General features: G+C 39.0%; 4 protein-coding genes across 4 annotated transcripts; 3 read left to right on the plus strand and 1 right to left on the minus strand.

The window, feature by feature from the left end:
* Nucleotides 1-1,810: 1,810 nt before the first annotated feature.
* Nucleotides 1,811-90,026, minus strand: LOC139733106 (protein furry homolog-like). The gene is made up of 58 exons (XM_071643949.1): nucleotides 89,385-90,026; nucleotides 75,067-75,284; nucleotides 71,816-71,869; nucleotides 66,515-66,645; nucleotides 65,146-65,176; nucleotides 63,416-63,546; nucleotides 62,732-62,894; nucleotides 61,426-61,608; nucleotides 60,898-61,098; nucleotides 59,912-60,205; nucleotides 59,024-59,328; nucleotides 58,448-58,588; nucleotides 56,656-56,848; nucleotides 55,757-55,924; nucleotides 54,897-54,986; nucleotides 53,789-54,063; nucleotides 52,925-53,089; nucleotides 52,032-52,211; nucleotides 51,511-51,568; nucleotides 50,000-50,091; nucleotides 49,390-49,556; nucleotides 46,818-46,978; nucleotides 46,094-46,204; nucleotides 45,230-45,384; nucleotides 44,029-44,261; nucleotides 43,104-43,375; nucleotides 42,467-42,604; nucleotides 41,639-42,009; nucleotides 40,988-41,155; nucleotides 40,380-40,562; nucleotides 39,764-39,864; nucleotides 39,070-39,255; nucleotides 38,090-38,327; nucleotides 37,348-37,558; nucleotides 36,728-36,826; nucleotides 36,045-36,300; nucleotides 35,246-35,478; nucleotides 34,698-34,808; nucleotides 33,855-34,052; nucleotides 33,294-33,461; nucleotides 32,704-32,844; nucleotides 31,874-32,047; nucleotides 29,377-29,403; nucleotides 25,757-25,822; nucleotides 21,101-21,121; nucleotides 18,808-19,113; nucleotides 17,820-17,999; nucleotides 16,831-16,941; nucleotides 16,232-16,368; nucleotides 15,485-15,756; nucleotides 14,977-15,140; nucleotides 14,196-14,246; nucleotides 13,157-13,183; nucleotides 10,365-10,385; nucleotides 6,038-6,148; nucleotides 5,369-5,568; nucleotides 3,473-3,570; nucleotides 1,811-3,057 (listed from the first exon to the last, which is right to left on the minus strand). Exons 1-58 carry the CDS (start codon nucleotides 89,413-89,415, stop codon nucleotides 1,811-1,813), a joined length of 10,218 nt encoding a protein of 3,405 aa, XP_071500050.1. The 5' UTR covers nucleotides 89,416-90,026.
* Nucleotides 90,027-101,846: 11,820 nt separating this feature from the next.
* LOC139733038 (lengsin-like) lies at nucleotides 101,847-109,164 on the plus strand. Its single transcript, XM_071643881.1, has 2 exons — nucleotides 101,847-101,911; nucleotides 107,443-109,164. The coding sequence occupies exon 2, from the start codon at nucleotides 107,458-107,460 to the stop codon at nucleotides 108,793-108,795; it is 1,338 nt and encodes a 445-aa protein (XP_071499982.1). The 5' UTR covers nucleotides 101,847-101,911; nucleotides 107,443-107,457; the 3' UTR covers nucleotides 108,796-109,164.
* Nucleotides 109,165-117,059: 7,895 nt separating this feature from the next.
* On the plus strand, nucleotides 117,060-125,088 carry LOC139733107 (uncharacterized). The gene is made up of 3 exons (XM_071643950.1): nucleotides 117,060-118,733; nucleotides 119,724-121,439; nucleotides 122,296-125,088. The coding sequence occupies exons 1-3, from the start codon at nucleotides 117,292-117,294 to the stop codon at nucleotides 122,690-122,692; spliced, it is 3,555 nt and encodes a 1,184-aa protein (XP_071500051.1). The 5' UTR covers nucleotides 117,060-117,291; the 3' UTR covers nucleotides 122,693-125,088.
* A 3,727-nt stretch (nucleotides 125,089-128,815) lies between these two features.
* On the plus strand, nucleotides 128,816-137,645 carry LOC139733108 (ubiquitin carboxyl-terminal hydrolase isozyme L3-like). The gene is made up of 7 exons (XM_071643951.1): nucleotides 128,816-128,870; nucleotides 130,138-130,149; nucleotides 131,497-131,625; nucleotides 132,795-132,951; nucleotides 133,563-133,690; nucleotides 134,236-134,367; nucleotides 136,566-137,645. The coding sequence occupies exons 1-7, from the start codon at nucleotides 128,820-128,822 to the stop codon at nucleotides 136,650-136,652; spliced, it is 696 nt and encodes a 231-aa protein (XP_071500052.1). The 5' UTR covers nucleotides 128,816-128,819; the 3' UTR covers nucleotides 136,653-137,645.
* Nucleotides 137,646-144,179: the final 6,534 nt, after the last annotated feature.

Genomic DNA, 144,179 nt, shown 5'->3' on the forward strand with positions numbered 1-144,179 from the left:
TGTCCATATAGATCGCCAAACTTAGGATCTCTTCTTACTGTAATGAACAGGTCAATATGTGCATTGAGTAGGCATGATATTGCAAATAACAACGGAACATGAAGAGTAGCTCTGACACAGGCAAACTAGCATACACAGAACATGTCATAAATACTGTACAAAAGCCATAATGTTGCCAGCCACTTACAATAAAAGATCATATTCAAAGACAAAAAAAAAAAAAAAAAAAAAAATCACAGTGAAATTACAGGAGAAAGAGATACTGTAGAAGTGAATAATTTTAATAATCTTACGCTCTTGGCTGGGTACGATGACATTCACATGTTTTTAATTCTGTGGCATCAGGACGTTAATTAGCGGAACATATGGGATGCAAAAATATTCACATGCTTTTATCTTCGTGCTAGCTTCTGGTTGTGCTAAATGCGCACAAATTTCAACACCATGAAAATTTCCAGTTTTACAGTAGCGAGCGTTGAATGAACAAGTGTCTTTGCCGTCGCATGCAATCTCTGACAGAGAGGTGCGATAATATGCATTCACTGTATCATAAATACAACAAACTATGTACAGGTCCCATGGCAACTCAAAAAGAACTGCTTACACCTAAAAGTAAAACGACCAACCTCGTCCTGCTATACCATTTTTTGACGTCAAGTAAAAAGTCTAAAGCCAGAGTGTTCCAAGCTTCATGAGACAAAAACAGAGTTTGAAGCAGAACTCAAATAACCAGGCTCCAGAATGTTACAAAACCTATAAACAGTACATGATCTTGGACATTTCAAACAAATTGAGAATTCTGGTGATGTGCATCATGTGTTGGCATTCATTGCAAAAAATAGACACACATAACAAAAAGCATATTTCTAATGACGTTCTTAAAAATGGCATTATCTAAACAATCATTTGGATTATTTTCCAATCAACTGCTGACCGCTACTATTAAAACTGAAGAAAGTCTCCAAATTTCATTAAATTGGACACTGATGTGAACATTTCTAACAATTATGCTACCTGAACATTATGCAAGTCTGTCAAAAGTACACAATACCAATAACTCTCTGAAAAGGGTGCAGCACAGTTTGGGAATCATTACCAATGAAATAGTCCTGCTCTTGGGTACAAAGTTCTTTGACACAAAGTGAGCTCACTTCATAGTCACATGCCATCTATCATGGTGCTTAGTATTCTATACAAAGACAAAATGCAATACTGAGCATCATTACCTCTATAACAGGCATATATATTATTTGTCTATTTATTTGCACTCTGTCAGTATTTTGGAAATGGTCACAGTAACAAGCAGACATTCAAAAGACATTCAGCCCAAATCATCTAAGTACATTCAAAGCCTAATCTACACTCATGAAAACTGTCTGTCTTTTACAAATCTGGAAATCTTATTACACATGAACAACTTGCACTGCTTAGAAGAAAGAAAATTGAAGGAGCATACAGCTACATGTTTCAGAAAGAATCAAAGAGTATCATACTTTTCTTCACTCAAGTTAAACAGACTCTGTCCTTGTTACACACAATGAAATGCACCCTTCTCATCACCAGACAAAATTTTAAAGGAATTAACATGTCAATCACGATATAAGGTTATTGACTGAGTTGAATATTGTCTTTGAAAATCAGTGTCTTGCACAAAAACTTCAAATAACATAGTGCTTCACGAAAACAGAACTTCTCACTCCCACGGATATCTGGAGGGTAGCTGATAGTTTCAAGTTTCAAGGATGAATTGTCTCCGGATGGAAAGAACGCTACATTCTTCTCACTTAAAGCCTGAATATTGCTCTCATTGTCACAGATCAGTACAAATGGATTCACCCGAGGGTGGCCTAGAGTTTGGGTCTCTCAGCCAGATGTCATCCTCGCTACCAGATGCTATCTTTTCACCCTCCAGGCTGCCATCACCACACGGGATTTCCTTGCTGCTTCTCTGGTTCTCGCTGCTAACGTCCATCGTGAAATCCTTGGTGCTTTCCTCGGCAGGCGTTACCTGGATGTCGATGGAGGCCCCGTCACCGAACGAGTCACTCTTGTCTGCACGCTGCGAGTCGGGAGTCTCAGCCATGACTCCACTGTCCATGTCCGAGAGGGGGGTAAGGATGTCCCCTTTGGGAAGGGGAGATGGGCTAGGGAGGTCCACGGATGAGCCTTCATCCCCTTGCTCATTGAGTCGCAGAGGTAGAACCTCCATCGAGGACTTGCCATAAGTCTGCTCTTCTATCTCCTCAATGGCCTCGATGAGGGCCGACAGGTCTGGCTCAGCATCCTCCTCCTCCTCCTCCGCCGTCTCCTTCATCTCAGTGGTATCACCCTCTTCTACCACCTCATCCACTTTGTCCTTGTTGGTCCCCTCATCACTCACAGCTTCATTCAATTTGGCGTCCCTGCCATCATCGTTCGATGGACTGTCGTTTAGGGTCACTTCCCTCCCCTCATCAGACTTTCCCTGCTCGCTGATGTCTGACGGTGTGACATGCACCAGCTTTGCCACACGAGGCTCGCTCTCTCCTCCCCCACTGACATTATCATCATTGGTTACTATGACGACTATCGGTTCCACTTTCTCCACGCTTTGTGTCTGCTCCTCAGTGCCTTTTACCTTATCCTCATTATCCGCCTTCTTCTCCTCACTCGTAACATTTGAGTCCGGAACGATCTCTGCGCTAGCTCGCTTCTTTTCCTCCATCGATTTTCTATTCTCCTTAAGTTTCTTCTCATCTGTCGAGCCACTATTTTTGCGGGCCACGACGTCCCCACCCCCTTCCTTCGATGTCCGGTCTCCTTCACTCTTCCAGCTCTTCCTCCCGTCTGCCTTTCCTCTCCTGTTACCTTTCTTCCTCATCTTCACCTTCTCCTCGCCCCTTCCTGTACCACTCCCCTCTCCTTCCGCCTTCTCCATCTCGCTCTTCTCCTCTACCTCCTCCTTGGTCCCCATCACCTCGATGACCTTGATGGATTTCTTCAGCTGGGCGTTGATCCCCATCAGGCGATGGCAGGCATTTTGGAGGTCTTGACCTGACCTTGATATCACGAGGACTCCTGCATGGTTGAGACAGCCACAAAGGAGGAAAAGTAAGTTACAGAATTGACATAATCAATGAGGAAACTCTTGATGGGATTATATAATCCTCATGTGCTCCAAAAATGCAATTTTATTTCTGTCGCATTTGGAACTCTGTCACTTGTGGATTAAAAATGAACATTTTTAATGATGCTTGAACGTACTTGAAAGCTTTCAAGTCATAATGGCTATAATATTATCAGCTCTTTGGCCAATCTATGCCTGGATCGATGCTACAGTTTATTCTCTAATTCCAGAACGTTTTACCACCTCCGAGGAGTCGGCTCAGACTCTCTGATTTGATGGACCTGTGTCTGAACAGTACAACAACGTGGTGTTAAGGTATGACTGGACACAAGCCGAGAACAAGAAAAGGAGACGAGCCGCTCTTACCACTCCTGCCATCGGCGAGATGCTTGCAGAGAAGAGCCAACAAGACGTCCTGGTCATCCTCCTCGCTGGACCCAAACAGCTCCCCTGACCACATGGACCTGGCAGCAATAACAGGAAAACTTTCACAATACGGCCATGATCTGGCAAAACTACATATCTCATTTGAAGCGATTTCGAGATATTCATGTTTACCGTTTAAACGCCTGCCGTTTCACATAGCGTGATTTACATAACCTGAAATTGTGTTCTATAACAAAAAGGAAACTTTTATGTTTTATCTAACTCAAAATACATGCTCACTGCCACATATTTAGAGAAATTTTAGAGCTTTTTACAAGATACATAGTTCTGCCTCAACACAATAATCCCATAGATTGTGTACAAATACGACACATGCGTACGGATCGGAACTTGAGATACGTAGTTCTGCCAGCCGCTCAAGCTGCCTCAATGAAGGAGAACGATCAGGCAAAACTACGTAACTATAGCAGTTACGAGCTATGTCAAGTTACGTAGTTCTGCCAGCTCAATGACATCATTTTTACCCCAAAACCTTGATATTTGAGAATTTTATTTTAACCCTAACTACGCCGGCAATGTATCGCTATCGCGAAAAGCTATCGCCACGACGTTTCACGACTTTTTTCTTTCGAGTCTCCCGCATCTTTTGACACCAAATTTGCGATGCCCAGGCGCGTGGTTCCGAAGTTGCGCATAAATATGTACGTGCATGTCAGACTAAAAGTTGCTCAAAAACGTGAATTCGTGTGCAATTCCAATGCAAACTGTGCTTACAGGCAAATTTCATAAAAGCATGATTATTTTGGGGTTTTATTGATTAAAATCAATTAATAACATATTTTCTTGTTCAGAACAATGTCGTGGACAAATTTCATTGAAAAAACAATGGAAAACACAAAGTCGAAAAAACAAAGAAATACATAAGAAATTAAAAAACAATAAAATACTTTAAAAATTTTTTTCTGATGGCACAGTTTTTTTTCTCTTACATTTGCTAAGGACACTAAAAAGAATACTTATACAAAAATGTGCATGTTTTGAGCTTTATTTAGTGATTTGTACCAAATTGTCTGAGTTCATGCATTGTTATGCATAAATTAGCATAAATTAGCATAAATGATAATTTTTTGAAAAATTAAGTTCATGGTACTTTAGATTACGTCATAGGCAATGTGTGGGCCTAGTTAGGGTTAAAAATCACAAAGAGTTATGATATCATATTTTAACATAAGCATGATGTTATGGAAAAACTCAATAAGCCAAAAAAACAAAAAATGTCAAAAAATCGAGATACGTAGTTCTGCCAAATCACGGCCATATATTGGCGAGCACAGGGATGGCTATATCACATGCGAGAATCCTACTTAAACTTGTGAGGAATGGAAGATTGGAGATTGATCCCGGTTCTTACTCATAAAATTTAACAACTACATGTATGATAGAATTCAGGGGCCACAGAATTTTTTTTAGGGTGGAGGGCTGTAAGGGGAGGAGCAGCTTTTTGTGATTTAAAAAAAAAACAAAAATGAGTAAGAAATGGGGGGACCCCCAGATTCCGAGCTCCCTGGAATTTACTGTCTGTGGAATGACTGTATGTAAAATTTCTAGAAGGAGCAAAAAAGATTTTGGTAGGGAAAAGTATGAAACACAACCAGAGAGTTGGAGAATGAAAGGTAAAATTAAGAAATATAGGGGCGCATAGAGATAGAGAGACATACATGTATCGAAAGAAAGATGACACATTGCAAGCAATGTAAGGATGAGATATCTAGAATGATACATGATTGTGAGGCAGATATGAAACAGATTTTGAGACAAGTGAATCAGGAAGGCCACTCTGGGAATCTACATGGATGGTATGCTCCAGAAACCCACCTGTAGACATGTAGGAGGCGGAGGGCCAGGCGGATGTCCCGATGCCCCATGTGCGTCGTCAGGGTAACGATGGCTGCTTCGGGCGTGGTGTTCCCCGTATCCACCTCGGGGGAAAGAGCCACCTGACCACTCTCCAGTTCTTGGGCTGCCTGAGACAGCTCTTCCTTGGCTAAACACACCGTGGACGAGAAGTCCTGGACCTAAATAAGAATGTCAAGTAGGACTAAGCATCAGTATCTTTTGAAAGGCCTACCTTTGACAGGACCACTAAATTCATCAATGGATAAATCTTTCACTACATTGACAAATCTGAACCCAAAGTATATACAGAAATGATATTTTGAGATATTACAGTTTCAAGCAACCCAGCTAAAAAAGAAAGAAAAAAGAAATAAAAATATCAACAACAACAAAAATCATACATTATAAAACACTCTGGGAAGTTGCAAGCATCAACCCATACTTAACTTTAATGTTCCTTAAATCCATTACAACTCCCCTGCTGAATACCTTAGTACAGTATTGCATACTTTTGTTTTAGACAACGATGGACTGCAGCCAGTGTACAGTAAGTGTATGTTAGCCCTTCAGAATGGAAGGATAATTACAATCAGAATAAAATGTGTAATGTTCAGTGGACTAGTCTTTCATGCAGACACTGATACTCACATGTGGTGAATGCTTGGCAGACTCCAGGGAATGGATCAGCTTGCAGTAGCTATCAAACAGCATCCTCAGCTGACAGTAGAGGTTGTAGAGCTGGCGGCATAGTTCAATTTGCTACTCAGCAGAAAGAGACAAAACAAACCCCACAAAGATACATTTGATTACAAAACACACATTTTGAGACCCATCCAATATAGCAATGACCCTGTATAGCATCAATATTTCCTACAAATGATAGATGGTAAAACCTCATATTAAATCTAACTTTGACCTTAAACATGCTGACACTCTAAACCATTAGAGTCTACTTTAGTGAGACTACAGTATTAGTCAAAAAGTTTTAAAAGAGGTAAGTCAGTTATCATTCTCTATACCCAATTTCCCCCAGTCTGGTTTCAGACCACTTCTCGTCAGACCTTACTCTGTACAATTTGCTGAAAATTATGCTGCTCCATAGCCATCACAATGCCAATAATCCAAGAGATTGTTAAGACTTTCTGGCATGGCCATGTAGAACTTATAAAAGATGTGCTGGATTTTAGTATCTTACTAAGCTTCTTGACTCAAAATATGCCCAGATTGCAGCAAGTGTAGCAAAACAATGATTTGGTGAATATACAAGAAAAGTTCACCTTATTTTAACCTCTAGATGGTGCCAGAGTACATGAACTTTGAAGGTTTACAAACATCATATACAAGACTATTTTTGTTTTTTGCTATGAAAAAAATTGTGTACACAGTAGACAAAATCTTACTACATTTCCAAAGGACAAGGATAAAAAATTGTACTTGGCTTTCTGGGTGAAAGGACTTAAATCTTACATTTAGTCACAGCATTTTATGCACTGTTTCCAAATACGGTATGTCAATGTTACCAATACTCTCCAATAATGCATGACTAGAATTAGTATCAGAAACAACCTTCAGTTAGACAGACCTAACTCTACAAATACAGGTGGGAAAAAATATCACGTAGAGATGCTGCTCATTGTTGTAATACACCCATCTCCTTGGAAAAATTACTCGGGTTCAGTCTCGCCTATTTACCAATCAGGTCCAAGAAATTCATATTTCTGTGGTTTTGTGCTGAATTTTTGTATTATAATTCTTCGTATTAGTATTTCATAGGGTGGAATACAAAATATTTGTCAATCAGTTGCAATGAAAGCATCTCGACGGAAGAATTTCATGAAGTTGAATACAAAATATTATTTCATATGTGCTCTACTTTGGTCATTTTATGCTGGCTATTTATGTTGCAGAATGATTAAATTCTTTAAATTGTTCAATTCATAACCGGTTCTTAAGATTGGCAAATGTATAGTATTCAAGATAAAATCTAATGTTTCTGTCTCCAAATTGGCAACTGTAATTTTCCTGATTTTGAGCACATGTCCACATCTTAACAAGCACCAAATAGTTTTTCTCTGATGGAGGGTAGGAGACAGAGTTCAGAGTTGCCAATTTAATGCATACAAAGATGATGGTAAAATGTCAATTAGCAAATGAATCTTCCAATGAAAGGTAACATGGTAAGTTGCACTCAGTTATATAATGTAACTATCAATCTCCAATATAACACAGCAATAAACTGAGTCAACGATGAAACAAAAACATCCACACTCCAGTCAGCACGCTGACACGAGCACCGGCATTATCGTCATGTTATGTAATGACATGATGCAAATTCCCGCAAAATGCCGTGTAACAATTCAACATCAAAAGAGTAACTGGCCATGCTGTTCTTCAAGTCATGGTTGTCAGAATAACAACAGGGCAAATGTCCACTCCATCCAACCCTTTTCCCATCTTCTCCCCTCCCCCCCCCCCAAAAAAAGTGCAAAATACCCGAAAGAAAAAACAAACCTACCACACACAAGAGAGTAATTTCGTCAACAGTCAGAGAGCATGATTATGAATTGTTAAGTAGGAACAAATGTCAGTCAAATATCTAAGATGATGACAATGATGCCTTTGAATTTTCAGGGGGGGGGGGGGGGGTGAGCACATAGCAAAGAGCAAGAAAATGATTTAGCTAATGTGAAAGACAGCATATTTACTTCTAAAATGACTCTTGTTTTGACAAAAGCTATTTCCAAAACTTGTGTATTGTAAAGCAATCTTAATTTTCTTCCCCTTAACTTTTATGTTCATATTGCTGTATATCAAAATATATTAGATTGATCGGCCGTAAGCATATCGAAAATAAATGTAAACACAATGTATTCCATCTCGTAACAGTTACAGGATGCATGTCAGTGCCACTGAATAAAAGCAAAAGAGAGAAAAGGTTGACTGAACATGAAAGGGACAATTTTACAAAAACTGAATAACGCATATACACTGCGCTTTCGCACATTACAAGCACCAACAAGCACTGTATGATATCTTTATATGCATTGACATAAAAAAATCCTTTTGCTGGGACTGCTTTAATGTATTCTGGGTTCATTGCTGAAGCACAACATTTCCAGCACAGGACAGAAACGACACATGAGCACACAAAACTGAGAGGGACAAGACACAATGGATAAAACATGGACAAGAGGAACATACTGCATATAACTATTTGTAGCTATGTTTGAGTCCCTGGAAACTAAATTGAAACCGTGTCTGGGGATGATGAGTAAAATGGCATAAGGGCTCGTTTCACAAAGGGGTTTGCAGTCATTGAAGCTAGGATATGCAGTCACCACGGCAATGGCTCAAGCTCTAACAGCTGATTGGTTATCATGCAGCTGTTGTCATAGTAACTACAGACAGTACCTAGTAATTTGTAACTGTTGTAAAAATTCTTTATGAAACAGGCTGCTTGTCTGGGTGTATCACTGTAGTAGGATGACCAATAAATTGACAGCAAGAATAGAAATACGGGGCAGTCAGACTGGGTAAATAGGATTGATTGCTCTACAGTTCCATTGTTGGTAGGTAATACATAAAGTTGAACTGTATATTATGACACATATCGAACTAAAGAGCATTATTTGCAGCAAGGGGAGAAATATATGATTTACTCTATCTATCCGCGCTATTATACTATCTGCTGCTGCACATGGAGTGTTACAATACTTGTTTGTAAGCCCTTGGCTGTAGATTCGCTCCATTTGTTCCCCTTCTCACAGACATACATCTATTACGTACAAACTACAGAGACAGACTACACAGCACAAGCCTTCAATGTTGTCCACAAATTTTGGGCAAGAAGAAGTAGAGTGAGCAGAACAAGAAATCAAAGAAAAATGAGGAGAAAAAGAAAAGAAAAGTTGAAGAAAAACAAGAGAAAACTAAGGAAAAAGAAGAGAAGAGGAAAGGGTAGAGAAGAAAAAGAGGACAAAGTAGAAAAAAAAGGAAAATCAATCCAAAATGATCAGAGTATAAGAGTAAAATTACAACAGACTGAGCAAGAAAAGGAGGGAAGAGAGAAATGGAGGATAAAATCATTTAAAGAATTGACAGATCATAAAAGAAATAATTACAGTATTTGAACAGAGACAAACTGGTAATGGTTAAAACAAAAATGAGAAAGGACAGATACAATTACGTAACGACACAAATTATGGTAAGACAGGAAAGCATGAAAACAGAAAGATAAGAATAATATCAAGAAAAGCAACAGCCTCTTGGCGGAATTCAGGTAAAGCATACATGGCAGAACAAGCCCATCCTACATCTATCATTACTATCTTTATAGATTCCTCTACGTGTAAACATGCTTTTTGAAAGACATCTCAAAACTTTCATTAAGTAATACTACCACTCTTTGGCTAGAGATATATGGAACAATGATTTGTACAATATCACTACTATACAAAGACCTACAACTTTACTTGACAGTATATTTCACTCTCTCTCTCTCTCTCTCTCTCTCTCTCTCTCAATCTATCTATCTCTTTAAGAGAGCATGACTGTACATACGCAAAGCATGATCAACTACCTTTGAAAGCAGCTGAGTATATTTGTGAGAAAAAAAACCAACACACAGATAGCATCATTTACAAAAAGTGCAGAGGAACAGAAATTTTGGCATCGTAGCACAGTCAGGTATGAAGAACTGCAAAAAAAAAAAAAGATGAAATCATGCAATTAAAAAAGAAAAATAAGAAAGAAAAGAAAATGACATGTCAGCACTATATTTGTAAATCAGAGATGAAATAAAGACTGGCATTCACTAACAGAAAGATACGAGGCAACAATGATATTTGAATTGCCATACAGGCAAAGCACAAGCTGTTATGCATAGGTTATAATGCTTTCTATTTTTTTTTTTTTTTTTTTGGGTGTGTTCTTTTTCTGCTGGCCAGCTAGCTAAGACACACGCTTGCGTACTTACTTGGTTAATGTGTACCCGCTCCTGTACCTCGGGAGTGTCGGGGGGACGTGAGTGGAAGGTTAGTAAAGCATTTATGTTAGTCATTTTAAGCACATTTTTCTAGCATCTGACCTCTGCTTCACACTAGCATCAACAGCTTTGGCCTCTCTCCTTCTCAATATACCTCAAGTTCTTAACATATTGGCGAACATAATGCTGGAGTCCTGCATTGGGCTAGTCCTATCAAAAATTTACATCTAAAATCCACCTGTTCATACCTCTCTCTACCCGTTTCCATGTTTTTCTTGTTTTTTCCCCCTCTCCGAGGGTTTCCCTCCCGCCAGTCCAAACATTTTCAGTGACGCCTACCTACATTTCACAAACACCTCACTGATACACCTTACGTCAAATATCAGACCACAGGACATCTAGTAATGCAAACTAAAGAATTTTCGAGCATTTCCCATCTACAGTTCACTTCATTCAGCTTTGGGCAACTCTTTTCTCACCCCATAATGAAGGAACATAATTTCTTTTCATGCAAATGTGATAATCTTCTCATCCTGAATCTCTAGCTCTTTCTCACATTCTCTCTCTCTCTCTGTCACTCTCCACAATGAGGTCAACTCGGTATAAAAGAGTTACCCTCAAAATCAAATGGAAAACTCATACCCCCTGTTACTTTCATCCAATCAGGATGCAGCACCAAGGATTGCAATAGATTTCTACATACATACACAATAATATAGACATTACTTTGTGCATCACAGGATTTCGATTGCGTCTTGTTTGCAGAGAAGCCCAATGCTCCTACAGTATCACTGTGAATTGTATTAACCCCAGACAAAGGGAGGGGGGGCGCACCAGTGCGCCCCTTCCTGGATTTACCACTGGGAATAAAAAGGTACTGTATACGCCAAATATTTTGAGAGATTTTTATTTTCATGAATATCGCAAGTCAGCTGCTATTCGCGAAATCAAAAACACGCGAAAACATTGACTCTGATGCCGATATGAATGTGACATACGCATATACATTTCTCCACAATCGCGAATTTAACCACTCGCGAAATTGTCGGGAAGTCCCGATTCGCGAAAATTTGGACTCGCAAAATATATGGCATATACAGTAGTTGGTAAAGGACCTAGACAGTAGGAAACATTGGTATGTTGACACCAACTACAAATAAGATGTTAAAAAGTACTCATTGAGAAATTCTTAGCCAAAAAAGTTCAGATGGAAGCATCCAGACGAGAAGAACTGGCTAAATTTTATCTTCAATGAATGATCGCAAATTTTCTTATGTTTCTGATTCTGTGCCCAAGCAATATATGATAAAATCATTTTAAAAAAAAAAGAAGAAACTGCTGTCAACTGCATAGCATCCACACAGCTTTGAGTATGTGGGACTTATGCAATTACTTTTTGGACACAACAAATGTCATACTGATTATTATTTGTAACTGGGAAATGACATTTCTAACCAAAGTTCTGTGATCTTTGACCTTGAGGAGTTTTGCCCAATGTCTAATCAGCCCATCTTCGCCGCATGTAGCATGTCTTCGCCAGGTATGAAGAAAACCAAAGGAGTATTTATCCTTCATCTTTTTTCTTTTTTTTTTAACAAACATTTCCTTCAAGTCCCTGCCTCTGATACATCTAGGCCATTGCATTCTTGCACTTTCCAAAGAAACAAAGGAAATTCGTAATTTCAAAGTTCAAGAAAACTAATATCTGCTTTTTAGTTATCAACCCCACTCTTAGTGGATCATGACAGCAGTCTGAGAAGTCAACAGAACACAATGTTGGACTCTTGACTGCCACTCTCATGAGTGAGAACTTTCCTCTCTTACAATGTAGGTCCAATTATCTATCAATCATCTTCTGATTTCAGCGGAAAAAAAAAGGTTCTTTAAAGTGAAATATTCTATAGAGCATTTCTCTTTCAGTTAAAATAATGCATACTGTAACTCTCGCAAAGTCAGGCAAGGACAACATGTTAAACCCAAAAGTGTGTTGAGAAAACTGTTTGATTTTACTGCTTGTTCACACAGCGTGTACCTAAATTCTTTAACTAGTACATCTACGGTATGGCACAAACCCAATTTTTCCTGGGTCTTGCTACTTGATCTACTCTTCTTGCTGCTCAAAGATATTTTCTGCTGTAAGAAAACAAGATTGTCTCAGCTACATGACAGAAAATTATTCACAGCATTGTCATACATGGATCATAGAGCAAGTTCTCCACATTTATTAGCACAAGGGTGTTTTCAATTTCAAACCTCCTACAAACTCATTCTCATGATTGACAATCATTGTGCTGAAACTCATACAAAGCTACTTAAATAACGATTGTCTCATCATTTTCAAACAGTGCTCAGTGAAGGGTCATGTCCACCTATGTGCACTTATTGCAAGAAAAAAGAAAAGATACACCATGATCATTACCATCACCACCACTTCCAACACATTCAAATTTGAACTGAACATTTACATTGAGATACTAACAGAAAAGGTTCCTTTTGACCTTAAAATGGTTCAAAGTCTCCGACAGAAACCAAAGAGAAGAAAAGTGCTATCTGGCTTTTAATCTAGCCCTACAAACTTTCAGCTTCCATATGAGAGAAGCCAGGAGCGATGAATTCAAAGGTAATTCAACACCAGTAGGAAACCAATAAAGAGCGAGATATTATCTGGCAAAAGTGCTGAGACAAAGAAGTGAGTAGAAGGCCAAACACGGAGAAAGAAAGAAGAGAAGAAGCAAAAAGGAGGCAAAGAAAGATGAATGGAATAGCCATTTATTCAGTCTTACCTGTTCCTCCCCTGTAGGTGTGTTATCCTGCATGGAGAGGGAAGAGTTAATGGAAGAAGGGCTTAAATTGGCACTTTATGGCAGAAAGATGTTGGACGGCCATTCGTGGCAATTATAAAATCGTTGATACACACTGCATGACACATCGTAGCACTATTAAAAAACTGTTATTCTTTCATCTGATCTTCACACTACCTTTTGCATAGATAGCATGATGTGAATCCTAAATGGTGCATACACTAGAACGCTTGCTTTGTCTGTGAAATATGAAGTAGATATAGACAAATTTGGTAGGAGATACAATGAAATAGGATTCATTGGACATTTATGTCTTACAAGTGAGTTTGAGAACAGCATGAGGCAAACAAGTTTGGTGAAAGTTGAAGGTTTTGGTTTTCTTCTGTCAGATGTGGGACGGCTGCAGGAAAGAAAATATTTGGTACGCTCAAGACACAAATATTAAAATCTCAAAATAAAAATCAGTCTGCTTCTTGTCCGTTGATAAAAGAGTGGAAAACAGAATTAACCTTCTCATCTTCTGTCACTCCCCTTCTTAGTTTCTCAAAGACAATCATAACATAATCGAAAAATATGAATACTTAAATTGTTGTTTTGATGTACTTTTAAATCCATATTTCTGTAATGATGTGCAGTATATTGTATATTTTTATTTATCTGAGGGATTGTAATGGAATCAACTGTTTCTTTTATTCATTTCAAGGTATAACTGCCAAAACTTAGTTGTTACAGCTGTGTTACGTGTATTTAACTTTTGAATCTAAGCTCGTTTTATGTGTTTAGTATCGTTCTGTATGTATTGTTGCGTATACATGATATTTGTTTTTACTCAAGATGTAGGTATTTTTCGCTTTTTACCATTATTTATGTATGTATGTGGACCGCTATGGAAACCAGCTCTGCTGATCAGGGTGTTCCACCCCATGAAGTGGCAATAAATTCAAATCAAATCAAAGTCCAAATTCACAATGCATCAATAAAAGTTTTTTAAAAAGAGTCGAAACAAAGTATTGGCACTTACATGGGCTGCTAGAGTTTGCCTTTTCAGTGATGCCTTGATGGAATCCAGGCACTGTTATAAAATAATCATATCATGAATGCAATCAGAATTTGTTAAAAGCAGTGACATTTATGCACAAACAACAGTAGCCACACCAGAGAAGCAATCATGAATGCAGAGAGCTTTCTTACGGTAAATACGAAGAAATTTACTTGGAGTAAAGGCATCTTTATTTTTTAAAGTAAATGCTGCTTTCAATATAAAGAAAAGGAATAACATGATCCCAGTGACTTCCAGTGACATACACAGACACAGAAAGAAGTGCAGTCCGACCTGTTATCCAGCAATCACTTTACTTGATCTCTCTACTATCCCGATATGTACTGCCACACAATATGTCCTTGCATTTTCAGTGTGAAACATTACTAGATGTACAATGTACCAATACTATTGCAAATAAAAAGAAATGGAAAAGTCCGGAACCATAAATGCCAATCACTGTGATAAAATGTATATTTATAGCAAGTGAAATACTGTTGATGGGAGGAACAAAGGTCTAACAAAAGGTGAATTTCCCCTAACATTTCATTTCCTGTCCACATTATCTGGATTACAAATATGCAAATGCATTGTAAATCATCTTATAAGGGATAAGTAAATCAAGAATTTCTTACGTACTACACCAACACAACTAATTGCTTAAAAGTGTCGTGCTTATCCAGCCATATCACTCATTCGGATGGGTGCTGGTCCCCAACACGGCCGGATAAGTAAGGTTGGACTGTAATGGATTTTTGGTTACCTCCACTGTGAGATCCCGTTTGGAGATGTAGGTGTCGTAGTGCACGTTGAGCTCCAACACACAGTATCTGTGACTGTCCAGCAGTCGGCACTGAATCAGGGTCTCCGTGTCCACGTAGACAAACGGACACACGGCGTGGGTACTCAGGACCTCCAGGGTATTCAGTGAGGTGGGAGTTAAGGTCTGAATACGAGACTAGCAGATGGTTTCCACAATTCTTCAAAGAGTGAATGTTACCGACAGTATTTTTCTGAAATGAACACGATGCAACGAAAACTGCAATGACAATTTAACGGGTACAGAGAATGTCAGAAGAAGGGAAAACAGGAATGGGGGATAGGACAGTTAATGGGCAGATGCGAGACAATTCTCACAGCATTGTTGTTTATTCTATACAGCATGATGTAATTTACGCAGTACTATTAAAGGATTGATTCTAGTGTGATTACTGCTTTCTCATATTAGTAACTAGCACTTTTATCTTTACGCTGTTGTCTGACAAGGATATGGAATTGCAGGGCGATGCTCCGCATGCGGTCGCCAAGGTAATTGCACGCCTCCCGTGTGAGGTTGCAGAAGCGCTGCTGCATGACCTTGTAGAACTGGGTAAAGATGTGGAAGGTGTTGACCGCAGAGCGCCCACTATTGTCCACCATGACGGCGTCCACGTGGGTCTGCCACGCCTCCTCCACCTCGTCCACAGGAATGTAGATGAAGGAGGAGTTGGCGGCTGGAGCGTTGGACATCGGCGACGAGAGGCTGTCCAGTTCACTCTCCCCACTGCAGGGATGGATGGATGGGTAGATAGATGGATGGATAAATAATGGATGGATGGATGATGAATAGATGGATTGACAGAGGAATATTGGTCAAATGATTTATAGTCATACATCTAATCATAGTTCTGATAAGTTTATGTCACCAAATAATACTAGCCAAAGTCAAAGGGATTGAGGCCCTACTGATGGAAGAGCACATGGTTTGTCTGAGACATCCACCATTCATATGGGAGGACTGAAGCTCATTGATATAAGGCATGTTTATCTGTTTGGGCTGCACTTCATTCCTTGCTCTTCAGCTCTGGAAGTTATAACACATTTCAACAATCATGGTGATTTGAGCCTACATGTATACCTCATCTCATATTTGTTTATAGGAAAATATTCAACACCATAAATAACCCCCCGACAAGGCACTATAACAAGGCAGGCAATGAATGAGCCAATGGTTTCGTCAGGACCACTGAGGCAGGCACCTGGAGATAGATCCGGAGGGGGTGCGTCTGATGAGGCCGCTCCCTGCTGATTGCATGGAGTACTCTCGCTGCATACCGGAATAGATCCTGCTCTTCTCCAGGCTCAGGGTGTTGTCGTCCGCTCCAGATATACTATTCTGTGTAGCAAAAGAGTCAAGAGTAGGAAAGATGCTGAGCTACATTACTCACACTGTGGTATGGATATCAAAAAACTTCGCATCTATCCATTCTGATTGACTTCTTCACGGAAAATATGATAACTGGTAAAAGAAATAAAAACAGAGAGCATATGCAATAATCACACAAAGCATGATGGACTACTTAAATCCTATGCTTGATGGAAGTGTTTTATTCTGAAACCGTTTCTCTTTCCAACGTTTCTGATCATAGATCTTTACATCTTTACAGGACACCTGCTGACCAAGGTGTGACAATGTTGTGTAGAGAACTGCTGCAGATAGTTAACGGTACATGAACTTCTACAGATCTCTAGCCCTTAGGGTACAACAGACATCAAGCTCCAACATTCTTGGCTTTGCAGTAGGTAGCCCCTCCCAACATCAATCACCACCACCACCATTCTCTGATTGCATCTTTACCTCATCTTCGGAGGAATACTTGGATTCCTCGTGGTCTGGCAGCACAACGCTGTTGGAGTCGATGTCTTCCAGGGAGTGTCGACTGTCGTACCAGTTGAATCCTTTGCCATCCTGCATAGAAATCAATCACACAACACAATCAGATATCGCAAGACTTTATGATGGATACTTAATCATGCACAAATACAGGCAATCTTTTACACCAATCTTTTTTCTTTCTTAGTGCCCTTAATCAAACTACTAGCTTTGCTTGAAGAATTCATATTCAGCTTAAAAGTTAGCAGAACATGGCACCTCCATAGCTTAGATCTCATCTACATTAGTTTGTTCAAGTTTTGCAAGTTCACTAACAAAATTCACATGGAGATTACACACTGTTTTAATATTACATGCCATTAGTTTGGAGTGTACCCACCACGCAACAATTGAGAAATATGGTGAATGCTAAATAGTGGCTTGATCATTACCAGGGAAAAGGCAATTTGTAGGCTTTTCAGGTGAAGATGGAAGACGGATGGAAATCAATAGCCAGAAGAATCTCAATAAATTGTTCTCAAAGAATAATTTCTCATCTAAGACTTGATTCTCTCCACTCCTCTACTTTGATCTGATCTGTTTGTCCTTCCTCTACTCTGCAATTATCATGTGGTCCTCGCACTTGTACACATAATGGTGATAGGGTTTTCCTTATCATAGCTCCATTCTTTGGAACAAACTCCCCTTTTGCATTCAGAGCACTCAAAGTGCAGACAAATTTATATCAATGCTCAAAAGTTACTTATTCAATCAATCATAGCATTTTCTCTTTTTTGCTATACATATCACAATGTTCATCACTATATTCTGTATCTTGATTCAACTTTTCTGTTTTGTATTAATGTGCTCAGAAACACCTATAGTAACCTCTACGCAAATATCACTGATTATTATCATTGTGCCTTTTTTGTTCTGACAGTCCACTCAAAGTAGGAAACTGATTCCAACCGTACCTCTCTGTCCACGTCCTCTCCCTCCAGGAAGTCGAATTCCTTGAGGGTGGGGATGTCGCCGCTCTCCTCCGCCTTACTCCCATCAGGGTTCATCGAGTCCACCAGGGAGGTGGACTCACTGGATGAGCATACGCTGTTCTGACGTTCGTTGGCGATGTCACTGGTGGAGCTAAAGATGACCTGTAGGCGTTGTCAAAATTGAGAAATTGTTGGTTGCATCAACGGACGTGTGTACACAGGAACCATATTGTCTCTATCAAAACAGGGTTGCAAAATATCTGCAGATGATAATTAAAACATAAAAATCATAGTACTACTAAATCTTCCACAGTCAGCTTTATCCCGGATGCTTGAAATTAAAGAGGGATTTCCGGACCAGTTGAAGAGAAGTTGAATTTTCTGAGCCCAACAATAAGATCTTTATCAAAACTGGATGAAAATTGAGGAAGTTGTGAAGTTTCACTAATTTTCAATAAACAGTTCTTGAACAGTCAATATGTATGTCCAAATGGGAACTTGATGATGTCATCTTCTCCAACTTGCCATACAGTTTGTACATAAAATTGGCATTTAGAGTTTTTCATTCAAATGCAATTATGCCCCAGTCTCAAACCCTAACACATCTGAATGATCATTAGTTAGAAGTTATTCAACCTGGAATAACACTGTGCTTTATACTTTTAGAGCAGAAGAGTTGAATTCTGGTCAGTTTCGTTTCACGTGATCGATGGAAAATTGTGACGTGATGACAACATCTGCTAACCAATTTACTTATTCATATCAACTGTTCAGAAACTGTTTTGCAAATGAGCAAATGTTGAAATTTTATAACTTCCTTACTTTCAATCCAACTTAAACCAAATTTTCAATGTTGTGCTCATCATATCTTACTCTTTCTTTTCAGACTAACTTTAACTGGTCCAGAATTCCCCTATAAATGTGCAAGCAAAGAGAAGCGGAAAGAGAGTGAGGTTGGGATGACACTCACTGAGGGACTCCGGGGAAGCCCAATGTTCTGGCCCAGCCCCTTCAGCACCGACACCATCCTCTCGCGGGTGCGGCGCTGCGACTGCTGGGGCTTCCGCCAGGCCGACGGTACGATGTTCTGCTTGGCCGCGTTGACGGTCGCAGAGGAGGTGGAGAGAATGCTGCCGCCGGGGCCCAGCTGCGAGATGTCCGTGGGTTCCGTGCTCATGCTACTGTCATCGCTGCTCAGAGTACTCGCCGCCGATTCATCACTGAACGAGGTAGTGATGGTGTTCATCGACGGATACTTGCGTCGTATGATTGGTGTCTGAGGGTTTCAAAGGAAGGGTTGAAACTGACATTCATTACACTATTCAAGATACAGAAGAGTGATACTAATAATATCCTAATACCTCAAATTATACAGTGTCTTTGAAAATACAATATTTTTGTTATTCTAAACTATTGCAGAGCATATGTCTTTATAATGCATGCTGGTGTTTTTTTTGTAGAGGCAGCTTTTGGTAGTGTCAACTTTTTGCATTCCTACTCTTCAAAACATATATTTCTTTATTTCCTTCAGATACTATTGCTACTTCATTCACAGTTCATTTGAAATGTAATGTCAATGTAGTCAGAGCTTTTCACAAACACTCCAAAAACCACTGCAGCATATGAGAAACATTAATTCAAATTTAAATACTAATGCTAGTTGGCCAGAAAGTTACTGTATTGTATTAACTCTATTTTTCCACATTATGAAAAATGAAAAAAAAAAGCACTGGCATTTAGAAAGAGCAAATACTGCAGTTAATGATAATCATTTTTAAAATGCTAAAACTTTGCTTTTGCATTGTAAAGCAATATGTACACCTGAGTACTTGTATTCCAAATTCTTTCAGCTCTGAAAACATTCAATTTCCTATTGTCTAGAAACAATCAAGTTGAGGAAGACTGTAGTTGAAAAGATGATCTACCAATAATTGTAGCGATATAGAGTAAAAACAAGGAAATATCCACCACCAAGCTTTGAGAAGAAAGTCACAGTCAGTGAAATGGAATCAAACTGTGCTAACTATCGGTGCAAGCTACAGTGGTGTACTGGAGACAACGTCTCCTCTACAATGTTAGACACTGCAATGCAATTTTTGAGAAAAAAGCAACAAACGATGGTTAAAGGTAGAAAACGCCACACTTTGCTTTCAAAATTAAGCACACACAAACACACAATGAAATAACCTCCAAAAACACAGCAACACTGTGTATGAGTACAAATGTGACAGAACACAGCAAACATTGGGGTTAGGAAGCTTTGAGAGGCTCAACAGAGTAGGTTATATGATGGTATTTTCATATTCCTGTAAATAGTTGACCAGGAGCAATGTGAAAGAAGGTAATCGGCAAGGACACTCTGCTTACTTACAACAATCGTACACTATTCTACAGTCACCTCTATGAGGTACATTTCTTGATGATGCAAGGAGCTATTTTTTTTCTACTTTTGAGTGTTAGCATTTGAATTTACGGTTATATCTTTTGACACTCTGTGAAGGAACAATTGTCGCACTAGTGTGTTGTTGATTTGCACTGCTTTTTTGAACAACATAAAGTTGGTACATGGCGCAACAGTAATCAGGAAAGACACAATATGTTATATTGCCATCACAATAAATTAGCATTTTCTTAAGAAAAAACATCCATTAGAACCAATTTCCGCAACAAGAAACAGACATCGTAAGACAATTTTCTTTTAAAAAAAAAGCATAACAAATATGAGCCTCACAACATATTGCCTTAAAAAAAAAATGAACATCAAGTGTAAATTCAACAATGAATGATAAAACAAATTAAACATTTCTATGATTTTTCCCCTTCAAACCAGGGCATAAAGACGATTATTTTGCATGTTAGTATGAACTCGCAAAAGATTGTTTGACATACATTTTTTTACACAGGAAGAAATGGCACATGCGTAATGTTGTCACGCTAAACAGAATATTTCTGCTACTGGAGAAAATTTACGCTACATGTCTCAATACACTACAGCCTGTGAACACAAAGACACAGGTTTTAGATTTCTTCATAACAAAAAAATCAAAAAAAAGAAGAAAGTCATGACAAAACTACATGGCAATTTTTTGGCCTTCTATGGCAGAAGTCTGGATACAAAAGAGCACAACAAGTGAAGAATTCAGCAGCATGCTACATGTACAATTGTATAAGTTTCCAAGAAGAAAGAAGAATAAATAACAAGGGTAAAAGGGGGGTCGAAGAACTTTGAATTGATGTTTTCTGAAAGAATGTGTGTCAGTCACCTTATCCTTGGCTGATCGTGTCTGCAAAACAATGTGAGAACATCAACACAAAAAAAAAGATACAAAACAAATGAACATCAGATAGAACAACTCAAGAACACGGGCACCTTCACTACAAAGTACCACATGTCATATTATCATGTCACTGTTAGATTAACCAAGTATACAAAACCACGAGACAGTACAGCACTCTGGGAAGGGTTTAGACCACTTACAAAGGGATTACACATTTAGCAATATCTGGTATTAGTAACAGACAACCTAGACTGTGTTAATTCACAACAATCCACTTTCACTGTTCAGTGATTATATACATATATATATATATACCCATTTTCAAACCTGTAAAGTGAAAACTGACTAGAGGAAAGAGAGGTTCTTCATAGAACACATTCTTTTCTTTTCTCTACAAATATCATCCCTAAAACATGATGGATCAGAATTCCAGTGGATGTTGAATTCAGAGTTATCTGTTGACACTTCTTGTATTACTGCACAGAATTTACCTAAACATAAATTCTCAAACAAAACATCATCCTTACCATGACCATGACCATCTACACAATTTGTCCTACTTTATGCATTACATTCTGCAAACTGATCTATGTCAACATTTTGCAGGTAAAATATCAATCCTTAAAACTTCCTTTGTCTGTGCTTTACAAAACATATAATGAAGATCTTGTCCCTGTAAGTAGAAAATAATTTTTTTTTCCGTCCCTGAGAAAAATGTGGAGCAAATGACATGTGTGTATCTGGAATTTAGTCAGATGCATTAGGCCAGTTACCAGGCTCACACGACAAATGATGCTACTATACAAAAAATGAATAGCAGTAACTACAATAAACATTACAGCATACCAGGCAGGAAACATACATATCACAGAGAGCTGAAGGATTAAAGCAGTCAAAGCCTAATCCTAATCCTAATTCCATCAAATCATGCATACAAACATGACAATAGGAGAAAGGGACTAGACAACATGCAGGAAAGCAGGAAAGCTCAAATTGTGTTATGATGCATTTTTATACTATACAAATGAAACCTATTCTCTTTCATGTAACAGGTACAAGATGTATAATTTGGGCTAATTAAATCTAAAGTAGTTAAATTAAATCTAAAGTAGTTGATAAAATAAAGTTAATTAAAATTTGGGCTAATTAAAGCATGGAAATACAACAAAACAAATATGCTTTCTAGAATTATATCCATAAAATAGGATCACAAAGCATCTTGTGAATGATTAATTTGAACTGGCCTGCAGTACTAGTACTATGCTGTGGTGTCTTTTGCCCCTCCCATCTCCCACCCCCTCTCTTTCTTCATGCGTTCTAGCCTCAAGAAAAGTGAGAATTTTTGTGTACACTTGAGAAATGATATTTATATGATATCCACCTTGTAATGAGTAATTGGGTAGTAAGTGGATTGTCTTCAAATACCAACTCTCAGAAATATTTCAGATTTTGTTTGCACTCCCTTGCAACATCATTGCAATGTTAATAAAGGTTAAAATGAAGTTTGAAATTTGTTGGAAATGTATTGACCTAAATTCATCACATCATATTCTATTAAGTGACATAGATACTCAGGTATGTAAAAAGCAGAAAAGAAGCAAATCTTGCGATTTTCTCCTCTTCTCCTGTTGCTACATCTAACCAAAGCAATTCATGAAATGATGCAGTTTTGTCAGAACCAACGGACGTATAGATCCACAAGAAAGACTTCAGAAATCAGATGGCTAGATGTTGGCAGTTTAAGAAGAGATGCATACAAGCCTTGTCTGAAGACTACATCACTAATGAAGAAAGGGATGGCCATCATGCACTGTCTCCTAGCAACCAATCCCTAATCATCCAATCATCATACACTAGCTACTGTAGCAGCAGATGCAAGAGTGTTACATGTTCTTCTCTTTGGAAAAAAAGAAAAAGAAACGAAGCTTACATTAGACTAGGAAACAGTCTCTATATATCTGATTGTATGCAAAGAAACGTGAGTGAACAATGACTCCTCTTATCAAATCTTAAAGTATTGTGTTACACCAAGGAGATATCACACAAATATATATGTTTGTTGTATATGAAGATAGGAATTTGATATCTAAAAAACATATAGCTGTTTTTTAAGATGTAATTATATAAACCTTCCACGGAACATCATTATGGGGATGTTCTATAATTCATTTGCAAACTAAAAAAAAAAATGTTATCATTTAGCTCTGTGAAATCAAGACAGAGAAAAGTGGTTAAGTACTCTTCACAAATATATATAAATGTACATACGATCACAGCAAGTGACAGTTGTAATACACTTTTGAATGGATAGTAGAAATATAGTAAATGAAGGAATGAAATTGAAGTCCACATTTGTGTATGTCACATGGAAGCAATGCATACATTCATGTGTAGGAATTATTGCAGTTATACAGACGAGATAGTTTATGAGAGTAAATGTACTTTCAAGATTTGACCTTTACCATATGAAAGCATATCACCCTATCCCATCAAAAGGACAAGACATAATGATAACATTTTGATTTGCAAAGCCAAACTTAGTTTTCCTATTGCGAGGCTTGCTCTCCACGTTTCATGACTTGTGATTAATTATTTGACCCCCTGCTTTGAAGGAATATAATCCATTTAGCTCAGAGACAGTTTTGATGTTGAACACAAGCACAGAAATGACAGCAATAGCACAGTGAAGATTGGAATGGAAAAATGAAAGTATTTTGAAGAGTGCCATCATGATCCTCGGTGACTCCCCGAGCATGGCGTCCTGACGATACAATGTATTTTAGAGAGGTTGTCTTAATCATGTAACACTGACATCGATGCTCATTACAACTATGAATTTCTTGTGAGATTTCTCCTTTGCTTTGCATCTTTTAAATTTACATATTTTCTTTATAGAAACAATTCTCTCTGTTAGTCCACAAATGTTCTGATGCAGGAAGCCTAAAGACACTGCTTCTCTTTGCCAGGTGAATGTGTCACATGACTGCGACAAGCAATTGAAAGACAAAGTTGGGGCATAGCCTGTCAAGTGACTTCACGTCACTCTGTCACAGTCCGGGTGTTACTGTCACTCAGATGGTCACAAATTTTCTACCATTTTCCATTTCAGACTCATACTTTCTTTGATTTTTTTTTCTTTGTCTTCCCACAGAATTTCCTTCAAAAGGTAATTTCTGACAACTAGGAATATGGATTGCACTATTTCTGGCTAAAAATTAGCCAAGTACATTGATATGGATGGAATACAAAATAAGCAAGAAAGGGGGAGAGCAGTAGTAGTTTGTATGCCCACCATGCCAACCTCCATTTTCTTTTCTTTTCTTTTCTTTTCTTTTTTTTTTTTTTTTACTGGTTTGCTTCTTCTTCTTCTTTTTATTTTTTGTAATACCTTATCCATCATTTGTGGCTTTCACTGCATTGGAAGAAAAAAAAATCACCATTTGGTAAAAGGACTGCTTCTATGAAATACCTCATGTTAAAATGAACTCTATCAGCCTTTTGGTCTCTCGATCAGAATGTTTTTATATGATATCCTTGAGAAAAGAAGGCTTTAGCTTGCTGTCACCATGGCAACATGAGTTGAGGCTAGGCATTATACCTCTGTATCATGAGTATTATGAAGTGTAATGCATTGTTAAAAAATACTCATTAATTTTCCTCTGCCCCCCTAAGGATTATGTTTTCCCAACACCTCAACATTTAAAGAAAATGGAATAAAGCAGAAAAGCAGCAGATATTCTAGTCACATTTATCATTGAACTTTACATCTACAGCAAAGAAAAGCATGGCACAAAATGTGTATGATAAGATAATCCAAGCATTTACTCAGATAAGATGCAGAAAGAATTAACTGAGAGACACAGGAACATAATTACTGCCCTTCTGTTGCAAAGTTGACAATATGTGAATTCCATTATTAAAATTAGATGCGCTTCAGATCTCCCACAATAACCAGCTACATGCCTTGCACATTCAGTGAAGATTTTCTTGTTTTCACACTTCTGTTTATTTGAAAATGCAAATGGCAGATCTTCAGTATTTCTTGAAGGTGGGCAATATGTACTTAGATGAATTCTCTGTAATATGAGCTCAAATAAGCAGCCTCCCCCACAGAACACCAGTTTTTAACAGTCAAACTTCAAAGCTGATCCACTTATGTGACACTATATGTACAGCAAAACATTTAGTTATTCCATATTGTTTTCCATTACTTTCCAAATGAATGTTCAATAAGAAACATTAGGTTGTTGTTCGGTATAAGAAGAGTAATAACTTTCATGAGACTATGAAACTCATTTAAAGATTTAATTTTCAAATACTCCTATCACTGAAGATAAATGCTATGCAGATAAAGTGTATGAGTGCAAAGACGAGTCATTTCAAAATTTCTTAAGATATATATGTAAAACAGCAAAAGACTTCTCCCGCATGTAACACCTGCTACCAGACGTGAAATGCAGTGCGAATGTAAAATTGATGATGTTGAACTACACAGCAAAGAATGTGCGAGACGGCACGGCAGACTATTTATTCACAACGTGGCGGTGCACGCCTGATATGAGGTGGCTACAATGAGACTAAAAATAGATCTGGGGGAGGGGGAATCCCCAATTTATGAAAATGATAAGTGAGATAAGATACCAATATGGCAGAGGATGAGTGCTCCTTTTTCAGCATTGCACCAAGGAGGTGGGTTTCAGGCAAACTCTAAGGCATGCAAAACAAATCAAATCAAATCAAATCACAGAGTGTTAATCTCCTACTAGTATAATGGCATCATTGATATCATTAACATTAATCCTGTCTGGGCTGAAAGGGGTATGGGATGAAGAAAACAATTCTTTTCATACGATATCCATACAGCATGGCTCGACACTAACTTTTTTGTTTGGTGGCCCGAGAGAAAAATTTGGTGTCCCGAAAAAAAAACAACAATAAAAAACATTAAAAGTCCTGATTTTTTTTAATGAGTCAAATATTTAAGTTTTATGATAGTAAGAATTAGAAGTTGGACATATCTACTCATAAATTAAACTTCAACAAACTTGCAACACTCACTCTCAGGCACTCATTCAGTCCTTTTCATCCATCCTTTAAACAAATTTAACTGCTAATTTCCGGCGCAAAAAGTTACGAATTTATTGACATACTTTTCAAAAGATTGTGGTGGCCCGAGGCGGGCCACCAAATTTGCCCTTTTTTGAAATTTGGTGGCCCGACTTTCATTTTTGGTGGCCCCGGGCCACCGTTAGTGTCGAGCCCTGCATACAGCAATTTCTTCCTACAAAACATGAACATTTTCATTTCAATTGTTTTGTTCAATGCAAATCCACTGAAGCCATCTTTTTTATGTATCATGCTGACGATTCGCAAAATTATGCTAAAGGACCAATGTTATGGATCACATGCCTACTTCTTCAAATTTTACAAAAATCCAGTGTAAATTGAACTTTCAAGTTCATAATAATTCATTCAAAACATACTAGCACATATACACAATTCTATACAAGATATCAAAGTGTAGTTATACATCCTACAATTACCACAGATTACAATGAAATGTGTGATACAAATATACATATGATATATGTTTGTGTGTGTATAACATATAAGTGCAGACTTTAGTAGTACAACATGTTATGAATGTGTCAAAATTATGAGAGCAGTGACTGTGTAATGACTACACACCCGAACTGATCATATGTTATACCTCGACAACAAACACATCGATTGCACTGATATACATCTCTGTGGTAGAGTCAAACACAAGCTTGGCTCAAATACAACATTTCTTTCTTTTTTTAAACGAACATTGATGAGGGCAGTTTACAAAAGATTATAGGTAAGGCTCTCTCGTTAGGATCTATTTTAGGACACAAATGGAGCGCAGTTAAAATGCAGGCAGAGCAATTTCAGAGAAGTTTGGCAAATTTTTCAGTTTTTTGAAGGGACTGACAGGGAACATTTTGTTTGGGATATTATTTGCATGTGACTATGATATAAATGGAAACTGATTCTTAAATAGAATTCATCATAAGGAAAAGTCTTAATCTAAAACTTAGATGATGAACAGTCATTAACTTATAGAAAAAAAACTGGGGTCATTACATGCCAAGCGCTGCATGACTTTTGTGTTAGTTTGTGCGTAAAGAGTTGCGTTTTCAATCTTTCCTCTTTAGTAATTTAAAAAGGACCTGACCAAGGCCTGGAATAACTGAGGCAAAGTGAGATATTACATTTTCTGGTAATGTCTAGAATATACATTTCACATTATCCTTTATCATTTGGTAAATTTACATTTTGGTGATGAAAAATTCATGCTCATGCCTAAATTCAAATCTTTTTATACCAAAAAAAGAAAAGTGCCTCAAATACGTGATTTTGTTTCTTCCTTGAGCCACTGATGGATGTAATTTTACTAATTTTCATGAAATTGATTAAAACAGCAGATTCTCTCTTTTTTTTGTCTGTTTTATTTATTAATTGTTGTTAGCAGTTTTTATCAAGATCAAAATATAATCATCATCATAAAGCCATCCTCATTTTGTTACTAGTCACAATAGGTATGTAAAATTTAAAGTGAGATAATGATCACATTGTTTATAGCTTTGTTTACAGCTTTTACGTATAACATCATATATTTTGATCACATTTTATGGGTAAAATTGAGACATAAGAATTACTGTATACGCCAAATATTTTGTGAGGATTTTTTTTTTTTGCGAATTTTGCAAATCAGGTACTATTCACAAATACAAAAACAAGCAAAAATATCAACTCTCATCCCGACATGAATGCGACGAGCATGCATACATTTCTCCATTCAGTACTGTACTCCACAATTCCAAATTTAACCACTCGCAAAACTGTCGAGACGTCCTAATTCGCAAAAAATTTGACTCGCTAAATATATGGCGTATACAGCATCCTGGACAACTGTGTCAATGTTAACTCATGCGACACAACAAAACATCAGACGTTCATATTAACATCACTTGTTTACGTCACACAGACAAAGTCATAGCATCAATCTTGCTCATATCTTACCACTATACAAACAATGACATGAGAGAACATGTAGGAAGAGGGAAACCAGGAAAGGGGACTGCTCAAGAAGACTACCACTGGGGTTACAGAAATGGGAACTGGACAGAGGCACAAGATCACATTCACGAACATACAAAGTGACAAAAGCAAAGAGACAGTAACTGTTGGAATACATAGCCTGCTGACTCAGACCCTAATCTATGCACTTGGTCCTGACAGGTGTAAATCTATTTTACTGACTTCACTACTGCTATGGTAACACTCTACCTTGGTGCTGGGTATGAGTTTGAATATAGCAATTGCGATGATCTTCTTGTAACATGATTAAAATCTGTAAATGTTTGATCATCTGGATCATGTGCACAGGTTGTATCACATCCCTCCACAAACTCTTAGGCCCGAATTCACGAAGGTGGTACAAATGAAACCATGGTTTAAACCATGGACAAAAAACCATGGAGCGCCAAGTGTCGCATGGAATGTTTCGCTACGAAATCAGTCATTTCGTCGATGAAATGATTATTTTGAAACGAAATTACAACATTTTGTAACTAAATGAACATTTCGTCCACGACATGATAACGACATGATAATTTCGTTAACGAAACGGTCATTTTGTCGATGAAATGACCAATTTCGTAACGAAATATTCCGTGCGACACTTGGTGCTCCATGGTTTTTGTCCATGGTTTAAACCATGGTTTCATTTGTACCACCTTCATGAATTCGGGCCTTAGTGGTAGTCTATCTGACAGGGAAACATTGAGCTAACACCCTTTCTGCATTGGCGATATTTTCAGTTCATGTTTTATACTATCATTCCAGAAAGTGTTGATAACATAATTGACAAACAGATGAACATCCTCATGTACATTAAACCTCGCATAAACGCACACACACCAATACACCTGGACCTGATATACCTTGATTTTTAAGTTGTTGTTCGATTACCCATTATGCACTCTTGTATTTTCACTCATCTACACTGTAAAGCAATTGTACTACTGTGCTGATGTGTCCACTTGTGATCTCTTCTTCAAACACCAACAAAATATTTGTATGTATGCTGGTATATGTACAAGTGCAAAGGCTAGGGTCTGTGAGATAAGACTACTAGTGAAACATGAATGCGCAGGAATGAGACTACAGGGAAACAGAGTAGTTGATTTTTGGTATGGGTGAGAAATACAGTAAGAACAACCATAGAAACTCACACTGGAGGTGTGTTCTGGATCAACCACCTGTTGTGAACAAACAGATTATCTCATGAATAGTCATGACTGCCTCATTACACATGCACAGAAAGTGGTTAGTAGGGAGGTCGGCTCATCAACCACTCATCACCGTGCATTTACAACAAAGTTTCTCTTCACAAAAATTACATGAAGTCAGGAAAAATGGTAAATAGCTGATCTTCATTACAGCATCAGATGTGTTTTCATTTTGTTTTCCTTTTTTTTTTTTGGTGTGTTTTTTTTTTTCTACTGTGGGATGGGGATAGTATGTTCAAATTTTAAGCACTAGCACTTTCGACCTGTAGGTAATAGCGAATTGGCTCCCACTTATATCAATAATGCAAATGAACTTCACTGGTTCTTTAATGACAACACTAGGGAAACATTAAAAACAGAAAGAATTGTCACAGAAAAAATTAACAGAACAATATCCATCTTGATAATTTGACATCGGAGACAAAAGATGCATACAAACGTGAAATTAGCACAAAACCTACAAACACACAAACAAGAGACCCTACCATTACTGTGTAGTTAACACTGAGCGTATAAACAAACATATAAATTGCATCATCGCTGGTCTGAAATATCTCATAATTGAGGGGAGCTAGTGAGCATCGCTCCCGATTTCTCTGAAAGAAAAAAAAGGAGTTTCATAAATAACCTTTCACTGTCACCACTGATCAGAAATATACTATATGTGACCGTGCACCTCAAAACAAACATAAAGTCGCACAAACTGATTTTGCGCGAGGACTGAAAATAAGTGAAATGGGTCAACTTACCCGAACTTGACTTTTTCATATTTTCTGAAAGAGCGGGTCTTCTTTAACATTATGCTAAAATTTGGTATCATAAAACGGGCAGGAAAGTGTGTTTTTGTAGCAGTTTATCTCGAACATTTTTGGTAGAATAGTGTGATTAGGTGTGTCTTTAGAATCCCTTTTTCATTTCTGAAAAACCTTGTCCTCACTCTTCACTTTCAACTCTAATAACTTTTAAAAGGATAGTGCTACTGCTTTGAAAGTTGGCATTAATTATGGACAGAATGTGTTAATGAGGCATGCTTAATTTCAGTTTAATTTGATAATCCCTTCATTGTTGTTACTTTGGTGGTTTACTTCCTGTTTTTTGTCCCATTCATCGCACAGCCAGCACGGTTTGGCAAAGATTAAGCGCTTGAATAGACACTGTACTTCAGAGCCTCTTTTCTCAGTTCACATTTTTCCTGAGTTTGTGCTTTCTTTCCAATATTTAGATAGGTTAGGAGAGTCCATTTGATTCGAGTTATACATCATTTTAAAGCTTAAAGTCTGTTCTTTCAGAATATGGTCTTAACTAAAAATTCATGTCTGGCGACTTTTTGTTTGTTTTGAGGTGCAGGGTCACATATGAACAGTCCAAGATATTTCCACGAAACGATATGACAGTGAGAGATAGTGTTGTCATCCCTTTGTATGGCATTTGGGCATCTTTTATACGTTTAGATACTTTCTAGCATGATCAATAAACCAAAAAAGAAAGTTGATGACAAGTAAAGGCAGCTATCAATGTTTTCCAATGTCTTTTTTAAAATTTCTTTTGTTTGCTTGCTTGTCTCTTTGGGGTTTGTTTGTTGGTGTGTTTATTTTTTTCGGGGGGGGGGGGGGAATTTAATGTCACCACTGTGGTGGTGGGTGATTAGTCATTGCTACATGGGAATATATTGCATGGCACAACTCTCAACATTTCTCCTGGTGCTCACTCGTTCCAATGCTATGGTACATGTATATCCATAGTATGGATATATCAGATTACAACTTCATCTCGAATAATCTTTATGTGTTTGTTGGTACTGACAATTTTAAAGCTGAAAAGTTGCGAGAATTCTGCCTAGATATGCAAAATGCAAACATGGGATGAACAGGTACGCACAATGATGGATATAGACAGTCCTGTTATATAATGCAAGGAACATGCATGATTTTAAAGAAAACTGTAGGATATCAGAATTTACACCTCTCAAGTGGATGTAAAGACAGTACAGGAATTTAAACTTCTATTCAAAGTTGGGTGTTACCCACATGATCAATCTACCTGTTGAAGCAACAACCAGGGCAGTACTGCATTCATAGGTGAAGACTTTGCTACATAACATTAAATCTGGCGCAAATCATTTTTAGATATCATACATTCAGTCAAAAAAGTCCATCTTGCTCACCAATACTTGAAGCTATATGCTAAATCATATTTGTAAAATTGTTCCAAGTAAATTGTGGAGCGAAAGGGGAAATGAAAAGATGATGACCTCAATGCATGTCCGAAAGTCACTAATTACTGTCCATACTTTTCTACGTTCTTAGATTGCAGAGCTCTCTTTACTTTACTGTCATCTCTGCTCTCATTCATGAACTTGAGTACTTTAGGACACAGAAGGAATCTTTGGAAAAAATTTTCTATTGAGCAAAAAAAAAAGAGAGACTTGTATGACACCTACCCTGGAAAGGTCAAAGGTGAACTCCATGGTGCGACCGGGCAGCTCCTTGCGCTGGTCCAGGGCGAGGGAGACGACCCTGTTGTGACGGTCATCGTGGGTCGGAGGCTTGACCAGCGAGGAGGACTTGGAGACGGCTACCTTGAGGATGTTGAGCGAGTCTTGCCAGTGGATACCCTGTGAGGAAGGAGAGGAGGAGGAGGAGGAGGATGAGGAGGACGACGACCAATTGGATCAAATAAGGAATCAAACATCACAAGGTGCAACAGGTGTTATCTCATCTTGCCTTTATTAGTCAAAACACAATAACATTGATTGGGAGATAGCTGATTAATTAACCCGTTGAGGACAAGTCCCAAGTATACTCGGGCAGGTGTCTATGGGAAATGCGTGTTGTAGCAAAATCAGTCCGTCCTCAGTGGGTTAACTCATACACACTCCTCAAATTGACAACTTATGATGACATACACACTGCTGATTTTTTTATTTAATGACTAAATAAACTTTGCACCAACACAGACTGAAAGTGTTTGAACAATCACTGCATAGCTTCTTGTTGATGGTAAAATCTTGACAATGAGGTACTGTCTCTGGTGAAAGGCAAACTTACTTAATTCCATCAAAATTCCAATTTATTCCATCTTTCTACATTGCTGTGTATCTCTTAAAATGGACAATAGTAACTGCCATGCCACTGCACACAGAAACAATTGAATGTCAAAGTGGCTCTTTTGATACTGAATGTTGCCTACAGAACTACACAGGCACAGATAGCTGTCACATTCACATTTTGTAGATGGCTCCTCTTTCCTTCAGGTTTCCAGTGGTCTTACCTGGACATACTTGGCGATCACTCGCAGCAGGTTGTCGTTAACTTGCTGCATGGGTGCAGCCATCAGGTCGATGTTGTGGATGAGGTGGTAGACTATCTGGAGCACCGGAGACTGGTTGTTGATTGGACCTTTCTCTAACACCTGTGTCAATGGTTCAAACACAAGAGTCAGATGATACACAGCAAACAACCTAGAACTGGTCTAATTCTAATGCTAACAAGTCCCATATGTGAACATATAATCATATTTGTAAAGAAATATGATAAGAACTGAAAATCACTGATTCCAAATGATATGTTTATTAATATTGTTACATAATATTGTCACGATCCCCCTTCACACCCCCCCCCCAAAAAAAAAACATCAATACTCATCAAGGAGAGCAGTTACCAAAATCAACTGTGCTTTCCACTACCTCCTTCACCATGTCATCCTGCAAGTGTTCTATATATAACTGCTAAGATGCTGCATATGCTATCTATCTACTACATAAAAACCTCCTCCTCCTGATATATCACCATAGTAATCATCATCTTCAGAATGGCTGCCATCCTCCTATTCCTCCAGTGAAATACTGCCCAATCTCTCACCTCAATCAAGAATGTCATCATGGGAATGCTGAAGTGGGAGTAGGCGGAGTGCAGGTACTTGCAGACCACACCCGCCCAGGCCTTGCCGTCCCGGTTGTAGGTGCGCTCCCGGTACATCATCAGAACGGTGGAGAGGGGGGCCATCTTGGTGCAGCGCTCCTGACAGACCTACAAATCAGCACAAAACAGACAAAAGACAAACACCCAGATCAGAATCATCCTTTACTCTCCTTGGCTGGAGAAACTTTCAGCTAATGTATTCATCCTCTGGGAATGTTTGACAATGCAACAGCATGTAAACAACTGATTTTTAATACCTTACATGTGTCCCCTCTTACGATTTCACTAAATTGCAATGGTTTTGTCATTATATGCAAACTTGCACATCACAACACACAAATATCATAAAACCATCTTCACTATTGGGAGGATGTAATGATCAGCATACAGCTGGCAAGCAAGTAGGTCCACTTACTACAAACCTCATTTCATACTGGGGGGGGCAAAGGGTGGAAATGAACAAAGAGGTAAACTGGATGAGATGGACTAAAAAAAACTTACCCTGCTGATATTGGTGGCGATATCGCCAGCAAACTTGTCAGGCTGTCCAAACTTCTGGATGAGGTATGGCAGGAGGGCCACAACGTTGAGGGGGAAGCCTGCTGCCTGGGTGGGGTCGACTACCTTCAGGTGGATGTTGAGGGTCAGCTTAGACACCAGGTGAAGGGTCAGGTCATAGGTCACTGATGAGGTGAAACCCTGTGAAGGTAAATTTCACAGCCAAAATAGTTAAAACAGAGGTTAGGCAGTCAGTAAAATTTCATACAATGCAACTGATCGATCTACTAACAAGATGTATTCATCCTTTTGTCAACAGGTACACAAAGTACTTTAACCCGTTGAAGACTAGTCCCGAGTATACTTGGGCAAGTGTCTATGGGAAATGCGTATTGTAGCAAAATCAAACCGTCCTCAACAAGTTCAGGTCTGGAAATGATCTACTTCACGGGGACATTACATACTTGAGTGTATGTATTTGATTAAAGGCCATTTAAACGTGAAATAATGAAGTTCCAGTTCAAAACTACTAGTGGGTCATTGCTGATGAGGGTAAACAGGTTATGTTACATAACCAGAGTCATATTGTGTAAATTGTGACTGACTGTCACTGATCATTAAATCTGTTCATGAGTGACTCAGCTGACGGCAAAATAACGATGATCTGTGGTGCCTTTAAGGTATCAGCAGTCTGCTTAAAAAAACTTACAGGCACCAGTTAAGAATGAGGGGATAAAAAAGGAATTGATAATTCTGATAGTAAGTTTCTAGCTGGTACAGTGGAAATGAGAAGATTAAGGTACGGAAATGAAATTGTGATGGTGAGTGTAATTATGTTACATTCACCTTGAGAATAAGAGCCTGTAGGCCTGGGTAGCCCTCCCATCGTAGCTGGCTCAAGACATGTTCCAGACGTACTCTAACCTCTCCTCTCTCCAGGGGCAAGACTTTCAACAGCTGATTGTAAGAATGAACACAGAATACACGTACAGAGCTCAATTCTACAGTCATCCACACATCAGACAATGGAAGCAAGCCTATAGAGCTCTAATGAAGATTTAACGGGATAAGTGACTGTACATTGCAAACATTCAGGAATCTAATCTGAAAAGAAAAAGATTGCTTGAGTTTAAATGACAGCCATAAGAATTAATTTATGCTTGATTCTTTTAGGCCACATTAAGTTATCACAAATCTTGTATTTAGATAAGGAATAAAAAACATTCCAAGAGTACTTGTGGGAGAAAATTCTAACACAATTCCAATGCATTAAAAAAAAAAAAAAAAGAACAAGTACTTTGTATTATCAAATCTGAATGTTTCCTCATTTGACAAATCCATACTGGTAACGTAAAAAATTCCTTACATGGGAAAGAATTTGTCAGTTAACAAACCTTGTCAAGAGCCTTGAGCGCCATAAGGAACTCATACTCATAGTCTGATTCTAGCAGGGAGACAAAGATCCAGAAGATCTGGGACAGCATGCTCAGCCGCTCTTCAAAGAAGTTCTCTCCGAGGTGCTTGAGGGAGGAGGAGCTCCGTGCCCGGCCACCGTGGAAACGAGGCTTGTCCAGCTCACTAGTGGTGGAGCTTCGACTCCTGTGCTCACCGACGTAAACTCGCATATCTGATTTTTTTCAGTAAAAGTATAAATAATGTATTAGTATCATTTGATGAAGGTAAAAGGTATCATCAATAGCTGTCTTTCGCACGAAAGACAAATCATAAATGGTGATAAATGATAGTGCAAATAGAAGAAATTGATTCAGCCTTCAACAAACCTCTCTGGCTCACCAGCCTAAAGTCTAAATGACTTTGTACAAAGGCATGTTACTCATGGGACTGAAAAGGTTAAAGTGAACCTGACAATTTGACAACTCCATAAACAAGGATAACAAACTTGTCTAGTCACTTGCACAAAAATGCCCTTTCCAAAGAGCACTTGTCAGATCAAAGGGAAGCTCAAGGGGGGAATGGCTTTGAAGAGTGTATATCCTGGTGCTGTTATTAAGAATAACCACACTCATTTGTTGAGCAACAGTGCCAGAGATGAATCTTTCACAACAGTGCAACAAACTGATAATGCATATCATTTAAGAATATGAAGGGACATTGTAAGTTTTCCATGGAGCTAGTGCAGCTATAATCTTGTATCAGTGATATTTGAGAAGGTGAATGGAGCTTGTGTCTAACCAGAAGAGCCATTGCTGGGACCAGACGAAGAGGTGGGAACTTCCACAATCTTGGTCCTCATTGACGTCGGTCCAGGCAGGCCGTCATAGGCCGACCCAGGTGGTCCTATGTTGAAGAGGTTGCTGGTGCTCTTGCGGAACTCGGCCTTGCGCGAGGACCCAGACTTGGACCTCTCCCTTATGTCAGGGAAGACCAGGTCCTGGGCTAGAACGTCGATGGCATTATCCAGGGTGAGGAGAATTTCAGTGGCATAGCCCTAACAACAAGATAATGAAAGACATAAAAGAACGGTAATTCATCATTGGCAACAGGTGAACTGAATTCCTACAGCATCTTGGTACAAGTCCTTTACCCAAAGGAAATAGAAAAGTGCCAATAGAATTAATAATGAATAAGATGCTCAAGTACATTCATGCAAGCTTTTGCTGAGCTCCTATTATGATTAATCCTTCATGTTACATACAATCTTTCCAAACATCAATGAAAAACACACACACACACACAAATCAGGAGTATATGCAACCATATTTATCTATTGCTCTTCTTTTCATGATGCCGTAATCACTCATTTTCACCCTTTCATGTCATTACTACCTTCAAAGACCATCACACACTTTCTAAGTCATACCAGCATACCAATAGCACTACAGCTGGTGAACGAAAAGAAAAGCCCATTGGTGTACCTGAGCATCATCCCCTTGGTCTGCCACGGTCTCCACCAGCCTAGTCAGGATGTTTGATAGCATCCGTGAGTTCAGAGCTGGATTGAGGGCCCGGAACATCTACAGCAGGGAAAATAAATCAAAGAGACTTAGCTATTTGATACCATAAGCACCGAGATATCAGAAATGTTACAGTACCGTCACTCAGTAAATAACAACATCAAAGTTGAACCATGGTACTACTCACACAAACGGTTAATAACATAGGGCCTTCAACACAATAAAGGATGACAACAAGTAAACATTAAAATGACACTTTTGAATAGAGGTACACTGTAAACATCATACAAGTATTCTTTACAAGGTTTACACACATACATACACAATTCATCATCAATTGCTTCATAATCATCATGCTTTCATTTTACACCTTGGCGGCTCCTTGAATCATGACAAAGACAATGCACAGAGGGAGAAGCCCTATCTACAAGGGAAGAAGTACAGGACTGACAATATTTAAATTGTAGTTCCAAAACTGTTTCTGCAGAGTCTTGGACACAGTCTGTTCTACAGCAAGATTCAGCGCACTGTAGCTCCTGGGTGACCATGAGTAAAATGGCATAGAATGGGATGCGACGTACCTGGAAGGACCTGCCAGCGTAGTGCCTGGAGGAGCATGAGAGGGCGAGATGGAGGGCGACCTGGGCCCACCGCTGCTCCAGGTGTGAGCTCCTCATACTGCCGTGGAAGATCTTCACCACATTCCTTAGGAAGATCTCCAGCTGCTCCGCGCTCTTGATGCTGGTACCTCGGGGTGTGATCTCCTCGCAGGACCATAGGGGGCGGCATTTCCTGTGTAGATAATGGAAAGAAAAGATGCAATTGTCGATATTTCTCCTTTATACATTGCACAAGAGATGATTGAGAGTTACATACATCACAAATAGGAAATGAGTAACTATATAGGTGACCACACCTGTAACAAAAAAAAAAACAACAAAAACTTGTGAATGCATTGACAATTGTGAAGGGACAATGGTAAGTTATGCTGGATCACAAATAAAATTACATCTCAAGTCTATTGGTGTCATCAAAAGCAGACTAGGCTTATTGCTTATTGCCTCGTGGATGGAGATAGCCACTAAAAACATCTGGATATGTATGAAATATCACATCTGTGTCTGAACAGAGTCAAAGACATGCAGGTGCTCATAATTTCTGGAGCCTTGCACTTAAAAAAAAAAAAAAGGAGGGATCAGTAAGTGCTAAGTACTAGACTTCCAAGCACTTCACTATATCTCTTACTGTAAAAGTAAGCACAAAAAGTCTGTCAAAACCAGGAATGAAGGAAATCCCAACCCTTCCAATCAAGAGATTGCCAACCTTGTGACCAGGAACTCGACAAGAGCTTTGGCAGCCTCCTCAGTGGTTCTTAAGTGATCAACACTGATGTGTGCCACAGCGGTCATTCCAAACGGGATGACCGTGGACGTAGAGCTCATGCTGGACCCCGAGACGGTCGACGCCCCACTGATGGTGGTGGTGCTACCCATCAGTGCTGTGCCGTCCGAGTCGTATGACATGGTGTCCGCTGGGTGACCATTGGTGTTGCCCACTGCACCTGAGTAAGACGGGATATCACAATCAGTAGATCAATTAGAACATTACCACTTTGCCTTCCATATTACAAATGAAACTTTCTCATTGAAATCTTTGGCATCCAAGAGTATGAACACTGATCATGGTATACAACTTAGCTTTAATACCAAAAGAGAATATTTTATGTAGATATCTTGTCTTTGACCTCCACTACTAAAGAAGGATGTTTGGTACACTCATTTCAGTTTTCTTACATGTACAGTACAGGAGGAAAAGAATGCCCTCCCAGGACCTATGAATATCTTATCTCATTTTATTGATGCTCACAATAAAATGAGGTGATATATATAAGTAACTCTAAAATCAAAACCTTCAGGCATAGGGACAGAATATTATGTTTAGCAGATACTTCAAGCATCTTTTATTTTGAAGCATTTAGGCAGTTACATTAACAATTGATGTGCTGTTTGAGAAAGTCACTTGCTGGAGAGGTTTCTTCCCTATTTGGCACAGAAATCCACATCTTAATCGTAAATGATCAAGGGTTCAAGTTGTCCAATCATGTCAACAGTAGAACAAAGAGCCCTTTAAGGGAGATGGCTTTCATGTCACACCTGGGTCAATTCGTGTCAGTTTGATTTGATTACGTTACATTGCAGTGCATCATGGCCAAGTTTTATGGGAAAATGTTACATGCAAATGAAATAGCAAACTTTTGGCTGAGTGCACGGGCACATAACAAGTCATGGCCACTTCCTAGTTACCTGTGAAGTTGTATTCCTTGGTGACGGCACGCTGGTCTAGTAGTCCATGGAGGTCGCTGATGACGTGGTGAGACAGCAGAGTGTTGGCCACACTGACAAAGTCGTTGTGAGGAGACAGTACCACCAGGAGGTTGAGCAGCAGGCGTTTGCAGTGCTCATGGACCAGGGGCCAGGAGTGGTCCAGGCCTAGTAACCAGTCATAGAAGTTGAGAGACTATCAGACTGAGTGACCAGATAACATGGCCAGAGAGGTCACAGAGGTAAGGAAGGACTTGGATAGTGATTATAGACCTGTATGGCTCAGTCTATTCTTTGGACTCACTGCTCATAGTCACCATCATTTTCTTGTCAATACCATCACAATAACTCTCATAACTATGGCAATAAACATCATATTTGTCAATGTAATGATTTGTCAAAATCATCCTCGGCAGCACCACAGGAGGCTCCAAACTAAACGCCATTGACTGTCCTATTCCAGTGTAACAGTCCTCTGGAAGATCACTGCCTACACTGAAGAGGCTGCCCTAGGTGAGACCATAATGATATCCTGTTTTTATACATAACAATAAAAAATGATTCCTTTGTCCCCCCCCCCCCCCACACACACACACATATATGGCAAAAAGGGGATTCCCCAACTCAGAGGGGAATCACCTAATTATTAGGGAATTCCCCTCAGACTCAGACTCACCAAGGAAGAGTACATGCAGGATGTGAGGTAGGTGAACCTGCCAATCAACATCCACCTTCTCCAGTACCAGGTCAGTCAGCAGCACAGTTGCTACATTGCACCTGTGAGGAGGGAGAGGCAAGGGATAACGTTCAGATACCAACAATCGACCAGCACACCCACTGCATCAAAACCAGTCAAATAAGTGATCCATAGGACTACACTAAAAGATTTAAAATATCATTTACACCTGACTTGCCTGAACTACACACTCAGTAATCACTACCTCAATCATTCATTCAAGATGTTTATTTAAAGACAACCAACTCATAAAGGAACATCTTAAATGCAATATCTATTTAACCTGTTAAAGACTAGTCCCGAGTATACTCGGGCAGGTGTCTATGAGAAATGTGTGTTGTAGAAAAATCAGCTCTTCCTCAATGGTTTTACAGACTCACAGCATCTGCAACATTTGTACAAAGTAATCTGTCATGTCTATATGTACATAGCCCTCATATTGCAGGAAGAAAACAACAGCAGTTCCACCTCAGAGGTTGAACCCTTGAATGCGCACGACAACTATCAAGCAATCTTACAGCTGACAAAATGAAGGAACAAGTTTCAGACAGCGTACTTGTGAATCACTCCCTGGGGAGGCGTCTCATTTTCATCGATGTAATCACTGAGGGGGGCATAGTAGCAGTCCTCAGAGAGTGGGAGGGGCAGGACCAGTCCGTTCTGGGTCTGCTGCCTCCAGATGGTGAACAGGTTCTCCTTGGCCACACCCTCATGCCCCTTCTCATCAATACTGGTGAACCTGGGAGAAAGAAGAACAAGATTATCATATCATCAATTCCATCATTCCTGCATTTCACTAGAAGCACAAAGTTCGTATTCTTACTAATTACTTATGACACACCATGCTATCAAACATTTTGAATGAATAATTGGTGTCTACAATTTAATCAATAATAATCTGATTAAACTACATCCAATTCAATTAAACATAGGTTAATTAATTGAACAAAAATTATCAGTCTTAAGTGGCAAACACACACACACACACACACACACAAAAGGAAATAAAATGACTATGGCCCATCTGCCAGCAGGGGCAATGATATACATTGTATCTATTCACAATGAATAGAAAAATATGTTGTCATCATAGCAGACATGCAATTCATTTTTGTTTTTTCTTGCCACTAGTAGGAGGGTTAAATCACTTTCTCTCTCTCTCACCTAACGGTGTCATCCTCCTCGGGAATGGCAGGCTTGAAACGGATGCGGTCCATGCCGGAGGACAGACCGGCTGACTCACTGCTTGGGGTGGATGTACTGCTGGTCAGGGTGGATAGACTCCCACTGCTCTGATGGAGGGACGAGGAGCCCTCACTAGACCGGATGATGCTGCTTGGGCAAAGGGGACGAGCATTGCACAACATTAATGTCATCACCACTTTCAATGTCATGCACGATCCCTCAATGCACAACTTTCTCAAATGTGGTACAAAGTGTTGCTACACAAATATATGATCTTGATCATTCAACTGGAAGTGAATCATCATCTGGCTTCCAATATTGGCATTTGAAAGCAGCTGTCTCGGTCACACTGACAAAGGAGAACTTGCTTCATAAATAAAGTCTCACTACTTTTTCTCTTTTCAGAACAAACGGTCAGAGTAATGCAAGCAACATCACAGACAAAATATCGTGGCAATTTTTTTTTTTTTTTTTTTAGGTACGTACACGATGCCATGCTTGGTAAAATTGGTAAGAATTGGATGGTTTTCTCAAATCTACAGTTTGGTTCTCTATTTATATAGTTCCGTGAATGAGGTGAAAAATCTTTGGAGGAAAAAATAAAACCATTTACTAAGTATGTGACCTTACCTGTCTCTATCCTTGCCACTCCCACTGTCTGGAGGAGGAGGGGTCTTGCTTCCAGCTGTCACCTGGGTGGCCCTGTCCAACGTGGTGGTGGTGGTGGAGGTGGTCGACGACGCCTTGCCTCGCTCCGATCCACGCTCGCTGGCCAGCCGTGCCTCCTCCTCCTTGTCCATCTTCTCGATGAGGGAGGCGGCGCTGGAGGACTCGGGCCCCATGGCGCCAAACTTGGGCTGGCTGAAGAGCTGGAAGAAAGGCGGCTCCTCGATGCGCTCCATGTTGGTCTGAACGATGTCAACCGACAGCATCTCTCGCATCAACTCATCCATGAGTCTCTGAGGTTTGGCTCTGGCAATGTACACCAGCACTCGCTTTAGCTGTATTTTATAAAAATTAGATGTCACATGTTACATTGTGTGCATAACAAATTCGTAAGGATGAAGAGGGCTCCAGAATCATCACCTCTATTAGTTACTTTCAACCTTTCCTGAACACAAACATTTTTGTTTCATTTTCACCTACGAACAGAACTACAATTATGAATGCACTTCAACACAGAGCTTGACATTCATTCATACACACACAACAATTACAGTATGTCTAATTCGTTATAACAGGGATTGAAGCACTTGAAGGAAAACAGTTTTCCTGGCATCTGACAAGCCGATTTGCAATTCTAGTATATTTCCAAGTCCTCAAGATTGTACTGCATCTGCACTTCAGATGATTATCAAAGTTTTGCAAAGTTGGCTTAAAATCAAAGCAAAATAAAGGGTATTAACTGTCCTTTTCACATAAACCAAAATATGTGATCTCCTGTTTGACATGTCTCACCGATGGCAAGAGGTCAGGGTTGGTCATCACTCCGGTCAGACCAAGGAGAAAGTTGAGAATGACCGAGAGGTTGCTTGGCCAACAGGCACAGAGTCCTGCCCATAGCTGCTCCAGGCCGTCTGAGTGCTCATCTCCATACTGGACGGCAGAAGCAGAAAATGACGAGCATAAAAATGATATGAACAGCAAGAACTTCCTGGTGTTGAACAAAGGCAGTGATGTTTTCTTGCATTGGGTTAATGGCAAGCCATAATCCACCTGTCCAAACCTGGAAACCTGCTTCCATTTCTTGAAACACAAGGTACAATTTATGGATTATCTGAACTTGTGATTGATTATATATTTGTTCCTCTTGTCTTTTGTAAATGTATATTCCACGTTATATTCTCATGAATGCTTGCAAATTGTAAAGCATTTAGAAACATTCTTGTAAATAGGTGCTATACAAATTTTTCATATTTTAATTATCATTATTTATTCTTAGATAGTTTAGTTATCTTCCTCTGGCAATAGAAAGTCTCTCACGGCAAGATGCAAAGATGAATGCCACAGTGGCAGAAGCCAGGGACTCCTAATATATTCAGACCCGACAGTCTCCTCATTATCCCCAAATATTGCATGCATCACTCCTACTCACCTCAGCTGTTATGAAGAGGAGGTTGTTGAGGACTACGATGGTGGCCTGCTGGCTCCCCCATCCTGGTCGCCGGGTGGGGCAGCCACACTCTTGCTCGTCCATCATCATCATCTCAGCGACCTCCTTCTCCTTGGCACTGGAGGTCCCGCCCCCCACCATGCCATCCTTGACCGCAGAGTCGATGAGCTCAATGTTGTAGAGCCAGGGCAGCAGACACTCGAGCATCACATTGCGCAGCACCAGAGGTGCAGTCTCGAATCGCTCAGTAATCTCTGAAATGTGACACAAAAGAAGGTCAGGAAAGTTTAGTGTTAACACCAGAAGAAATTCTGTGTCAGAAAGGATGGCAACATTTCTATTTGAAAAGGTGGAGGCAATGGGCCGAATATCCTCATAGCCTCACTTGCACATCTGGGGGGTGTTTCATCAACGTTTGTCAGCGCTGACAACTTGAATCACCATAGTAACAGTCAGTGACCAGAGCATCTCAGCCAATCAAAACCAAGGATTTTGCTGAAATTGTCAGCGCTGACAGTTGATGAAACACCCCCCAGGAGAATATTAGCAATGTCAAGTTTAATTTTTTGGGCAGAGCAAATCCAACATTGCTTTATAGTTTCCACTTAATATGCTCTAAGATCGGTACCCAGGAGTTAGCAATACAGTGCTCAAGATGTCATCTGCTTCGCTATAAAGGTTCAATCTTACCACTAATTTCCATAGTTCATTTGTTCTTCAATGACTCCACTGTTCCAGACAACTATAGTGGATGAATGATGCATGGACAATTGTGAATGCATTATTTCACAGAATGACTTACTGTAACTCAGCATCAATAAAGCTGCAAACAACCTAAAAGTTTGAACATGAAATGAGAATGTGCATGTCCCAAGCTCTGTCATGTCAGTTTCCCGAATGCACCAACCTGAGAAGACAGCCATGGTGAGCTCAGGGTGCAGACTGGCCAGTTCCCGGGACAGCATGACGTGGGACTTGCCGTAGGTGGCCCGCAGTAGGTTGCTAGGGCCTCCGGCCCCGAAGAAGCGCTTGTCCATGACCTGGAGGAGCTGGTAGGCCAGGGTGCGGATGCTGGAGCAAGGATCAGCCGTCTTTATCAGCACCACGATCAGAATCAGGATCATTTCACATGGATACTCACTGTAGAAGAGCAGGTTGATTTGATTTGATATGATATGATTTTATTTCTACATTTGTTCATACAAGCACAGACTTTTTTCATACATAATGAAAAAAGGAATGTTACGAAGTATGATCTTACGACATCAGGAATTGATTTTAAAGGCATAGAATTTCATAATCTTGGGAGAGATAAAGTGGGGGTTGGTATAATTACAATTGACAGAAAAAAGACACACGAGACCTTAACGTAAGCTATGGCTTGATCTTGATGGGAGGCATAATGGAGGAAATTGTGTTACAGCCAACAGTTGCTTTCTAACAAGGAGTAATATTACAACTCATACAACATGAACTTCCCCATGGTTGACTTACACAGCCAAAAACAAACAAATAAACAAACAAACAAACCAAGGACTGATACAAATGTTGTTATGACCATTCATCATCATCATTCAAGGCAGGCATTACCAACTGCAACAGACTGTCAGTGTCATCATCATCATTATCTTCATTATTATCATCATCCTAATTATCATCAACACTGTCACCAGCACCATTCCTCAACATGACCATTGCTGTCATAATCAATGCTTCCATTATCATCATAATCATTGTCTTAGACGTCACTGTCACTGAAGTTCTTTTCTGAAAGATGCCCCCCCCCCCACTTTTTGCTGCAATTTTGTCCTGTCTTATCTAATGTCCATTATTCAATTCAATCCTTACAGCCATGTAAATTATTTTCCTGTGACTCAGAAAATTGTCTACCCATGCAACAACATAACAATTTTTTTTTGTGTGTGTGATCTATGTATCATTATTTTTATCTTTCTCCTCCTCCTCCTCCTCCTCCTCCTCCTCCTCCTCCTCCTCATCCTCATCATCATCATCTCAACCGTAATTCCTCCATGGAGTATGATCATACAGAAGAAACTGCACATACAAAAACAAAAAAATACTCATCAAATTCTGTCACAAAGTCTGACCTTGCATTGAGGACTGTAGCCATGGCTTGGAAGTAGCCCGAAGCCACCTGTTTGGAACCGGTGTAGCATCGGTGGATGTACCACATCAGCACCATCGGGAGGTCCGGATTGTTCTCCAGCAGGAGTACTGCAGTCTCCTTCCCCAGTTTGCAGACCTTCATAGAGAACAGAACGAGAAGAGTCCCAATTCATTTCAGAACAGTTTGTGCCGTTTATCACATAGCAGGGGGTCTTGCCCCAGATGGTAACTACTGTAAAAGTGGAAACTTTTTGTGGTGTTGAAATTTTCGCCTATTTCGTGCAAACAGAAACTAGTGCGAAAATAAAAGCACACACAAATTTTTGCTTCGCATATGTTCCAGTACTTGACGTCTTGATTCCGCGGAATTCAAAACAAGCAAAACTCTTCTTACCTGGCAGAGCGCAATAAATTAGTCGCGTGAAATATCCACTTTTACAGTAGTTGGATGTCACAGTAATCCCATTGACCTTCTAAACTTTTGAACAGGTGTCGCTTCACATCTGAACACAGGTTTGCAAATTAGGTAGCAAACATTTCTGTCCCATCTTCAACCAGCATCAAATTGCTCTTTGAGGCAGAAAATATGATATACTTGTGGCCTTTTATTACCCCTAATCAATCTGCACTTGCAACATCGTGTTACAAAGTTTTAAGTAACTGATGCAAATTCAGCACGCTATCCAGTGAGCTGGCTTGTGGCACGAAGAGTTATAATTTAACTTTCACAAGTTCACACAATTTATACACACCTCACACATGGCTAGTGATAATAGTAATAGTCCTCCATGTGTAAAAAAGATTTATTGTTTATATTGTTCATATGACCATTTGATATGACTCACTCTTTCGTCGCTGCAGTTGAGTAGGTTATCAATCCATGTGTAGAGATAGCCTTCTGAAGCCAGAGCGTTAGTATCGAATATGTCTCCACAAACCAGGAGAGCGGCCATTGCCTGAAAAATATCAAGTGCAAAATTAACATAACATGAAGAAGCATGATGTGATGATGACGATGGTGATGGTGATGATGGTGGTGGTGGTGATGGTGGTGGTGGGTGATGGTGGTGGTGGGTGATGGTGATGGTGATGGTGATGGTGATGGTGATGGTGATGGTGATGGTGATGGTGATGGTGATGGTGATGGTGATGGTGATGGTGATGGTGATGGTGATGGTGATGGTGGCGATGGCGATGGCGATGGTGATGGGATGGTGATGATGATGACAAACAACACAAAAAAAAAAATGAAATGACATACTTGTGGCCTGCAACTTACTTCAATTTATTGAAAGCACAGAATGAATCAAGAATCACGTGCATAGGATTACTATCTCTATTTTGAATCACATATGGCTCACAGCAAGTTTAATTCCAGTCACAAATCATACAAACCAATGCATAAATCACTTTTGTTTTTTTTTCTTGTCTTCAAATAAAAGATGATTTTTGTTTATTCTTTCTCTCAAGTAAAACTGGTATAATATCCACTTCACATTGATTACTGTGGTATCTAAGTGAAAGCAGAGTTAATCTTCTTTGAGAGATTATCATTCAGTACACCCTCACCTGCAATGCCTCAATTTCCAGATCGGAGAAGTTCTCATCTTGGTAAGAAGGAGTGCGGTCTACACCACCATACGCCACACCCAGCTTGCGACACCACGCCCCACAGAGGAAGAAGACGCTGTATCGCACGTCTCGTGGGAGGAGACTCGCTCGATGTTCAGCTGAGGAAAAGCAAATTAAAGCGCACAGGGTATACAAATTAATTTATGGCAAATTCCTCACAGAAAATTCCTCATAGCAAATGTACTGTTATTTTTTTCTAGAAAAAGACACTCTTCCAGGCATCCTTACATATAACATGTGATCCTGCCCATTGCTGTAGTATCATAACACATTATGCAATTTCAGTAAGTTTTGCTTTAATAGAAAGGACGCTAATGCTATCAGCATCATATTTACCATTATCATGATTATCATCATTATGACTGCAATCACCTTCAACAGCACAAATAAGTTTCATAGTGACTATGGTCATCAGTCAGTCCGCAGCGTGTGCGATAATGAGGCACGAACGACAATTTTATTCAGAATCACGTTTACGCAGTTTGTGCCCTTGAGACTGACGAGATTTCGCGATACTTTGCGAGAGTTTTTGCAGAGGTCGCAACAACAGCTTTCATAGCTTTCGCAGTGCATTGTTTTACCCAGGATGGTTAGGTATGTTATAGAGCTGATTATGCTCATTAATTTGATACCTAATTTCCCTATTTTTTATGTCAATATAGTAGTCAATTTTAGCATCAAAGTAAACGATTATTTTGCCAATGTTCAAGAAGCTTTTAGATCATAGTTTGATGTTTTGCTAGTTCCTGACTGGTATTGAAAATAGATCTCCGTAATTTCTTCGATTTCACAATCGTGAAACTTGAGCGAGTATGATCAATTAAAAAACGAAGAGGGGCACCATTTTTAAGGTTGTGAATTTTCCTGTTGAAAACAAGGCAAATTATGTTTTCTTACTGGAAGTGGGGTAGTGAATGAACACGCGTGGAATGTGTTGTTGATACCCAGACGATGGTCGTGGACAATGGCCAGGATTGGAATGTTTCATGAGGAATTCCACTATCGCAGCTAGTCTTTGTTCATTCTGAAATGTGTTGTGTGCAAGCACATGGAAACATGTGCTTACTTCTTTCATGTGGATGCATTTCACCCTGTGTCAAGAATTCAGACTAGCAGTGCTCGGGGCAATCCACATGAATAATTGATTAAGGGCATTCATGTGCCTGGCAGCAGAGCTCGGGACAGGTGGCAGCCAGGTCCATTGTTCAGGGTCATTGTAAGTGCACACTCACATACACATCATTGGTTCCTGTGTAAAGTTCAAGTTTTGTACAGAGAGTGAAAATTCGATCACAATCTGGAACCTAACATTTAAAACTCACAGCATTGAGTCAGCAGCCAATGGATACTACGCAATGCGACACGCCGCGTCTTGCGACAGATTTCGACCAATCACAGACCCGGAATTCCGGTGCGAATGCGAGGATAATCTTTTTAAACTCGACGCTAGACATGTCTCTGAATTTTGCTAGTTCCTGACCCGTATTGAAATGAAGATGGGAAAACGTGCCCTTATTGTGATACTATATACCTTAGCGGACATAGTCTTCACCATATTTTAGAGGGGCATGAAAGATTTCAGGTTAATTTTTTGGCGTCAAACGTGAAGGAATATTTTTGAATACAATACCGAACTTCGAGAGGGATTTTGATATTCTTTATTCTTCTTTTCCGTTTATTTTGATCATGAGCATATTTGCTTATGTTTTCTCTTTCAGTCGATACCAACAGTGTCGAAAACTGACGAGAAATACTCGTTCTACACGGATTTGTTCATGACCATGTATCTGCTCATTACGTATGCAAGCACCGCTCAGCCGTGCATACGACTTGAATAAATACGTGCGTTTTCGCTCACGCTGCGGACTGACTGTCATTTCAATCATTGTCAGTATCATTACCATCATTTTCATCATCACCACCACCACCACCTTCACCGTCACCATCATCATCAACACCATGAACACCATCATCATCGTCAGCAGCAGTAGGAGCACATCATCATCCCGACATCATCATCATCATCATCATAATCATTATTACCACAAATAAGTCATCTTTCGAAGTAATGTATTTTCTGTTTAAATTTCTTGTATGCATGTCATTTTGTAATGCGCAGTAGAGTATATTATTATAGTAGCTGCGCAATATAAATGTCCTTTATTATTATTATTATTATTATTATTACCATCACCATCACAATCACCATCAGCAGCAGCAGCAGCAGAAGTAGCAGCAGCAGATCATCATCATCATCATCATCCTCATCATCATCATCATCCTCATCATCATCATCATCATCATCATCATCATCATCATCATCATCATCATCATCAATTGATCATCACTGCCATTACCACAATCACCATCATCATCATCATCATGGCCCTAATGGTACCATCAATGTCTTTGTTATCACTGGCATTACATCTCTCCGCATCATCCATACTGCCACCCACCATCATCACTGCCACCAACATCCCACCAACCTTCCCTGATACCAACTCACCTGGCACACTCCTGATGAGCCTAGCGATGAAGCCACTGAAGTGGAGTCTGATCTCCATCAGTGTCGGCGAGTCCTTGTCGCTCTCACTTTCCAGAAACAGCCTCATGCCCTCAATGTAGTCCACAAATGTGCCGTTGAGGGACGGTATTTCCTTTCCAAGCATGCATCTGATCACAGTGAAATAGCAACATGAAGAGTTGGGATTTCATCATGAAAAGTTTGCATAATGCTGGTATGTGAGACATGCACTATCAAGACTGGATCTCCTTCTAGCAAATGCATTGCAAAGACACAAAACTAGCAAATGTAATCCTCTTAAAGGTGATTGTTCAATTAGCACATTAAATGCATAACAACTAGTTTTGATAACGTGGAAGGCATTGCTAACACATGGGAAAATATGATGATAAGATCTTTTTGATATACATGCCCTATCACCACACAACACACATAAGTGGATTTCTTGAGTGGAAATGTTCAAATGTTCTATCTTTTTCATTTGTTTAAAAAGAAAAAAGGAAAATGGATGCACCATCTGTCATCACTCAGTGCCTACAAAAAAAATGTTCTGGTGAAAATGCTGAAAAGATAGCATTTAGGTTCTACCAACCTCTCTCTGAAGAGGCCATGCTCAGCTATCAGTTCAAAAACACGGATGAGATGGACCCTCAGAAAGTCTCGCCTCCGCTTGCGACGCATGTTCTAGAAAAAAGAAGGAAAGATCAGTGTCATCAAGCCATCTTCTGAAGAACATAGGAATGTTTAACATTATCTAAATGTCATCACGGCATCTCTCAAAGACATAAGAATATTGATGCTTATTCATCTAAGCTAATCAGTATGGTTACGGGAAAAAAAGGAGAGCATCGATACTCTTCAAAATCTACATAACATCAACCCAGTGAAAAATATATGACTGTGCAAGATGAAACAAGGAAAAGTAGAAATTACGCGGTGCGTAATATATGTCCCCGCCGGAAGTAGCATTTTGTAGCAAAATGTACAATATAGGTCAAAAATCAAGGTCAAAGGTCAAAGAAGTCAAAGGTCAAAATTCTGTGTAGAAGTTTTGAAGTGCTCACCTAGTGCCATCACATAAAGCAAACGGAATCGAAATCGGGTTAGAAATGGCGAAGGAGTAGCATTTTGTAGCAAAATGTACAACAAAATGTAGGTCAAAAATTAAGGTCAAAGGTCAAAGAGGTCAAAGGTCAAAGAGGTCAAAGGTCAAAGAAGTCAAAGGTCAAAATTCTGTGTAGAAGTTTTGAAGCCCTCACCTAGTGCCATCACATAAAGCAAACAGAATCGAAATCGGGTAAGAAATGGCGAAGGAGTAGCATTTTGTAGCAAAATGTACAATACAGGTCAAAAATCAAGGTCAAAGGTCAAAGAAGTCAAAGGTCAAAATTCTGTGTAGAAGTTTTGAAGCCCTCACCTAGTGCCATCACATAAAGCAAACAGAATCAAAATCGGGTTAGAAATGGCGAAGGAGTAGCATTTTGTAGCCAATGGACAATACGGGTCAAAAATCAAGGTCAAAGGTCAAAGAAGTCAAAGGTCAAAATTCTGTGTAGAAGTTTTGAAGCCCTCACCTAGTGCCATCACATAAAGCAAACGGAATCGAAATCGGGTAAGAAATGGCGAAGGAGTAGCATTTTGTAGCAAAATGTACAATACAGGTCAAAAATCAAGGTCAAAGGTCAAAGAAGTCAAAGGTCAAAATTCTGTGTAGAAGTTTTGAAGCCCTCACCTAGTGCCATCACATAAAGCAAACGGAATCGAAATCGGGTTAGAAATGGCGAAGGAGTAGCATTTTGTAGCAAAATGTACAATATAGGTCAAGGGTCAAGGTCAAAGGTCACGACTGAAATTCTGTGTATAAGTTTCAAAGCTCCCATGTAGTGCTATCATATAAAGCAAACAGAATCAAAATTGGCTCATAAATGACAGAGAAGTAGCAAATTGAAGATTTTGATCACACACGGACGCACACACGGACGGACACACGGACGGACGGACGGACGGACGGACACACACACGTACGCAGCCCGTTTCATAGTCCCCTGCTCGAACTCGTTCGGCGGGGACAATAAATCCTAGGTCTCAATATCGGAAACCCACCTCTTGTTTTCTCTCAAGCGCATCTTTCAGGAAAGGCTGCAGCTCATCCATTAGATCCCTGAAACAAGCACAAAACACTTCATTTTAGCAATTCAAATCATCATTTTGAATTACTGAACATTCATAGATCAATGCAAAGTGACAAAGATGATTGCTGAAATCAGAAAGTGTGGGAGTAATGATAATTATTCTTGAAAATATAAGCTCCTGAATTACAAGCACATGAATCAATCAAATCAACCTCAGCTGATGTGAAGTTTAGACATATCCATGTAATTTTACATTGTTAAAACCTTGTAAAGAAACGTAACCCCTAAAGAATGGCAATTATCATGTTATATGCGCAATCAGATTATGTGCCATACGTCAGACTCAGGTGACACCGTTCTGACATGACTTCAAATAATCATTTGCCTATAAGGCCCTCAGATTGCAAGAAGGAAGGGTGTAAGCACATTCCTCAGAGGTATATTTCAAAAACGTGTAACACACGATCATATTATGTAATGCTGTACTCTCACCTGAAAGCAAATGTGTTGGTCCAGCCGAGGCCGTTGACCACAGCCTCCCTAGTGTCTGTGTTATCACATCGAATGAGGGGCACCAGCATCTTGAAGAGCGTTACCGCGGAAACACCACTGGATGTGTTGTGGAGCCTGGCCTCCAACCTCTCAAGATGGGTAGAGCCCTCATACGAACCACTGGAAGGGAAAACATGGTATCACACAAAATTGATTTGACAGTAAATATATCTACATAATGACATTTTATGTTTATGTTCATGATATGGTATTTATCTTTATGCTAACAATATGTTAATATTCTTGTCTTCAAAAATATGTTTACATTTTTCTTAACATACAAATATCTTAATGTTTGTTTGTTTCATTTCTATCTGAGAAGATGGCTGGATAGCCCATATACAGCTGCAATAGCTGGTCTTCCATGGGGACCGGTCGGATGTAAGGTGGGACCACTTCACCGGGTTGAACATCCCGTATGTTATCATATAGTCCATGATGTGAGCAAGCACAATTTGCGACAATGAATAACACATATCTGCAATACTGACTACTGTGAATGGATTTCCAAACTGAGAATTCATAGTCATAGCACATAACTATGCACTTTTAAATAAAAAGGTAAATGTCATATGATACAAATTCAACTAATAACAAATGTTAGTATTCATATACTATCATGTAATTATACACAATATTGTAATACACATGTCACACTTCTCATCATCATTGATGTCAAATAATAATTAACATTTTGAAAATACTGAAAAAGCAGACTGGATATCATCAATATTCAAGCAATCTCTGTCAAGTCTGCTTGGGAAGGTTTACTGAGACTCAGCTGACACTTTTGTTTTTTCAAGTTCCTGGTATCACCAAGATTGTGAACCCACCTGTTAGGCTCCGGTGAGAGGCATCTCCTGGGGGTCTGGTAGCCGGCGCTGGGTGGGGCACAGCTGCAGGCAAAGACCAGGTAGTTCCTCCACAGGGCAATGTTATCATCCATCGGGTGGAGCACCTTCTTGGACCGGATGGATGTCCTCCCTTCCGACGGAGCACTGGGGGGGGGGGGGGGGGGAGTGGAAGTGGGTGAGGGGGAAGGAGGGACATGAGTGGGGCAAATACATTGCAGAGACGTAAAAGCGTCACAAGAGGATCAAACTGACCCTGCTTACAAAAGGAAATAAATTTTCTACAGACATTATTGAGAGGGCGATTTTGATTGAGGAAGATTTTGCCCCCAATACAAATGTCCAGGAAAGACTGCAGAAAGTTGATACCACATGACAAACATAGGCCATTAGGCTAGCAGGGCCACAAATCATGTAATGATTTGTATGTAAGCACTAGCACTCAAAGGCAAACTACACGTACATCATGTGTGCTTATTGAACTCTCATGTGAGGTCAATCTGCAGAGTAAAGAGCAAAGGAGACTAGGTACTAAACAAAAAAACATACTGTAGGCTCCTTTATGTAACTTCAAAGTCCAGTAACATTATATCTAGTTTCATACTGCCAATGAAAATTAGCATTCACAATCTCTTTGGTAATAAATTCTCATTCACCAATAACAAATAACAATGGCTGCTTTTTGGTTATTGAATAACAGCTACAGTTAACAGCTACAAAATCCTGATATGGAATTATCCTTTTGATAAAATGGATGCAATAAACAGTGATGTCTTCATGCCAGTTATTGTAATCAAAATCATAGACAGTTAAGGATAGGATATCTTCCAACTCCAAGCAACCAACCTCGGATCGATATGGCTATAGAGCTGAGTGAGGCGTGTGTAGACCACAGGCCAGGCGTGGGTGACAGCCATGGGGCAGTAGTGGGGCAGGCAATTGCTGTGGAAGAAGCGCGCCAGGCACGTCACCCAGGGGTTGAAGCCCCCCATGCCCCGGGACGCCAGCTTGGTCAGGCTGTCGCTGGCCCCAGACGACTCGTAGGTGCTCCCGGACCACTGGTTGATGGATCGCTCCACCACCCACTGGAGGTCCAGAGAGGGCAGGGCTGTGATGGTTGCCTAGTGGGAGTGGGGTCGGAGGAGGAGGAGGAAGATCAGGGATCAAGGTTTTGAACATAATTATGACATGATGTCCCATGATAGGAATCCCACAAACGTGCCATCAATTGGATTAACCTTCTCTCACATTTTTATACCAACATCATCACTTATTTCCTGTTTTGTCTGAAAGAAATATTTTCCTAATAATTCTATCTTTAACTTAAAGAATTATATTGCCTTCTTTATTTGACAAAGATGTGAGGAGTGCGAGTTCATAAACATCACAGTCACATGAAAAAAAAAAGCGACAGCTATTTCAAGGCCTTCATATAATGTTTTGTAAGCTGACTTATTGACTTCTAGTGCTCCAGTTTTTATTGCCTAATACCTGGAAGTCACTGTCTATTATTCAAAATAATTCTTTGTCTGGGGAATTCTCCTTCCATATCCTTTCCAAGAAATGTTTACCTCGTATAATTGTCATATTCTCATATAACACACCCTGATCATACCACAAACATCAAAATGTGATGATGTGAATGTCAGGTTACGATCATGACTCATGTTGGTACTTTACACAAAATCACAGGCATTCACAGTTAAGCTCATCCCTTTTTTCCCTCTTTTACAGCACCTTTTGTAGAATGCAGCCTTGTATGCTGCACAGTAAAATCTCAGCTTGTCATGTGTTTCTTGAATGGATGAACTGCATTTAGTACAGAAAGAATGGCTTCATGTTAAATGGGAAAGGATGAATCATGACAAAATGATCCAGACTAAAGGTCAAACCCATATCTCCTTCCCCCCCCCCCCCCCCCCCCCCCCCCCTTTCTTTGAAGGACATATCTCACCTTTTCTGCTGGTGGTAGCTGATTGATGAAGCTCTCAACGACACTGGGGCAAGCCCTATCAATCACATCTAACACACTGTCATCGTCGACCTTGAGGAACACAACAAACACATATCACTTTCTTCACGATATCCAAGTATACTCTTTCATTCAATGTGCTAACAGATATGTCACAGTTGGTAGAGTGACATCAATATTCAGACAACTACATAATATGTATGCATAACATCACAGAATACCGGTGGAAATACAGTGCCGATCTCTTCAACAGACGAAATCAATCCATCATAAAAAGCCCTCTTTGTTTGCATGATGAAGTTCCACTGCTCCCAATTCACTACAAGGCCTAGGTATAGCAGTGTTCCCTTGCAAATGGAAAGTCTGAACTCTCAGAATAACTGAGAATATATTCATATGGCAAATACACTAAACTTTCAAAGTGACTTGATAAATCCTAAACCACATTCACAATGTAAAAAATGTTCAAGCCAAACTGAATTGCTGACGCAAAAATTTTCTCATTCTACGTACAGAATGTAAAACATTTCTTAGCCAAACTGAATACTAAAATTTTTTTATAAGAAACTAAAGCATAAATAAAGCTGAATGTTAAACCACATGCTTTTGTTTTCTTCCTCTTGTATTGAACCCTCTAAATCACAGACAATCTCAAGACTATGTGTGGTGACAAAAGTGTCTGAGTATGAATTGGAAAGAGAGAGAGAGTGACCAAGTTGTTTATATCAACTGCTTCATACATAAAATTTGATATATTCGATGTTACAACTCCACACATTACCATATACTACATATAGATTTGAAAGGAAGGCATCAGGCCCGACGGGGCAAAGTCTCCTCACCCTGGAATATCCCAGGATGCCAAAGAGGGCTCGGACTTCCTTGAGGACGAAGAAGCTGAGTCGGCGGATGAGGGGACGACCGCTGCAGAGGAAGACGAGGGCAAAACCTTCCACCATGTTCAGCACATTGGCGTACGGGTTCCGCTCATATGGTGGCTTCACTTGCGCCTGTAGGGAGAGAATTATGAACAGAAGGCATGTACGACTTGACTGGGCCTGATATTGCCACTTTTTAGTATATCAAAGTTATGGAGCAGTTGATTCACAAAGTCTTGGTGACTGTTATTCTTATGAAGTGGGTGTAACATTTACATGAAGTAAGAACTGAAAATTTTGCAATGGGGTGATACATGAAATTGGAGCTTTACTTATTCAGCAGTCATGTTTGCAACTACTGAGCATTTTTATAAGAACAAAGGCTGACAACATGAGGAGCTTAAATCTATGAATATATATACCACACGAATCAAGAAATGATGAAAAAAATTATGTGACATGCTTCTGAAAAATCTAAATGCATTCCACAAGATCTTTTTGAAAAGTAATAAAATGTGTAGCTATTACGCAGACAAAACATTTGAGTTTCACAAGACTACACTAAGCCTGCATGTACACTGCAAGCCTTAATATATTTGCTCCACTTGCATTAATGAAATATGCACGAAATGCTGTAAAACGAGGAATGTTCACGTGCATTTTAATTTCGCAAATTTCGCGACAACCAAGATTCGCAAAATTGAAATTAAATTGTCTCCACTATATGCATTGAATGTTAGAGGCAACTTGCAAAAAATTCATGCCGCGAAAAAGGTCATCGGCTCCAATTTGCAAAAAACTTTATGCCACGAAAATATCGTGTTTTACAGTACATGAACAGGCGTTTAGCATCAAGCTTTTACCTCTTCATCTTTGCCTGTCTCAGCCATCTTCCACTGTGACAGGAGCTGCATCAGCATCTTGAGGGCGCTCTCCAGGATGAGGGGAAACATGTCGTGCACCTCGTGGACCATGAAGTGGACAAAGCAGAGGATGACTTCCTCTCGCCACTCAGGGAGGTCCACCACCACATTCTGTAAGGCGGTGAAGGCAAGCCTGGGTGTGATGGTGGATACAGAGAAGACAAGGGATGAGTCACTTTTTATTTCTAGCCATCCAGCCAATGAGACACAAAGAAGAATTGTTACAAGTCGTAATGTTTAGAGGTCATTGTCCAAGTCAAGCGATTTGCTTATTGGTAACGATCTCCTCCACCTGTATACTTAAAGATTTGCCATGATATATATGTATCATTCCCATGATCATATTTATATGTAATGAGAACTCTTGCTTATATTTTCATGACTTGTGAATATGTTCGATACTGTCATACTTATTTTCTTTTATACAAGTGGAGAAATAAAACTTACTGAAACTGAAAAAGAATGTTCTGACAGGATCTTAGAGAGAGGTTTTGATTAACCTTCCCAGGATCTCTTGTCTTAGAATGTCATTTCCACTCATTGCATGTGATGGAAATGTCTCTGGTTACAAGTCAGTTAATCATGGGGACATTAACCCATTTAGGACAGGCTGATTTTGCCACAACACACATTCCCCACAGACATCTGTCTGAGTATACTTGAGACTACTCTACAACAGGTAAAGAAAGATTAGATTGAATTAAACAGAGCATGGATGGCACATTTCATGCTTACAGAATGGACTGCAGCAAACTAATCCTTGATGATAATATCATTCTCTTTCCATGTCTGATCTCATTTAGGTGCAACAAAAGTGCACAGGGGAAATTCTTCACTGTTGTACACTGACTTTTTTTTCACATGTGCATAAGTGGTTCCATGAATATGAGGAACTCTAATCCTACTGCACATGCATGAAGCAAGGCTGTCAACATTCATCCACAAAAATCAGGGAGATTCCTTTGAGCAAGAAATGAGATACTTATGTGCTACATGCATCTCAACAGGCCAAAATAATTCCTACACCAGGGAGGTTTATGTGATTATTTTCTTGCTAGGACATGAAGAGACAGGCTTCCTGGAGAATCAGGGAGACTACTGGCAGCTCTGCCAATTCATGATTTTTGTCACATTAGACCACAATAAGTCTTGAGGAAACTACTGTATACGCTATATATTTCGCGGGGGTTTTATTTTCGCGAATTTCGCGAGTCAGGAGCTATTCGCGAAATTAACAACACGCGAAAATATTACCTTCCAAAATTAATCCCTTGCCTTGATGATACGAACATTTCAGTACTAGTATACCATGTCATGGCTTTACGAACAGACCATACTGGCTAAGCTTGTTTCCGCACGTCCACGTCTACTTACGAATACTGTAGAGAGCCAATCCATTATCGCAAGGGGACCACTCGTCAGAAATCTAGCGCGATGGACTTAACCACTTCAAAAATGTTGAATTCTAACTTACTAGTTCGCAGCGTTTGGTGAGTTTTTTTCATGCAGTGTATAACTAGTATCATTCTTATTTGCTAGTAAGTTGAAAATTCACTTTCTTTGCCACTTCGTATTTTCTCTGGTTCCTCAATCGCGAATTTAACCACTCGCGAAAATTTATGTACGCGAAAATTATAGCGTATACAGTATTATAATCATGACTTGTGGGCATCTGGCAACGTCATCGTCACATGGCAGACAGGGGGAAGGTGAGCAAGAAGATGTCACTCACCCGCGCAGTTCGTCGTCCCTATGGACTGTGAGTCTGGAGAGCAGTTCCAGCAGCTCTTTGCGGCTCATCCCGTCTGGGATGATGCGAGGGATGGCAGCGATGCAGGTACGGAACAACTCAATCTTGGGCTTCCTCTCATTTCTGCAGTCAAATCAAAAATTTACTCTCGTGTAAAAATGGACGATACGGTGATCGTACAAATGTGTTTAAACTCGGTAGATACACATAGAATATAATCCTAAGCATGCATTTTACAAATTCTGAAAACAGATGGAAGTGTGCAAGATATAAATTGACAGAAGTCAGTCAGCGCCCTTACCAACGATCATATTACTACCATTCTTCACAAAACACTTGTAGAATAGCCATCAATATCTAGAGTTAGGAACCAATCCAAAGAAAGTATTATACAATATAAAGCAAAAATGAGTTTCATTTGTATCCTACCAGTCATTTGTTCATTCCACAGAAACTCAAAGGAAATGTTCTTGTTCGCATCTAGATTATCATTACGAAGTACTCCATATTTGAGGTCATTTTGTGAATGGTCAGAATTTCTAGAACGGCGGAACTCACGTCATGAGGTCATCCAGCTCTTTGGTGAGACACTGGGCATTGGTCATGAGGAGGGCCTTTCCAACGGTCATGTCCAGTGAGCGCACAATGTGGTCAAGGGCCTTACGGATGCTGGGGTAGAAGGAGGCCACCCCGATGGTCTTGGCCCCGTCGTCGGTCAGCTGCTTGCTGAGGAAGGTCTTGCGGGTACGCAGCGTGTTCCCCGACGGCATGATACGGGTGGTAGTGGGCATGGGCGGGGCCTCCTCCTTCTGCTGTAGGCTGTCGGCGATCACCAGGAAGGCTCGCAGGCCGACGTTCATGCGCTGTACATCACGCATAGGAAAGACAAATGGATTGAACACAGGCGCAGACACGCAAAGGTTCATTCGCTCATTTGTAGCGAGTGATATTTCCTGATGCACTTGCACAATAGACACCGTCTACCTTGTTATCTACACACATCATAATTCTACACATGATGTGCACCTAACAACTAATAGGACTAAAGGGATAAATCTGATTCATTGGTGATCTGGAGTAGATTTGACCTTTTTTCCCCCCTTGTTTATAAATCATAGTCAATACAGATAAACCTGAGAAAAGGCTTCTATTAACACTTGGCAGCCAGAATGAGTGGTATTACCTTTAATATATACAAATGCAGTGTAACACTTTCATACAAATGTCCATCTAAACCATTCTTTTTTGGTTGAGAAGTCAAATATCAATTTGAATGTGATATCATATTCGGGTGTCTGCAATCTGCATGTGTCCAAGAAAGGGTAAAGGAAAGAAAGGACAGAGAGACGAAGAAAGAATGACAGAGAAAGATGGAGCGATGGAAGAACACAAGAAAGAGAGAGAGAGAGAAATGGTGAGAGGAGGAGAGGCAGAGTTCTGACTGACCTCTGGAAACAGCATTCTGCTCTTCCCAGTGACCCCGAGGAGGTCAAAGATGACGTCCCTGACGGCAAACTCCAGCTTCTCCTGGGCGATGAACTGGATGATCTTGACAAAGATGTGCAGGGGCGTGTCCCGCGGGATCACGTTGCGGGAGTTCTTGGGGAAGAGTGTGCCTGTGATGCTCTGGAGACGCATCTGGGTGGTGGTGTTACTCTCGCACTGGATGCGCATGATGTAGACCCAGAGGAGACGGTAGAGGGACTCCAGGGCCACGCGAGACATCTTTGGGTCTCGGTGCTACAACAGATCAACATTTCATGCCACGTGAAGGTGAAACGTTTCAATGGTAAGATTTGGCATCAACAGTTAGCAACAAAATGTGCTCCAGTATATAGCTAAGACAAAAGGTTAGTATGATGTAGTACAGGAGGAATAAGGCCCACTATTCTTTTCTCTAGTTGACCTTTTCTTTACAAAAGAAATTTTCAGTGATCGATTGATTACCAATTGTATTATTTCATTTATCTTCAATAAAAAAAAAAACCCAAACATGTCAGTATTAGAGTTAAGTATGAACTCCTTTTGATGACTGTTTACAAAAGTAATATATGCACAAGTGAAATAATAAATGGTGCACTCAACACATTTATTATATGATTGGTATCTATAATTGGGATAATGAAGCATGAAATATGTCTCTAAAATGGAGGAGCAATTACACAGGCATCATTTTCCACATATGACAAGCATAGCTTTTCTCATAAATATTTGATTTACATAGTGAGTTAAAAAGTATTTTAAAAAAATGTTCTAGCATCCTGCATTATCCATCAGCAGGTTATGAATCACATCACATCATGATTGCATGTCCCCCTCCCCTCCCCCCCCCCCCACCATGTAGACAAGGGAGTTACTGATTGATATCACATGGACCTGCAGAATAAAAGTACAAATACATTTGGAGCCCATTTCCTGACACTGCATCGTACCTTGAGGTTGGAGAGACAAAGCGTGAGAAAGTTATGCCAGTTGGTCAGGAAGAACTGCTTCTGGCTGACACACAGCAGACAGGTCAGGAGGGGGAATGCGGCCAGTGAGTGCTTCTTCTTACTGCACTGGTCCAGGGTCGTCTGGTACATCTTCTCCACAAAGTTCTTCAGTACGGGGATGTTGACCTCATTCTTGACACACTGCCGAGATATGACAACAAAAGAAAATTACAATTGAAGTTTTACAAACTACACACTTTCATGAAACTTGACCTGAAATGACATACTCTGCAAGTCCGAAGGCTCTTTTTCGCACATAACATATCAAACTACAAAGATGATGAATCTTTCATTTACATGATATAATCAAGTTTGTAGCTTTGTAAATTCCTATCGTACTTCATCTGTAGCATCTCCAATATTCCAATTTATTGATATTTCCCAACCTCCGGCAACGTCATGTGTTCAACGTGAAAAGTCATTTTGAGATTTTTTTTTTTCATTATCGAGTCTCGCAAACACACTCACAGCAGCAATGGGGACAAGAATCTCCACCAGCAACCCAGCGAGGGCGTGCTTGATGTCCTTGTCCTTGACCTCCAAGTAGTAGTTTGCGCACTCGTGGAGCAGCTGGAAGGACGTCTCAAAGTCCTCCACTGGGAACATCTTCACCCGGTAGAACTTGAGTCCCACCACCAAGCTGATGATGGCCTGTGGTATCAAGCGGTATCAAGTGGGAATAAAAGGAAGAGATTTGGAGCTGATGAAAGGCATAAACCATCAAGTCTTGGGAACATTTGACTGCAAAAATAATCGGCTTGTCTTTATCAAACTAGCACCTCTGAATTTCCCTGCGTACCCTACATGACGTACTGCCCTCTCAACTCATCTTTGTGTGGTCAGTACCACACTATTATACCCCAACTCGAGTGGTTCTCAGGTTATTGTGGTCGATGGAAATATTTGCATATAACAAAATGCATGAGCAGATGACTTTACAGACACACAAGTCTTCCAGAGCCATTCAAATAAGGAAGCATGTTAGAGTGGCATAATCAATCTCCATACACACTGAAAGCTGTTCTATCATCTGTGGCTCATATGGTTTACGGAAATGAGTGAGCAAACACACTCTTTTGTGTTCTTCCCTGTAATGACCACAGATATAATCATGGCACGACTGCAAAGTGTATGCCTGAGAAACAGTCCTTCGTGTGGAGAGGCATTTGTGTACCATGAGGAACTGGCAATAGTCGTGGATTGCATAGATTTGTATTTCTTTGACAGAGTAATCTATCACATATCATCCCTGGGGTGACAAGACCTTGCATCTTAAATTTGGGTAAAAATTACTTATATTGATTAATAGTCAGACAATCAGTTAAGTAATGTCCTGTCCAAATCCCAGCTGTCTTATCTCAAAAATAAAGACAAAATGGCATGTCAAAGGAAATGCTATCCCAATTGATACAGTGGTTTGGCTGCCATGTTTGTTTGTTTGTATTTTTTTTTTCTCTCCTGGACATTTGACATTTTGTAGATACTAGGTCTTGTCATCCCAGTGACAATATACTTATCCAGTCATGTGGGTCTGATTGATTTTCAGTGTGCGGGACCTGATCAGTAAGGTATATTCCTAACTGTCATCTGTGCCTATGGTGTCCCAATTGACACTTCACTCGCTCACTTTTATCATGTTTGGGATAGACGATATGCTACATACACTACGATGGTAGCCGAAAAATGAACCAATCAAGCTAAAAATGACCAAAGAGTGCCCCCCCCCCCCACCCCAATCCTTCCCTGGCCCGTCCTCACAAATGAGACCACTCACCTGAGTAGTCTGCACGTTCTGTGGCTCCGATCGGAGCTCCTTGAGCTCGGTGAAGAATCTCTTGCGAACCGACTGGAAGCGGGTGTGGGCCATGACGCCCAGAACCTCGGCATAGAGGTCGGCGATGATGTGGATGTTTTCAGTGTTTGGTCCACTCTGGAGTCTGCGATGACACACAGTGAGAGAAAGGGAAGTTGAGGTGGCGGTTTGCTTTGATGCTCACAAATGAAATTGAGCATGACGGTAGATAGCCAATCACATGAATGAATGCAATGATTACAGACGACAATCAAGCTGACAAGTAGAGACCAATACTCCATCAGTCCCCCTCATTTGGTTGTAAACAGACATAAATCTGCACTTCCAAAATGTACTGCAATATTTCATCCATTTCCTCTGTCTAGTTCCTGGTGGGTTGTTGGAAAAGAAAAATCAACCCACAAAAATATTCAGCCATGAAACTTCATCTTATGTACCACTGGCAATGCTTATTTCAAACTACATAGAACACTTAAAATCCTGGAGGCAGGATGTGCTATGACGGGTTTGAAATCAGTGGGGAGTACCCGTTATTCAAACATCTATTTGTGTGTGTGGGTTTCTTTTTTTAAAAGTAGGGTTTATTTTTCCTTCATAATCTTTAACTTATCGATAGATCTATGTCATGAAATAAAAGTGGCATACCCCTCTCTGCTCTTGAAGTGTCTGAATGCCAGCGTCTCAATATGGGTGACCATGTGATCGGGTACTGGGTGTAGAGGGAGCTGTTTCAGTACCTCAATCAGCACGAGGCAGAACAGAAAATCTACCGCCAGCTGAAACATAAAGAGAATGCATTAGAACCATCATTACAATTTGAATTCCCAGCATGTAAATGTACTGCAAAGAATCACTCATCCACAGAGACTCATTACAATTACTGGCCTCTCTTCATGACTGAAATCCTTTTTTTTGGTTAAATGAAACTGCCATCATATTTTTCTGTTTCCCTTTTTTTTTTCATACTGACAACTTTTTTTTTTAGTACTGTATGTGTTTTCAAGTCTTGCATATTCTCACTTTAATGCACATCCACAATGTGGATATTCAAAAATAAGTTGGTTAAAAAAAAAAGTGCATGCACCTTTGAATCAGGACAAAAGCTATGAGATAACACTGTATTGATATACACAGTATGCAGCATATACTATAGATATGCCACCTACATGCTTGATATCTACTAATCAAAGTTCATTTCCTCACTACGCTGAGTCATGAAAGGCATTTATGTTCATCGGATGAACTGCAGACTCACTGTAGAACCATAGTGTTGAGAAATCCATCACTTATCGTTCATACCAAGAATTGGTCACAATGAAACAAATTGTGGCCAAAGAGTGAAGTTCACACACAGGAAGGACAATGTCACTATGAGGGCTCATTGCCAAACGCATCCTCTACACTGTGATTTGTGTACGTGCATTTGCAACAAAGGGGTAAACTTTGACTGAATTGACGTCAACGATAAAGAAAACCCAAAATAGGGAATCACTGCAGATAAGAATTCAAATACAGTCGGGATGACAGACATCGTGCAAACAAAGAAAGAGGCTTAAATTAGGAAGTGAAAGACAGACACGCTGATGGGTGTTACGACACTATCACAGCATAAAAGTTTTACAGCCATATGATCCATTGATATTGACATACACTCATCAATGATCTTTTTACGGCTGGGAAGTGTCATGATAGTGGTGTATCATACAATACATTGAGGTAGGACTATGTATCCAGCAGAGACAACGTCATTGTTAAACTGTGGTAAATCATAACAGACATACATGTATAATAAAGATGCCACCAATAGGACACAACCAAGATGGGGGAAACTAATGATCTGACGTCATCGCTATTAAAAAGTCCTTTTTCTTTTGCCTTTGGTATGATACTCAGGGTAACTGTAATATTCCTACAACCTGTATGCTACACCATATATTTTTCAAGTACAGTATTTTGTGAATATCTGTCTACTTGCAAACCTCACAAACATAAAAACACTGTGAAATATACCCATATAGTAACTGGAGAACAACTTTTACAGCCACATGTTATTGATGAAAATATCAATTTTTCCTTGTGTACAAATATTATATATAATGTTAACCTGTAATAAGGTGGTACAAGGTGTTAACCTGTAATAAGGTGTTACAACACTCATTTCCCATAGACGCTTGTCCAAGCATTCTCAGGACTCGTCTTCAACGGGTTAACGCTTTTATTGACTCAATTCCATATCAAGATGCCTAAGACACACACACACTTACTGTATATTCACATATTCCTGTACCTTAACATAGCACAGTCACCCTAAAAATTTATTTAAGAACTTCAAGATCACTGATTTACACAGCACTCAATTTCGAAGGTATACTTACATCTCGCCTCTCTGAGAGGTAGTCCTTCTCCCTGTTAAAAAAAAAAACAGAAAAGAAGAAAACAACTAAAAGGAATAAGCATGGATCACAGAGTTATTGTCAAGACTGCACTTTTCAGTCTGGGGTCACATTTGTGCCAGACACATCAAGTCTATTACAATCAATGCTACACGAAACCGAAGTCTGGAGTTTATTACACGCCGTTCGGTGGTACATTTGATATTCTACCACATTGACATCCATCATTGCTGGCTGCAGAAAATTAAATTCTGACGTTTATTGCTGTTTCTCGCATCCAGCGACATATCGAATGCCACTTGGCCTTTCCGGATGGATTTTTTCCGGATTTGCGAAGTTGTGTTATATTACAGATATGAGTCCTGATAACGTTTTCACACCAGATCTAAGACTTTCTTCTGCCGAGATGAATGTATTAAGACAATAATGAATGCAGCTGAAGTTATCAATGCCAAAGGAAAGAAGAGAAGTCAAGCAAGTGACCAAGAAGAAATATGATAGATTGATATCTCTGACAGGATGGGAAATCAACTTAAAGTAAATGAAACCTCACAAAGCAAAAAACAAAAACAAAAATACAAATACAACCCCTCTGTGCAAAAACAAAACCAAAACAAAACCAAACATCAGATTACAATGTACCACTGAAGAACAAAAGATGAAATGTAATCACAAAACAATTCATTTTATTATTTCTATTTTATAAAAGTAATCTCTCACAAAACGAGACAATTCATTTTATTATTTCTATTTTATAAAAGTAATCTCTCAGAAAACAAGAACTATTTGAGAAATACAAACAAGTTTCACAGATAAAACAATTTTTCTTCATTATGTTTGTGTCTTCTGAATAGTTTCCTAGCTTTATGTGTCTTTTTTTAAATATCAGAGGTAATTTTTCTTTGTTCTTTCTTATTCTTGCTATACCACCATTATGGAGCATAGATCTTGAATTTCAAAAAAAAAACAACACTCTAGAACATTATTGCCATATAACATTTCCTTTTGCACAAAGAAAGCTGTACATCTGTCGTATGTATCTAGGGGTATCAAATATGACAGAAAGCTATAACTGCAACGGAATAATGATGATACATAATTATGCAAAGGCAGCGAGGATACAGGAATCTATATTTTGAGCGTGCCTCCAGAGATGATGCTATTAAAACATTCTCAGTAAGATTGGGATGGGAGAGGACTACCCTACACACAAATTCACAGGAGTTTAGATACATGTAGATCTTTTCAATTCTCTCCTTCCTCTCTTTGGAGAGATGGATGCAGCGGCATTACATTGAAAGTGGGCGAAATGGACGGAATCACTTTGGTAGCTCTCCGCGTTGATCCTTACCCCTTATTCTTTGGAGCCACCTTCTGCCTCTGAGACCCTTCCTCCTCGTTCTGCAGGGAGTACCAGTCAAACAGGGTCTTCAGGAGGGAGGGAAGACAGTGCTCAGCCACGGCACTCAGTGAGCTCAGCAGCTGATGGTGGTAGAGGATGGGAAGATAAAGGCTTAAAGGGGAAATCCACTTCCAATTCAAAGTAAACATGGGTGTCATTCTGCCTGTCTTCATTCACACATCATGCTAATGCATTTTAACAATCATCTTACCTTTACTTGAACATGTTCTTTTAATTCTTTCCTAAAGCATCACAGGCAAGGCAACTAAGTAATGAGTCTTTACAGATATACAGTATTTGGCTATTGTTACCTTGAAGAAATTGCATAAACAATCTCTCTGGCCAGAGACAGTCATCTACATGTAGCAGTATCAAGTCATGATCGACAGAGAAATCACAAAATTTTCAGAATTCCCCTCAAATTTCCGCAGGACTGAATACTTGTATTTCTCTTCTTCTTTTTTTTTTAAAACCAAAGCGATACTAAGAAACCAAATCAATACTCGAAACCATATCCAGCACTTATTAGGATTATCATCACACTTACAAAATAATGTATTATACAATTTAAGGGTCCCACTGTCACCCATTCACCTCCCTTCAGACAAGCATTGTAATGTTGAAAGACCAGAAACTTTTGTGTAATTAACTGTTGGTACCGGTACCAGGCCAATTTCAATACTATTCACTTCCTTAGCATTTCATGAATGAGAGTAGTTCTGCACATATCTAAATATCTCTCAAGTATATCTGCTTTGTTCTTATTTCACGTTCACATTATCTCACATCACGAAGTATTCAAAATTTATAAGGCATCTACATATAGAGCAAATCCCGTGAAGGTAAATAATTGACTTTGCAGCATGGTGATTTTTCTGACTTTGATTACGAATTGAAATGATGACAAATCTATGTCCCAGCTGACATTCACCCATGGCTGAGTTTCACAGCAATCCTTGAACTTAAAGGAACCAAATAAAACTACAAAAGATTGCTACACTCATGGATTTCCAGCTTACATCTACAATAGGCGGGAATACGACATTGACTGGCAGGATAACAACTTCGGTCGCGTAATAAAGGAAGCATTCAGGACACCATTTGCCTTCCATTAATGACTTCTATATGGGATGTACACAGGAGATAAGCCAGACTGTTGTTGCTACATTTCCAAATCAACATGTTTCACAACCATGTCAGAGATAATTTTTTGGATGTCTAGACACTGTTCACAGTGTTACTCTACATCTCATACAATGTAGGTAAAAAACAGAGTCATTAAATTTAAATCCCATCAGAAATACCTTCTTCCTTCACAACAATCTCTGCACTACAAGCGAATTCAGCTCTAACGGCAAAACAAAAACAGGATTTCTACAATCTCTCTAAAAGGATGTCATTGATATTGAAATTTATCGTCTCATTAATACTCTTCGGCACCTTGTGTAGTGCTTGTTGTTGTAGTTTTTTTCTTTTCTTCTCTTAAGACACAGATTTGTGTGTGTGTGTGTGTGTGTGTGTGTGTGTGTGTGTGTGTCTATAAAATGTATGGTGTGTTCTGTGTGTTTGTGTATCCATGTACCCAATCCAAGTGTCTTCGTACACGAGATCTTCCAGGAAAACACACCTTTTATCTAATCTACGCACACATTACATTAACCATAAACATCCTCGTTGCTGAGACGATGAGATAGGCAGACGATTTTATAAAAGCGGGCTAGAAAAAGGTCAACATATTTTGTGAGGAGTGTGATGGCCCATGGCGTGACTGTACTTAAAAGGAAAAATAAACCCATGAGGTCTGAGTTTCGGCTACATCACTATATCGTCGGGTGCCCGTGCATTGGCCGCTAACGCAATACAAATTGTATTGCGTTAGCGGCCAATGCACGGGCATCCGACGATATGGACAGTCACCTGATCAATGATCATGTCCCCTTTCGAGGGTTACTTTCAATGTGCATGTGTCTGTTGTAAGTTTATCTGTGTGTGCCTATATGAGTACAAACTAAAGATATGTGTGCATATTTTGATCACCTTTCATTCATATTCAGTGAGCTGCCTGGAACTCTTAGTACAAAATACAAACAGCGTTACATTTCACTTCAACAGACATTAAACAAATTGGACATTAAATATAAACTAACATACATACATTTCATATCACAATGTTGGATCGCAAACTAAAAGGCTTTCTTTCATTGATAGGTTGACTGATGTATGCCAGCCATTTTGTAATTCTTGCAGGCCAAAACAGCAAAACCTATCATTCAAATTTAACCAAATTTATTTGATGATAGGAACTTTTCTGCTTCAACTTGAAATTGAAGTATCTGGTACATGTGTACTTCAGATACATGTTAATTGTTAGCACCGGTTGTCCTGACTCTATACATTGCACTTTTTAGATGCACATTCAACAAGACATCTGTCCGATTCTCAAGAAATGCTGTGACAGCAAACATGCGTCAGTTGTTGTCAACGGCAGACACAACACATGGATTCCTTCCAACTTCCTACAGTGTAAATGATTGAATACAAGGAAAACAGGCAACTGTGGGCTCTAATAAGGCCATGGGCACAGATTATCCCGTTGCCTGGAACAGACTGCCGTAAATTAGGAACTAAAGTGCTCAGCTGACATAGGCACAGCCCAAATTAAAATCCTCATAGATAAGACCATCTGTTAAGAGGTTTGTCTGCCAGCGAAAGGTTTACACCTTTTTTTCTTTTTTCTTTTTTCTTTTTCTTTTTTTTGGGGGGGGGGGAGGGAGAAATTAGCCATTGTCTGTACATAGAATGTTTACTGCTATATTCAGCATCTGTGTGCATAGAACATTGGTAGCCTGTTGTAAAATTATCTATTATCTTTTATACAGATCTATCATCATCTATCTTTTATTTACAAAATCTCTTTGGTTTAGGTAGCGGACGACTAAAGCAATTCATTTCTGTAAGACTGTACTCTGGCATCCAAAAGTTCTCAACCTGCAGTGTACTGTAAAACGAGGAATGTTCACGTGCATCAGATTTGTGAAATTAAAATGCACATGAAAGTTCTTGTCTACACTATATGCATTGAATGTTAGAGGCAACTCGCGAAAATTTCTTGCTGCAAAAAAGGCCGTCGGCTCCAATTTGCGAAAATTTCATGCCGCCAAAATATCTTGTTTTGCAGTATTCTACAGTATGTCATTGAGTATAATCGTAACTTACGGTAAATGTTCAACCTTTGCATATCAAATAGATTGCTATCCCTTATCTCCATTTACTTTCAAATGGAAACATTGATATAATTTATAATAGACAAAAATATAAGAATCAGAAGAAATTTGGACAGATTTTACCCTTGTTGAAGGAATTTTCCAGAAAGCATGTCTCTGAACATGTTCACTGCACGCATGCTCATTTCTTGCTATAATTCTGATAAATCTCTGTGAGGGGTTGATTTCCCTTAAAGACACAGATCTATATCACTTTAATAGCAGATTATGAACAGGGACACATATACTGTAAGCAATGCCACTAAAAGCACAATTATGTACACAGCATTTATGTGTGTTTGTTTGTGTGTACCTAAATGTGAGTGTGTGTGTGTGCACAAATTGTCAGAAATTTGAATAGGAAACATTACTCAGGCTCTGTAACAATCATTAGTGACATTTACACAATCACTGTGGAATGTTGTAAGATGTATCCTGCACATTGTAGATTACTCAAGAATGAAACGCTACATTCTGTGTCTGTCATCTAGCAGTCACATGCATCAGAACTGTCTGGTGGATGTTTTGCTTGGCGCTAAGGATCTGACATCACCACAGCAAATGGTGGGCAATCGCTGATCAGCACAGGCTTGTGTGACGTGCTAACCAGCTGTTTCTGCGACAGGTCAGGGCTCACTTTAGACTAGGACCTTTTTTATTCACCAACATCCTTACATCGCTGTTTTCAAGTAAAGTGACAATGTCCCATGGAGTTTCATAGCACACTCCACCAAGACACATTTACCTTGCTTGCAGATTTTAGAGTGAGTGTTGGCCCCTTACCGGTACAGACTATTTAGGTTGTGTAAGTACAAATCGTCTGTTGAGAATGAGAAGGGCTTTAAGTTGTCTCGAACACTATGGGTTTTGTGGCAACTTAACGCCGTTGTCATTCTCAACCGACGAAATGTACAACTAATATCAAATTTAACACTGTAACTGCCACAGAATCTTTATTACAGATTCAGTACACAGTTGTGCTTTCCCAGAGATGGTAGCCAGCTCACATAAATTAATTCAAATTCTGAATTTCATGTTTTGAAAGTAGCAGACATTTGTATGACAGACATCTCAACAGGTTGACAACAATGAAATAACATTTTAGGGTTTTTTTTTCCATGTCTGATTTCTGGCATGGAAACTGAAGAATAAGCGAGATGGCAAGCCCTACACTGTGTCCCTGTACCAATCTGCACACGACATTCATGTGACCTCAAACAATCTGTGGATAATGAAAAGCACTGATCATCTGCTATCCTTCACAAGTCAACCTTTAGGACAGGCAACAAGTGTGTCTGTTGTGTCTTTAAATAGCTTCTTACCAGGAGAAGCCATGCGGTTTATACACTAGAGTGACTAAATTTACAGTGCTGAAAAGGCATTTATATCTGAAAAGTTAGCTGATATACATGCAGTGTGAGAGTTTGAATGCATAGCAATGCCTCATTTTGATTTTAATGGTGCATAATCGGAATTGGACGGCATGGAATTGAGAACTGAATTCATACAACTTTAGAATGCCTTCATTACAAAGAAAAGACTGCATCAAAATTTAGTGAGACAATATCCTCTTGACTTTCATGGGGGTCATAAATGTCAATAACATGTTTTCACTGAGTACTACAGTATACTACAGATACTTGCCTAAAGAAACAAATCTACTGTAAAACCATTGATTTTCGCATGCACTGTGATTTCACGAATTTCATGAGAGCCAAGATTCGCAAAATTAAAATAAACATGAAATCTCTTGGCTACACTATATGCATTGAATGCCAGTAGTACTACACTAAAATTTCTTGCCACAAACATTTTTTGTTTTACAGTATTCTTAAACAAGAAACCACTCTCCCTTTTCTAGTTGGGTGATATAAAAGAATACATACATATTTTTGACAGAGGTGTCTCATCAATGCAGAGACCTGGATGATGCAGGGAATAGGGAAGAGAGGATGGAGAGGGTCGTAACCATGGAAACTGGTCTCACCTGATCAAACTGCTGGTCCTCCCCTCGCTGTAGGCATTTGGCCAGGGGGCTCTCCTAGGGAGAAGGAGCATCAAGACATTCAGATGAATATTTCCATCAATGACAAGAGTCCTTCAGAATAAAAATTGAGGCAATGGATCAGCTAAGTTTGAGCCAAATCAGTCATGCATTAAGAAGAAAGGAAAGTTTGAATGTCATAAAATCATCTGACATGGATTTCTAGCTTTTGTGACTTAACATTTCTTGAATAGTCATACACCATGTATTTCTTTATATCAATGTAGACAAAATGACCATGGCATAATAATACTTGCATCAGCCCGCAGGAAATATGTTTGTCTACCTTGGAGGATTAACTTCATGTGATCCATGGTATCCATTTACTCTAGCCATCCCGTTAATTTGTCTTTCAGGAATGAGTAAAAGTAGAGGTGACACACTTAGGAGACAGTGGAGTATCATGCACAGATATCATGGCCACACAACCGTGACAACTTTGTTCTGAGGGACTTATGGAATCTCCTATTTCATGACCTGGCAACATTCCAGTAATTGGGTCATATTAGATACTTGTTTTAATTCACTTAACTTATCACACATCCACAGCATCTCATTTTTTCTCTCTGTGAGTGAAACACAGAAGCATAAAGATGTGCATGTCAGTGTGTGTTTGCAATAACTTTAAAGCACGTGCTCAATGTGCCACTTATTCACAGTAATACCAGTTTGTTTGTTTTTTCCCTTCAATTATGGATCAAGGAACTAGAACATGTTGTGTATATATGCCTGTTGACAATGTGTTACTCATAGTCAACAGTTTTTTGGGGGTTTTTTTAGCTACAGTTAAACTCGCCTAAGTCGACGTCGCATATGTCGAATAATCGCGCCAGTCGAAGATTTTAAAAAGTCCCGATTTTTCCCCATTGACTTACGTGTATTAATTCACTCACAAGTCGAATTTTTTTAAGTCGAATACACGCCTAAGTCGATGAAATTCCAAGAACACTTTCATGGAAAAACCATTGAATTCACCTTGCCTAAGTCGAATAAGATTTTATTGTGTAACAAGGAAAAGTAGAAATTACGCGGTGCGTAAAATATGTCCCCGCCGGAAGTAGTATTTAGTATCAAAATGTACTATATAGGTCAAAAGATCAAGGTCAAAGGTCAAAGAAGTCAAAGGTCAACATTCTGTGTAGCAGTTTTGAAGCCCTCACCTAGTGCCATCACATAAAGCAAATGGAATCGAAATTGGGTTAGAAATGGCGAAGGAGTAGCATTTTGTAGCCAATGTACAATATAGGTCAAAAATCAAGGTCAAAGGTCAAAGAAGTCAAAGGTCAAAATTCTGTGTACAAGTGTGGAAGCCCTCACCTAGTGCCATCACATAAAGCAAACGGAATCGAAATCGGGTTAGAAATGGCGAAGGAGTAGCATTTTGTAGCAAAATGTACAATATAGGTCAAAAAATCAAGGTCAAAGGTCAAACAAGGTCAAAGGTCAAAATTCTGTGTAGAAGTTTTGAAGCCCTCACCTAGTGCCATCACATAAAGCAAACGGAATCGAAATCGGGTTAGAAATGGCGAAGGAGTAGCATTTTGTAGCAAAATGTACAATACAGGTCAAAAATCAAGGTCAAAGGTCAAAGAAGTCAAAGGTCAAAATTCTGTGTAGAAGTTTTGAAGCCCTCACCTAGTGCCATCACATAAAGCAAACGGAATCGAAATCGGGTTAGAAATGGCGAAGGAGTAGCATTTTGTAGCAAAATGTACAATATAGGTCAAAGGTCAAGGTCAAAGGTCACGACTGAAATTCTGTGTACAAGTTTCAAAGCTCCCATGTAGTGCTATCATATAAAGCAAACAGAATCAAAATTGGCTCATAAATGACAGAGAAGTAGCAAATTGAAGATTTTGATCACACACGGACGCACACACGGACACACGGACGGACGGACGGACGGACACACGGACACACACACGTACGGAGCCCGTTTCATAGTCCCCTGCTCGAACTCGTTCGGCGGGGACAATAAATCATTGTCAAAATCATGAGACGCCAGTTTTTGCTATATACCAAAAGAAACTTTGCGTTAAAAACATTAACGTTTCATTTACGCAAGCGGTTTCACCTGAATCGTTATAAACGCAAACTAACGATCGGGAAAATTAACGTTTGTAGTGACGATGAGTAACGATCCCAAGCGCAAATTAACGATGTTTCGTTGACATTAGCGATAGTAACGCAAGAACTCACGCGAGATTTTGGTTTCCGTTACCCAGACCTGGTGAAAGGACGACGTATCGCCTCTGCCGAGTGTAGCGATCTATGCCTTATATACTTAGCGAAGTCTTTTCGCGAATCGTATCACGATTTCGCGAATGGTTAATATGCGACCGGGGTCACCAAAAACGCACGCTGTGCCAATAACAACAACAAAAAAGCCCGATGTTTGCCTTCAGTTTTGGAAAGGAATAGCGGTAACAGTCGGCTCCATAAGATGCTAGAACAAATGTCAGATGTTTGCTCTTAATTTTGGAAATGAATAATGGTAATATTCAATGTGGATAAAGCGTCTTGCTGAAGGGCAAATATCGGGCACACCGCTCCAGCTCTCAGCTCCAAAGTAGACAACATACATGTACATTATACACGTGTATGCGTGGTGTAACTGTAAGTCGATTTTTTTCGACTTACGCACAAGTCGAAACTCGCCTAAGTCGATGTGTTTTGCTCAGTCCCGAGAAGATCGACTTATGCGAGTTTAACTGTATCTTCATCTTGTCTATAGTGCTGATATTGGTATTAACCTAAGAGCTCTGGAAATATTTAGCAACTGAATAGAATGTAGACTCCGTCTATCATCCCAGTAACATTATTTGATCATTATTGGTATGAGGTATAAGCAATACCCTACTGCTTACTAAGTAATTTATGTATTCTGTCTATATTCAATTACATGCAAGTTGCTCTACGAAATGTGCTTTATATCTGTGTTGACATGATGTTTATGGATATTTTTCCTCTAAGGAAATGGAACAAGTTTTTCTATCCTCTCATATATATTATGTATCTAGTTAATGCTTAAATCATGGAAAGCACTTTGAATGCTGTAGTTGTTGTTATGTCAGGCCAGACTTTGGTTGTCAGGAACAACCTTTCATTTAAAAGGTATGCATAATAAAACTCGACTGTACTAGTTAACCGGTCTATATTGAAAAGGGTAAAGGAAAGGAAGAGTGGCTTATTACCAGTGGTTCTGTCATGATGCGCTCTATCTTGCGCTCTGCCTGGATGGTGAACTCTGCAAACAGACTCTGGAGGACATACTGGCCAGGCTTCACGTTGGTGTCCAGTGGGATGGTGGTGGTGGACGCCGAGTCCTGCTTGTCCTCCTCTGTTGGCCTCCGTATCCATGGCAACGAGACTGTGTCTGAGGTAGTGCTGGTAGCAAGGCTCAAGGTGGAGCCTTCAGGGACAGCAATAAAATAGTAAGGACGAAAATGAGCCATTGCCAAAGAGCATTCATTTCCAGTGGTGTGAACAAATGAAATATTGTAAGAAAACACTGCGACTGGGATGGCAACCAACATTTACTCAGCAAATCTTTACTCTTTTAAAAGCTATTGTTTATATAAAAAAAAAGAAAAGATAAAACTTTTAATAAGTTATAGTTAGGCCCTATATGTTATGAGACAAGAGATATGGTACATGAGATGAGATACTTGTAGGTTTGGGGAAAAATTTATAGGCTATGTAATTGATTTGGTGAGCGAGCTAGAAGAGCAGAAACTTGAACAGATACTCTGGATGACCTGGGGACATCACACCATTCCATAGGATAAACTGAAAGGCTCAGCCCCTGCATTTCAGCAAACTGTGCTAATACTGAAATGCTAGTTTATTCCATTCAAGCAGCTGTAGTTGTGATCTGTCTATGCTGTATTTGAAGGGATTCACATACGAGTACATATTGTATTTCTCAGATCACACCAGCAATCAACAAAATTTGACTTTGACCTACATGTACATGAGTGCTGACTACAATGTACATCCAGATCATACCAAATATGGACACTATACAGTACACTGTCATTGCCTTTTCCAGAGCTCATCGATTCATCAGAAGTAATATCAATTGTTCTATGAAGTACCCGGTACATACCTTATGTGAAGTAAGATTTTGGCTTCTGACTATGATTCCATAGCCTTTTAACCTCATTTGACCCAAACTTTGCTATCTTTTCATATCCCTACACAAATCTGTTCACAAAGTTTCCATACAATACCCTTAGTCTGTCTCAAATTATCTATAGAAAAGGAAACAATGATAATAAAACTATACAGACAAATGGACAAACGACCAATCTAAAACAAACTTGATGATTTTGGCAGCACTACGATGAGGCATGCCACCCCCCCCCCCCAAAAAAAAAAAAAAAAAAAAAAAGAACGACACCTGTCTTAATTGATTGCAAAGTCAATACATCAGCACCGGTACATTAAATGTGACACATGGTGAAATAGACATTAAACCACATGTGTATATCACATTGCCGTTACTGGTACATATATCATTACTAGGATACAACAGAAACTCAGGGTGGCCTCCACCCCCCCCCCCCCTTTTTTTTCCTTCTCAGATGTTACCTATGAGAAGCAAATGTCCACTGAAATATAACAGGGGAAACTACCACACTGCATGTGCTTTGTTATACATGTAAAACCAAATGCAGGGCTGCACACAAACCCATTTTTTTCTCCTGGTCCGACCTGTCTGTCAAATACTAGTCCAACAGTGATTTTTACTGGTCCCAGACTGTCGGACCAGTGCCAGTGTGCAGTATACAAATGATGCATAGGACAGAGTGGATCACTGGATGCGTGAGTTTAACTTTGGAACTGTTTAAACCCACAAGTGCAGGGAGTGGGTTTACTTTTAGACTGTTCCAAAGTTAAACGAGAGCATCCAATTCTCACTGATCCACAAAATAGGCCTGTGCATCATTTGTGTTATAAAATGGGCCCATAAATGCATGAAATCCAACCATTTTCCCCATCATGCGTCCAGTACACCTACTACACTATATAAAATACAAGACTTGAGCCATGCATTCAGATTTTACCGAGTGTGGATCATAGTGTGGATCAGTAAAAATCAATGCATGACAATTGACCAATCAGATTGCAGAGATTCTAAAGCCCATTTTATAACATTGCCTAATGGCACAGTTTCTGTTGCTTCTTTGATATTACACATCAGACTTGGATTTTTTTTTTGTCAAAAGATTTATCGAAAAACGCAAGATTCATTTTACATTACAAAGAACAACATTCCATTTCATTTATAAATACATAGTATATGCTTGTCATGATACATATATGTACACATGTAATTTCCACTCACTGTTACCCATTTTAGTTGCCACTAGAGTGTTCAATGCACATTTTAACGAGAAACTCTACTTGATGTTAAAGTTGACTTAAACTTTGCAGTTTCAAACACAAAACAGAAGAGTGAAAGTTCCATTAAACACACACAACATAAATGTTTTATGTAATTAGAATTTTAAACTAACATTCTTGGTCACAATCATGTACTGTATGCAAATTACATGAGATATCTTCATTTCTTATGCTTCCATTTTATTTGCACACAAATATAACATTTTAATTCTTAATCTTTAAAAAATTACAAGAAGAAATGAAAGGAAGAAATTTTGTGCATGAAATGAATCTCAAATAATGATATCTAATGCATTTGTGCTTAAACACATGTAGCAATAATAACTTTTAAAAGAGGTTGTTGAGCTATCAGCAAAAAGAAAAAAAAAAGGAAAAAGCAATGTTTCATGTACAAAGCAACAGGAGAGTTCATTGAAGTTCTCTTGAACATGAAATGGAGTGTTTCCCTTTAAATGCTTCGGCAGGGTGAATGGCCACCCAGTACCTGGGGGGGGGGGGGGGGATCCTCCCTACATGTACACAGTGAATTAATTAGACTAATGATGAACTCAGCTCTACATGTGCGCTGATACAGTGGTGAGTGATGTGAACACTATCGATGCTTCCCCAGATTAAACAACCGTCACCAGCGAATGAACATATGACACAAACAACTGGACAGAAGGCTAGGCTTTACCATAGATTATGTACATTGTGTATGGTGCAGGTTGATGCATAAATTAGTACATCCTGGATGTTGTGCACTGCTTGGAGTAAACAAGCATGTTTATGTGATGTCAGTGGTTCTCACTGCAGTAATACTGTATAGTGCTTGAGTAAAGTACTCACCAAATTTAATGACACTGGGGCCAACTTTCCCTCTCACTGATTTTTATGGAGAGAAAAACAAAAATGGAATGAAACTCAACGATTCTGAAAGTATTTTGGAACATTTGATAAGATCATTTGTGTATTCTTTACCTCTTGCCCATAGAAATCCCTTGCAGATGAAGAGCATTTCATTTACATAGAAAGAGCATTAAATGATAATTACAGCGAGACATTTCAACAAATCATACAGCTGTATGGTAGAGGTAGCCAGTTAAAGAAATTCACTCACTGAATTCTGAGATAAAATCTTTTAAATGTAAAGTTGTAGCATAGATTTATCATACCACTCAGGGCATGTCAAATTTACTAAAAAGATTATTAACCCCACTTTATCTCTAACAGCAACCTGGAGACATACAAGTACCTCTAGTGTTACCAGGTAACACAAAAGTGATTGCATCACACGCTGCACATGTATGTAATACCTGTATGTAATACCATGTCCAGCTACAACTGGACATGGGTTAGTGTAAAAGCTGTTATTTTTCATGAGAGTTTAATTTTTGCACATTTCACAAATCACTGTTGGGCTGCAAATGTAGTGCAAACATGCAAAAATATCACGAACTGACAGCCATTCGTGCAATTACGATAGCATCGGTGTCAAATCACATAAACAACATTTCACAAAAATGTCTGTAACGTCCTCATTTGTGAAAATATTTGTACGTGAAAATAGATTGGCTTATGAAATACAGTTCAAAGTTTTACAAACACAAAAAATGTACATGTACATATACAAACATGTAATAGGCCTAAAATGCAGTATATTTCATACTTTTCAAAATAGACATTTAAGCCAGGACCTCATACAAGGAGCAGGTTAAATTGTTCACTTTTAATTCTGCCTACCAACTGTGAATCCAAGTTGCCCTGTACGGGCAAGCGGGCAAGTGATTTTACAGCACTGTGAGATAGCCTCATGCAAAATGCTCGTTATCACTTCGCTAATTGTCAAAAATTTGTAAGCATTTTTCTGCATGTTATTAAACCCCCTTTGAGGAGAGTCCAATGGGTTTTCTCTGAGGTCAGTCAACCTCCTAATTAATCACTTCTCATTAAATAACTGGGTTACATCAATGAAAGACTTATTCCAAATAATTCCACAGCTGTTGCAAGTCTATAATCCCCTCTCCCCCTCTTTCCTACGCATAGGTCTGTGATGCGCTATGATGACATCCTCATCTTCTCTCTCTCACACACACACACACAGTATCCAAAAGTGTCAAGGCATTATGAACTACCAGGTATTGAATGCCTGCCAGACTGTAATTTACAATTCCTATCCCCTATAGTGTAATATTGTCTACAGATATTACAGACAATACACCTGCATGTTTCGCATCCAATATCCAGAGAGTGAGAGAGAGCGAGAGAGAGCGGAGAGAGAGGGAGAGAGAGCATAGCACCGCAGTACAGTACACTGAATTGTTTTTTTCTCTCCAGAATTTTAATCATGACAGCTGTGATATTTCAATCAACACATGATTGTGCATGTTTTCTTTCATTATTTCATTTTTCTGATATCTGAGCTGAGTACGATGTAAATGTACAGTACATACAACATGTACTATATGTACAATAATGATTGCTACTGTACACCTGCAGACGGGTATTAAAACTGTCTGTACAGTGTACATTGTGTTTCTCAGATCTGTAGAATACAATGAAATTGTTGCATCCTACCTTTTAATTTCAAACAAATATATGCATGGTCACATTACAACACAAATTTGCTGATGCATTGCAGATTTCCACAATGTGCATACAAAGTACTGTAAAATGAAGCTCACACAATAGAATAAATCAGCAGAAATATGCGCCGTAGCTGCAACATTTGTAGAGGGTGCAAGGCAGAGTCAATTTCCCCTCCTCCCCTCACCCCATACCACTCCTGACGACCCCCGGTGAGCCAACGAACACATGCCGTCAGCATGCATAATGATGGCAAGCCCAAGTGCTCTCCTCCGAACTTTTAGCCCCAGAGCAAAAAACGAGGTGCGGTGTGGCTCTGGCGGAGCAAACATCATAATTCATGCCTGCTATGGTAATCAGATTCAAGCTGAATTCTGCTCTACAGTGTATACCCTCCAGTATTACACATCAAGCCTCCATTTTTCAAGATTATGCTATTACAAGAGGGGCTACAAGGAACAAGAATGTTCTTTCTTCACATATTCAGCTGACACTGCAAAAAGCAGAGAAAACGAATGTAAGATTCTGCAATAGCAAAAAAAAAACAACAACAATCAGTTCTGCTGTCATAGTTTTTACATACAGCAGCAGTACAATATAAACTTCTTTGCTTAAAAATAAAGTTAATACAAGCCATTTGTATTTCTTGTAGAAGTTACACAATACAATAATCATGGAGCAAAAGTATTGCTGGTGATGGTGATTCACTGTGATGGTGCCCTACAGAGAAGAGATAATGGCCAAACTGATGCTTATGTTTACAGTTGTAAGTAGTACACCTTGCACACAGTTTTGCCTCCAAAAAGAAAGAACTTAGCACTGAAAGGCATTACCTTTCATTTTTTGTACGTTCACACACTGTGCACTGTAAACAATGTAAAACACAACTTTTACACATGACAAGATTACGTAATTGTACATTCCTAAAAATGCGGGCAGATTTCGACAAAGGTATCATTGCACATACATGAACATTCATGTATGTAGTATGTACATTACTGGAGCACACATACCTAAAGTAGTTGAAAACGTACAGATGATGAATGAATATAGTGTGCAATGTAATACAACTGTGATCCGTGAAGTACTGTATTCTGTGGTGTATGGGGACAGCACTAAATATCTGGGCTATCTTCTCATCTCTCCTGCAGTGGATCTGAGCCACATAATTTGTTTGCATGAGGAATCCTGAAGAATCCATTTTGACTTCTGTCATCTGTGCATCCTGCCCAAGTCATCTGATCCAAGCCGAACAGTCCATCTGATTTCCCCCTCCCAACCATCACTGCTTCTCAAAAACACCGTGGCCACAATAAAACAACAACACCTACAAACATATTGTACATTGTAATTCGCAGAGCCTGATGCAGTATGCTGTAACTGCACTTAACTACTTGGCAATGACCAAGCTTTACTTATGGTGTATTCTAACTGTAATCACTTGGACTATCCACTTGTTCCCCCTTCACTTTAAAGGGATGACATCGTATTGGTGGAGATGAGGATTGAGCTTTTAACTTTTTGAGAGTATACCAATCAGAAGAAAAAACCACTTATAAAATGTTATAATACAGAGCATACCATGGCTCTACAAGGACTTTAAAGTTCATTCGATGAAAATTGGTTTTGAAATGGCTGAGATACCCAAAAACAAAGTAAAACAAGACGGTCCTCACAAAAGGTGGGTCCCACCTTTTATTAGGGTCCCTATGGTTTGGATATATTTCAGCCATTTCAAAAACCAATTTTTATTGAATAAACATTGAATTCCTCCTGTAATTACATGCTCTTCCATATTTCATAAGAAATCCCATTATCTCACCAAAAAGAGTTAGAAACCTGAAGCCAAGTCACAACAAAAACTACATAGTATACCTTCCCTTTAAAGGGGAATTTACCCAAATATGCATGTGGAATGAGAGAATGCAGCAATACATTGCAGGGCCTACTAGTTGAACATATCAGTGAGGTTCGAAGAAAATTGGACAATACTGTACGTTCAAAAGTTACACATTTTGTATGTCTTGGCACCACCATCGCTGGATGAGAAGACTTTAGTTTGTGATGTCACTGCAGAATAACGATATAGTACTGTAAGGCATACATCAAAGAAATTCCACAAAATCTCAGTATGTATTACATGAAAAGGACACATTCCTTTGACCTGTTTCTGATAGCACTGTTTTTAGGGTAACATCATTCCCCCTGCTTTTTGAAACTACAAACTGCTCTTCCATTATGCTAGAAAAATGAAAATATGCCCAATTCTCATTCATAGTTATCACATTGCACAGCAGTGATGTCAAAAACGGTTGTAGTCTTCTCATCCAGCAATGGCAGTCACCAAAGCCTTAAAAAGTCATAATTTTGGAATTATGATTGTCCGATTTTCCTCAAACTTCACTGAATGTACATGTAATCTCCTACTGTAATATTGCTGCAATCACTCAATCCACATGTACATTTGTACAATGTACCACAATTTTTCAGTAGATTTCCCTTTAACTGTTCACTTGCTGAATTGCACATGTAAAGGGATGTTTTAATTTGTGTTGCACGCTTTCTTCCCACCGATGACATGATGAAGGTTACATTTCCTGCAGCTGCAAGTTTAAAGATCATGGAGCAGATTGGTGACTTACCATACACACATACCATCTATGTTTACATAGCAATTACATGTAAGAAATCAACACAAATCCCCACTTCACAAATGCCAACCTGTCGTTCTGCTTTGCACTATGCATACAAGCTATAGACAGGGTTCATACTCTTTTTCATTTATTAAATTCCATGATTTTCCATGACCTTTCTAGCCAGAATTCCATGACTTTTCCATGACTATTATACTTTTTTTTTTTTTTTGCACGTTAGACTGAAAATCTCAAATCAAAGCGAAGCAAAGGGCATTGATTATACACATCTCACACAAACAACAGATAAACTTTATTTGCAATTCCATGACTTTCCATAACCTTTTCATGAAAATATCAGTTTTCCATGCCTTTCAAGGCCTGGAAAAAGATCAAGCCAAATTCCATGACTTTCCAGGCTTTCCATGACCTGTATGAACCTTGTATAGAGTACATAGGCTGCGTTTATCTAAAAAAATTCTGAGGCAGAATCACGATCCTAAACGCGTTTGAGGCATTTTCAGGGGTTAGATAAAATGCAACCGCGTTTTCAAACGCGTTTAGAAACGCCGTTTTGAAATGCCTTTCAAAGGGCGTTTTGAATCACGTTTGAGACCACGATCGCCGTTCTGTGAGTAGATAAACGCAATGCCGTTTTGAAACGCGTTTATATCTCAAGGTCAAATCCCAGCTGTTTCCGGTTGTGTTCTCTGCCCATTATTTGTGTGTGACTGATGAGGCATGTTTGGTGGTATGCAGTTTACCTAAATTACTTCCCAGGTCAAACAGCGCAAAGCAGCTGCGCAGTGACACCACTTGAATCGCGATTGTATGATGGTCAGATAAACGCGGCACCCCGAGAGTCGCGTTTCAAACCACGTTTGCAAACACCTTTCCAAACGCGTTTAGAAACGTGATTCTCTCTCTCAAGTTAGATAAACGCAGCCATAGACACATGTAGTAAACGATTGCTGTACTCACAGATTGCAAAAAGAAAAAAAAAACACTTACATATTGTAAGTTGTAACACTTGATATTCACTCCTCTTGCAGTGGACTATGGGCTCTTTTCTCTCTCTCTCTCTCTTACTTTTTCTCATTCCTCATCAATCACTCAATCAAGTAGTGAGCACACATGAGAAATAGGAGTAGGGAGAGCTCAAGTTTCATTTCCGACTTTGTCTCTTGTGGCATTCCAGGAGGAAGAAGGCTCTTTACTTTGTTGGAATATGACTTACTTTATTTTACGTCTGATTTCTTGTTGTTTGTTTTGTTGTTTTTGTCCTCTTTTTCAAATTCTAAAGAAATGCTGATTTCATCTAGCCCTGATATAACGCTAGCACTGCATTTTTCTAAAACCTCGTATGTATTTGCTTGTTTGTACAAATTTAAAAGGAAAACTGCAAAGTGATTGCTACAAGCTAAAACATGATTCAAACCATTGGATAGGTAAAAATATTAGTATTAGTAATAGTACCGGAAAGTCAGAGATCTATTTTTTCCAAACATGAAAAATACCACTACAGTGAGTATTATGAAGTAGATTAACAAACCGATCACAGCTTGGCCAACTATGGGGAAATATTGAGCTGTCAGGTTCATGAACTAATCCTTTTGGCTTTTTCAAAACATCTGGTCTCACAGCCTACATGTACAAATTACACTATCTGAATATGACCTTCTACTGTGTGAAATTGATACACTGCATGGCACTGACATGTAGTATAGTAGAAGAGAAACTTGTACAACAATTCATGTTTATGTCTTCATGCCTATCAAATGCTGAGTTTGACATCCCTGGACACATTGATAAGGTCAGATGTAGGAGATGCCTGCAGTAGCGATCTGGGCATAAAGCAAGGTGTAAACACCTTCGGACGGAGGTTGGAGTACACACCATCGCACCTCAGCTGCACACAACCCCAGGCCAAAGGCAGCATTTAATACATTGTTTGTACTGTAGTAGGCAGAACCATAGAGCTACTACAGTTTGTGTATGTAACCAGTACAACTCCGTGGGTGTATACATTGTACTGTGGTATAATGACCCTCCACAGCACTGCCTACACCCATCACAGGGGTGACGTCTCAAATGCTGTAAAGTCTGTGAACATGACTATTTTGATTACACAGCTATTATGAATTTGTAACATCTATATACATCTATGAAATCAACTCATTCGAGTCATTGACAGTTAGATTTAAAAATCCAACATAATCAAACTACAGCTGTAAACTGCAGCAGGTACGTACTACAGTGCCTGCTCACTACATACACTGTACTAAAGACTGAAGTGCATACGGTAATGAGCATCCAAGAATATGAATTTTTAATACAGCAAAAGCTACTTCATCACTTTCTCATAATCTCATTACTGAAAATGGTAGCAGGAGGTTCATAAAGGTAGATGTACAACATACAATGCCGTATTTGTGAATAGCACCCAACTTGTCAAATTCATGAAAATAAAATCCTCATGAAAACTATGGTAAATACTGTACAGTGTGCAAAGCTGATGTCACAATACACAGTGTACATGCACATGAGAGCAGAATCTTTCATGATGAGTACACTGTATAGTTCTTTAACTTTAGAAGGTACTACACTGTACATGTACACATACATATGAAGCTGTATTCCTGATCTAACTAGCAAATTTTGTGAGTGTACAATGTACACATGTACCTGCAAAAGTTCAAAGATAGACTGGTGTAGTCCACTCATTGACACTCTCAGCAATGTTATGGAAGTTCAAGTTGTGCTGTAGCACTGTACTTTCCTTCCATGGCTATTCTTTCCTTCTTCTAGAAGAAATTCACTCCAAAATTGTATCAATTTTGTAAGACAGAGAAAAAAAAAAGTCCCTGCAGAACAGTGCAAAAAGTAAGGAAGTTACCAGGTATCACATTTTGAAATTTCAAAATTTTTCAGACAACACTTCTTGACCAGTCAATTGTACTATGTGTGTATGTATTGAGAGAGTTACACAGCAGTTTGAATGTCAGAAAGTCATCTCACAAACCCGTACATACATTGTACATGTGCCATACAACACCCTTCCTTCTCTTTCCTCCCCAGTCTTCTCTCCCAATCCCATGGCACGTTTCAGTTTAGAAGTTCCCAAGGCAACCAAAACCAAAGCAGAAAGCTACATGGAGATATTGGTTTTGATTTTGCTGCCTTCTCTGTTTTGAGAAACCAGCTGCTAGTGTTTTATGTGCAGTCTGAGCCATGGGACAACAGTGAGATGGATTTACAGGAAATACTCCAAAAGATATGTGACTTTGCTTTGTTTATACTTAAAAAAAAATTAAAAGAATAGTTTTAAAACATTGTATCAACTTTTACATGTGTATGTACAATACAGTATAATGTACAATGTACATGCTCGCAGTCTCCAATTTTCATGTTCTGAGCCCCCCCCCCCCCCCCCCTTCAGTTGTACCCATTACATGTACAGGGTCATACATCTACATTGTATACATGTAGACATGCTACAGCTGTACCTTGATGTCGTCATACTACAGCTACTGCTACATTTAAAGACTGAGACAAGTGTTGTAGTGATTGACAGCACTGTGTCAACTGAAAATCACATGATGATGATGTCAAGTCCCTCTTAACCCGTTCAGAGCCAACATCTCAAAATGCCACTATTAAAATGCTTTATAACGGTTGCGGGTTGTCATGTCACAGTTAAAATCCAAACTAGAACGTGTATTTACGCTTTCAAGCATGTTGTACTGTAAATTGTATCATTTGTTCTTGTTCACACCCAAAAAAGTCCCTCTCCACCCTTTATAATTGTGAGCCAGCATCTAAAAAAGCTACTATTAAAACACTATATGGGCAATTCTAGTGTTACGGACATTATATTTAGAGAATTTTTGGTGACTTTGTGGGCTTATTTCAACAACTCAGCATTTAATCATTCTTAATCCATTCATGGTTTATTCTAACCCAGTCATCCTGAAATGTCAACAGTCTGAATTTTGATCAGTTGCTATAAATCATTTGGTAGATATTACACAAAACGTTTGCTGTTACGGACATTACATTTTTTGGACACGATTATTTACATCCATGTGGATATGTTGAGAAATTTATGAATCAGAGCATTAAGTAAAAGGAATTTTCTTCTGAAATGAGTGCTCTGGTCCTGTTTAAGTTGTAGATTGATAATGGTGTGCAACACTTTCAGCATTGATTCTACAGGTTCACAAATATAGCGTTACGGACATTACATTTTTAGCGTTGCGAACATTGCAACTTTGTCCACTTATTAAAGTCCCAATATTCATACTTTAACTCAGTCCATATCTCAGACAAGACTAATGTTAGTGTTTTTTTGTTCATTCTTAACCATGAACTACATTGTACTTTGAAACAAGTGCTGAAGTGTTTCTGAAAATGGAATAATGAGAGTCAAAGATTGTGTGTTTTTACAAAAATTATCAAAAATTTTGCCCCCAAATGGGTTTTTTAAAGAAAAGAATTCATAAATACACTTTAATTGTATCAAAATACCACTCAAATGAAAGAACTAGACAAATTCTAGCATTTGACACTAAATTTGTCCCTGTAGCTCATATATATTTTCAAATTATTGCAGATTTATGATTTTTAGGAAAGGTAACATTTTTCGCGGAATTGCCCATATGCGATGGAAGGGTTGCCAGTAGTCATGTCATGAAGTTAAAATCCAAACTGAAAAGTGGATGAAGCTGTCTTAGTGCATTGTATAATTTGGCTTTGTTCAAACTCAGACCATGCTTTTTACTGCACTGATGCACCTGACCTAATGGCATGCAATAGTTTTATAGGATGTGATGCCTACAATAATCTTCAGTATAGCTAAGTAAAGGATGTGGGCAAAACCAGACAAAGAAAAAAAGATTTCAGGGTACATGTTCCGCAGCATACATTTCAGTAGTACAGATGTACCTGCTTGTGCCAAACTTGGCCTGGGATCATGGTCAGGTACAGTGTACATGAGCAGATTTCATTGTGCATTATTTTGACCCAGATCCAAGAGATTATACTGCACATGATATATTAGCCAGGGCTCGACACTACTGTAAAACAAGGAATGTTCGCGTGCATTTTAATTTTGTGAATTTCCTGAGAGCCGAGATTCACAAAACTAAAATGCATGCCAAAGTTCCTGTCTACACTATATGCATTGAATGTTAGAAGTACATTGTAACTCGCAAAAATGTAACGCTGCAAAAAAGGCCATTGGCTCCAATTCACAAAAATTTCATGCCGCAAAAATATCCTGTATTACAGTAACTTTTTTTTTCTTGGGTGGCCTCTTTGGGCCACTATTGAAACATCATTGAATTTTAAATTTTGGTGGCCCGGATGAAAGGAAATGTAAAATTCATTTTGAACAGTACAAACGTAGCTGCCTGATCGGGCAACAAAAAAATAGCCCTTTAAATGCATGTTCGGTGGCCAGACATCAATTTTTAGTGGCCTTGGGTTACCTGGCCAAGCTGCTAATGTTGAGCCCTGTATTAGCACTGACAATGCTGAAGGATCCATAGGGTGAACGAACACATGTACAAAAAATTGTAGAGACCAACATTTTTTTAAAGACTGAACCAGGTTGATCTCATGTTCTAAAAACTGCTCTCCTTCTTCAAATGCATGTCTTTGCTTTAAGGGCCTTTTGCTTAGAACTTTTTCATAAGTTTTTATACAGTGAAGTTTTCTTCTTCCTTTTTCTGTTGAAATAAACCGCTAATAACATTACACACTGTATTGCATGTATTACGTGTATTGACTGTATTCTGGCACGTATGGAGACAGACTGCGCTACAAATGTACTAAGGACATTGTCTGTTTGACTCCACTCAGTACAGTCATGTCAACGCACCCTTCATCCAGTGAGTCATGCTAGTGATGATAGTGTTTGTATTTCCAGTGTAGGTCATCCTCCCAGTCCATGTTATCCCTGTGCTCTTGTTTATTAATCTACTGGATGACTGTGTGCATACACAGGGAGATTATCTTTACTCAGTTGACAAGCTGCAACACAGTACACGTACATGTACAGCACGCTGTACATGTATGCTTGCATTTACTCTGTCGCCTTGTTTTTGATAGGCTAAACAGATACACCTCAGACTACACACTTAAATTCCCACAAAATGATGCAAATGAGATCTACTGCAGCCCTAATTAAATTACAGTATGCATGCATACATAATCCGTTTTTCCAGACTGGCATCAGCATTCAAAACTACCTTTGCTTATATAGAGAGCTCATTGCTGATTCAAAAATGTGATGTGTGGAGAGAAAAATAAATGAAGGCATTCAATTTATCTCTGAAAATATTTGTAGATGAAAAAGAAAATCAGTACAATGGATGAACAATGTTTCATCACATTTGTCATTCATCGCATGTGTTTAATAGAGTGGTGTGCCAATTGGTGTTCAGAAATATGCAACTGCTCCACATGAGCTAGTATTTCTTTTCAGAAAGAAAAATGATGAAATTGACAAGCAAAGAACAAGAAATGGTTTATATATAGACTGCAACAAATGTAAATGTTATACTTAATCTTGATGTAAATTATCTAGGTGTATCAACCGGTATGCACACACCACCATACATTGTACAATGTACAACAACTTTTGTACTACAACTATCATTGTTCCTCCCTTTTGAAATATAATACACTGCAACCCCCCTCCCCCCCCCCAAAAAAAAAGAAGAAGTATTATCGCTAATAAATGAGTTGATGCTTAATCATACATGTGTTAACAAATCTGACAATAATTGAGGCCAAAAATAAAATGGACGTGCATGGAGATCATGTGTAAACAATGTACACATGTACACACACATCCCTAACAATAAGGGCAGAAAAAAGTTAATAGATATTGTTGTACACACCTGAATAATCCTCACTTCTTCTCGAAGACATCTTTCTCAGCAGCTAGAAGTAAACTCCCATGACTTCCAAAATTGCACTGTGTCACTTTGATGAGCAGCAGAAAATCAAAATGTTTTTGGTAGAACTAACATTGCTAAACACACAAATCCAGGGAAATTTTCAGTACAGATGGGCATAAATCGATATTACAAGAATCACTAAGAGTCAGCTGATATCACAGGGTGTCCACACTGTAGACTCCAGTGACAGGATTTGTGTTTTACACGGTATGATTCCTTCCCACGCATCCCTCCTCTTGGATGGCGGTTGTATGCATCACTCTCCAGCATGACTCCGACCATTCCAGGAAGGCGACCCACTCCACTCTTGGGGGTGTCAGAGGGGGGCCCCCTGAAACGTTCATTGTCTGGTGATGTCACACTCTGCCTGTGTGCTGTCACATCCTGCAGTACGGTCGCGAAAAAAATATGCACTCCCCCTTCACATTACATCACAAAAAGTATGAGGCCATCTCCAGGTCATCAGGAGTTCAATCTGTGAAATAGATTCAAAGAGAAACAGATGTCTGTGACATTAACATCGGACCAATATGCTCCCATGCACACTGCATCATAATATAAACAACAAGTATTCGGCAAGTATTTTGTCAGCTTTGTGGTACATTTCCAGACAATGCTTTACCCCCACTCTGGCCTGGGCAGGTCATTTCGCATTAATCCACTCACCTTATCCCACTGCAGAGGGCAAGATCCTCATATGAGGTGACTCACACAATGCATGAGTAGTGCACATGCACTATAAAAGATCTCTATCATCAAACTTCGGTAGAGGATGTACAAAAAAAAGGGGGAAGGGAACTATTCAATAACGAGTCATATGGCAGCTGTCTGGATCTGGAAGCACCCCAACTGGTTACCTGCATTACCAGCATGCAAATAATGTGCGTACAGTTGTGGTATATGAGTAGCGCACGACCTCACCAGAATCATCACATCATTTCCTCACAGCATGTGAAGTTCAATATAGGTGCCTACTGCACATATATGGGACATAACCTTTTCTGAAGCCAAATTTACACCAACAGTTTTTGAAGATTGTAAAGAAACAGCCTCTGAGGTAAAAAGGTTCAAACGGAGAGAGGTAGGTCTACAAATCTGCACTAAATACATTTCTTGTTCTCATCCACAATGGTTCAGTACTAGGACACTTATCAAAAATTTTGGCACATCCATTTTCGATAGCTGATTACAGTTTTGTATATCCACAAACATGTACACTGTACATGTATACTGTACATCAATGCATTTTGTAAACAGTATGTCAACAGGTATTGAATAATCACACATGAACACATTTCAACATATGTACATGTATGTACACAACACACAAGGCATGAATTTGATGCATAATTATGTAACAAAGTAATTACCTTGGGTGTTTAAGTACCCTATAAACTTAAACCACATGGCGCTGCATTAAATGTGGCATAACACAATCCTACTTTTTGTGTTGGTGACACAATTTCATTTTTGTGGTTCTAGCAATTTAAGAGTAATTCTCATCAACCTCACCAGTAATGTTTGGGCTGTATGGTACCATGTCCACACAAATCATAAAATCAGCAACAAAAATGACAACACAGAACTATCTCACTTTCAGTAGTTCAGATCAAAGAAATTTAACCCAGTCATGACCTTCTTGTTTTATTACACAACTTCCTATCATAGTATGATGGGCAATAAGGAATCCAATACACATGACTTTATGAAATTGAAATATGCATGGAATGTATTAAAAAAGCAAAGTTAGAACAACATCGATGAACTCTATTAGGCCTAAATTTATAAACAACATTCTACATGTTTGCACATGACAAACCACCCCCCCCCCCCAAAAAAAAGAAATTCCCATACATTGTACATTTCCTTCAAAATGGTAAAAAAAATGAAAAAAAAAATGATGGTTTTACCCTACTTTGAGGTTGGTGACCCTGAATCTTGGTGATGCAACTCTTGCACTTCTGAGGTTCTTAAGATATCCAAATGGCTTATAAAAACTGAAGTTTTAAGCATTTCCTTATTTTAATGTTTGTTTGTTTTTTAAAGCAAATCAATGGTGTTAACCTACTTTGAGGGTGCTGAATCCGAATCTCAATGAAGCAGCTTTTATCCCTGAGGGATTTAAGATATCCAAGATAGCTATCAAAAATTGAAATTACAATCTTAATACTTCCTTAGAAATGTTGAATAAGTTGATGATAAATTGATTGTTTTAACCATATTTCAAAGGTGCTGAATCTGAATGTATTTGATGCAACTCTTGCATCCTTTCGGATTTTGAGATGTTAACGATTTTTTGGGGCCATTTTAGTGGCTATTTTAAATAGCACTGAAAGCTAACAAATTTATGATTTGTAAACAGACTGGTTTTTCCTCAAACTTCACTTATGTGTTCTATTAAAACTGTAAAAGTGAATAGTTTTGTGTGAGTAATTCTTTATGCTCGACTGGGTAAGCTGGATTTTGCTCTTTTTTTTTTAATTCCACAAAATCGAGACATTTATAACTTGAACAAATTCTAATCATCATAATCAATGTTAGAGTCGGGGCACCAGTTTGCTGCAGGGGTTCAATTTGCGGCACCCCTAGAAATATCTAACCATATCTTCAAAAGTAGAGGTTTTTTTTTTTTTTTTCTAAACTGGAGAGCTTTCTTTTGATACCAAAATAATGAAATAACTCGGATGATGGCCTTCATAATTCTAATTTAAACTGTCTGTGTCACACTGTTTTTAAAAAAGTATGATTTTCTTAACAAAACATTAAGATTTTGTTCTGTTGCTAGGCAACTATCATCATCCCATGTTCGTATCTTTATACAAAATCTTAACATCAAGAGGCCTGGCATGGTAAGGATTCCTCCTGTGACTGTGTTAAATATTCTAAAATTCATTTCCTTTGTCAGTTTTGAGGATTGCAACAGTGACCAAAATGTCGGGGATGGGTCCGATTTGCAGCACTCCTATGGGATTTACATATTATAGCGCTATTTTACTTGTCAAAATGGGTGGAAATTGATGAAATGAATGCAATCTTGAATAACTATAAAATTGTGAAGGTCTGGGATAATGAATCAAAATAAAGTGTTCTAACAAGCTGAAAACTAGTTGGACCATCAAAAAATATATGTTTTTTGCAAAATTGTAATGCTTGAAGAAATCAGGGGACATATTTGTGTGGGGTGCTGCAAACTGGACCGCCCCCCCCCCCCCCCCCCCCCCCCCCCCGCGCAAACTGGGTCCCTCAAACTGGGTCTGCTATTCTAAGTATTGTTAAATAAAAATGTGAATAATAGACAATACAAAATTGTTTCTAGAATAAACTGTCTACATTTATTGATTATTGAGAAAAAAAAGTGATATCTCCTTATATTTCATGTTTTATTGCAAATTTTTTATATGGTATGATGTTTTGTGATACAACTGACCTACACTATGCATAAAATGTGATAACTCAAACATTTTTTAAATCACTGCTCCCAATGGTAAACAGTTACCACACTCCACATAATTTCAAGTTTGGTGCTAGTGCTATCTCCCAGACGACTGCCTTAAATCGAGATCCAACACTGATGGTCAGATTAACGCAGTGATACCAATCACAACTATCTATCCCGAACACAGGAACAGTAACATAAGGTGTTAGCATCAATCCACTGCTGCAAAGTCCACGGGAATTGGGTGACCAAAAAAAAAAAAGAAAAAAAAAAAGTGATGGCGCTTGGTTCAGCATTCAAGTCAAGGACAAGGACAAGTCACAACTGCCTGACTGCAACTGCTTAGTTTTAGACACATAAGTCATAATGAGGAAGACAGATTGAAATGCTACAAATTTCATCCCTTCATACTCATTATTCGAATAGATTGGGGTACAAAAATGGAGCAAGTTAGTAAATGTAAACTAAAAGATAGTTCCTACCTAACCAAAGTTTTAGGTCTCAAAATCAGTGAAATACATGTATTGTAGATTCTAACACAAAGTCATAATCTAAGTTAGCCCGACCAGACACTGTTACGCTATGCGAAAACAGACGTACCATGTACAGCGACTGGGCTGTGTATAGTTAAATCTAAGTAACAGTTTAACACGTTAAAGGGATAGTGCAAACAATGACTGGCGTAATAATAATGAAGAGTGCAGTAATCACAGCGTACTTACTAGATCTACCCGGTTTCGTCTCATTTTTCGGTTGTTCAATACCCTTAAGAATCAAGATTGCATAAATGGTTCTAAACATAAAGTAAAATTATACCGGCAAATTTACAACATCCGGAATATCCGGCGTAGCGGTGGTTGGTTGTACATCCATGCATGCTATAAAATACATGAAACTCCAAGCGTGGGACTAGGCCTATTGGAATTGCGCCTTACTACTGCATATTAAACGCAACACAGCGGGAATGATCTTCGATATTGAATAAATCGTTGTTGTTGTTCAACCTACCAATCTGGAAAATCTGCATGAAATAAGGGTTTGATATAAAGCGCGAAATTCCGTGAAATGATAGGATGTAGAAAATGTTTCCCACGCCTCTCGCTGAGATGGTCTCTGTGTAACGTCGTTATTCTGTTGACAATCAGTCTGTTTTGTGCATATAATGCGGATACGCGTATATCGCCGCGTATCGTACGATGGTAGTACATATATGTTTTATGCGGATGACGAGATGGTGTTGGACTGGTGAAGATTGGATTCCCTTTGTGTAAATCGATCAAAATGTCCGTCCGTATGTCCCTTTGCGCACGCACGTTCTGTGTTCAGCTCTTTGTAACTATCAATGTGACCCAATTTTCAGTTCAATTCAACTCAATAGTTTATCTATTTCCATCAAAAGAAAAATTATGTATAATACTAGTAATGATACGAAGCGGTACATATGTCAACTTGACTTTCATTCAGCTGGGAAGGACAGTTTATCAAACACAATTTAAAATATATGCATGAAAATGGTATTATAACAAAGAAAAAAAATGCACACTTTGTGGTAACAAAAAAGAAGAGTCGTAACAATGGAAAAAAGTTTTCCACTAAAAAAAAAGAAAGAAGAAGATAGGTTTGTAGGACGTAGAACACTGAAATGAAAACAACAGCAACACCAATATACCAATAAGATGCATAAGAAATAACAAAATGTTCAATTCATCTATACCATTGTACATTGTTCATTGATATGATGACGCTGATAATACAAGCATACAATCGCCTTTGCTGTCACGGTTCTGATGTATGTAGGCCCTAAAAGCCCTGAATATAACGGCATTTATCATTTTGAATAACTTTCTATTCATGTGTCACCATTTATATGAATCATGGTGGAAAATTGTAGATGCGGCTTCCCATTAGAAACGTTACAAATTTAAGGATCAACTCAAGTTGACCGATAGGCTCTATATTGTTTCATTCCATCTCATTGCAGTCAGTTCCACTTCAAAGTACATCATTGAACAGGAAAAATTTTGTAATTGCAGTAAAGTCCTTATTGTTCTTAATGAAATTAGATAAAGAATAAAACCTAAACCAACAATACAGACAAGAGAATGTGGTGCATGTTGGATTAAAGAGGATATGGAAGAGTGATGAGATGGAATAGGAGCCTGAATTAACAAAATAATTCAAAACGTAAATAGGCACTGAATTGATCAGTGTTTCATGTACTAGCCATGACAAAAGAAATCATGGGCACACATTGACTCGGGCAGGATTCGAACCTACGACCTTCTATATTGTAGCTGAGCGGGTACTGCGTTATCATTCAAATTCTTGATTCTTCTGTCGAGTTGTTTTTATTGCAAATTCACGTCGGTGTAATGCAATTATGGTAATAAATAAAGCAATTATATCAACTGATAAATAATAAAGGCACTACCGCTATCCACTACTTTTTTAACACACTTTTTCAGGTTTACTATGTAAAAAAAAAAATGTATAGGATAGGCCAACATTTATTTCATGCTGGGTTTGGTTTATTAGAAATTAGTTTTTTTTTTCACCATGCACAGGAATAAATTGGGTGTCACCACTTTGGGTTCCCCACTTTTATTTTTACCCCGGAAGTGGCACTATCAGTAGAAAAAAAATGAAACCTTGAAAGTGTGAGCGCGGTAAGGAATGTGAAAGACGCGCTGAAGCGCTGAAGATTAATTCTGCCTCTTTTTTTTTCCCTCTTCTTCTTCTATGCGGTTGTTAGTCAGGCTTTCTTTCTTTTTCATGTAGGCCTACATGGCAATCATAATAGATATCAATACTGTTCTTGACCTAAGCTTAACAAGATATTTCACACAAATGACACTCAAAATGAACTCAACTCAACTCATTATATGTACATCACTGTGTAGGCCTATATTGATACATGTAAGCGGAAGAATCTGTGAACAGCTCTACTTCTTCCAAGTTTACCGATCTTGAGGGAAGTCAACTAGTGGGGGCGCTATGCATTCTTCCATCACAGTGCCGGAAAAACAGAGGGACCTTCACGGCACTGTTCCATAACTGGAAGTCTTCTCGTGTTAAGTGTATTTTTTACGCCGTGTATTTCCGAATGTTGGCCTGTTTGACTCTCCGTGGTATATTGTGCTATTTGGAAAATAAACCACTGTCTATCACGACGGTATGTTTGTTTGTTTTTGTGGTTTTTTTTTTCAAAGTGCACTTTTTTGTGAAATGATGTCACAAAGCAACATCACATCGCCCGCTGCTTCGTAGGTCACTCTGTCTGCAGGGGCGGATCTAGCTTTTTTCCAAGGGAGGGGTTTGAGGGGCTGAACTGGGTATTGCGAGGGAGCGTAGCGACCAAGCCCGAGCGAGCGAAGCGAGCGAGGGGGGGGGGGGGGAGGGTGTGGGAGGGGGGTATCCCCCCTCCCACAGTAGGGAGATTTTTCATTTTATAGGGTTGCCAGCTTGCGATTTTAAGCATACTTACATGCTCTATTTTTTTTCTTTTTTGCCGACCCTGGCTCCGCGGTCCCTGGGTTTGTGATGTCCCAATGGCGATGCAGAGCATCGTCCACAAGGCGATGTCTGTGAGCCGCGTGGAGCCGCGTGGCATCGCGCCGATTTTTTTTTTTTTTTTTAGCTATTTGAACCCCGTAAGTGATGTTTTCCTGGCATCTACTAACGTAATGGAGAACATAAAAAGCAGTCCATGATATTACGTCTTATTAGAATAAGATCAAATAACAGTTTAAAACAGGCGCGCCTGAAGCAGTTTTGGATTGGGGGGGGGGGGGGCAAACATTGGAGGGGGCTCAAGATTAGACCATGCATATGTTACACAATATACACATACACACACACACACACGCACACGCACACACATCTATTATATATATATATATATATATATATATATATATATATATATGTAAAGTGGCGTACGGTGGGTCCAAACATGGGGGGAACCAAAGTAAATAAAGTAATTTTGACGGTCTGTATAAATGCTTGTGCGTGTGTGCGTGAGCAATAATGGGACTACAATACATTACGGAATGTGATACATTCAACAACGCAGTCATTGAGGAACATTGTAAGTTTTCCTTACATGGATTATGGAATGACGGTGTGAAACGATCGACAAATTATATACTGTCAGCAACATAAGGTGAATGGCATAACAATAAAATGCGAGCGAGCGAAGCGAGCGAGCTTGAAAATTTTGATATTCTGCAGTTCCAAAACTGGAGTTTTGTAGCTATATATTTCGTTTTGGAAATAAATGGGAGCGCATCGGGCGCAACTGCTGGCAATTATTGGCAGCAACATTAGGAGAATGGCATAACGATTCAATGCGAGCGAGCGAGCGAAGCGAGCAAGCTTGAAAATTCTACAGTCCCAAAAAGGGGTTTGTAGCTACAGTATATCTTTCACTTTGGAAATTAATGGGGCGGCGCATCGGGCGCAACTGCTGGCAATTACTGGCAGCAACATTAGGAGAATGGCATAACGATTCAATGCGAGCGAGCAAAGCGAGCGAGCTTGAGAATTTTGACATTTTACAGTCCAAAAACTCCCGTTTGTAGCTATATCTTTCGCTTTGGAAATTAAGGGGGGGGCATCGGGCGCAACTGCTGGCAATTACTGGCAGTAACGTTAGGAGAGTGGCATAACGATTCAATGCGAGCGAGCGAAGCGAGCGAGCTTGAAAATTTTGACATGTTACAGTCCAAAAACTCCCGTTTGTAGCTATATTTATCTTTCGCTTTGGAAATTAAGGGGTGGGGGCATCGGGCGCAACTACTGGCAATTACTGTCAGCAACATTAGGAGAATGGCATAACGATTCAATGCGAGCGAGCTTGAAAATTTTGACATTCTAGAGTCCAACAACTGCCGTCGTAGCTATGTTTTTCGCTTTAGAAATTAAGGGGGAGGCGCACCGGGCTCAACTGCTGGATGCGAGCGAGCGAAGCGAGCGAGCTTGAAAATTTTGACATTTTACAGTCCAAAAGCTGCCGTTTGTAGCTATATTTTTTCCCTTTTATTCATATATATACATATTTATTTTATTTTCTTTGTTTATTCATTTATTTTTGGCAGCCCAAGGGGGGGGGGTTAAACCCCCTAAACCCCCCCCCCCCCCCCCCGTAGATCCGCCACTGGTCTGTGAAATGAAACTATTTCAAACAAAGCAATTGTGACATCACAAAACAATTCTGACATCGCGCACTGCTTCGTAGGTCGTCTAGTAGTGCGAAGATGTAATATGTCTAACAAAACAACTACGACATCAAACGGGCATCACAAAGCAATTCTGGCATCGCGGGCTGCTCCCGTCACTGTGACACAAATAACAATATCGTCCCCTTTTTTTCGTAGTAACATATGGCATCCATCACACAACTTCTCAGACTACATTTTCCCCTTCTTTTGTTTAAATTTCTGATCCCAAATATAGAACAATAATTCGGTGTACTCTGCCCAATTTCGAGTACAGAATCTGAGTAGGCCTTATTACAGTATGCATATTGACTATAGGCCTATTACTAGTAATAATCAAATACAGTATAACATTTTATACAGCACCTAAGAATAATATCAAATTGTGATTTCCCAAAAACAGTTCACATAACATTTGATAGAAAATACCTATCAAACTCCTTAACAGACACAGCCGTGCTTTAGGCCCCTGGCATGGGCCAGATCAGGGAGGTGATCACCTCGCTGGCCAAATGCACAACTCCCGAAGGACATACTGTCAACGCGGCGCTACGCGCCTTGCTGAATAGACCCGTGGATTTATATCTCATGCCTCGTGCGATATTCGTGCGCAATGCATTAAAAAAATCATGAATTATCCGTATACTATCAATCAACATATAACTCAGGATGCCAGGGGGTTTGTTGGGGTTCTTGTCTGTTGTTGTTGTTTTGTTAAGGGGAGGGGTGCTTTAAAAATGCCAATGAACTATGGGCAAATTAAATATCGAGTGGTGGAGTATGCTAAAGTTTATAGGACTACAAAACCAAATGGCAGTGTTATATAAATATGCAAGAGTGGTTCGTGTACGCAACACAGATATGAGTATGAATATGCCTGTCTGTCTGTCTGTGTGTGTGTGTTGTTGTTGTTGTTTTTTTTTACTATATAAATCTGAGAGAGCAGTTAAAGATTAATCTATATACATATTATAGGTTTAGAAGGAGAGAGAGAACGAGACTTGGGGAGATAGATGGGTCCAAGATGGAGAAGGTACAATTTATATTTCAACGACTTGTTTTGAAGCTTGAGAACGGAAGTAGAGATCGGAAGCAGATCATTGTGGAACGTCCCTTCAGATTTATAAACTCGTTCCTGGATAATTGATAACTTTGCAAGGGTGTATGTGTGTTGGTTTCATGACAAATTCTTATCAATGATATCTTAACTATAGTTATAATCTCTTTGCATCTCGGTTCGGACCGGCCTTCATAGATTTCTAAAAATATTCATATACGTATTCGACATCTGTTGTTGTTTTGTTTTGTTTTGTTTTGTTTTTTGTTTTTACTTTTTCGCATTTCTTAGGTTTATTCTTCGTCAAAATGTCATTATTGGTAAGTTATAGAACCTTCCTGTTATTGTAAAAGACGTGATGATTATTGCGTCTAGGTTTTTTTTTTTCATGCTATATGACCAGATTAAACTGCAACACAGAGCTATTCATCTAAATGAGCTTACGGTAGTGGCCTCAACTCTTAATTATTGCGACAAATTTGTGTATAGAATTACAGGGGAATATTAGGGGAATATAACCATTATTGCCTTTAACTATAGAAAAGCTTTTGATCTATTGGCCGGTCTTTTCTTTTGTCAAATTTGATTTCAAGCGACATAAATGGAGACGTTATTCGTGTTGGCATATAGCATGTCAAATATTTTGTTTCCCTCTACAAATGAAATTTGTAAGATCGCAACTGCTGATTATAGATAATTTTAACAAACATGTCCGAAACAGGGAACCACGGGACTCGATCGAACCTGTCATCTATTGCTTTCAGGGCAGCGACACTACCACCAGGCTATCCCTGGCTCGGCCGGCAGTGACACGATGAACTTGGAACAAATACCGAAGCTCCGAAATGCCGACATTGTTATGTTAAGTAATCCAAGGCGGACAAGACATTAATGAAAGCAAATTGCGATCTCGGCCCCTTTTACACTTTCACGGATTGCTACATGGATGACCACAGATCGTCATCCGTGGTGTTCCGACATGCAAAATATCGATTTTCCTCCAATGCCGGTGTGAATACGATCCCAACTGGGTGTCTACACGGACAAGTATACACGGACAAGTACGGTGCCTACACGGACAGACAAGGAATGAACACGGACCACAGCGGAAACGACTACGGAGCCAAGGAAAAGCACGGATGCAACTGGGTCCCTTCACACGGTCCTATATACTCGGATATCCCCAAAATGTTGACAGATGACTTTTGCTTTTGCTTTTGATCTTACTTGTTCATTCTCGGCTTGCCTCCAGAGCTAAGTAAAGCAAGCACACCAGATAATCTGCAGCAGCATAGGCCTACATACTTAATTCTCTGCTTGTCGACACCATAAAGGCAAATCTCTTTTGTTGCAAACTCTCAATTTCCTGGAAAATCATGACATAAACAAAGCAAAAAACAAACAAATAAACAAATCAAAACACACACACACACACACACACACACACACACACACACACAAAGTACCAGCAAGGAGATGTGTGGGTGTGTTCCTTCAGCTTCTCAGTACGAACAGTGGGGTTGATGGCTGTACTGATGGGGGAAGATGTGAGCAAATTTCATAGACTTAGAGCTTGTTTCGGCAAAATACACGAAATTTTCATCCCAGATGGAGCCAATGCTAATTATACGGACATCCCGATGTCCCGGAATGATTACGGAGTCAGCACGGAGTATAGCCGGTGCCCATGGCACAAGGAAGGACTACGGAGGCAACACGGAGTTAGACGGTGTCAACAAGGAAGAGTTCGTATTGATTTTCATCCGTGATGTCCGGGATGAAATATCAAGCAAGCTTGATTTTTTCCGCGGACATGTCGGATGATCAAGGATAATGCCGGATGACTTTATGGAGTCAACACGTTCATGCCGGAAACAGTATACGGATGATCCCGAATCGACGATCTGTGGTTATCCGTGATGCGATCAGTGAAAGTGTAAAAGGGGCTTTACAAATGTTATTTGTAGCGGGAGACAAATAATATTGAAGAAAACTCACACGTCGACCTTAACCCCCTCTACTTAATATTCTCTTACCTTTTATTATAAGCCAGTTCCACTTTGCGCATGAGCAGAAAAAAAAGACACGTTGGTTTTTACATTCACTGCTGGGATAAGCATCTGTGCATGATGTATTGTTATGTAATGATTAATCATGTAATCTTTATAATAAATGCCGCTTGCCAGCACATCCACCTGACAGCAAACGTGGTATTTGGCAATATCAATAGAAGGAGGTCGTTGATACATTCAATGCAAGATAATTAAATGGATGCTTTCACAAAAATGGGCGGATCATTCTGGTCATCTGGTGTATGCAAGTAGTGAGTCTGAAGTCCATTCTTTGTTTGAGCAGTGAATACCACAAATCGTTCCGTAAAGTTTAAGCATTCTGCTTTATGTCGCTCTGAAAACGAGTGTAGTGTCCGCGACTGAGAAAAACAAAACAAAACAAAGGTCATTCCGATTAATGCATGTGACCATGAGGCGGCATTGAGCTAACTCCGAACTGGCTCATTCTCTGCCTCTTTCCCTTCGCTCACCAGCTAGTCACCACACAGCGAGAGGACCTTGTCAAAAGGCTATCCACCACCCTGGTCCGTGACCTCAAATACAAACACACGCGCCTCAAATACAAAAACAACAACAACCGTGACTCATGTGCCGACGACGGAGACAATACGGTCGCTATACCAGGCTACGGATAGACACCGTCTTCTCGTGAGCGTTTTCGGTTTTCTATAGCGCCTAAGTGATAGGTCAGCATTCCATCATATTCTGTGTGTTCTTAGCTTTCCATCGATATCTAAAACTTGTCATTTACATTGAGCTTCCTCAATGAAACCCTTCCATTATTCCATGTTTTATAGTACAAGCTGTGTCATGACTGCGAGAGTTGGCCAATAGGCCCTACATGTATGGGAAACGGGGAATTTACCTTCCCACCGAAGCGAAGTGTCCGCGCGCAGCACGACCCCCTTGACGTTGCACTTGCAGTTTGTAGTTCAGACGAGGAGGTAACAAGGAGGTACTACATTATATTCTTGGTTCAGAGCAAAGGAGTAGAGTAAGAGTGCGAGGTGAGAAATTCATTGCAATCGATACACTGCTTGTCGAGAGATATATGCCGTGGTTATGCCGTCTCTGTACATCGAATTATTATATCTGAAGAGGAAACAAACATGCTGTAGGCTCAGTCCCGCCTTTATTCTTCCTTATCCCCCATTAGCAGCGATGAAAAACCGAGTACCGTTCTTTCAGTGTTTTTTTTATAAACCACGCAATAAGACACACGAATACCCTCCGATATTTTTTAATCACTGAACCATTTGATTTGTTTTTTCTCGAAATACCCACATGCGTGGTATTGGCTCAAACCAGATTGTAACGTAAAAAGCAAAAAAGAATACTCATCAAAAATTTTTTTATTTTATAAAGCTTTTGCATTTTTCTTTTGCATTTTTAATACCGTCTTCCTGTTGTTTTGCTGGTTGGTAAACGTTGGCGTGTACCGCGTCATAAAATAGAGTAAAACCGAAATAATATTCATGAAATCATTGCGTTCCCGCCGGGTAACAATAGCGTGAAACAGCTAGGTTGAATAACGCATGCTAATCTACTTGCGCCGATCGTCAGAAAATAGATGTGTTCAGACGAGGGCAGTTTTGGTCGGAGGAAGCTTGGTCGGAGCAAGGTTTAAGAGTTGGAGTTCCAACTGGCTGTAATATAACAGTTGTCAGATTTCCATTGATGTACAAAAAAAATTTCACACGTGCATTGGTTTTGTGCCTTTGATAATCGATGTTCGAAGCCGCCGTCTTGCTGAGCATTCTGAAGAATCATTTTGAACGTTGATATAATATTGGCCATATTTTGCTTATTTATTTATTAAATGAAATGAAATTTCACTTAATGATAAAGCATGTAAAACAAAAATCAATCCCGCGCAGAAATTTGTGCAAAAGTGTAAATCAGAGCTGTATCATGTGAAAATGTTTAATACTGTACCATCCTGGAAAGCCGGTTTTATCACTTTTCTGCTTAATTCCAACTAATAAACCTGACCTGGATTAATCTTCAAATGTAATTCTTTATTGATAGATATATCAGATTAGTGCTCGGGTATGCCCAGTCGAGTAATTTTCATCTTTATTTCAGCATTTTTTTGCGCAATTTCTATTCGCACATCCTCGTGTCTGTACCACCTACCTTGTATAAGAAGGGATAGCGAAAAGTAATTACCATCACAAAGACATAATCTTCCTTAGACAGTGACTGGTGATTATGCAATGAGACACGAGTCAATTGTCTTCCTATCTGCGTGGCAGATCCTGTTTGGCACATGCTTCAAATATTTTTGAGCGGCGGCATCGAACATCTAGCAAAGGAAATAAGACAGTTGTGACTCCATTCTCTTGAACCTCCTTTAGTCAAGGCGCTGTTCAGTAATGAATTAATGCTTAGGAGAGAATGAGGGAAAACTCTTGGGCGTCTTTTCCCTTTTATCCAGGCTGATTTTACAGTGTTGAGGTAAAGATCCGATCTACAATGGGTGATGTGCACGCAAGGCAAAAGAAACAAACCTGTCTAAATTCCAGATATATATATATATTTTTTTTTTTGGGGGGGGGGGTTACCAATCACCTGTAGGCATCCGGTTACCATGGTAACCATGCACAATATCATAACTTACAATGAATCCCACTGTATTGCTGACATCTCTAGCAACGTGCACATTTATAGTTTTATGCAGTTTTGATGAATTCTTCATGAAATAAATGCAAAAACTGTGATAAGTTTGTCATTTTCAGTGCCCCAATAGCGACAAGCGACACCGACCCTAGTCTTAATTTCTAGTCGTCTTTATTTCGTCTTTATTTCTCTGAATTGCAGCTTGTGTATTGTGCAGAAGCCCGCTATATTACGCTAAGCCGAGTGAGAGCGCATACCCAGTGATTGCGACAAAAAACGGTTCTGGCGTCGCAATCACTGGGTATGCGCTCTCACTCGGCTTGCTTTAACTCGGAGAAATAAAGACGAAATAAAAACGTCTAGAAACTACACTACACCGCGATAGCTTGGCGTGAAAAGTTAGTTTGCAGGCAAAAACCCTTGTTTGTCGCCTAAAAAGTCTGTATGGGCTAAGACTACTACACGCACCACTGGCGTTGGGGCCTGTGCAGTGCTAGTGGTACGTGTAGTAGTCTTAGCGCGCGCAGACTCTTTCTCAAAGAATAAGGTCTTGTCGCAACTAAAGTGGCCTGTAAAATTCTATTGATACCACAATTTGGAATCACATACTACCTAGGGGTGTTCCAGAGGGTCAAGCCGACCACCCCATGCAGTCAAACCTTTTCTGCGGGGTGGGTTGAACGAAGTCATTTTTTCTGGGTCCCTGCGCCTTGACTACTTGGTCGGAGTAACTTCGGAGGAAAGGTCGGAATAGTGCCCGTCTGAACAAGGTCGTGGTAACTTCCTGCGGTCGGAGGAACTTACCACGACCTCTTCTTCCGACCAAGATACTCCTGAGTTTTCTTAGGAGTATCTCGCTACCACGACTAGCCGGTCGGAGTAAATTGCCCGTGCGGACAAGCCCTCGGAGTATCTCTGAACTTACATACCTTACGATCTAGGTAAAACTTCCGGGATCAAATCGCAATGTTGACATTTTGCGAGTACACGTGCGCGTGTAGTGCAATTCTAACCTAGTCGATCGTGACGAAGAAGCTTAGAAATTTCCATCAACGAATATTGAGAAGGAAGACAAATGCCACTGGTAAAAAAAAAAAACAAAAACAGTCGTATGGTCGACGTGCGCGGCGCTACCACTTCCGGAAGTTTCACCGACCCTCCACGGTGATCCCCGCGAAGGCCGTGGTAAACTAGTCGGAGTTTCTTCCCACGACCGTCGTGTGGACACAGGGTCGTGGTAAGATAAGTATAAATTGTAATTATAATTGCTGCGACATAAAATTTTACTCTGACTAGAAATACGTCTTAACATGGCTAATGTAACAGACGCATTTGTAATAGATCTGATTTATTCATTACCATTTAACACTACGTTTTACCAATGATTTTTTTTTTCCAGAATGATCTGTGATGAGGTAGAGATATGCGTAAAAAGGATCATGAAAACACCCTGTCGCGTATCTTTCAATCAATATGCGAAGAGATTATTGAGGAAAAAAAAAACCGAGAAACGCATTTTCAACCCCTTCTGGCGTGTGCATCACACAATGTTACAGCTGAAATAATTCATGTAATTATCGCAATCACGCTGATATTGAATTGAGGTATAGGATCATGAATTCAACCTGTCGCGTATCTTTCATGAGGACATGAACAAAATGCGAAGAAATTTTCTGAAGAAAAATAACCCATATTCAACCCCTTCTGCCGCATACATCATACAAGATTGTAGCCAAAATAATTCATGATATCATTACAATCCTGCTGGGCACCAAGAGCGCAAAAAAAAAAAAAAAGAGAGAAAAATACCTCCAGCAAGTTGAAAAGCGCATGTATACTTGCACTGCTGTTTAGAAAAAAAAATCACAGACGCATATTATACAATCTGAATTTGTTCATCATCACTTTACACAGTATTTCACAAACGAAAATGTTCATTCTTTCTGAATAGTTCAATACACATATAAGGAAGAATATAGGTATAGAAAGCATCACGAATATTACCTATAATGCATGCGTACTTTTTATAGAACGCATAGTGTACAACTTACGGTGTATTCGAAGAGATTTTCGGAAGAAAAATAAATAACGGATTAATATTTTCAACCCTTCTTTTCTCTGCTTCTTTTTCGTATCAATTCACAAAAATGGTTCTTTTTTGTTCTATCTGAATCGTATCAGTGATCTATTCTCGTGTAATAACAACGCACAGAATTGTCATGGTAGGTTTGATTGGTTGGTGCGACTCTGAGCTTGCCATTGTGGGAAGTGGTTCGTGATTTATGTATGCCCCCCCCCCCCCCCACTCTGCTTGGGTGTATAAGCTCTTCATGCAGTTTCAGAGCGGCATCATCCATTCTAAGCTTGCCCGACATCATAATGATGGGATTACGTTCATATGTTTAGACCATGAGAATGGTCAGTCATTTCGCATTATAATACATGGTGAAACCGTCTATGAGCTCCTTGTTTTGCATTGACTGCATAACCACACATTTCTGTTGATATTGCTATATTCTACGCATAAAGGACGTCATCACCTTAACATACATGTGGATTTAGCGAATGTGGCAATATCAGTTAGTATAACACACAGCGAAAGTTTGAGGATAATTGGACAATCCGTTTAGAAGCTAACATTTTTTTGAAGTTTCAGTGCCACCATCGGTGGATGAGAAGACAACTTCGCTTTGTGATGCCACATGTGAACAACAATACAAAAAAAAAAAAAATGTAGAGAAAATTTAACATTTCATTTTCACGTTGCTCACAAGAGTGCACTTATCTTGCCTCTTCAATATAAGGCAGGAGGGAATAATATTACCCTTAACATACGTACTTCAATTACTTGACGAGGAAATGTGTACTATTTTTTTTTCAAAAAAAATAAATTTTGTGGAATTCTCTTTTTATTTTCTTTATATCCACATAGCTCTACGCATGTGACATCGCTGTTTTGTCATTCAGCAGTGACTCAGAAACTTTAAGAATTTTTGGCTCTTTAGGGTTTGAGAGATTGGTGATTAGTAATCTTTTCGTTTTATTACCATCCCCCCGCCCCCACCCCCCGCTCGAAAGAAAAGGCCGAGGGTCAATGCATTGTTTCCCAACCCCCTTAGAAAACATGTTAACCTCTCTAAGAATGCAGAAGTTGTTCTATTAGGTCTGATTTAGTGGAGGATATAATAATGGTGTACTCTCTCCGAGTATGATCTGTTTTGGCAACCTTGTATAAGTTTAGTCAATCTCCAGAAACCACTTACTGATTAACGATTGCATCTCTTTGTCTCCTGCGTAAAAAAAAAAACGTAATTGTCTTGGAGTGAAGATGCAGTTATTAAATGCATCATGCTACAAGAAGAGACATAAATAAGAAACATGTTTATTAGTTGAGCAGGCATGAAATGGATTGATGCTTGACTTGGTCAAAAGTGTACCTTTGGAAAGAATTCAGTAGAATTGTTCAAGCTGGTAAGCATATATTTTTCATATGATTTTATTGTCCTAAAATGCAAAATGATCTTGAAATGACAAAATGGTCTTTTGATTGCAATGCAAGCATCCTTTAGAGCTTCAAGTGTTTCTTGTTTCTTTTCAGGTACCTTGTTCCACTATGGCTCTTGAAACCATTCTTCAGAAGCTTGATGAGGAAAACATTGCCTTTGTCAGATTTGAACAGACTGATGTGTATGGAGTTGCCCGTTCAAAGACAATTCCAGCACGTCATTTTGCAGAAAAGGCATCTGGAGGACTGAACTTTTATCTTGGACACTTGGGTTATGATCCTCAGGCAGGGTTTGTGCCAGACAGTGCATACACTGCTGCCGCAGGTCACTGTGATGCGGTATGTTTTCCCGATTTCAGTACATTCCAGGTCATCCCATGGAGCAAGAGGACTGCACGCATTCTCATCGAGCCCACCTTCCATGGTAAGCTGGTGGAGGCACACCCAAGAGTGGTGGCTCGAAGGCAGCTGGACAAGCTGAGTGCCATGGGGTTTTCGCTTCTGTCAGCTCATGAGCATGAGTTCTACCTCGTTGACAAAGCAACTCGTAAAACTGTGAATGATGACGTGAACATCAGATCGACAATCCGTCTGGCTGCATATGAGGATGTCATTCACACCATAATGGACGGGATGGTAGTAGCGGGGGTCGATGTGGAATGTGCAGAGACGGAGTACGGACCTGGTCAGACAGAAATTTCGTACAAGCCAGCGTTTGGGATCCGAGCAGCTGACAATGCACACACCTTCAAGACAGGTATCAAAGAGATGGCACTCAAGAATGGGTATATGGCAACGTTCATGTCTAAACCATTTCCAGACAAGAGCGGCAGTGCTTGTCACTTCTGTCACTCTTTGTGGGATGCTGAAGGTAAGGTACCACTTCTTTATGATGCTGGTAGTCCTACAGGATTGTCCGAGGTAGGCCAGTATTGGTTAGCCGGTTTGTTGGAACACACCCCCGCCATATGTGTGCTGATGGCACCCACCGTAAACTGCCTGAAGCGGTTTTTACCATACTCGTTTGCTCCATATAATGCCACCTGGGGGAACGATAACCGGAGTACAGCTGTGAGAATAAAGGTCAATGGAAGAAAGGGGACGTACCTGGAGAATCGTCTCGGCGCAAGTGGCTGCAACCCCTATCTATCTCTTGCTGCCACAGTTGCTGCAGGACTGGACGGCATCCAGAGGAGACTGCCCCTACCGCCATGTGTGGCTCCATCAGACTCCGCCTACGATCCAGCCTGCGTGCCGGCTGGTACCAAACAAGTGCCTTGTAACATGAAGGAGGCCATGAGGGCGCTGCATGACGATGACATCATCCGATCAGCACTGGGTGAGGAGTTCATTGAGTGCTTCCTGGCTGCCAAGAGGCATGAATTGTCCTTGGAGGAGAAAAATGAAGCGGGCTGGGAGCAAAAGATGTTTTTTGAATATATGTAATTCAACTGATATTCAAGTGTAGTGAAGGCCGGTACAATTTCAGGGATACGAAGAAGTCTCCGGTCAGTCTCACTGATAAGCTGTCATTCTTTTGATGGCTACATTCCTTGCACATAAATTTGTCTGTGTCAAACGTGCAAAAGTCAATTTTCAATCAAATCAGACCAAAGATAATATTTCAGATTAAACGCATTATTTCTGCAGAAGTCGAATGACCAAATTAAATGCAGACTTAGTCATTAGCAACTGAGTTCAATCTCAGATTAAACAGATATGATTATGCAATGATAGACATTTTAGCAGGATAGAAATATTTGCAGTTTTTTGTGAACATTTCTGTGGGGAAAATGAGCTACAAATTGGTTTAGTCAGTAGGATCCAGACCTTTGGGCCATTAAGGTAACCGTGCATGTGGTGACCATATTGATAATACACCTTTTGCCTTGTTTTGTTTTCATGGCCATGTGATTATCAGGTCTTGTACTTTCTAATGTGTCAATATCAGTAATTGATACCTCTGTCCGCATGGGTGCTCTTGATACTGTACTGTGCGAAAATACACCAGATGGTGGACTGCACTTATTCAGAAGAAGAGAAGGAGGAGGAGGTCATTTGGCACACAAAGTGTGTTCATTATATATATACATACATTTGTACTGTATAAAAAAAAATCTACTACCAGTGGAACCTATACTAGATGCGAAATTTACATAATATTGTATTTTTCATTCGTGTGATATTCTATTCTATATCATTCTTTCATGCTAATCCTGTAATCCGCATTCTGTATGAGTCTATATAGCAAGAGTGGATTTTGAGGTATCATGTGAATACAGTGTGCTTGTTCACTCAAAGACAAGGTAGACACTTCCCAAACATATTTGAATTGCGTTGCATTAAAGCATTAAAATATATATACCTGATGTAGGCACCTATGGATTTGATATACCGCGTATGCAAGTACAGTATATGTCAAAAAAAAAAATTACAACCTGACCTTCCGCAATGATAACTTAAAAAATAGTGAATCAGTCCTTATACAATTTCAGGGTACGAAACTACAACTCCTTGCCCACATCTTCCAGAAAATCCCATTCGATTTGCATTCAGTGGTCAAAGAGAAATGAGGAATTTTGTAGAGCATGTGAAGAATCTCTTCCCTCCAAGTTCTGTCTATTGTGTTCACACACAAGAGGATCCAAGTGCTATGACTTGGAAAAATCAGACTCATGACATGCTTTACAAAAATCCACATAAAGACAAATATTTGCAGAGGTTACATAAAATAAGTGTGCGTAACAACTCGTGCTTGTCACTGAGAATTTAATGCACAATCACGTTACGCGTTGCTGAACTCTTTTGCCTTTGGCATTGCCAAGGCATTGCCAACTTTTACAAACTTAATCTCCGCAATGATAACTTAAAAAATAGTGAATCAGTCCTTATACAATTTCAGGGTACGAAACTACAACTCATTGCCCACATCTTCCAGAAAATCCCATTCGATTTGCATTCAGTGGTCAAGGAGAAATGAGGAATTTTGTAGAGCATGTTAAGAATCTCTTCCCTCCAAGTTCTGTCTATTGTGTTCACACACAAGAGGATCCAAGTGCTATGACTTGGAAAAATCAGACTCATGACATGCTTTACAAAAATCCACATTTCTCTATGACCACTTAACCAAATTGAATGGCGTTTTCTACAAAATAGAGCTAAGATGTAATATTTTAAACCATGAAGTAGCATTTAGACAATTTAATCATATTGGGTGTTGGAAATGCGAAAATTTGATTGTAATTTTTTGGGGGACATACTGTGCAGTATGTCCCCCAAAAAATTAGAATCAGATTTTCGCATTGATAACACCCAATATGATAAATCTGTCTAAATGCTACTTCAGAGTCTTAGCTCTATTTTGCAGAAAACCCCATTCAATTTGGGTAAGCGGACACAGAGAAATGGGGATTTTTGTAAAGCATGTCATGAGTCTGATTCTTCCAATTTTAGCACTTCGATGCTCTTGTGTGTGAATACAATATAGACAGAACTTGGAGGAAAGAGATTTTTGACATCCTCCACAAAACTCCTCATTTCTCTTTGACCACTGAAGCAAATTGAATGGGTTTTTCTGTAAGATGTGGGCAATGAGTTATAATTTCATACCCTGGATTTATATTTAGATTGATTCACTATTTCTAAAGATATCCTTGCGGAGGGTCCCGTTGTAATTTTTTTGTTGGGACATACGGTATAATTTGCAAATTATATCCGTCTTGTGCTTTAAACTGAGGACTTGCCTTAAAGGGTGTTCAGTGGTAATTCCTCGCAGTTTTCCTGTGTTAGGATTCATTTTAGTATAGAGCAGGTTGATTTTTCATGTGTTTTTCTCTTTTTTTTTTGCTTAAGAGAGAGTAAAGATAATTCACTTTTTAGTGTAACATTAATGTTGTATAAATGATTGTAGATTTGCTATAAAGATTCTTGCCACAAACCACAAAACACCGTTTGCTCGACTACACTGTTGTATTATTTACGTGTAAAGCTGCATGAACCAATACAAATTGTGGGTTTTCTCATTACAGGTAATATTTGTTCCAACAAAAGACTATTACAGAGGTGGTGACACATCCATTATTTGATACAATGTAGTAGTGCCTACATGGTGATTCAACAATGATTTTCACTTAAATACACTGTAGGAAATTTTATGTATGTGACTTGTAACTTAATGTCATCATCACGTCTTCACAAAATACAGTTGGAGGCACAGCAGATTCACATTATTATAGATCGTATGCATTAGTTACGACATGTACCCTAAGCAGTACTGAATACTAGTATATAGGTAGTAGTGCTGAGCTTATGGAAACTAATTGAATTAAGGTATTATTGGAAACAAAAGAGACATATGATATCCAAAGAATTTGTTTTTGTAAAGAACACAGAAAAGCAGTGAAGAAATGTGGGAGTGCTTGCTTATCATCTCATTCTTCTTTTTTTCAGTATATTTCGTCAGTGCAATATATTGCACTTATCAAGTCCTTGAATCGAACACCGGCTTTGTCGTACCCCCGTCATCGTATCTAAATAGTGACTACGCACATGTTTTCGTTTTCTGCTCATCGTAACGGAAATGGCAGGATATGGGTTTGTTTGGGTTTTTTTAAAGTGAAAGAAAACCGCACATTTTCTTTTTAATCACCAGTCCTGAAGAAGGACTGTATAAATCCTCTGAATAAATCAGATGTCAGACTTGTCTCTTGAATGTACATGAATATTCATTGTTTTGTGATGTCAAATATTTGTAGTGCCAACCCATGTCACATTTTACCATTGGGTCAACAGATGATTATGCATATTCGGATTTGCTGGTCATTGAATGGATTTCGAATTGGGTGTAATACAAGTAGTATAAAGACAAATATTTGCAGAGGTTACATAAAATAAGTGTGCGTAACAACTCGTGCTTGTCACTGAGAATTTAATGCACAATCACGTTACGCGTTGCTGAACTCTTTTGCCTTTGGCATTGCCAAGGCATTGCCAACTTTAACAAACTTAATCTATGCAAGGTTCTATTTCATGACAGTGATTCGCATTCATAATGTATTGTAAATGCTGATCATAAGTGATAACAGAAGTTACGACTTGCGAAGTAGCGATATGACGCTGTCGGTGACAACAGCTGTCATGAAATCAGTAAATCTTTACCTCTGATATTTTTACCTGTGACATTTTGTCTTGTTACCGTTGTAATGGAGCAGAAAATTGCATATTGATGATTTGCATGTGAAGCCACTGTTTCAATATTTCGTTGATAAGAAGACACTACATGTATTTTGGATAAATGCTGGGATATAGTCTATTTTTCTAAAATAAAGTATGATTATCAGCTGCCATGGTGAATGGGATTTTACAGAGTGCCACTCTGTTTTCTTGATATATCAGTGAGGTGAGTTGGCTCAGGGCGGTGAGTTGGCTCAGTCGGTAGCGCGTCTGCCTCACGATCACGCGGCCCGGGTTCGAACCCGAGTCTGGACTGAGCAATGTTGTGTGTAAACATACCGTCCCCTCTAGCAAGAGGCAAAACACTCTGTCCCTCGGATAGGACATAAAATGGAGGTCCCGTGTATGAGAGAGTCACAGCTCATGCACGTAAAAGATCCCGCTTCATTCATTCATCGCAAAGAGCAGGGTGTCTAACCCGGTGAAGTGGTCCCACCCCACATCCAACTGGACCCCATGGAAGACCAGCTTATTGTAGCTGAATATGGGCTATCCAGCCATCTTCACAGATGGAAAATGAACAACATGAACAACAACAGTAGAATGTTAATAGAAAATGTTGAAAAAATGTTTCTTTGAATTGCATATATTTTGTCCTCTGATCATGATTAAAATTGAGTTGAATAAAACAAACGTTTAAAATGGAATTCCATGGAGGGTTTGTTATGTAGTCATATATCGCGATGTTTATTCAGGATTCGTAATTATTTTATGTCATTAACAAAATCATAGTAATCGCAAGAAGTAGGGCCTACATTTTACTAATGTAATTCATGTCAATATAAATTTTGAAATTACAAAAATCAATGTTATTTTCCAAGCTTCAAAATCGAAAGATTAACCACATTCGACTACAGACTAATTTTCAAGACGCCTCTGAGAAAACAAATCCACAAAAGCCAGCCACGTCGGAGCTGCATTTCTGTTTTGAATAGCACATAAGTTCTTTAATTTGAACATTCAATGGCAATACCCCCTAAAAAAGTAAGTGCTTTTTGTTTTCTTTTGTTTGTATGTTATTTTGCTTACTCGAATGCAAAGTACATGTATTGAGTGTATGTCAACGGGTGATACGAAGCTCTTAGTTGCCTACACACAATACTCAATCAGTCAGTGTCACTTTATATTTAGCAAGGTGAATAGAGGGTCATTATAGCTGTTGTACCTTCTAATGTTCACTGCGACATACAGTACATAATATGTATAACATTTTGTGTAATTACAAATCTTGTCCGTATGCCTTAAGCTGAATGACGAAGATAGACAACGTCCAGACAAGTTGTGTACAACAAATTTCGTTTATAAACCTTAAGATGACCAAACCACTAAAGTTCTTTGTGATATGAAAAGTTAGCCTATACCTACCAAAGGGACGGATCCAGAAATTCCGTAAAGGAGGGAGGGGGGCGCAAAGCAGTTTATTTACCACTTCCGGTTTTAGTCAGCTGACAAGCAAAAAAAAAAAAAAAAAAAAAAAGATATATATATATATATATATATATATATATATATATATATATATTGGGGCGCCCCCTCGTGGATCCGCCACTGCTAACAGTATCTAATTGTTACAATATGATTTAGTGCCAAATATTATTAGCTCACTTGAACCAAAAGGCTCGGCTATTCGATTGATCAGTCATTATCCGGCGTCCTTCATGCCTAAATTATACATTTTTAACCTCTTGTTTGAAAACCTCCTGACAGATTTTCACCAATGTCTGCAAGTAGCATCCCTATGAGGGTGATAGGATTTCACTAGGGCAGCGTGGTCAGAGCCGTCGAATCAAGATCTTCTTTTTTCTTTCTTTCTTTTTAGCAAATTTTCTCCAGTCAGAAGTGTATAGAGCTAAACTGATGTTATATTAATGAATAAGTAGATGGATAATTGTAGTTTAATGTTTGTTCCTGGCAGGAACAGGGTGCTCCTCATGGAGGACGGAAATCAGGGCCAAATTCTTACATTTTCATTTTCCTCAATTGATATTATGAGAAAGAAGATTAGTTTGTGTTTAGTTTCAAATTTGTTCTTGGCAGATTTCGGTTTCCCGGGGACGAGAAATTTGTCACATTGTCTATTGAGTTAACAGTCTGCAGGAAAGCGTTAAAGATGAACGTGTGATATTCAGATGAGCGCGAGACCGCCGGGTCACCATGGTTGGACAGAGTAAAGTGACGGTACGTGTAGGTGTACCAGCTCATTTTTTTTTTTTCGTCTTACAACGACAACCGAGTTTTCCAGCGTGCAATCATTCAGAGCGGTGTGTTGGGAGAAGATCTCCTTATCATGAGCGACGACGATATCGACGATATGGCAGAAGAATTCGTCGATTCACTGCAAATGACTTCGAAACCAACTACGATGATGACGAAACTTCCGACAACGAATCCACCCAAGGTCTTCAGTATTCATTGGCTTGGACCTAACGGTAGAAGACACCAGCAGGCCGGGGGCGGATCCCACCCTCCCTCCCCTCTTTTTTTAAGGTTAAGTCAGGCAAGGAGCCTGCAGATCGACGATACTGCTCCCGTTTTCAAGCGATTCAAACAAAATGTGGCACACAATGTTGACGTCAGGGAAATACATGTACTGTATGTCCCCCGAAAATTTACAATCGGATTTCTGCATTGATAACTTCCAATATGATCAAACTGTCTGAATGCTATTTCAGGGTCTAACAATATAACATCTTGCCTATATTTTGCAGAAAACCCCATTTGATTTGGTTGAGTAGTCACAGAGAAATGGGAATTGTTGTGAAGCATGTCGTTGTTGTGATTCTTCCAAGTTTAGCACTTGTATTCTCTTGGAAATGCATATCAATGTGTGAATTAACACAATGGACCGAACTTGGAGGAAAGGGATTCCTGACATGCTCAACACTGATCTTCATTTCTCTTTGACCACACAAGCAAATCAGATTGTATTTTCTGTAAGATGTGGGTAATTGGTTGTAGTTTCATATCCTGAAATTGTATTTGGATTGATTCACCATTTTTAAAGTTATTACGGACGGTCCCATTGTAACTTTTGGGACATATGGTATAGGCTTACAGCAAGTCAAATTTTCAACACCAGCCGAAAGTGTAATGTCACGGTACCAGAACATTATTGCCCACAATTATGGAATTCTTCTACAGTTGATGAGAATGATAATAATAATGATGATAATAATAATGATAATAATAATGTTTATAATAGCTTTTTGTACATAGCACGTTTTAGTCTTGTTAAGAATTTCGTACGGTTTATTGCCCCAGTCACTGGATACATTTTCCAACCAGCACTGACATTCCTCACGTCTCCACCCCCTGGGAAGCATTCCAACCAGTCGCTCTTAGAATAGTGTATGCCCTGAGCATTTCATTAAGTGGATCTTAAATATCTTACACGAAGTTAAAAGCTGAATTATCATCTCAATCAAAGCCACACCAACCCTATGAAAGGATGTACACTTCTCAGTTGTGTAGGACTAATTATACATGTAAACTTCACTGCTTCGTACTTTTTTTGCCAATTTTTGTAGTGGTGTTGGTTGCCGTTTCTTCTATCCTCCAACATGATAAGCTTTGTGATGTAATGTAAAACATTATTGTTGTATGGGAAAATGTAGATTGACCCTTTAAACTTTAAATCAAAGTGATGTTCTGAGTAAAATGTATGCGCCATTGGAAAAATTTTTAAACATTGAAATAAAATGGCGAAAGTTGTTTGTTATGTGAAGACAGATCTTGTCGATTAAAGAGTATGTATGCGCGTAGAGCACACTACAGAGTGGACTTGGCGTAATATAAATTCATATCTTTATACAGTATCATTATTATTTTAAAAAAAATCATACAACTGCATTTTCTTCTGGTTACGACCATTGAGGCATTTTTAAAATCGCTGCAAGGTACCTTATTCTCCTTTCTTTTGGATGATGGTTAGATGTTTAGCCAGTCGGGCGTTGTTATGATTAGTGTTATGATTAACTGAAAAAAATAAAAACTTTAACCAGCACCAGTCAACAGAAGCGTATTTCATCAAAAAGCTGTAGGGTCTACGTCTATTTGTCGTGTACAACTGTACTGGCAAATCTCGTCTGAGATGACGCATTTCATTGACTGACTGAGATAAAAAAAGAAAAAACGCAGTAAAATACATAACTTTATCAACACGAGTGATTTATAGATTTTTTCCACCCACAAAAAACGCAAAGAGCAAATAACTTGAGGGGAGGGAATCATCGGTGCAGGGGCGATCTTCAGCTGGAACTATTGTCCACCTCACGACCTGATACGGACTGGCATCCCTGCCAACTACGCGGGACAAAGTCCGTGCTATCTCGTGCCGTTATTCATTCTCTGCGCTCTCACTGACGCGTGACGTCAGTCTAAGGCACTGCATAGAATCTAGAAATTGTTAAATATTTGTACATTCAAATCCATACTGCGAATTTGTTGTAGTGTTCAAACAATTATTTGGTATGAATCGATATTGCGCAGTCATTCTGTGATGCTTTCGTTTGGGCACGTGCAGACTACTGCATTTCCTAAAGAAAGTGGCAAATTTATTTCATTCGTCACTTAGAAGGAGATACGGTTGTAACTTTCCATCTTTTGACATTACACCTATATCTCAAGTACTAAAGATCCAGAGCTCCTATCATCAGAGCATAAGGGATAATCACTACTACCAGCGCAGATTGGTTTCCGCGGGATAGGAGGATGGCATTTTTCTCACTTGTGGTCGTATTGTCCATTCTCGCTTATAGTTCTGCGCAGGTCGACATCCTAACCGACCTCGGAACCATTCGAGGAAGTCAAGATGATCTTAACGGTGAAACTATTAACGACTTTCGAGGAATTCCGTACGCCGAAGCGCCAGTAGGGGAAAGGCGATTTTTTTACCCAGTGCCAAAATCTTCATGGGGTGACACCGTTTTCAACGCGACCCAATATGGACCTTCGTGTCCACGGGTCTCGCCAAGCCCTGATCAGTATGCGACCATGGATGAAGATTGTCTCTTCTTGAACATTATTGTACCAGCAAATGCTGTCACACAAAATAGCGAGCTACCTGTTTTAGTATTCATTCCTGGGCAAGGGGGTGGTGCTGACTACGTAGGAAGCGAAATGGCCGTTAGAGGATCAGTAATTGTAGTCACCATCAACTATCGCTCCGAAGTTCTTGGTTACTTCAGCACCGGCGACGACTGCATACCAGGCAACTATGGATTATGGGATCAGCGCCTTGCCGTAGAGTGGGTGCGAGATAACATAGGTCCATTTGGCGGTAATGGCAGCAGTATCACCATCGTTGGACAGGGTAAAGGGGCCGTAGGTGTATCAGCCCAAATTCTTTCGCCTCGTAACGATAACCAAGTTTTCCAGCGTGCAATCATTCAGAGCGGTGTGTTGGAAGACGATCTTCACATCATGAGTGACGATGACGCTGAGGATCTGGCTGACGAGTTCGCCGATTCACTGCAGTGCAACTCCAGTGCGTGGGCGAGTCGACTCGATTGCCTGCGAAGTAAATCTTGGCAAGACATTGTTTCAAATAGCCCAGTGCCAGGATTCTTGCCTCGCATCGACGGCGACTTCTTGCCGGAACCTGTTGGCGAACTTATAGAAAGGGACGATATTTATCAGTACGATGTCATCTTCGGGTTCAACAGTGACGAAGGAGTCTTGTTATCGAATAATACAAATTTCCCTAACGTCACCAACGAAGAAGACGTGCGCCAAGTCCTGCTCGATATGTTCATTGATAAGTCCGACAATAGGGAAGATGCCACTTTGGGTTACGAGATGATCGATCTCATGTACGTCGATCCTGTCGTCGGTCTAACAAGTGAAGGAGCCGCTGAGAGACTTTTGTTAGCCGTTTACGGAGACGATAAACTTATCTCGAGATCTGTGAAGTATCTGAGACGTCATTCAGAGAGTCAGCAAGCCAACACGTACATGTACTTCTTCGACTATGTGGATTTTGACTACGTTAGATTAATCTCTGACCTCAGAACAGGTGCTGCTTCTGGGGAAGAGTTGTTCTACCTCTGGGATTTAGTTCTCGGTGAAAATACAACCCTTGATGCGGCAGATGCGCAGACCACCTCAATTCGAACGAACATGACTGGATATTGGACGAACTTCGTCAACACCGGGTATAGTATCTTAATGTCCAAATGATACAGTACATGGATTGCGTGAAATCGGCAATATTAGTAGAACGCATAAGTGAAGCTGCAGAAAAATCGTCTATAAGTATTTAAATTTCAATACTGCAATTTCTGGATGAGAAGGCTACAACATTTCGCGACGTCACGCATCTACAACGATATAAAGAAAATGTGTGTACAAAATATGTGGGAAGAATTTAACATATTTCAAATTTTCTAGCATTATGAAAAAGTGCTTCTCGTACGTATTTCAGAAAACGGTGAGACTATCACGAAGATGAAATTTGTACCTTTCATTAAAATCAAATTTTACTCTTCTTGTGAATCGTTGAAATGACAAACTGTTATAATCTCCTCATCCAGCGATAGTGACACGAAAATCTTTAAAAACACACACATAAAAAATTAAACGTATTGTCCGATCATCTCATACCTTAAATTTCACTGATGTATTCGATTGATATTGCTGCATTTAGCTCCATGTGTACTCAGTACATTATTTTGGTTTCATTTTCCTTTAACCATTTACAATTACATCATATCTCATATGACAAGACTGTATAGCAAGCACATGTTAATGTGATCGTCAAATTTGAGCTTGAACAAAAATTATTTCTATAATGTTGCAGAAAGGTTAAATGTCGGTATAGTACACACATACACACACACACACACACACACACACACCCATCAAGCACAACAGTGCATTATGTAAATACAGCACGCACGACATTAGAGAACCGTGGGAAACGGTAATTGTTTGGATATAAAGGTATTTACACGTTCAGTTTTTGTAATCATTATAGTCATTCATTATTTACTGTAGGTCTACTGATATTGTCTGGCACTATAACCAGTTCTATGTTTATGAGCATCGAGTTCTGCGGACGAATACTGTGAATAATCCTCAAGTTTTCCATAGAGAGATTGATAAGAGAGAAATATGCATGTATTCTGTGTTTTTATTTGAACAAGGAATCCTAATGAAGGCCCTGCCTCTCCGACACCATCGCCAATGTGGCCCCAGTTTGACGCGGCGAACGAGACGTATCTCTGGATCAAAAATGCCACTGAGATTGACGAACATCTGAAGGCGGGTTTCACCAAACTTTGGCTGGAATTTATTCCCGAACTCCTTACTCGGAACCAGCCGGAGACATGCAGCGCAGAAGCACCCGTCCCTGACATCCTGACAGGAAACGACCGAGACAATGTCGACGAGTTCATTGTTGTTAGCGTAACTGATTCTGAAGACACTACGCTGGGACAGGTTCGAGGAACCGTGCGCACAGCTGATGAAGGGGTCGGTGGACGACGCATTGCCAGCTTCTTAGGTTTGCCATACGCAGAGCCACCCATTGGTGACCTCCGCTTCAGGAATTCCAGGATCCTTGAGGACTGGGGAGAAAATACATTCCGCAATGCGACAGAGTATCCGGCAATTTGTGTACAAGGTGGTGGACTTGGCCAACCGCCACTAGCACCAGTAACCGAGAGTGAAGATTGTCTGTTCTTAAATATCTATGCACCTGTTATAGAGCCGGACTCATTACCTCTTCCAGTTATTGTTTATCTGCATTCTGGTTTGTACACATCAGGTAACGGTGTGACATACGATGGTTCAACACTCGCCTCGTATGCTAATGCAGTCATTGTTCCACTTAACTACCGTCTGGGTCCTCTTGGATGGTTGAGCACACTTGATGAGGAGTGTCCTGGTAACTTTGGACTGATAGACGTTGTCACGGCTCTGCAATGGATTCAGCAATACATCAGCAGTTTCGGAGGAGACCCCAACAGCGTGACAGTGTTTGGAATGGGTACTGGTGCACAGCTCGGCCATCTTATATCTCTGAATGGTCTTAATGATGGACTGATGCACAAGATCATTGCACTTGGGGATTCAGTACTTTCTCCGCCTATTCTTAGGGCATCGACAAAGAATCCTCTAGAGTTAGCTGAGGAACTGGCGCAGAATGTGGAATGTCCCGTGACCACCACACGCGCCCTCGTAGAGTGTCTCAGGAGCAAACCCGCTGAGGAAGTGCAACGAGCATCATTCGGCCAGCAAGGTCTTTTCGAATCGAATTTGTTCCCAGTTGTGGATGGGATAGTCCTGAAAAATACATCCGACAAGATTCTCCAGTCTGGTGATTTCGAAACTATTCCTCTTCTCGTCGGGGCTACAGAGATGGACAACACTATCTTTACAAGCGTTTATTCCCCCACAGGGTGCCCCAACGATGCGATAGCTACCCGTATTCTCGAAGATGTTGTTGAAAGTATCTACGACGGTCAACCAGAGGTCGTCTCTTTATTGGACATGTTTTACCTGACGAGCGACCTGTCTCCGGCTGTGACCTACGACGAGTGCAAGATCGGTCACCAGGTCAGCGAGCTGCTAAGCGATATGTGGTTAAACGTGCCGTTTTTTGAGACTGCAAGACTCCTAAAACAGGCTGATAATAAGGATATGTATGTCTATTTCTTAGGCTTCCGACCGAGTGATCATCTCTACTCTGCCTTCTTACCTCCGTGGGTGGAGCTTACATTCGGTGACGACGTTCCCTATGCATTCGGCTGGCCATATGATAAGACAATTACGGAGAGTGTCGGAATGTGCTTCAGCGTGGCCGATAGGGTGGTCAGCATTAATTTTATGGAAATGATATCTTCCTTTGCTCGAACAGGGTATGTATAGATACACATTTTTAAATTTCATTGATTTTGTATATATCCCTCATATGATTGTGATACTAATTGTGATAACATCGTTGATTGTAATATGGGTTTTTCCGTTCACTTTCGTCAAAATTTCATTCTGTCTAAAGATGTCATTTCATTTCAATGATATCGAATGATCACACAGATCAACATTCATATAGTTCATACAATTTGATTTTGTTTAGGATGCAATTTCTGACGAAGGTTAAAAAATCATTAACAATCATTCATGGCAATTTGGGTATTGTTTTCCGTTGCTGCTTATATGGTACTTTCTACCTTTCTGTTAAAATATTTAAGGCAAACACTCTAAAAGTGCCTGAGTCGGACCTTTCCTTATATCAAATTATAAGGAACCCACTTTTCTATACAAAACTAAGGAAGTAATGCAATACACTCCTGTATCTAGTGAGGGGTTTGATAAGTCACCTGTTTATAAATCATAATTTTATGACCATCAATTGTTAATTTTTGTTCGGCCCTGTGCCACTGTCATCCGTTTGGATTTTGAATATTAGACTGCCCTTCCTGACTGTCTAAAAGGCAGGCTTTATTTAATTGAAGAAGATGCATCCCTCTGGTACATAACTGCATGCCCATGTGATCATGAGCAGGAATCCCTAAAGTTATCTAAATGCGCAAATCAAATAAAAGATTCTATACAAAATGCTTAACACAAACACAATCAAAAAGATACATGAAAGGAGAATGCTTGTGAAAATATCATGCTAAAAGTATTTATGCTCATAGAAACGTTATAACAATATTTTGTCGTTTCAAATTGTGAATACATTTATTTCTCATTCACTTTGCATCGTAATAGTGTTCCCCAGACAGTTCTTCCTGAAGTGAGGCAGTGGGATCCCTTCGACCCAGCCTCGTACAACGCCCTTATCTTGGACGTTTGCCCCTACCAGGAGCCCCTACCCAGAGGAGCAGAGAAAGACATCTTCTGGAACACCATCATCGCTGGCTTAAGCAACTTCGACGCCTACAATGATGACGATCCTCCTATCACGACAACGGTTGAGACTTCGACGCCCAGTCCGTCCACGGTTTCCAGTTTCATTGGCTTGGACGTAACTGTGGAAGAGGCCGGCCGGATTATCGGTGGTTTAATAATCGCTCTCGTTGTGTTAGGAGGACTGATCCTTACTGCAATCTTGATAATGTGCGTCTCCTCTTGTTGTCGATCCAATACTTCAAACAAGCCTGTGTAATCACGTGGTCATGACGTGACTACACCATCCCAATCGACAGGGCCATGAGATGCCAGGGACTTCGACCTTCCTCGGTATATAGAATTAATTCAGATCTAATTAAAGGGGAAATCCAGTCCAAATATAAGTTAGTCTGATATGAAAGAGTGAAATATTACAAGTTCAACAGTATAATTTTGATCGAAATCTTATGAAAGATAAGGAAGTTATGACATTTTTAAGTTTCGCTATTTTGGGGGGAAACAGTTCTTGAACAGTCATTATGAATATGCAAGTCGCAAAGTGAGCATTTCATTCCTTCACAACTTACCATATACTAGTTTGTACATAAAAATTTTTGAAATTTCCAGCTTTTCATTCAAACGCAATTATGCCCGAGGCTCAAATCCTTGTGTATCAAACTAATTACTATTCTGAAGTTATTCAACCAGAAATAACATCATGTTTCAGACTTCAGGGACAGAAACATTTAATATTTGTCATTGTTTGTACACGATCAATGGAAAATTCTGAGGGTATGACATGGTTAGCTCACCTTTTGCATATTCATATCCACTGTACAAGAACTGTGTCGCAAAAATTAGCAAAACTTCAAAATGTCATTATAACTTCCTTATTTTTCTTCCGATTTCAGTCAATCTTTTACCGTTGAACTCATAAGATTTTACTCTTTTTAACCAGACTAACCTATATTTGGACTGGATTTCCTCTTTAAGGAGTATAGTCGTAGGTCATCGCCATTGTCTCGGTGTAGCTATACCTTTCTGTTACAAAGCTGATGTTGTGATAACTTGGGATCATATAATTCATTCTATATGCCATGAAGTAAAGTTCACGACATTTCATGATTGTCTTAGCATAATAAGTGTCTATTTTGTTAGGTCTTGGCCTTGTGGGCAGAGTATATAGCGGCACCAAAGATTACTCGTATATAGAAATTAACAAACTTCAGTCATCTCCTATGAATATCGTATTAAGGCTATAAAAACATGCTACGGTAGGATGGAAACTATCCATGCCCGCCTGTCTGGGACTCATCATGAGTGACATTAATGCTTACATTTTGTTGTGTCTTATGTCGAACTGCCACCACTCGATTTTCACCCATCTTCCAGTCGTTCATTTATAGTGACACTATTTGTCCTCTCAAAAGTGCCTTGCTGAGATACCTATCTCGCAATGTTTTGTTGACGAAGCCGTAAGGGTTTATTCGAAAGTGTTTCTCATAAACTATACATACTATAGGCTAGCCCGACCAGACGCTGATTATACAGTGACTGGGTTGTGTATAGTTACATATAGGCCTGTATATACTGTCACTAATGAATGTATGGTATAAGGTTTAATAGAAGCATAATCAGGTACTTATTTTTGTCTTTTTTCATTAGAATGAAGTCTCCAGATATTGCTAAATTCAAGCGTAGAAAGGGAGAAAACGTCTGTAACAACATCTAGCATTAGCTGTGCAAACTTTACACAGCTGTTCTCTCCTAGAGAATCCAGTTCTTCCATAATCATTTGTCATTGTTTGTAAGTCAACTTGCTGAACATTTTCACTATCGTAACAAGTATGCAACTAAATGTTTTAAAAAAAATCTCGGAAACAGCATAAATAAGCATAATCAACAAGCTGCAATCAAACAAACAAAAATGCATATTACAGGAAAAGTAAACAGATTTAAGATATCAAAGGTTAATAGTTTATGTCTAGGTTGTCTCCTTAAAAAATATTGCAATTCTGTTTGCAGATTATCGTACTGAAAACTCTTTTGTAACTTAAGAACGTGTGGATTTAAATGTACTTGCTGCATTTCATTGCGATCTGCTTTGTTGTAGGTTGGGAATTTTTTCGTTTGGGGTATTTATCAGTTGCGCTATGGATGATGTGTGTAAAAGAGTTGTGAAACAGCTTATAGTGTAGATAGTCCATGATAAGAGCTCTGTACCAATGTGATTATTGTATTTTATTGTATTGTTTCTTCTCCGATAGAAGTCATGTATCTTCAGGATATAATATTGATATATAATGCAATTTTCTTTTATATAAATTGACATCATAATGTTACCCCAATAGCGCCAAAAACTGCACATTCAATTTCTTTTTACCTCAATCTTAACGTCATTTTAAACATCCATCCAAGGCATATTTCAGGGTCTATATACGATGTGTAATATCTTCATAGGCATTATTGTTTGTCCTCTGTGCACTGTGCTCGGTGCGAAGGTACAACACAAAGTGCGGTGATCATGCTTGATGATTACTAATGTAGCAACCATTGTGTATGAAAATTGTAGTGAAACAGTGCGTAATGATCAAATATTACGAATGATAATAGTGTTCCTAGTGTCCCTTTCTCAGTGATAACACATTGTAGTAAAACTGTTTAATGCTTAAAAAGACGTGTATATTATGTATATACATGATGTATATATATATATGTGTGTGTGTGTGTGTTTTATATGTATATATATATATGTATATATAATTATATATATATATATAAATACAGCGTGTATATGCATTTCGGTCTTATAGTAATAACAGAAAATGGAATGATAGCAAGTGGTAGAAAATAAAAAGTTGATTTATATTTTTTTTTTCCTCCTTCGATATGTCTCCTAAAGAGAAATAAACAATGAAAATCATTAATGGAGCTTCATTGCAGATTAGCAGATTAGCACTTTTATCAGGATATCTCTCGCTTCCGCAACTGCACAAAAATGCTAAACGCACGCAAGCACACACTCACACCCATAACTGAATATATATATATATATATATATACATATATAATGGGATGGTGCTGATGCTCGTACCTTACGCCTCCGTCATCTTGGGAAGAATTATAATCGAGACAACAGCCGGCATCCTGCAACATTTTTTGTCCTCACTTGTCTCGATTATATATATATATATATATATATATATATATATATATATATATATATATATACATTTATATAGATATACATATATATATGCAATATGTATATGAAGAGCTTCCAACCATAGTTTGAGGTGCTAAATCCATTGAAAATGATGGATTTAACGCCTTTTCGAAGCAGGCTCTTCATATAAATTGTGACAATGAAAACAGTAGTTGTTGAACGATCCCAGTTGGGTATCATGGGAACGTTCGACTTTAGAAGGTCTTTCTCAGCTTTATTGTCTGTTTACATACAAACACGGATGGAATTTTATCTTGGGAATAACAAACCATATGGTATACATGAACATAATAAATTGAGTGTAATTTCAGTATTTGCATTCAGGGCATACTTGGCAACACATATTTTTCGCAATTACAAGACATAAAACGTGAAAAATAGTTATTGTATATGATCATACATGTATATGGATAAACAGACAAAGCTGAGGAAGACCCATAATCAAGGTCGAAAGTTCCGATTGCTTCTCCACCTGACATCTATTGTCTTCATTGTCACATCATTCTTCCCAAGATGACAATAGCGTTTTGAAAAAATATCAGAATCATATACCACTTTATTTCATAATTTATATTTAAATACAGTATATAAATGATACGATATAGGTAAAGTATATATAGCATCTTCATCCCCGAGGAAGGGGGCGGGGCGAATCTTTTGATTTTGATAAATACCAATTGGAATTTAATGCATCGTGACTTTACTATAGAGTCGTGATTATATTACTGGTAATACGCGGATCAACAATGTTTAGAATAATACATGTATGTATATATATATATATATATATATATATATATATATATATGTGTGTGTGTGTGTGTGTGTGTGTGTGTGTGTGATATGAACAGGCTACATTTTTAGCCCTAAAAACTCATAATGAATGTAGGAAAAGGATTTAATCTTTTGTTTTCTTGATAGAAAGGATGAGTAAAATCTACTTATGGGTTTGATTTATTATGTTGTATATTGTTAGTTTCTCTCAAAAGTTTAAAAAGGCTGGAATGCTGGAAAATGATTTCATGAAGTTCTTATAAGCCAAATAAATTTACCTGTATATGCAAAAATGCAATGATATATAATACATAGAATATAAAGACTTGAGCACCATCGAGTGCTTAAAGCATAAACAAGGGATGAAAGAAAAAACAGGAATATGGTAGCAATGATGCACGAGATAGGACAAAACACCATGCATTGTGCTGATTATGTTCGAAGTGTTGAATACATTCAAACGAATTCGAACAATGGAATAGCGGCATTGCGCAAGCAGTGCTGGTAGTCACATAATCGTCTCTTACTAAATTGAATAATCAATTTGCGAAGCTGGATAACTTTATTTTTTTCAGACAAAATTTAGGTGACAAAATTTGAGAATACTGTAATTGACATATTAATTTTCAACAAATCGAAAGTGAATTTGGACAACATAATGGATGCGGATACATTATAATGACCCAAAGCCTCCCACCAGACCGGTTTACTAACATATTCAAATTTTATGCATATATGTACCTTTTCGACGATGGTTTTTCCAGAGTTTTCCCGGCGTAGCAACAACCAATGCATGAAAAATAGATTCAAAGCATAAAAAAAAGTGTTATTGAAGTACAGGTTATACGGATCAGTGTTTAGTCAGGATGGAAGAAACGTGCAGTACACTGTATACAACTTTCACCTTCTTTTTTTTTTTTTTGAATATACAAACCGGTCTGTTGAACTTTACAAGCGCACGGTGTCAATTTGACTGGCAAACTTACGAACTGAACCGCCAAGACCCTATTTCATATTCATGGCCGGCGCCACGTTTTCCCCCAACAACACACGTTGTGCAGAAGAAGAACACATATCGCAGCATGATGTTCAAAATCGAAGAAAATGAGAATTAGTGGTAATTTTTGTGAATTTCTTTGATGCATTGCTGCATTATTAAGTCCATGTGTATACTCTTTAAATGTCATTCCACTTTAACAATGGGATACACACATAGAAGGAGCCTACCTGTGCTATATAAAAGGGAAAAATGGAAAAGACATGTAGAGTGTTTAAATAAATATTGGATGAAAACGCGTTTATGATTAGGCCCTACAGCTAGCGATCATGGGAACAGCTATCGTGGTTTTTGATTGACCAAAATTATTTTGAGAGCTGGGAGTAGTGGCACTTATTCGTAATCTGATCACCGTGTTTCATTACTAAATGAACACTTAACGAAGTTGGAGTATTTTTTGATACACGAATTCAAATGCCAAAATTTAAGATTTAAGAACAAAAATACAAATTCGATAAAAAAATTAACTATACAGAACGGTTGTATATGACGAAATCCCTCAAACTTGAATGAACGAAACAACCGTTTGACTCGCGAACTCAGACAACGACGATCAATACATTTTCCTATATTGATTAAGATATACATATCAATACTGGATCAAAATTAACGGTTTATCCTACGATAATCCATTTTGGTTCATCACAAACGGTATCAACCAGGAACATTGTTCCAAACGAGTAGAAGAATTCGGATCACCCGATGTTTATGCCTCACCTCAAATACCGGTACACAATACAAAGAAAACACAAAGTTAAACAAACCAAAGAAATGAAATGTATTTTCACTTTAATCCATGTGTGGAACATATTAAAATGCGCATTGCCAATTCAGGTGCAATTTCACCATAGGGGAAATGAGGTATCAGTGGGAACACCAAAGTCCCATGTCACACTTTTTTTTTTCTTTTTTTTTTTTTTTTGCTATGGCACGCAGTGTCTGCATGTGTTGTTCATACAAAATACTCGTAAAAGCCTATGACACAAGCGCAAAACAGCGTCTGCTGCGTTGGTAGTTTTTGGCTTTCCATAGACAAGGTTAAAAATTTTGCTTGTCACTCGCGTGCGTGCCACTCGCTGGAGAAACTCGTGTGTGCATTCATTTTCTGCCTAGTTATAGCCTGCAGTGCTGCAACACAACACGTACGCGGCGTCTTCCGCCGTTTTCGCCCATTTAACTGCACATCGCGCGCGCACCATCCATCCATCCACACAACCATCTCAGCACAGCATCCGACTATCATATCTTGGACTTAACACTTTTAAGCGCATTTCTGGGAGACGAAATTCTGCTTTGTCAATTTCAGCTTAAAAAGTCTACTTTTGATTGCTTCCACAGCTGTCCAGAATGTCTGAGAAATCTGAAATACGTTGGGTACCTTTGGAGTCCAATCCTCAGGTAAGTGAAGAGTAACGAATCAGTGTCATCCGATCAGGGAGGAGGTGCATCTAGTACTGAGTAGTAGGTGGGGTTACGTGGGACTCCGTAACGAATGCACTCTTTGCCTTGGCCTCGCCTCGGCCTCCTTATCTAGCCAGATCGTGATGCTGGAACATTTCATGCGCTCTGCATCTAAATCACATCACCTGCTCGCACAGACGGTACGAGAACACACCTCAGGCTCCATATCCAACACGCAACAGCCCAGCCTGAAACAGCTCGTGTATCATTTAAAACCGAATAAAAGCAGCTGTTGAAGATGTAAATTATACCGGTAGATTATTTCTACTTCTAGACCTCTCTAAATTTATATTGTATCATCATTCATTCCTAGTAAACATTACATTGAAAACTGTTGTAAACATTCGGGCCTAACCAGTTAGAGTAGTTTTTCTAGTAAATTTATTAGTAGTAAATAGGTAGGCCCTAAATGATTCAGTTTTCTTTATCAAAATGTCATCACTCACTCAGCTGCAGTCGTGAAGATAACTTATCTTCAATATGATCTAAAGTTAGATATTCTAATTACTTTTTTTTTTTTGTAATCCATCTAATGTTACTATGGCTATGCCCACCGATCCGAGTGTCTTCAGCGAGTGCTATTATTCAAAGACCCCGATGGCCTACAGCACGACAGTAGTAGTGCCGAATTGATTTGGAGACTCAGATTTGTTGTTCAAATGATCAAGTCCAACCTTTTCTCTTGGGTAATTGTGGTGATCACTTCTAACAGTTAGATTTTGCAAGACTACTCAAGCATTTATATAATAATGCAAGGAACACAATTGGTCCTTTATGAATTCATGTCAGAGAGGTAAAGATATTTAAAGATTGTTTCCAAGTCAACTGAGACTTCAGTGGTGATGCTTTTTAATCACCGCATTATATACATTATATATGCATAGACGTATAGGCCGTAAAAATGCTGATATATTTTTCGACTATTAAATGACAATTTTGATGACTTTCTAACTGTGCCAAATTTGATGAACCCTCGTCATCGTTATGACGTTATTTTTATTATTTTTTTTTTTTTTTGATTGAGCGAGGTTGAACATAATGTGGAATAGTATTTCAGGTTAGTGGTTCATCTTGTTTTCAACATAAAATACCTGCAATATTTCATATTGAAAACAAAATGAAGAATGTGTGTGTCATTTTTTTGAATACATGAAATGATTGAATTAATGATAAATTTTCTCTTTTCCTTCTTTTCACTTGACAGGTTATGTCCAAGGTAAGTCCTCATCTTTACTTGTTTGTCTTTGCATTTAGAAATATCAATGGTGGGTGAGGGTTTTTTTTTCTGTTTTCCCACGAAAATAAAGACAACAAGAACTGAGCCTATTACAAGAGGTGGGTTTCAATACCACACATTTCTATATGAGGGATACAGGATCTATGACTGAAATACACAGAGCTGAACACTGTAAACAGCATGGACAGCCAACTTTGCAAGGATAAGAGAATTGTGTTTCTACTTGTATGTTCCTTGTTTAAGCGTTACTATATGATCTATCAATCACTTCAACAGTCATTCCCTTTTCCCAGTTTTTATTTTTAATTCTTTTATTGTGCATTTAAAGGGAAGGTGCAACATTTAAAATGTAACAAGTGAAACAAAAGCAACAAATCTTAGATAGAAATTGATTGGCATATTAAAAATAATTGATGTTAAATTCAAAGCAAACTTAAATGTACGAGACAGATCATCTCAGCGCTTGATGACACATTTGTTGATAATGTTTTTCATCTGTTTTGCTATTTTGTCAAAATTGTGTCCTACCATGAATGGTTATGTGTAGTGTAATAGAATGTTTTGATTTTATCTGTTTTTATTTTCTTCCTTTCACCACATATATTTTACTGTTGCAAACTTATATGAATCAGAGGTACTGCACGCTACTCTTCCTATTTTCTTATTTCATGCACCATTTACTTTATCCTGTACTCTTTCTCTTTTACTTATGAGTCAGGTAAAGTAATGTACAGTGTAAAACCCTTTTGCCCAATTGACACGCACTTTTTCCACAAACTGTAGGGAAAGATTACAGGGTTATTGTAAAAGTTGAAAGTTATTGGTTATTTTGCACAACATTGATTAGTGCGAAAATGAGACCTATGAGCTAATTTTTGGCTTGTTATACATCTGTATACAATGATATTGTACATCTTTGATTGCAAGGTAGGTACATTGACGTGGTATAGTTGCTGTGTTTCTATTTGTAGTCTTCATACTTGCTAGTCCCGCAGCTTGAGTGAATTTGCTGACTTGATGCAGATCAGTTGCAACCTGTACCTTTGATGATGCCAAGCTCTTAGCTGCGTTGGCAACAGTGAGCTCTTTGAAGTGCTAGCGCATTATGACACTCTGTGAAATTTGAAACATGCAAATTTGTTTTATAAATTCAGTTGAGTGTGCAAAAGTAGTATTCACGTGAAAATTTTTGCTTTTACAGTAGTTTCCTGTGAAGATCTGTTTGTTTTATCATTATTATTGTTATTGTTATTGTTTTTATTATTATTCTTCATTGTTCTCATCATTAATAATATGATTATTTCTTCGCATTGTTTTTTTTTTCAGTATATGTACAAGCTTGGGATGTCTGACAAGTGGCAATTCACTGATGTCATTGGGCTGGATGATGATCTCTTGATGATGGTGCCACAGCCTGTGGTAGCACTTGTGCTCCTCTTTCCTTACAGTGACAAGGTACGACCTTGTAATGTATACATGGATACTCAGTTACTTGCTGTTATCATATATCATATGATTTTGTCCAATATTGCACTGTAAGATATTAAACCTATGTCATGGCACATCATGTCGTTAAGACTATCCTTGTATGTTCTCTAAGTAGATACTGAAGAGTGCTGTATATAGGCAGAAAGCTTGATATTAAAGGGAGCCTTTCAGAGCAACATCCTTCTCAGTCACAATTACAATGTACATCTACACACACACACACACACACACACACACACACACCAATCACAAACAACAGTCTTGCCAAATAGTACAGTGGACTCCTGTTACAACGAAGTCCTTAGGGACCGGCAATTTTCTTTCATTATATCGAAGTTTTGTAAACAATAAAAATACATATAGTCAGGGCTGCACACTAACCCATTTTTTCTACTGGTCCGACCTGCAGCTTGCCGACCCATTTCTCGGACCAGTAGGTACCCAGTTTTTGTATTTTTTACTGGTCCATTCCTGAAAATACTACTGGTCTGATCGTGATTTTCACTGGTCAGGGACCGTCGGACCAGTGCCAGTGTGCAACGTTGATATAATGGATAATGTTGCAGTTTGAATTTTTACTTCGTTGTAACTGGAATTTTATTATAACTGTGTTTGTTATAACAGGAGTGGACTGCACTCAATAAATATCAAGTATAAAAAGAGTTATGTTATTGCCCATCATTAAGAAGTATATCCATTTCCTGCTGGGCAAAGCCAGTGTACCGTGCATTTTAAATTCCCTTTCATTCATTTCTTTATTTCCATTGCCAATGGGGGCCACTTGTTTTCCTTTGAAAATTTCATTATCATCCATTCTATCAATAATATCAAATGGTTTTAAAAAGTTTTACCTTCCTCCAGTGTACTGTATTTCAACACCTCCATAAAAGGATTGCTAATTTGAATTTTGCATCTGGGGTAAAGCAAAACCTTGACTGCACAATTTCCAAAGATGACTAACTTTCCACAATCAAAATACAAATGTTAAAAGGTCTTAAACTACATCATTGATCTTTTTTCTTTAGTCATTGTTATCATCATATTTTTATTTGATATAGATTATGGTAATGATGATGAAGATGATGATGATGTGGATTTTTATTTCCTTACACCGTTATCATCACTGTCCACTCCAGACCAAGGCATTTACAGAGACAGAAGAGAAAAAAATTCTGGAGGATGGGCAGACTGTGAGTGATGAACTGTACTACATGAAACAAACAATTAGCAATGCCTGTGGGACCATTGGAGTACTACATGCTGTCCTCAACAATTCACCAACTGTGTCACTAGGTAAGTGTTCAGCATGAAAGGACATTGACACCTGTAGAGATTTGCCTTCAAATATTTATTTCTATCTTGATGCTAACATGCTAGTCCATGTTGCTATCTGTCTATACTGTATAAGCCATTTCCATCAGTTACAGTTCATTCTTCTCTGATGAAAATCTTTCTTTTTGATCCTTCACCAGTGCTGCTTCCTGGCAGTGACATGATTTTCTTTCGAACATTGCTTCAAAAAGAACATCCACTTAAGCTCTTCTTCCTGATATACCTCTCTTACCCCTATATCCAATTCAGATTCATCTTTATTGGTCTATGATAGGACATAGAAATTTTGTTGCCATTGACATTTTTACAATGGTAGCACAAAAACAAATTGAGTCACAGTTACACATTTCCATGATTGTCACAATAGACACAATAAGATATCTTGTGTATAAATCAACTAGAAATGTTGCTATTGTGACTAGAAGTATACCTCAGCTATATTACATTATTCAGATAATACTCCCAGTAACAATTTTCTTTTCAGCATAGCTTGTCATCAGTGACTGTTCCCAAGTGCATGTCCCTTGTAGATCTCATGCCTGCAATGCTTGTGATCTGAATTCACATCACAGAGAGTACTCTTAAGGAGTTCCTCGACGAGACCAAAGCCATGACGCCAGAGGAGCGGGGTAAGAAGCTGGAGTCCAGTGAAACCATCAGCCAGGCCCATGAAGTAAGCGCACAGGAGGGACAAACCGAGGTGAGTGGAGATTGAGATCAGTGTACATGTACAGTACTGGTTGCTTGTGTGTATATTAGTGGATCTTGGATGTTGGCGTCTTAGTATGTATTCTTTATACCATGAAGTAAACTTATTATTTTTCAGTTTTATCAAATAATTATGAACATATGTATGTGTGTATATGACTATTATGTATTTTTTTCATCAAATAATAACATTCCATATTTTATTGTATACACAAGTAACTCTGCAATTCAGCCTCTTGGCTGCCATGGCAGTATTGTGAATAAACCAGATTGAATTGAATTGAATAGTTTGTTCGTGTGTTTGTGTGTGCATGTATGTGGCTGTCTATCAGTCAGTCTGTCTATGTTTTTGTATTTGTTTTGTTTAGCATGTATGTGTGTGTGTGTGTAAGTATGGAGATATGTGTGTATAGATTAATTTTCATCCTTTTCACAATTTTACTGTGTTTTAAACCAAAAGAAAAGAAAAAGAAAAACAAGAAGAAAAAGAATTGCTCATGACTTCCTCTGAGCACACCGGTTTTCTGTATTTTACAGGCTCCTCAGGCGGATGAGGATGTGTGTCCACATTTCATCGCACTGGTAGAGAAGGAAGGCTGCGTGTATGAGCTAGATGGCCGCAAGAAGTTCCCCATCAATCACGGACCAGTGGAGGAAAGCTTTCTCAAGGTCAGCCTTTGGTCTGTGGATTTTCTTTCAAGGCCCTTGATAGCATTATGGCTAGAGCATAATTCCATACAATACGAAGTTTGACCTGTGCCCCATTTATACTGCAGCCCAAAATTTGGAGCCTCCTCGAACTGTTTAGAAAACCCTTTTGAAAAACAAATTTCTTGTCCATTTTTACTCCACCTAAAACAGGCCCTAACTGGCTCTGTTCTTATGGTAACCAAATTCCCCTCCAATAAGTGGTGCATGCTTTTGAATGCCATGTGTTATGTAACCACAATGTAATCGAGCACAAAAATATATGAGTTGTGCAGTGTTATTATCAATGGCGCTTTTTTGTTTGTGTTAAAGGGTAATGACCTTCGGTGATTGACTTCCAGACATCGAAAAAGCCACTTCTTGAAACTCGTAGTGTTTTATACTTCAGCCAAGGCTCTTCAAAGCTGCTACAGGAGGCTGTGAAATCACCTCCTGTAGGTTGTTTCAAACTGTGATCAGATCGGATCTCCTTTTCCATATTCTGTCTGTTTATATTGAGCTAAAAGGCTGTTTGAGGAGGCTTCAGAACCTGATTTTTGCTGAGTATAGATGAGTATACTGAACACGATGATGAATGCATGATCATTTGAAAATGATGAACACAATGGTAAAAGTTTTCATCAAACATGGATGTAGAACTGGAAAGTTTAAATGTTTCTCATCCTTGCACCGAGTAGTGATATTTCCCACAACCACACACACAAATTACAAAGAGGTGGCGATGTCATCACCGTATAATTCTCAAATTAGTTTATCCCCAGAATTTAGCAGCTTAAACCCATGTCCCCTCAAAAGTCATCATTACCTGGTTATTACCAAGCAGCAATAGCAAATGCAAAGAATACATCTTTTTCATACCGATTTCATACTAAAAAGAAAATGAAATCCATTGTAGATTTTCTGAACAGGCCAGTTGGAAACTTTTGAGGTGATATCATTTCCTTCAGTTTATACATCTTGGGTAAAAAATGTGAGAAACATTCAGATTTAATGACTTTCTCCTTTTCCGTGAAAACCGAGCATATGCTATGCAAACGCCTTCAAAAATCATTTTCTGTTTCATGTTTTATGAAGGTTTGCATGATGAAGTAAATGAGGAATAGAGTTTGCGATAACACCATGTGCATGTGTACATAACCTTGCAGGGACTATTGCTTTGCAGAAAAAGAGCCTAGAGAGAGGAAAGTGTGGGAGGGAAGTGACATAGGGAGAGCATAAGGAAGGCAAATAGTGACAGTTTAGGGGCAGCCGTGAACTGGAAGTTGAAATTGCACAATTGGAGACAGGAGCATAGAGGACAGAGAGAGTTGTAAGGAAGAATCATGTAAAAGTGGTTATTTTCGCATGAGCTATTTTTCGTGCTCGGCTGGGTGAGATGAATTTTACGTGTTTTTAATTCCGCAGAACCATGACATTTATTAGTTGAACATATCACATGCAAAAATATTCTGGTGTTTTTATTTTTTGTGCTGGTTTCTGGTCGCGCGAAATATACAAAAATTTCCACTTTTACAGTAGAGTGAAAATCAGGTAAAGGATTTGGAAATCTTTGGGAGGAAAAAGATGAAACAGACGGGAGGGGGAAAGGAAGAAGTTGAAGTTGAAGTTCTTTTCTTTCTCTTACACTATAGTCTTATCTCTCCTCGACTTACCTCTTTCCTTCCTCCTGTATATCTTCCTTTTGATGTTTTTGATTCCACGTTCAATAGTCTGCATCACTCACCGACTTAGTTTATCTCATTTCGTGAAGCATCTGTTGAAACATCACATATATTTCACTTCTCTCTTATCTCCACAATTCTCATGTGTCATTCTCTGAATCTATATCAAACATTTGTTTGCTTGTGTTTGTGCAGAGTACTAGATTCCCTCTACATAACATTTTGCAGGTGGATGAGTTCGTCTGCTCTAATCTTAACCCGTTGAGGACGGAATGATTTTGCTACAACATGCATTTCCCATAGACCCCTGCCCGAGTATACTCGGGACTCGTCCTCAACGGGTTAAGTGGCTGCTGTGAGCCTGTGAAGGAAGGTCATCTCTGTAAATCCCAATCTTGTGGTTTTTCCTTGAGTGGCCTTTCCATACAAATTTAGCAACAGTGATATCATAATGTGTCTACTTTACATTTCCTTGTCCTCTTTTTTTCTCACCACCAGTCAGCTGCAAACGTGTGCAAGAAGTTCATGGCCCGTGACCCGTCTGAACTACGCTTCACTGTGCTGGCTCTGGCAAAGAATGATTAAACTCCTGGCACCACCCAACCCCCCTGTTCTGCATGCTCAATTCTACCAGTCTTTACACTTTAAAAGACCCCACCCACATATGGAAGGTCGTCAGGTCATGGGGGTCAGGTGGTTTGCTGACTCTCCTAGCAGTGGACAAGTTAGCGTAAATATCTGCTGTTACAGTCAGTGTCGCAGTGTATAATTGGTCACACAAAGTATTTAAACTTAGTTTCTTAGGGCTGATGTTATGTCCTCACTCAGCTGATTATATCATTCCTGATGTGTGAGCAAACACTAAAATTGTGTAGATTACGGATACATATTGCAGCTTCAGTTATGATTAAAAATTTCTGTCAGTCTGCTCTGCACAGCACAGAAGAACTGCAATATCTCTCGTCCAGTTTACTCCGTTGAATTGTAACATTGTGGCAGATATTTCCAAACATGAAAAAAAAAAACTAGAATAAAATTGCAGAATGGATGCATTTGTGTCTGTACATATGCATAGGTAATGCATTGAAGCTGCAATAAAACAAGAAACCTGTCAAAATTTTGGCCTGTCATTAACAAACGATCTTGAGGGAAAAAAATTTGGCATCCGAGGAAAAAAACAAAAACAAGGAAAGACAATTTTATGCAATTCTATCTATTTGGACCGTGTTCGAATCTTGGTGCATGTGTTTGCAGGGGGTAAGAGCAGTAAGTTTCAGCAGTAGAAAATGCTGTCTATTACTCAGCAACTGTTGTCCATGTTAGTGTGTGCTTACTCTTGATTGCCTTCCTAAAGTTTATTCATGTCTTTTAAGATGGCATGTTAAACAGATGGCTCATTTCCTGTCTCTCGGAAAGACGATGCGTAGGTGCATCATTGTGTTTGGATCTGTGTGAATCGCAGCAGCTCTGTTGTTATGATCCTTGGTGGTTTAAAGAAGGACAGCAAGAGTTGATTTGTGGGAGAATTCCAACATTGTTTGTTTGTTTGTCTGTCTGTTTGTTTTTTGTTTGTTTGTTTGTTTGACGGCCAGTATGGTCTGTGATAGCTTGGCAGCAGAACATTGTGATTGACAATCTTTTTTTTTTTTTTCAGTACAGTGGAAACTGATTTTACATTTTCCCTTGGCTACTGATATTTGCTGTGGGGTAACCCAAACAAAAGCCCAACTGCACAACTTGGCAACCATAATCGATGCTACAGTCCGATATGGTCCAAAGGAAATTGTTGGAAGGAATCAAGACATCACAATGAAGTCTATGCAAAATGTCAAGCCCATCAGTTGTGGCAAAGAACTGCTTGTAGAACAGCCATTTAGCATAGTACCCACAAAACAGCATGTTCAGGCCCTTTTTTGACATACAATTGTATTCTAAAATGACTACGCTCTATATTTTTGTTTTTGTTTTTTGTCCCATCACCATTTAGGTGCATACGAAAAACAAATATCCATCACCCAGTGATTATTTTAGAATTTTAGAAGCTTTTTTCTTGCAGTTGTTTAGAGGAAATGGCCATCATTCCAAAAGAAGACAAAATAGATGTTGCCCATATCTAGCTGATAGATGGTATGATGAGTTCATGATAATTTGTTTTTGTTTTTCCGTTTCAGACAAGCATATGCCTAATTATTCTCTGATATGTTGTGTCAGATCAGAGTTATGTTGTCACTTTTTTAAGTATGTGTTGAAATATGAAATATTTTTATATTTATGTCTCATATTGGATTTGTGGACTACATGTTCATGGAAAAGGTATGTTGAATATTTTTGTTCAAAAACAATGTCTGTCTTGTCTGAATACCCTGTACTTTAATGTTTTTGTGCACAATGCTCTAAGCAGGTGGCCTAAGCAAGCGGTCTACAGCAGCAAAAAATCAAATTAGTGGCTGGTATCAATATTTTGTCTCGACAGGTGCATTTGTGTCACATATTCATGAAAATAGATGTACTGGAAAATTTAGTGGATGTTGTCAGGCATGACTGAAAAACCTTATCCTTTACCTGTAAACTGCTGCCATGCTTGCTGAGGTTGGGAAGACATCCAGAGGTTGCAGTAATATTGTCTCCCCAAACAGTAGCCATTTTGCACATAATGTAATCTTGGCATAGGGGCCCTTTCCTCCAGTAGGCAACCTGCTGTCGTGTCAAAATCATCCTATTAAAAGTACACTCTGTTTCATTATTTGCCAGAACCTTGTCATCCTAAAGAAGAGATTTGTACGTTGCAAATTGCTATGCTATCAAGACCTTATCATCATGAATCAAATTTACAGATATACATTTGTACATTTGGTATAAAGAATAGAAAGTATACTATACAGATGACTAATTTAACTTAGTACATTACATGATGACCTGTTTTTTCTGTAATAAGAGATTTGAAAGGAAAAACAAAAAAGTGACCTAAACCTTGTGGATAGAGTGATATGCTGCAGGACTTGAGTTTTTATTTTCAATTTACATTATGATTTTGTATTGCAATCAATAACTAACTCTATGTAGGAGTTAGTGAAGTCATACTTGCTATATTGAGAGACTTCATGATATATCAGTTACATCTTCAAATAATCATTGTCCAAAATATCAGCAGTTAGTTAAACATTTTGAAGAAGAAAAAAAAATGTAATGCCCTATTTAATGTTCATGTGATTATTGTCAAATCTTGTTGACATGTCAGATACGATGAGTGATATCTTTAGTGAATTTGGTAAAGCAGAAAATATGGAGCAATTGTTCTTCAGTGGTTAGGTCAACATGGAGTCACAAGTTTGATAAAGATGCAAGCAATGCACTTGTCAGAATACTGTGGTCTTTGTTCTCAGCAGCACAGTGACACAAATCTTTGTGAATGGTGAGCTGAAAAACTGGAGCTTGCTCAGTGCAGCTCATACTTCTGTCTCGAGCCCTGCGCAGTATACATGTATATCTAAGCATAGAGCAGTCGTTGCAGCTAGCAAAGGGTGCTAGATAAAGTGTTAGATGTGTATTACATGTACTACAAAGCAGAAAATATACTGAGTGCAAAATGAAAGGAACAATGTCAGTCACAGTAATCTTGCACTGATGTATAATCAACTGCACATATACACAGTAAGACCTGGGACTATTGCTGTTTCAAGTATACATACACTGTATTGGTCACTTGCGTGAATCTGTGCCGATGTCATACAAACTGCCTACAATATTACATGATCATTGTCAACAATATAACAAAATATATAATGTATGTGCATACATCTGGCAAGCTTAAAGAAACTTACTATATCCCAAAACATGTGTATTGAATGTGAAGCATGTATTGATCTCGTACAGTGCAAATAGGTGTCAAGTTAAGATGGCATTAAATGCAACTAATGGATTGTGCAAGACAGTTGCTGTCCAAAATTGTGCTTTATTCAATTGTGCAAATGAAATTCGTCCGGACGGTGACTGAAATGTACTGGAAGATTGACAAAGTGTCGGTGTGTTTGGAGATGGATTTAATAGTACAGTAAATCTCAAATGCAGAACATACATGATACATTAATGAATTTGTGAAAATGAGAACCTCGCCAAATATTCAGCATAAACAGTAGTCTATACACTGTACAGCATGTTCAGTGCAGTAGCCAGTAGTGACTGCATACTGCACTGCAGAGTTGCAGAGCATGCAAATCAGAAACACATACATATATATATATACATACACACGCACACACATACACCCAAATGTTCACATACACAGGAGACAAGCACACAAACACACACACACACAGACACGTGCACACACTACATAGCTCACACAAATGTACCAATAAGTAGACTAATTGCACACATTGCAGTGTTTTGGACACATTGCTTACAGCCATTATTCATTTGCTGCCACTGCCATATACCCCCACAGCCCCACTGCTGGTAATGCGCTTAATTGAATACCCACTTCTTTGATGTGTCCTTTCATGTGGCGCGATAACAATCTTTGCACGGCACATATTGCATACATCAAAGCTAAGTCCCCAAACCCGATATTTAATATGCACCAATGCACACATACAATGTAGTACTGTACAACTGCAGAGCTGCTGGCAGCGGTACAGCTTTTATTGGCTAAAGATTGGGTTTATGCACTACGCCATAATGCCAATACCATCCATTAGTGAATTGCAGATACATGTAAAGCACAAGTACATTTGTACTTCAATTTTAGGGAAGCAGGTTTGCAATCATGATTCCACCTCTTACAAAGATAATCAGTCGCTAAAATGTTGCTTCAGTACAGATATTCACATGATACCAGTGTTCAATTTTCTGTCCCGTATCTTATCATTTATTCTCTACACACAGAGCACTACCGGTAATTGTAATGGCCACAAGTGCACTACAATTGTTAAAGTTTACAGCACAGTATCATACTGGTGAAGTTAGCTGATTGACGATGAAAATGAAATACATATGTACATGTATATTGCTAGGTACTTCTCAGTGCGAGAGAAAAACAAAAACAAAAGGTCAGCAGTCTTATACAATGTTTCTCGGTTGGCTTGGCTTTCATGGTACAAATGCACTGTATGTATACATTAACTGGGTGTGCCAGAGATGAGCGAGGAAAAAAAAAAGACAAGACAATTAGAGCATACAAAATTGTAGACATGAAAGGTTGAGATCAAAAGTCACTGAACTTTGGCTAGAAGTGTTATTTTTTGGATTGTTAGTATGTACTATAGTTTGCAAAGTCTAGCAGGATTGCAATTTAAGAAGATTTTTACAAAAATTTAATCTATTTTTCATGGTGCAAATGGGGTTAACATCTATCCTCTTTTCAAATGAAGCTGTAAATTGATGACCCTCAACCATCACTATTCACTACGTATTGTGAAGTTTGCACAGGGTTAGGACTGAAATAAAGATAAACACCACACAGGTGGCCAATTTTAATCAACATCAAACAACTTTCAGCGGGCTTTCTTGTGACTACATGTACATGTACTGTGTATTGGGCAATAGACAGGCATACAATATTGCATTCCACACAAGTATAACGCAGTCAATATTTAATTACCAGTTGCACATAGTAATGCTGTGTGAGAAGATGCAAAAGGGTAATTACATCAGCCTGTCGGCTTATGGATGGCCTCGGATGTGAAAAGAATAATTATTAGATACACAACTTGAAAACCTGCCGGTACCAATTGACACCATACAGTGATATCTGAAATCATGTCTCATAGTAGGTTATTGCTGATGTGTTTTGTTTTTGTTTTTAATAGTTTTGTTTGTTTGTTTATTTGTATGGGGGGGGGGGGGGTTGCATAACAATGACCATTACTTACACTCTACAGTGGTTTGTCATTAACCATGCAGTACTGGTGAACATCAGCTAGCACTTAATGAATCATGCACACAGTCAATGCTAATAGGAAGAGTAAGTGAAAGGTTTTTACCACAACATCCGAGTCATACAGTGTAATTTCCACCAAACTGGCCCAAACTTGACCATATTAAATGGCACGAAATACAAGGGTCTCTTCATGTAAATTGTCCTATGGACAGGAAAAATGTTGATTTTCTATATCAGGTCTTTGTTATTAATTAGTTCATTAATTTTGTAATCTAAGAACAATATAAAAAGAGGAACCCTTTTTGATTCAAACAAATAAAGGTGAGTGTTATAGGGAAGTGTGTTTTATCAAGCTGCTTGGGACCACTGAAATTACAGTACGGTACTTTGTTATGTTAGGGATAGAAACAAAAGTATGAAAAATTACCTTGTTATATCGTATATCTCGTTATTTCTGAACTCTTTGTAACGAGGTTCAACTGTATTTCATCACAATCTTTATTCAGAGTTCCCACCGCATGTTCAAATAACACACATTACATACTATATAATATTTGAACACTTGCATAAGATCACTGATACAATTATGGTTCACAGAAGATAAAACATACTGCATGTCATTGCATCCACTTATCCTGTAAGCTTGAATTGCCATGAATGTTGTTTGTTGCCTTTACATCAGCTGTAATATTGATTAAAGGATAAGTGCACCTACACACTGTAAATACATAAGTGGATTGAGTGAATGCAGCAATATTAGTAGAACACCTCTCAATCAAAATTCTTAGGTCTCCTCTGAAGGTTTATAGCAACAATTATGTAGGACCTACCGAGTAAGTTACTTAACACATTCTCACATAATAAAACACACTTGTAACATGTTCAGGCAAAATACAAAATCAAAATACTTGTCAGCACAAATATATATGTATGACAAGGCTATACTCCATAATACAAACAAAATTTTACTTAAATTAGTCATACATGTATTGTACTTGTATATCTTCATGAAGATAATTAGGCCAACTATGAATAATACAACAGAATTGCTTTATCCAACAGATATGTACACTTTATATTAAAACAGGCAAGGATTTCTGCAGACTGGGCAAGAGAAAATGGCAGAAAGGATGATGCTGCACCATTCTCTGTGATTCTTTAATCACTTTCTGCAAAAAAAAAAGGTACCAGGTACTGAACACAAGATGATAAACACAAGGATGCTCATAATGATAAAAGCCATCATAATCATATTCAATGATGATAATAGAGATAATGATGATGACGACGATGAAAATAATAATAATAATAATAATAATAATAATAATAATAATAATAATAATTACCATTAGTATCATTATTATTATTACTACTACTACTTACCAGGTAATTTTTTTATCATTATTATTACTAATATTATTATTATTATAATTATTATCACTTATATCATTATTATTACTAATATTATTATTATTATAATTATCATCATCTATATCATTATTAAACTGTTCACAATAACAATTATAGAAATTATAATCACTAACAACAAAACACAAAATTCATAACATCAAAGATTCATAACATCAAAGATTCATATTTTTCACTGAAAATCATCACTAGAAATGGAGAAGATATGTAATATGAATTTCTAATGATCAAACACTAAACCTTTTATTAACCCTAACCAGGCCGGGCTTTTTGGGGTGTTCTGTGGCCGGGGAGGGGTTGATTCAAACCCCCCCCCCCCCCCCCCCCCCCGAGATCTCGGCCGTCAATCGCGCAATAGCCATGAAATTTGGCACATGCATTACCTGTGGCGTAATCTACCAAGCTATACAAAAAGAAATGGAAATTTTCGTTATAATAATTTATTATGCTACTATATACATAAAATCATACATTTTGCTCTAAATCAGTAATTAAAGTTCCTAGAATCCTAATTTTTGGTGAAAACATTCTTTGTAGCATTCCTAACAATGTACTTGAAAAAAAAAAAATTTGGTTTCAAAATCAATTTCTTATGTATTTTATTGTTTTATGAGTTTCTTATGTATTTTTGTTTTTTCGACCTTTTGTTTTATCATTTTTTTCCCGCAAAATTTATGACAGAACCTACTTCAAGCATAATTATGCTAAAATTAATTAGTTTCAGCCTATGAAAGTGAAAATAATCATATCTTTATGAATAAGAAGAGAAAACTCCATTTGCATAGACTTTATACACAAAATCACGT

This window comes from Diadema antillarum, unplaced genomic scaffold (assembly GCF_040938485.1).
Source record: "Diadema antillarum isolate AM-2024a unplaced genomic scaffold, OU_Dant_1.0 seq00000460_RagTag, whole genome shotgun sequence".
Taxonomy (NCBI): domain Eukaryota; kingdom Metazoa; phylum Echinodermata; class Echinoidea; order Diadematoida; family Diadematidae; genus Diadema; species Diadema antillarum.

Coding starts and splice junctions, on each gene's coding strand:
- LOC139733107 (XM_071643950.1), top strand. CDS start 117,292: ATGGCATTTTTCTCACTTGTGGTCGTATTGTCCATTCTCGCTTATAGT. Junction 118,734..119,723: donor ACGAACTTCGTCAACACCGG/GTATAGTATCTT, acceptor TATTTGAACAAG/GAATCCTAATGAAGGCCCTG. Junction 121,440..122,295: donor TCTTCCTTTGCTCGAACAGG/GTATGTATAGAT, acceptor GCATCGTAATAG/TGTTCCCCAGACAGTTCTTC.
- LOC139733106 (XM_071643949.1), bottom strand. CDS start 89,415: ATGTCTTCGAGAAGAAGTGAGGATTATTCAG. Junction 63,547..65,145: donor ACCTCTCAGAGAGGCGAGAT/GTAAGTATACCT, acceptor TTTATGTTTCAG/CTGGCGGTAGATTTTCTGTT. Junction 21,122..25,756: donor ACTCATCCTCTGCCATATTG/GTATCTTATCTC, acceptor ATTGTTTTGCAG/ACACGATCAGCCAAGGATAA.
- LOC139733038 (XM_071643881.1), top strand. CDS start 107,458: ATGGCTCTTGAAACCATTCTTCAGAAGCTTGATGAGGAAAACATTGCC.
- LOC139733108 (XM_071643951.1), top strand. CDS start 128,820: ATGTCTGAGAAATCTGAAATACGTTGGGTACCTTTGGAGTCCAATCCT. Junction 131,626..132,794: donor TCTTTCCTTACAGTGACAAG/GTACGACCTTGT, acceptor TGTCCACTCCAG/ACCAAGGCATTTACAGAGAC. Junction 133,691..134,235: donor CACAGGAGGGACAAACCGAG/GTGAGTGGAGAT, acceptor TGTATTTTACAG/GCTCCTCAGGCGGATGAGGA.